This window comes from Dendropsophus ebraccatus, chromosome 1, assembly GCF_027789765.1.
Source record: "Dendropsophus ebraccatus isolate aDenEbr1 chromosome 1, aDenEbr1.pat, whole genome shotgun sequence".
NCBI classification, from domain to species: domain Eukaryota; kingdom Metazoa; phylum Chordata; class Amphibia; order Anura; family Hylidae; genus Dendropsophus; species Dendropsophus ebraccatus.
The window spans coordinates 184995045-185139223 of NC_091454.1; the positions used below are offsets into that span (position 1 = coordinate 184995045).

Sequence of the window (144179 nt, forward strand, 5' to 3'; positions counted from 1 at the left end):
GGGACTCCCACGACATCCTCCTCTCTGCTCCTCTGATTCTCTGTATCTCTCACTACACAACCCAGTCAGCACGACTGTACACCTCACACAGATCTGGATCCTGTATTATCAATTGTGTTCTCAAGTGTATTATCAAGAATACTGTATCCTGTCAATGCACAGCTGTATGTTCTGCTGCACCTAAGTACTTTCGGAGTAAACGAGAGATTATTTATGATAGATTCTTCGCCCCGCACCAACACAGTATATACACACTCCTTTGGACATTTCCCCTTTCTGTAGGTGGCAGTACCGACAGTCCGGGAGGGTCACTACACCACTCCGGCCTACCGTGATAACAACCCAAGGGACCCCGTAGCAACCCGGCAGGTCACTGACCACAGGGGAACAAGGTGTAACCGGCCCTTTAAACTAAAAGCAGGTGTGCCACCATACCTTTGTGCCCAACCAGCACTGATGTGACAACACAAAACCCTGGGGTCCGGCTACATCTTGGCCAACCACCACAGAGCTGGCCTCATATTCTACTATCTAGAAAGTGACCAGCCGTTCCTCCACTATAACACCTCTGGAGGTCACCACACTCACTTATACAGTCTGTTTTTGCAGAACGGGAGCGCCAAAAGAAGTCAATGGGTCAGTTTTATAGTGAAGAATTACCTCACACCCTGTGGCCTTTTATTACCCTCCTCTCTGTTTTGTGCACACCTGAAAAAACTGATACATCACTGATCCTGGAGAAAAAAACTGATGTGTGAATGAGGCCTAATGTTGGTGGGAGAGATGGAAAGAACATTGCTCCTGAATTCTGGAACAGTGGGAAGGTGTTCTCCGAAGTGATCAATCATGATTCTCTATTCGTCTCAAGAGCCAATTTGGGTTGCAGATACCCAGAGATTGCTAGCTATACCCTCTGCAAAATTCAGTAAAGAAGGTAGAATGGTACGGGTGGGACTGGACCTTTTATATCCATCATAGCACAATTTTGATGCCACAGAATTAGAGATGAGCGAAACGGGTTCGAGTCAATCCGAACCCGAACGTTCTGTATTTGATTAGCGGGCGATGCTGACCTTGGATAAAGCTCTAAGGTTGTCTGGAAAACATGGATACAGCTAATGACTATATCCATGGTTTCCACATAGCCTTAGGGCTTTATCCAACTTCAGCAGCCACCTCTAATCAAATGCCAAAAGTTCGGGTTTGGATGGACTCGAGCATGCTCCAGGTTCGCTCATCTCTACACAGAATACAAAGACATTTTAGAAAACTGTGTGCTTCCATCTCTGTGGGAACAGTTTAGGGAAGGTCTTTTCCTATTTCAGTGTGGCTGTGTATAAAGAGAAGTACACTCACCGGCCACTTTATTAGGTACACCTGTCCAACTGCACGTTACCACTTAATTTCTAATCAGCCAATCACATGGCGGCAACTCAGTGCATTTAGGCATGTAGACATGGTCAAGACAATCTCCTGCTGTTCAAACCGAGCATCAGTATGGGGAAGAAAGGTGATTTGAGTGCCTTTGAACGTGGCATGGTTGTTGGTGCCAGAAGGGCTGGTCTGAGTATTTCACAAACTGCTGATCTAACTGGGATTTTCACGCACAACCATCTCTAGGGTTTACAGAGAATGGTCCGAAAAAGAAAAAACATCCAGTGAGCGGCAGTTCTGTGGGCGGAAATGCCTTGTTGATGCCAGAGGTCAGAGGAGAATGGGCAGACTGGTTTGAGCTGATAGAAAGGCAACAGTGACTCAAATAGCCAACCGTTACAACCAAGGTAGGCAGAAGAGCATCTCTGAACGCACAGTACGTCGAACTTTGAGGCAGACGGGCTACAGCAGCAGAAGACCACACCGGGTGTCACTCCTTTCAGCTAAGAACAGGAAACTGAGGCTACAATTTGCACAAGCTCATCGAAATTGGACAGTAGAAGATTGGAAAAACGTTGCCTGGTCTGATGAGTCTCGATTTCTGCTGCGATATTCAGATGGTAGGGTCAGAATTTGGCGTCAACAACATGAAAGCATGGATCTATCCTGCCTTGTATCAACGGTTCAGGCTGGTGGTGGTGGTGTCATGGTGTGGGGAATATTTTCTTGGCACTCTTTGGGCCCCTTGGTACCAATTGAGCATCGTTGCAACGCCACAGCCTACCTGAGTATTGTTGCTGACCATGTCCATCCCTTTATGACCACAATGTACCCAACATCTGATGGCTACTTTCAGCAGGATAATGCGCCATGTCATAAAGCTAGAATCATCTCAGACTGGTTTCTTGAACATGACAATGAGTTCACTGTACTCAAATGGCCTCCACAGTCACCAGATCTCAATCCAATAGAGCATCTTTGGGATGTGGTGGAACGGGAGATTCGCATCATGGATGTGCAGCCGACAAATCTGCAGCCACTGTGTGATGCCATCATGTCAATATGGACCAAAATCTCTGAGGAATGCTTCCAGCACCTTGTTGTATCTATGCCACCAAGAATTGAGGCAGTTCTGAAGGCAAAAGGGGGTCCAACCCGTTACTAGCATGGTGTACCTAATAAAGTGGCCGGTGAGTGTATATAAGACAAGTATGGAGCGGTGGTACTTAAAGGGAATCTTGTCACTAGGTTTATGCTTAAATCAGGTGACAGAAAATGATGAACAGATCTATGTATTACTTACATCAGCCGTTCTCCTAATATGAGGGAGAATATGATTATTGCCACACTACTCCTCTGCCCTCCAGATGCTGATTGACAGTTGACTGCCTATACACAGCATGGATAGATAACTGCCAATCAGTTCCTGGTGGACGGAGTTTTCTGCCTCTCATGAATATCTGGGACTACTGAGCTCATGCCCATAATGGAGAGGACTACTTATTGTCCATGTTAGGGTATGTTGACATCTCGTTTTCAGCCCCACGTCGGGAATCAGTGAAAAAAAGCGTGGAACGCTTTTGAGTCCTGCACAAAAGCAGTATACGTCCGGCAAATGAGCAGAACGCAGTCACAAAAAGACTCGGTCCTGCTCAATCAAATCAACAGGGCCGTCGGCCACACGTCAGCATCCTTTTTTCACCGATTCCCGACGTGTAGCCCGACATGGGGCTGAAAACGAGATGTGAACATACCCTTATTCAGGAGGATATCTCTGAATCAGCTGCATGGAACAAAGTGATACATCATTCTGTTCAGCTTCTCTGTTAATAGATTATACTACCATTAGATAGGACATCATAGACCTGCTGACAGAGTCTCTAAGTGGGATGTAAAGAGCTCTGACCTCAACCCCAACAAACAGCTGTGGAATAAACTGAAACAGATCAAGTCCGTCCCTCTCACCCATCATCAGCGTCTGGCCTCATAAATGCTCCTAAGGCTCCTAACACTACGTTTTGTTTTTTTCTTTGCAAAAAAACTGATGAAAAGAACGGATGCAACTGTGTGCATCAGTTTTGATCCGTTTTTCCATTGACTTCCATTATAAAAAAAAAACAAAAACCTGATCCGTTTTTTTTCTTGATGGACACAAAAATGAGGTCGACCACATTTTTGTGTCCATAAAAAAAAAAATCCGATCCATTTTGATCTGTTTTTTTTTTTTTTTATAATGGAAGTAAATGGAAAAACGGATAAAACAGATGCACACAGTTGCATCCATTTTTTATCAGTTTTTCATGTTTTTTTGCAAAAAACAGATGGAAAAATGGATTGCAAAATTGTAGTGTGAACCCAGCCTAACTCAGAAAGGCATAATTTCTTACCAAGACACCCCAAAATCTCATAGAGAGATATAATACTATATTATATTACTATATTATATAAGATATAATTCCATAAGGGAATGTATAATTGGGCCTTAACTTCATATTTACATGGTTTTGGAATAAGATGTAAAATAGGCTCATGGTCTATATGAATTAAAACGAATAAAAAAACAAACCTTATAGATTATAGAACAGATTTGGGTGGTGAGGAATACATTGCACTCTAAGGCCTTGAGGGATCCATGTTCTGGTGCTGTGCTGATGCAGTCTAATATTTCTTTAGGGTACAAACACACACACCGTATACGCAGCAGATCTGCAGCAGATTTGTTGCTGTGTTCAGTTATTTAGATCTAATCTGCTGCATATTTGTTGCATATTTGCTGCATATCGTAGCAGTAAATACACTGCGTATACAGTGTGTGTGTTTATACCCTTAGCATGTTTCCACAAAGTTTCTAGCCCAGATATTACTTTAGCATTGAGGGAGAAGGGTAAAGGAAAAACTGCAGTAATGTATGCTGCAGCAATTACAGCGCTTTGGTTGGAAAGGAAATACAGAACAGATATCGCACTTAAAAACCCATTTATTAAAGGTGTACTCCCGAGATAAAAAAAATCCATTCTGGCAGACTGGATGAGAACCAAGCAGTTTTTTCCCCATGAGTAGCAATGCAAATGTGTTTAAAGGGAAACTTCGGATAAGAAAAACTTGTTTTCTATTAAAAGTACATTAAAAGTTATATAGATGTGTCTATACAATGTATTACCGTATCTGTACGGTTCTGCCACACTGGTAGCTGATTGAAATCCATGAAGTGAAGAAAAATGGCCCCTGTGCCAATCCACATTGTCTCCTGCTCCCACTGCTCTCCCACCTTAGGAGACAAATCTTCCATGCCTTTGTCTCACATTGTGTGTTTGCTAGGCACAGGCTAATGATGCAGAGAGGGGGCAGGGCGTGATTCACCATCTCTGACCGGCCAGAATTAGGTGTTTCAGCTTCGCTGATTGTGCAAAAGTCTACAGAGAAATTAGGGCTGTGTTCACGCATGTTAGAGTGTCATTGCAGTACTGCAGTATCTGTACAAAAATGATGCAGTAACACAATTAGATAATACTAAACAGCAGAGAGGATCAGAGCCGACACTGCCAATCCCACCTGCACAAAACACAAGGCATAAACAGTATATCCCATGTAAGATAATATCGGATAATTTCTTTATAGTGGGAATCAACTTCAAAGATAAAAGATGCTTGATCATAATTTGTCCGTGGAGATGAAAATAAAAAAAATAAAAATTTAATTAAAAAAGTTCTTTGCTTTATTCCAATATCAGCATTACAGGTAGAGAATACAGTGCGCTGTGTGGTGTTACAGGTAGAGAATACAGCGTGCTGTGTGGTGTTACAGGTAGAGAATACAGCGTGCTGTGTGGTGTTACAGGTAGAGAATACAGCGTGCTGTGTGGTGTTACAGGTAGAGAATACAGCGTGCTGTGTGGTGTTACAGGTAGAGAATACAGTGTGTTGTGTGGTGTTACAGGTAGAGAATACAGTGCGCTGTGTGGGACCACAATGAAATGTTAAAGTACTGCAAATAATTGTATGAATGTATGAACACAGCCTAGATGTTCTGAAACAGCTTTGGGCGGTGAATAGGCAGGGTGGGGGACTGTGGAACAGCTGAGGGAAAGCATTGCATTCTGGAACCTGTAATACTGTGTACAACTGCTCAACCAGGAAGTACAGAAACACAAAACAGAACAAAACCCCCCAAAACAAATGGATTTTTGGTAGTTTCAAAACTGGGATAGATCGGTAAGTATTGTTAGATGCTTCTGCAGAAGTTTCATTTTTTTTTACCTCTACCCAGAGTTCCCCTTTAATTGGTTCCAGCATCCACTAATAACTACTACAAAAGTGTGCTTTATTTTACCTCACAACACACTGACTAGACTTCCTGATTACTGTTAACTCCCACACTGCTGGACAACTAGCAATGTTGTGTGCTGGTACTCCTGGCATTCTCTAACTGCCAGACAGAGGTAATTAATTAACCCTTCACAGTGACAGCTTACCCTGGGCCACATATCCATCTATATAGAGGATTTTTCCATCTCTTTCTAATCTTTTTTTTTTTCTTTTCCCTATATACTGCCTAGGCTGTCACCCCGTTTCCCCACCCCTTGGCCAGGTGCCCATTGATTAGTGGCATGTCAGTGGTGAGCGGGGGTTAGAGAGTAAGTATTACAGCTTGCCTGGCAACAGAAGAGACCGGGTTCATGTGACTTTGGTCTCAGGAAGGAGGTGAGGACAGAGGAGCCAAGACCATGTGGACCAGAAAAGAAAGATTTTCAGCAGCTTCAGGGTGTAAGTCAAGATGTGCTGCAAATGCTCCAATTCGTGTAATAGAAACCCGTTACAAACGAGCTTAGATTATGGGTGGGGATTGAACAGGGTTACATTTTATTTAAGTGACTGTACCACCAGTCCCAGGCTGAAGCACTGGAGGCGGGCCGACCCACCCTTAGTGGGAGGAAACCCTAGCCCCTCTATGATAGGGTTCCAGTGATTCTAATGGAGTCACGTCATGGAGGGTCTGGGGTTTCTTCCCACTGGGGGTGGGTCGGCTTCAGCCTGGGCCTGGTGGTACAGTCACTTTAAGTGAAGTACCCCTGTAACCACTACACTACAGTACTATACATGTAAAATAGCATAGTGTACACAGGGATCCTCATACCTCATTCTTTATAGTGCAGGTGCATGGTGTCAGCAGGAGGAGCCGGCGGCTGGTACAGACCATACAGTAGAGGGGAAGGCAAACAGGGAACACAAAGCTGGATAGCCACAAGGTGACGCCAACACTGCACTGCATTGGTGTCTCTTTGGTGCTTGAGAGGTGTTTGAGAACAGAGCAAGTTATGAAGCAAACTTTCCTTGAAAACTGAATTCAAGTTCAGTGCAGTTTGAGAACAGAGGTACCACTGTATATATGTGGAAATAGGAATTCACAGATTGTAGTGTAACCTAAGGGTATAAGAAAGTATGCTTCCTTCCAGGCCTAGACATGTAATGCTATATATGTTCCGTGCTGTACATATCAATACAAGAAAAAAAAAACAACAAGAATGACCCCACAAACTATGTTTTATTATAATTTATATTAATCCAGTTCAGAACCAGTGAACACATAAGCTTGTAGTATATCTCAAAGGAGTGTACATAGCATAGATCTGGACACCACACAGTCCACAACCTATGTCACCGTATATAACTTTATTCCACTATGGAAAAGACATTGGTATTCGATAAACTAAAAAAAAAAAGCAAAAAATAAAAAAGCACAATACTCTATAGGTCTACACCATAAAGATCTGTCACCTCAAGGACTATATACTACATAGTAAGATCACATGGAACAGAGCTCAGACCAGCTGATCGATTCCACAGAACAGGTAAGTGAATCAATACAAAATATATATAAATATATATCTCTCTATCTCTATATACTGGGAGTGTAAACGTATATTGGAAAGTGTAAACTGGCATAAGAAAATCTAATGTCTCTTAAAAAAATAGCAGATTGTGAACCTGGCCAGCAAGTCCATAGCTTGGGTGACAGAAGGATAACTGAACACACCGCTCTGCTAAGTGACATCCTTACAAGTCTCCTATTTCACATCTTTATAAACCTCAGTTTTTTTTAGATTAATTGGTTCCTTCGCGCAAGTCTCTGGTGACAGGCAGATGGCAAACACGATGGACTGCAGACACTGCAAGCTTAAAGGGCTTTCCAGGTTTAGAAAAACATGGCGCCTTCTTCCACAAACATCACCACTCTTGTCCTCAGTTTGGGTGTGGGGGGGTTTTCAGCTCAGTTGCATTGAAGGGAATGGGGCTAAACTGTAATACCACACACACAACCTGAGGACAGGGGTGGCGTGGTTTTTGCAAGAAAGAAACTTTGCTTTTTCTAATTCTTGATTACCCCTTTAAGAGATTGAATCCACACCTGCCTTTAAGCTATAAATTAAACTATGCTTTCCTGATAATATACAAGGCGCAAAGTATATCACAAGGCAACACCACAAAATCTACAGATCTGGCAACTGGAAATGATCGAGTCAACCATTCTGTACCCTACCAACTTGTGCTGCCTCATAGTGCCAAGCCATGATCACAAATTCTATGAGCGAAGAGTCAATGCAAAAACTAGCAAAGCCACCTGCCTGCTAGGAGACTAGACTGAAGTGTATGTCTACCTTCCAACATCAATTTACATTGAGAAAAATATACTCTACACACAATACCAAACTATGTAAAAGCATTACTCCACTTACAATCTACTAATTCAGATTTACAGCCTGAATTATTGTCCATAGCTGCATTCACAATCTTGTGGGCCTCAGAGCTCAAACTATCATTATAAGAAGCTCATCAAAGCTGATGGAGGTGTCTGTCGACATGCTTGTTAGTAATTTCCAATGCGAAATGGCAGAATTATACTTTCAGCTCTGAACTAGAACACTGGCTGTCATTTAGCATCAGTACAAAGCAATGCAAAGCCTTCACAAAAGGTATCTTGGTTGAATTCACATGCGGCAGATATGATAAAGAAGTCTGCGAGTGAAAATTCAGCTCGTGTTATCTGAGTTATATTGATATGAATGTGAGAAGTATCTGCGACAGATGTGAATTAACCCTTTATGTAGATTATATGTAAAGTACGAGGTGGTGTTCAAAGCTAGACATACCCTTTCAGATACATAACTAGTTATTATAATGCAGGTTTCCAGAATGTCTGAGGCCTTTCTACAGGAACCTCCATTTGTAACTTCACAGGTCCCTGAGACTTGTTTAGTTGCTGCTGTGATATCTATTACTTTCCCCATCGATCTAGTCACATTGCTTTGTATTTTCTACTTCATGTCTGTCCAGCTTAGCACAATGTCCGTGTCCACTTTCATCATCATCATCATCATCATCCAGTTTCTCTTGCTTATTCTTTCACCATAACTTCCATGTATGACACTTGCTTGTCGTCCTCATCTTCTGTCATTCAGTTTTCATCTTCAATCCATTCTGGTTGACCACTTTCCTGTTCCATCAAACCAACATTCCCATTACCCTCTCCAAAGCTAACGTTCACCTCCTGTCCCCTCAGGTTTCCATTTCCAGCTCTTTAATGACATACATTATCCTTCCATTGACTACTTCACGCCTCTGCTAAGCAGAATGTGTGTAGGGTGTGTGAGTTTTCATTTCCACCATGATTCTAATGTATAAAAGCGGGTTCTGCCTCCTGCCACAGCTTTACCGCCCACTAACCCAACAATGTACAGACGGTTCCCTTACAAGATATCAGCAGACAAGTTCCTGTCGCATGTGTATGATCTGTAGCAATGCATCTTGGACGTCAGCATCCATATGACCCTAGAAAGAAACAAACACACAAGGTGGGTAATCCAAACCTGTTGTTGTAGGTGACAATGCATTCAGGACACTAATGTAAGTATATGAAAGACTATCTATATTCTATCCTCACCTGCACAGCGTTCAGTAGATGTGCACGATAGATAGAAACAATCTCCTGGTGTCTCCGATGCGTGTCCTATGACAAAGAATTATGGTGAGAAATGGACTGCAGACTGAATGAGATGCTATAGCAAATCAACATAACATTGACATGGCATCCTGGATTGCCAACTACTTGTACTGCTAACTTAAAGTGTCACGGTCATCATAGAAAACTTTTGACATGTCATTGAGACATGTCAAAATTTTGATTGGTTCGGGTCTCAGTGTTCAGACCTGAATTAATTTATTTTTTTTAAGCCTTTGGCTTCTAGAACTTACATCTAACTGGCACTGTAGAGATTTGATCTGACTCTGCAGGGCCTCCTCAGCCTGCATCTTCTCAGGAATCAGAGACAAGCTCTGCTTCAGCCTGTCCACATCATTAAGAAGAGATCGGATCTGGCAATAGATGAAAGGTAAAATTAAATCCTTGTATTACATAGCATGCATTGCTGGAATATCATGGTAGGAATAATGTATGCATGTCACCTCAGTGCGGTATGCTCCTGGTACAGGATAGTTACTCACCTGCTTATCCTTGCTCTCCAGATCTGCTGCTGATCTCTGGATGCTCTCCTTCAGTCCCTCGATTGTAGACAGTGACTGTTTATGTCTCTCCACCAGCTTGCCGATCTCTTGCTCTTGACCGCTGCTCTTTTGCCTTAGCTTCTCGCTCTGCCGTAGCGCCTCCTGCAGGTCCTGAGCTGCCCGTTTACTGTCCTCTCTGAACCTGTTGCTGCTTTCCTCAAGCTGAGCCACTCTCTGTTCTAGAGCCGTCCTGGCCACACTAAAATCGGATTTCTCCCTGTTGCTGTACCGCTCCAGCTCGCCCAGATTTTGATGAGTCTTCTTTAATTCCTCACGGAGTCTATTCATTTCCTGCTCAGCCATCTGCCATGCCTCCTCCTTCTCCCTTAACTTCTGTTCTGCCACCACAGCACGCTTCTGCCAGGTCTCCATTTCCTTAGCATGTTGGGAGCTGGAAACAGAACCAGCTTTCTGGATCTCCAGTTCTTGTTCCAAATTCTGGACTTTCTCCTGCATCTTCTCACTCAAGTTAGCTTTGGCTTTAAGCTCAGCCTCTAGAGTTGCCTTGGTGTTCTTTAATGTGATTTGCAACTCGTTGTACTTCTCTATAGGAATGTATTGGCTGCTGAGACTTTCCTGCATTTCCTTGAGTTTCTTTGTGGCCTGGAGGTTCTCCTCCTGCAATACATGATGTTTCTCTTTGGATTCTGTCTGTGACTTCTGTAACTCCTTTAAGCAGCATCGTAGTTCCTCTAACTCTGTGATCATTGCATTCTCTTCTTGCTTACGAGACATACGTTCCTCAGCAAGGCTACGTTCTGCATTCTCTAATTCTTTTCTAAGTTTTAAGGTTTCCTTCTGCTGCTTGGCAAGATCATCTTGTGCTGTCTCAGTTATTCGTCGTTGTTTCTGCAACTCAGACTCCATCTCACTTCTTATTGCCAGGAAGTTCTTCTCCTTCTCCTCGATGCTGGTAAGAGGGGCATATTTCTCAGTAATGCAATGATGCAATGTGTCCAGTTCTGCCCTTTGCTCTTCCAGGACAACCTGTAGCCTCCTCACCTCCTCTTTTTCATGCTGGTAGCTAGTACGTGCCTGCAAGTGGTCTCGCTCAAACTGTTCTTTGCCCTTCTGCAGCTCTGACACTTTCTCCTCGTGTGCTTTTCTGGTCACGTAATCCGAACCCAACTGTTTCTTCACATTGTTTAGCTGCGTCTGCAATTCCGCACGTGCAGCAGCCTCTTTGGTTGCCTGATCATGCAGTTCTGCAGTCTTTGCCATCTCACATTTCAGTTTTTCTTGCAGTTCAGCTTGCTTGGCAACCTCATTCTTCAGCTGTTTCTGCAAGTCAGACTTCAGCGTGGACTCGCCATCCACCTGGGCTTGCAGTGCTGTTTGCTTGGCAACAAGTTTCTCTAACTCTGCCCGAACCTTTGACGTTTCTTTTGTCTCAGTTTCCAGCCGTTTCCTCATCGTGGCCACCTCAGCTTTAGATTTCTCTAACTCGGCGGTCAGTGAAGCAGAAGTCTGCAGATGTGTAGTCAGGGGTATGTGGTTTTCGCGCAGATTTGCATTCTCTGACAGAAGAGAGTTTGCTTTCTTTCCCTCTTCCTCACATTTCTTAGACACTTCTGCTAGTTGTTTCTCTAGTTCTCGGATCCTTAGCTGCATATCCTTCATAGTTTTCTCATGCTCTTCACGGGGAGTAGTGGATGACTGGAGGAGCATCATGCCCTCCTTCAATGTTTTCCTCTCCTCCAGCAGCCGCCCTTGTTCTTGTTCTGCCTTCCTATGACTTGCCTCCGACTCCATTAACTTCTGGCTTAGCAGAGCGATTGTTTCCTCACAGGCCCTCTTGGTCTCTGCGTGCAGTTGTGCCGGGACATGCTGACTTCTCATCTCTCCTTTTAACTCTTCAATTTGCCTTTGCAGCAGAATTTTCTCAGACTGCAACTTTTCACTTTCCCGACCAAGAATGCTATTCTTCACCTTCAGCTCATCTGACTCCTTCTTGAGCATGTCCCACTTTGCTTCTAACCTCTTCTTTTCTCGATTTGAACCTTCAAGATCGTCTCTAACCTTTGTCAGTTCCTGCTTTGTCTCATCCAAGCTCCTTGACTTCTCATTTACCTCATTTGTCAGGAGACACCTCATGTTCTCAAACTTTTCTGTGGTGACAGCAAGAGCTAATTGCTCTCCTGCCTCCTGGGACCTTCGCTCTGCACGTTCCTTTTCTTCCTCACAGACGGCCAACTCATCCTGCAGGCGCCTATTCTCCTTACGCAAGCGTGCATCTTCTCTGCGCAGCTCCTGCACCAGAAGCTCATTTTGACGCAGCTGGTTGCGTAGCTTTCCAACTTCAGCAGATGCACCTTCATACTTGTTTTTTATCTCTCTTAGCTGCTCCTGCAATTCCTCGGCACGGGAGCTGCCACTCAGAGCTTCTTGTGTTAGGTGGTCTTTCAGTGCCAGGAAGTGTGTTTGCATCTGCTTCACTTTACTTTCAGAGTCTAACATTCGCTTCTGGACATCGCGCAGTGCTTCTTCTAGCTGACGGATCTGCTTGTCGGACTCCGCTTTACATCTATCCCTCTCAGAGGCCAGAGCTAAACATTCAGAAGATCTCCTTGACAGATCTTGCTGCAGCCTCACTGTCTCCTCTCTGGCCATTTCATAATATCTGCGGATAGTTTCTAGTTCCTGGCGCTGGTCAGCATTTTCCCCGGGAAGTTCCAGAGGTCGCAACTGAGACCTGGCCGGCAGGTGAGCTGCAAGCTATAAAAAAAAAAAAGTATAACAAAAGTTAAAGTATAAATTTAATGTAATGATTTTTTTCTACATGCAAATAAAAGTTGTCACCTAACACCCTTTTATTGTGGTCACTTGTCAATTGTGTACCATATGGTTAGTAAAATCATCCAAGATCCAACACCACCATGACTTTTTGGGTTAAACTAGTGGTAACACATCAGTTATACTATATAATCTAACTATTAAGACTAAGGCTAATATAACTACAAAGGGCCTATTCACATAGTAAGTAGGATTAACTCTGCTCCATTATCTTTAAAGGGTTTTCCCACAAAGACACTCATCACCTATATGTAGGATAGCTGAGACACGTCTCATTGGCTTAGGTCTAACTGCTGGAACCCCTATCCCTCACTATAATGCGGGTCCCCTGTTTGAATGAAGCAGGTCAGAAATGTACACTGCCATCCATGCAACTATGATCAAGACAGCCGAATACAGCACTCAGCTATATTTGTCAGTGCACTGATGACGTATACCCTTACAACATACCTTTTATTATTACTATTAAAAACGGGCCAACTTAGCCCTGAAAAAACAATAAATAAACCCCCTCCAATGAGACATTTATAACTGATCCTGGATCTTTTGTGAGAAAAACCCTTTAACCCCATGGGAAGAACCATTGTTGCGTATTTTGTATCAAACCCAGTTGGACAAACACACCACAAATGACGCGGTCACTATACAGTATTGTCTTCACACTGCTCACCTGCGGATCAGCATTAAGAACAAGATTTTGCTTCATTACTATCTCTTCTTTTCCTATAAATAAAATAAAGAATTAGAGACCTAAGCATACACAAAGACTGCCCCATGTGTTGTGTGCACAAGCTTATACTTACCATTACTGAAAGGGCTGCTGGGTGCAGACTGATTTTTCTGATAAAAACAAAAGAAAAAAAAGTTTATAATTTACAAAAACTTTGGTCACTAACAATTTAATTTTTTCCATGTCTGTCATTTATTATTGCCTTTTCCACAGCAAAATCATACCCATCTGATCTACCTAGTACCGTTTTGAGCTTTTTTCCTCCTCTCCTAAGGTGGTATTCTGCCTTTAAGTCAGGATCAGTTATTACTAGTGATCCTTAAAATCTTAGAATCTCATCAACTTTCGATTTTAAGAACACAAGCACGTTTGCAGCAGGCAGTGGGTTTTCTGAGAAATGACATTTGCAGTATAGTATTACAATATAGTTCACAGACACCTCCATGTCTCACAGATCCTGTAATGTTCTCTGCGGGGCTGAATTAAGAATTTCCACACCTTTCAAGCCGATTCAGCTGCAATATCCTAAAGCAGTGATCTCAGACCTGTGGCTCTTCAACTGTTGCAAAACTACAATTCCCATCATGCAATGACTCTTGTAGCATGATGGAAGTGTTAGTTGTACAACAGCTGGAAAGCCACAGGTTGGAGATCACGGCTCCTGAGAATCCCTTTAACAATAACATTTCCTTCCCCTTCCCCATCAGCTCCAGCTTAACTCTTTACACCCAAAGTTCTTCGCTCATGTTCAAAAGCCGCATATTCTGATCTGTCTCCTTGTCCATCCTCTATATCAGTTCTACACACAATGTTATATAAAAAGCCGCGCTCACCTCATAATATCTTAGTTTCCCTCTCAGGTTCTCCATAGTTCTCAAGCTCTCCTCAAGTTCCTTCTCTTTTGCTTCCAATAGTGATTTCAGCTCCTCTTTCTGTCATTGTAATAAAAGATTTTTTTTTTTTGTAAATTAAGATACAAATAAATAAATCTAATGATTCAGTCTACCCCCAAACATAATATCATCCTACCTCATTCTCCAGGTCATCTGTAATCATCTGCTCCTGCAATATGGAGGCAATGTAAGTTATCCCTGTCTGATACTAAAGACCAGTCCTTCTCTATCACTCCCTGTTCTCGGACATACAGACCCCAACTGGAAACCCCACCTAGTTCCCTGTGAAGAGACGCAGTCCGCCTCCCCCCGCACCCCATGTGGGCCAGCTGCAGCTATTTCCTGTCTCCGGTGCACTTGTTCATAGATGTTTTTTTCCTCTCACTCCTGTTTTTTTATGTTAAAGGACTGTAGCATTCATTCTGTATACTCAGCAGAACCCCCACAGCGATGCATTAATAGCAATGATAACAGTTATGACGGTACTTCCAACTCTGAACATATTTATGGGTTGGCGGTGATGACTCTCATCATAGACATACACACCCATACCGCTGTATAAACAGATGATATAATGAAGCAAGAGCTATAAAATGCCTCACACGCCTCACTATTAACTCTGATGAAATCCTGGAGACCTTACAGAGAGACTATCCTCCCATCTGGGAGACACTGAACCCCACCTGGCTGAGCTGGTGCTTTAAGCCTCCCACTTTATCCAGCAGCGCTCTCTGCTCATGCTGGACTTTTCGCAGTCTGTCCCGTAGATCTTCATTCTCTGTCTCCAATTCCTATGGGAATGATGATAGACATGAATGTTCTGGGTGATGGCACCATAATGCCTTATCAGTATATCCATAAATCATTGATAGCAGTCCATACCTGTGACTGGTCTTTTGACTTTGGCGCCGTCTCTTCTTTGGAGTTATACTTTGCCCATTTCTGCGTAGAAGAAACAAATATGGCATCCATTATAGACTGCTGCTATCAGAGCAAAATACACAATTGTACAACGTTTCTTGTACGATACAAGCTCCCTCCCATAGTGCCTGACAATTATTGGTGTCACATCATTGTTGACAGTCTAACACGGGCTATGGAAGTCGTGGGAGTAAATGAATAGATGACATTAACAAGGGAACAATACTGTAAACTATAAGGAATGGAAACGCCAGGCAAAGTCTAGTGTAGACAGGGTAAAGTCAGACAATCTGTCAGGAAACCGGCAAAAATGCTTCCATTGTGGAATTATATATGTGCTCCCATAAGGTAGACTACTAGAAAAATCAAACTATGTTGAAAACTCTGCCCATGTCACTCGCTCACAGGTATATAAATCTTTCTGGAGATTCTCAGAACTGGAGATGGAAATCAGATTAGTGATCATAGGACAGTAATTTCCTGGACATCCTGTCATTACTTTCACTAAAAAACACTATAGACAGCCTCCCTCTAGCCTAAAATGGTGAACTGTAGCAAACATGGGATTTTATTCAACTACATAACAAAGATAAGAGATTACTGTAAAAAAAAAAAAAAAAAATCTATATGGATATGGATCACTTTATAAGATGGACCAGGGGTGGATTGAAAACACAGAAAGGCTATGTTCACACTGCTGAAATTGAGTGGATGGCCGTCAAAATATTGGCCGTTGTTTTAAAATAACAGCAATTACTTGCCATCCACTCAATTTCAACAGTGTGTGAACATAGTCTTTCCGTGTTGGCTGCAAAATACTGAACAAAAATACTGAGCAAAAATACTGTGTAGGAACATGGCCTTAAATAGGTTATACAGGGAACAGATTTAGTCATCTTGCTTTGCTTCCTGGAACTGTGATGTTGTGGCAACATCGGGCAACTATTGAACATTGTGATGCTAGTAAAGATGCATCCACCCCCCTTTCGTCTCAGAAGTATACAGTTCATGACTGGCAGAGAGGAAGGCAGCATCAGGGAGAACAGATATCACCTATTCTGCTCCTTGGACAGCCCCTTTAAGGAACACTGAGCTTTACAGTAACAGACAGAATAATAGCTATAAAAAGTTAATCTCACTCACAGAGCGTAAAGACACCATGCTTCTTACAGGTTCTGCCCCTGTTGGGAAAATACAGATGACAGGTCAGTATAATACTTCATGTGGATGATCCCTTGTACAATGAGTTACGGTCATCATAGAGATGGTAGATCACCTCGTGGGGAAGTCTCCACTGCTGTCCTGATAAGAGACAGGATCTCAAGGTTATCCCCAATTCTGCTATAATAGGCGCAGTCATGTCCCAAAGAGTCGACGAGTGTAACATCAGCCCCTCCTCTCAGCAAGACTTCCACAGCTTCTCGGCATCCATACTCACAGCCCAGCATGAGCGGAGTCCTGAGAGATAAAGAAAGGAGTGCACATATTCAATAAAAGGTCTAATAAATCTACATACATACACACACAAATAAATCTGAACACCTCGGCTATCACTTACTTATTCTGCTTGTCCCGGGCATTGACTTCTGCTCCTTTCTCTATAAGTAGTTGGCAAATAGCGGGGCGACACATTTGTGTGGCCAATGCAAGCGGGGTCCTCCCATCCTTGAGTTACAGAAAAGTTTGAGGTAAGCTCCTTTTTAACCAATGACTGACAAAACACTTCAAACTATTTTACATCTAGTAAGGAAAGCGCAGCAGTGAAGTAAGAAGAATGTAAAGCTAAATTCTCACCAAATCTTTAGCATTCACCAAAGCTCCATGATCGCACAGAAGCTGCACGCTGGAACAGCAATCCGACATGGCTGCACAAGACAAAGCAGAAGACGGAGATTCAGATGTTGGGGGATGATCCCTCCATAGGATGACAGAGACCGATCAGACATAGTCACATGGTCTCTTACCTGCATCATGCAGTGCCGTCCTGCCCTGCAGATCCACATTCTCGGTCGGACAGTTAAACTGGGGATAAAACACAGAACGGTGACTAACTACAATAACTACACTGCTAACCTAAGTACATACTGGAAGAAATATGAGGGTATTTTCCTTTCATACAATGATGGCAGATCACTATGATCAGTTACCATATAATAATCACTAGTGACATATTGTAATCACTAGCGCCAGGTATTAAAAATAACACAAGGGTTTTGTGATCCAACATTCAACAGTGTGTTTAGGGTACAAACACACACACCGTATATGCAGCAGATACGCAGCAAATACGCAGCAGATTTGATGGTGAAGACTTGCTGTGTTCAGTTATTTAGATCTAATCTGCTGCGTATCGCAGCAGTAAATACGCTGCTTATACGGTGTGTGGGTTTATACCCTTAAAGTATAATATATAGATACAGTCACTTGATAGCATACTTGATCACATGGTACCCATGGGACATCCACACCCTAGGAATACTACGAAGTGCATAATGTGTGCCATTCTGTTAGAGTAATGTAATAGTCACCACTGACGTGCACTCAAATTCCAGTAAAAAAAATAGTAATTTCCTCTAGTAATAATTAGAGGGTTGCCTACTATAATTGTTTCATTACTGTGCTGTTTAGCCAAAGGCACCTTTTAACCTTGGAGTTACTGTGACAAGCTTCTATCAGGAGAAGAATACCAGGTCCTGGTTAAGCTAGATGAACATGTTTTTTTTTTTGTAAAATGGGGTTTTAACAATGTAAGTGTGGTTAATAGGTCAAATATGTATTGGTGAGAAAATCTACTGCTGGCTGAGGTTCAATGCAAACATCAGCAGATCGGCCCTGGTGAGAAGCCACATCCTAATGTATTTTAATTAAAAATCCTCCTTTAAGCAGGAGAGACACACCTACATAATCCATCTTAGTACTGGGCCACCTACCTGCAAAAGCTTCTGGAGACAAAGGGAGTGTCCGTACTTTGCAGACAGATGCAATGCATTTCGTCCTGACACAAAAAAACAAATGTAAATTGTGCAGCCATTTAAAGATAACCCCATAAGAAATAGCACATTATAGAGAAGTACAAATTTTCATGCTCCAGTGAAGGATAGCATTAAGAAGAAGGTAGAATACAAACGTATTTTCAATATTATAATGCGCTCCCTTAAAGAGAATGGGAAACTGCACACACTGTATAGAATATTCTCCGTAATCGATTACAACCATCCATACAATGAACATGTTTATCAGTCACCACCTGCTTTTGCAAAACACTGCCTTTATCTGTTCACACGGTTTTATTTTCATAAAAATTATGTCTATATTTAGTTTTTACTTTACTGTTTGTGAACCTAGCCTTAGGGCCCTATTCCACGGGACGATTATCGTTTGGATAATCGTTAACGATTAACGATCTCAAACGACCGCTATTGCGAAAGACCTGAAAACTTTCACTCATTTCCATGGAACGATAATCGTTACTTATGATCGTAATTGCGATCGTTTCTCTTCGCTATTTATTCGCTATTGCGTTCGTATCTATTGAGAACGACCGAACGATGTCTTATTCAATGCGAACGATTTGCGAACGAGCAACGATAAAAATAGGTCCAGGTCTTATTAAACGATCAACGATTTCTCGTTCGGTCGTTAATCGTTAACTGCATTTCAACCGAACGATTATCGTTCAGATTCGAACGATTTAACGATAATCTGAACGATAATCGTCCCGTGGAATAGGGCCCTTAGAAGTAGTACTAAACCTAACAAGAGTTTATATGGGAATACATATAAGATTGATCAGTCTGCAAATTTGCCAAAGGTAAACTGTCTCTGCGGTTAGTGCGTGGGCTATGTAGTTTGCATAACTCCCCTAAACCTTAATAGTAGTCGCACAAAAACAGCATCGCTTTCTTAACCTCACTTGCATCGGCTGTTTTTGGCTTCCCAACCATCTCCAGAGGCCAAAAACTGGCCGGAAGGGGGATAGGAAAATTAAAATCCGAGATGGAATATTCCTTTAAAGGAAAGATGTCACATTGAGCATGCAGTCTGATCCTCATCCAGTACTGGAGAAAAAAGATCAGATATTTCATCTAGAATAGTATATTGAGAAGTCTCATCACCTACCAGCAGCATCAGGGGCGGTGAGATCGACTCCATGTAAGAGGATGGCATTCAGACACTCCAGGTGACCCTTCGAAGCAACAATGTGGAATCTGAAAGCAAACAAAAAGATAACAGTATAATATACCAGATGATGCAGACACATGATTCACCCATCTCATATAGGAATAGCCATCATGGGGGTTGTATGCTTTATGTAAGCCTTTAAAATAAACAACCACATCACTTTACACATCCGGCCCAGGGTTATTGGCTTGGTCACTGATCGCTTACAAGGTTAATGAATTGGGAGTTTCAAAATCAAATCCTGATGGCAAAAACAACACAACATTAGTCTAATAAAGCTATTAGACTAATTGATTTAGCCAAAAGATCATTCAGCCAACCACCATCTCCCTCAAACCCTCAATAAGCATTTCCATGTAGCTGATCATACATGTTCATTTCACTGGGAAAAGGCACCAAATAGTAGGATAAGACACATTAAATTTAAAAATACCCCATCCATCTCCCCCCCCCTTTAAATCCTCTTTTATAGAAACAACACCTACACCTGACATGATAAAAGTTTTGATTTGTTGGGGTCTTGGTGGTCAGACCTCCACCGATCACTACATAGAGTCAGTAAGGCATGTGGGTAATATAATCACCAGCTCCACATATAATGTGGCCTGGACATGAAGCACATGTCTCTGGAATAATCTTGTTTAGTTTCTGCTCATGGGTTAAATAATTTGATTTACGCCTTTCAGATGCCGCTGCCAGATATTCATCTCTCCATAAATGGCCAAGACATTCATGCTAGCAAACAGCAGGATGATCAGACGATACAAAAGATTCTGTGGGAGAACTCAATACCCTGTTATGAAAGTTAAATGTGAATTACCACGGCATGTAGGCAGCACGTGGGTAGGAGTGGCAATACTTTTCTAATCTCATGCAATACCTTTAAAAAATTTTTTTAGTAAGGAGATATCGACCCCTTTGTTAATGCCCATCTCCACAGTAATAATAACAATAATAATAACAACAACAACAACAACAACAACAACAACAACAAGGGTTTTATGAGGATTTTTTTATGCAGTTTTTAAAACTCCTATTGATTCCATGAAATAATACTCACTTCTTTCAGTGTTTTCTGGTAGAAATCAATAGGACATGGTTTTCATTTTTCCCCCTGACCTATACTGGTTAGAACAAGGCCAATAGGATATGCTTTTAAACTACATTTGCCAGTGAAGGCCTATGAACTTGTAGAGCTTTCTTGGTGAAAAATGTGATGTGAAAATGTGGATTTACTGTGACCTGCCAAGTAAGATTTAAGTGTTTCTGACATTTATAAAACAAACAAACCAACAACTTTTGACACTTCAAAAAATTTATAATGGAAGGTCCAGGTTCTAGGACTGACAACAATTGCTAAAAAGAATGGGGAGAAGCACTCAACTAAGTGTTGTTTCTCTCCACTGGAGGAGATGGATTCTATAGAGAGTTTTTGAGTCCATCTCCTACAGCAAGGAGAGAGAGGGAGAAAACCATACTCACCTGACAGCAGCTCCCTGGTGGGGGTCTCAGCAGCTGGACCCTCACCAAGCAAAACTTGACATGTCTGTCATCTCCTACACCTAAAAATCAGACGTCCCTGTACATTTCCCCCTGGCTTTTTTGCAAGCTGTATAAATTCTAGAGCAGTCCTGTGACTAAATGAGTAACAGGGACCTTAAGGGCCTGTTCACACTGAGCAAAAAAGTGGCAGAATTTCAAGCAGAGCTTGTGCTGCGGACGCCACTTGAAATACTGCCTGTCTCACTGTTTGATTTCTCGTGCCCCTCAACTCTCCGCCCAAAGAATTGACATGTCAAGAAATGCCATTAAATCAAAGGGACAGGTAGAATTTCAAGCGGCGTCCGCAGGGAGGGCTCCGCTTGAAATCTGCCACTTTTGCTTAGTGTGAACAGGCCCTAAGGGTGGAAATTCACACTGCAGAGGATCCAACAGAAAAGTGATTTTCCATGCCATTTGAATCCACTTCTGGTTTTGGCACACAACCCCCCCCCCCCCCCCTCATGTGTGATTCCAGCCTTAGCAAGTCAGTGTGGCATGAAAAGGCAGTCTATTGTATAGCAGACATAAGTGCTTACAAGCTACCCAAGTCACTGTCAACTAGTCAGAAACTCATGCAGAACCAAACAACAATGCCGGAAGTGAGACTTACGCTGAGCGTCCTTCCAAGTCCAACTTGCTGGGGTTGACCCCCTTCTTGGCAAGAGTGGATGAAATTTTCTCTACATCGCCCCTCTCCGCTGATCTCATCAACCGTTCATCATATTTATTCCAGTCAGCAGTTTGCTATAAAAAAAAAAAAATGGATTGATTCATATTAGATTGCATATTATCTGAGAATTATTATGTGCGATGTAATAATAAAAAGCTTAAAGAGTGCACAGGATTTTAGGTTTTTCACAGGAAGTTTTTTGGCCAACTCCTTTCCTCAAGGGTCTACCTAATCACAAAGAACCCCTTTAACATGAAAGCAGAGTATTGGCAGCTTATCCATTGCTTCATCGCTAGATCTAGATGCGCTGCCAAACTACGCAACATCAGCTTTTGGTTAATACACCCAAAATGCTATTGTTGTGGGAATACAAATATGTGGACTTGTGCAATGTATGTCAGAAGCCAACCAGATAGACTTCCATTGTAATGAATCACGTGCAATCATCTCATAATAGCAAAACAACAACGTCATAGTAATACAACACCGTACAGGCTTTATACTGGCTGTGATACGAGCAAATGATAGTTTCTGCACTCCTATGATCATGGATTTTACATTGCGGTATTTATGTTGGAATATTCGTAAAAAGCCCCAAAGCTGTATGAGCTGAATGTGATCATTAAACATCCCGCTGACTTTGATGTGGAAACAGCCATAGAGGAGCATACCCCTAAGGCCTGTAAATACGTAACAATTATACTGCATACATTTCCAGCAACAACCTGGGCAAACAATGAAAAGCTGTTCAGACAAATGATACACATGTATACAGTCAAACAAAACTGCTCTATAGGAAAGCAACATAGTTATAGCTTCTTTATAGGAAAGCAACATAGTTATAGCTTCTCTATAGGAAAGCAACATAGTTATAGCTTCTCTATAGGAAAGCAGCATAGTTATATAGCAGCTCTATAGGAAAGTAACATAGGTATATAGCTGCTCTATAGGAAAGTAACATAGGTATATAGCTGCTCTATAGTTATGTTGCTAGGAACGCCTAAGATCACTGTTGTATTGTGGTGCGGGTTGCATGGGGGTGATACAAGTCTTCACAGGTGTAACTTCCCTTTGATGCCAGAGCGGTAGCACCTGTCCAGTAATCTCCTTGAAGTGCTGCCTAGAACACAATGCAATATAGAAAGGCAGTCATTTACTATATGTGATGGTGTGGGCAATACAGGGACTGTATGTAGCGGTATAATGTATACGGCTGGTGTGGCGGTGGAATATTTACATGATACACATAAGAGTTAAAAAAAAGTTGGACAAAAAAGGCGATGACTAAACTAAACGGTACACAATAACTCATTCACAGAAAAGACAATGCTCCTATAGACTATGTTGCCGCGTGCCCCCAGAAAGGAACCGTTCTTATGAATGCTGACATACAGCTTAGTACATCAATTCTGCACACCAGATCTTACCTTGTGCTTGGAAGAACAGGTAAACCAGGGTGTCATCCTGGTCCTCCCAAGCTTCAAAGCACAGACAGCAGGTTAGACGGCGATCGCTGGTTGCCCACACTAGTGCACCGCACCGTCAGCACATGTTCAGCTCCTGAACACTCTATGCCAACATCCATCAGCCCTAAGGGTAGGTGCCCCCTTCCTGCCCAGAGACAGGGGAGCACAGGCGGTCATATCCCAGGCATGGCTTGGCTCCTTCCTTGTCCCTGGAGGACTTGGAAGTTCTTTGTGATGTGAGGTCCCCCTCCTCCTCGGCAGCACACTGTGCCCCTCAGTCTACTCTCTGCTCCTCACGCCAATAGTGGCTTCTCCTAAATCGCTCCCCTTGTAAACACAGCGTCTCTGGCCTTTATCCCAGGGGGAGGGCTGCTCTATTTTTTGCCTTGGAGGAGGTTAACAGCTGAGATAGTGAGGAGGATCTGTACACACATGCCCTGCATTCCCATGTACTGAGCCATCCGGCCTGCCTCATAACCCAGGGCAGGGAGCATTAGAATAACAATTACAGCCCTGACGCCAGACGCCACTATTCATTGGCTGAATGTCCCCCGTGCACTGACCGAAATAATAACTCTTGTAACTTCCCCCAATATCTGAAGATATGTTTCTAGGAAAGCTGAAAGCAATCCTCCCTGGAAACATGCAAATCTGGGTTATGTAGCGGCACCACGCACCGGGTCATCTGACGGCAATCAAATGATCAGACCAAGGAAATCGAGTTTTCTGTGATAAAAAGCAAAAAGCTCAGGGCTAACAAAGTAAGCGAGACTGAATTACTGCAAGGCAAGCTATCCGAAACCATCAGTCATATGTTAACGGTCTATATAGTGGGTGGGAGATGTTTGCATGATCTGATCGATCCACCGCACTGCTGCTCATCTTTATCTTTACTCCAGCAAAAATCCTTTTTTTTCAAATCAACTGTTTTCATAAAGTTATATAGACATGTAGTTTACTTCCATTTAAAAACCTCAAGTCTTCCAGTACTTATCAGCTGCTGTATGTCCTGCAGGAAGTGGTGTTTTCTTTCCAGTCTGACACAGTGCTCTCTGCTGCCACCTCTGTCCGACACAGGAACTGCTACCAGAGCAGTAGCAGCAGATCTCCATAGAAAATCTCACCTGCTCTGGACAGTTCCTGCCAAGGACAGAGGTGACAGCGGAGAGTACTGGTCAGACTGGAAAGAATACTCCACTTTCTACAGTACATACAGCAGCTGATAAGTATAGGAAGTCTTGAGATTTTTAAATAGAAATAAATAAAAAATCTATATAACTTTCTGAAACCTGTTGATTTTGAAGAAAAAGATTTTTGCCTTTTAAATACCATATTCTCAAATAGATAAAATATAAACATGAGCGGAACTAATGTGATGGCACCTAGGAGCACCTGTTATAGTATCTAAGGGCACTGTAGGCACACATTCTGGACAACATAGCCCATAGATTGAACAAACAACTGGGCCAACAGAATGATCCACTGATCACCAGCTGCACACCAAAAACAGTGTTCCTGCTCTAGATGAAGAACTTTTTGTATTGTAATAGATGCTAAACACTTTGGGGGAGATTTATCAAACACGGTGTAAAGTGAAACTGGCTCAGTCGCCCCTAGCAACCAATCAGATTCCACTTTTCATTCCTCACAGACTTCGGGAAAATGAAAGGTGGGATCTGATTGGTTGCTAGGGGCGACTGAGCCAGTTTCACTTTACACCAGTTTGATAAATCTCCCCCTTTATCTACATATGGCCACTAGACTTTAATCACACCATGTGGAGTTTCTATTCTAGGAACCAGGCGTTATTCACACATCCGTGGGTCTGTCCGTAGTTGCAGACCTGCAATAGATTTCAATGGCCCCATTCACAGGTCTGTAAGTGTGTATAGGGGCAACGATCCGTGCCAGAAAAAGAACAGGTCCTAGAGCAGACCTGACTTTGCAGCATGGATCGCTATTTTAAATGTAGTGTTCTATGAGGCGCATTTGTAGTGCGATCCATGGTTGCAAGCTGCACTACAGATGTGTGAATGAGACCTTAAAAAGGAACATGTCATCAGTTTCAATGCTGCCCGAACCACAAGCTGTATGTAGTATAAATAAATGATAAACCCAACTTCCTTATTACAATGATTCAGCCAGGACCAGGGCATTGAGTCTTAATGGTGTGTTTACACAAAGATTTATCTGACAGATCTTTGAAGCCAAAGCCAGGAATGGATTTAAAAAGAGGAGAAATCTCAGTCTTTCCTTTTTGACCTGTTCCCTGTTTATAGTCTGTTTCTGTCTTTGGTTTCAAAAATCTGTCAGATAAATCTGTCTGTGTAAACGCACCCTTAGGGTAAATTCACACGGGCGAATCCGCAGGACTTTCAAGCTGCGAGTATTCCCACACAAGATTCAGCTGTGATAATGATTCCATTAGGTTTAGTGCGTTTTTAGCAGCATGTTTGGTTAGTGCGAGTTAGCTGCGGATCCGCCCGTGTGAATTTACTCTTAAGAGCGGTCCTGGACAGCTTTTCACTGCCCCACTAGCCTGGATTCATAGATTTCTTCCTACCTTGGTGTAGGTAAGGGTCCCTTTACACAGAAAGATTATCTGACACTTTATCTGCCAAAGATTTAGGGCCAAAGCCAGGAATGGATTTGAAAAGAGGAGAAATCTCAGGCTTTTCTTTATGACCTGTTCTCTGTTTATAGTCTGTTCCTGGCTTTGGCTGCAAATGTTTGACAGATAATCTTTCTGTGTAAATGGATCCTTATGGTGCATTTACACAGACAGATTAATCTGACAGATCTTTGAAGCCAAAGCCAGGAACAGACTATAAATGGGGAACAGGTCATAAAGGAAAGACTGAGATTTCTCCTCTTTTCAAATCCATTCCTGGCTTTGGCTTAAAAAATCTTTATGTGTAAATGCACCATTAGGGACGGTTCACACTGAGCAAACACGGTGCAATTCCATGGCGGAGCTCTCCACCGCGGAATCCCGCCATGCTCAGTGTGCTGCTTTGAGTGAATGGGAGAGCGCGCGCCTGTCCGCTCCCTCTCCTCTCCGCTCAGAGAATGAGCATGTTCATCCTTTGAGCGGAGAGCGGCGGCAGCGGACAGGCGCGCGCTCTCCCATTCACTCAAAGCAGCACACTGAGCACGGCGGGATGGGAGTTGCGCCGTGTTTGCTCAGTGTGAACCGGCCCATAGGCTCTATCAATCAGGGCAGGTGAGGCAAAGAGAAGCTGCTTGGGGCCACAAATGACTCCATGCCCCTCCTCAGCCGGTGTTTGATTTTATTCACCATAGTAGTAAGGCAGACTGCCCACTTTTATGCTGCTTGTGGTTTGGGCAGCATGGAACTGACGACAAGATCCCGTTACTTTCATGACACTCCATTTACAGTTATTAATGATTAAATTATTTTTTTTTTTTTTTAAAGTAATTAAAGGGTAAAATATTGCACTGGGAATCAGTAAGAGCAGCACAGCAAGCGGCACTAGTAATGGACCCCCACTGGACCCATTACATGTCAGTGTGGGACATTGGGCACCATTTAGATTTGTCCGGAACAGCATCATGGCGTCTGTTATAAATAGAAGCCATGAGGTCAGAGTGAACACAGATGTATGCAGTCACCTTGAACCCCAAGAACAAAGCCCCAAGAGCAGATGAGGGATCTGTGGCCGGCGTGTCACATAAGAGGTCACTGGATCAGTACTGTGATAAATGAGAGGAAGTCTGTGTAGGACAATCTCCCTGGACATTAGTATTATCTTAAATCCTGGATATCTCCTAGTACCGGAAGCTCTCACTCCTTATTCCTTCGTTTCCACTACTCCTCACTGAAATATTTCCTCCTCCAGATTTCTTGACTGGGGAGCTTAAGTGTAAATGATAGTGATGTTATGGGAGCCTTTGGCGGCCACAAATCAGGAGGTGGATTACAGCCAAAGCAGACAATGGCTGCACATTATGTCGTCCATACACAGCCCTATGTTAAAGAAGTGCATATTTTTTTGCTGTCATTAAAGGGCAAAAAAAAAAAAATCCTATCAACTGGTGCTAGAAAGTTATACAGACTTGTAAATCACAATATAAAAATCTCAAGCCTTCCAGAACTTATCAGCTACTGTATGGCCTGCAGGAAGAGGTGTTTTCCCTCCAGTCTGACACATTACTCTCTACTGCCACCTCTGTCCGTGACAGGAATTGTCCAGAGATTTCTATGGATCTGCTTCCTCTCATGGACAGAGGTGGCAGCAGAGAGCACGGTTCAGACTAGAAAGAACATAAAGCAGTACTGAATTTTTATATAGAAGTAATTTACAAAAGATACTGGTCTGCCCCTATAGTGGACCACGATTGCGTCATAAATCACCATTCAGCAATTAATAGGTCTGGGCTTTTGGGACAACAGATGCACATCTGTAGTGCTGTCAATAGTTGCTGGTCAGCAATTGCAGACAGTACTATGGACGTGTGGATGAGGCCTTATTATTTAAATTAGTAATAATTAGCGATCAAAGACATAAACAGAACAAATATTTGTGATTTTTAAGCTTTTTTTTAATTTGGTATCCAAGTTACAAGTCTTGACAAACCCAAAGCATTATACTGGTTATGTCTTTTATTGAGCTCATGAAGTAAACATCCACAGTGCAGGGGAAAGAAATGAAGCCTTAAAGTGTAGCTGTCATTATAAAAAAAAAAAAAAAAAACTTTTGAAATGTCAGAGATGGGTCTGAACAATCAGACCCAGACCGATCAAAACTTTTGACATCTCTATGACATGTCAAAAACGACAGGTACACTTTAAATTCACCTTAATTTTTGCACCAATTACTAATAAAATATGGTCTGATTGGTATCTAAGTCATCCATATACACAATCAGACCAAACCATTAATTATTATTTTTCTATATACCTGGTACAAGTACATGCATCCTTTTTGCATTGCATATTTTTACCACTGATACTTTCTAGACCTGAGTTCTAGTGAGAAGCAATAAAACATTTCACGTGCCTGACTTTGGCTCGGAAGCCAAGACGCCGGAGAGTTCCTTTCAAGGAGTAAAAGAAAGAACTGAAAGGACTTAGTGATAGGAATGGGAGATGAGCTATGAATACCAAGTACATAACATACATGAATATTAATGTTTTCCTTCCTAAACTGCACTGTCTGACTATAACTCCACCTTTATAGTCACTAAAATATTATATCTATTCAGCAAGCGTGAGAAAAATAAAAGCTGGGGCCCAACGTGGGCTGGGAGTCCAGGCCGCCACTGGTGAATGGACATTGTGCTGCAGGGGAAGTGGACAAGTGAATAGAGATGAACAGGAGGGCTGGTCTGCCAATCACCAGCCCCCTCCTAAACCCCCGCATTGTGGAACAATAGCTCATTACATCAACTGATAAAAAAATAGATTAAAGAGCCAGGAAACCGCAGCAGCAATTCCCATGGCCCCAGTAGGGACTGCTCTATACATCCACATGACGGAAAAAGACTGCAGAATGGAAAAACACTTATACACTTGGTAGAGGAAAAGATTTGGACAGTTTCAGAACTGGTATCACAGAAGCAAAGTAGGAAACACATCTTTATAAACCCTAATCAATGAGTCCTAAACCTGATCTGTTGGGGGAGGGGTTCCGAAAGGGCACCATATATTAACCACAACTCCGCACATGCTGTATACTTCATTGTTTATAAAGAATGTGAGCTTCAGTATAAAGATTGTACTACTGGAAAACTCAGGATTATGGAACATGAAGCAGGTGTAGCAGACTTTAGTGTGCAACATTCTCCGAACCTTAACACTGGGGCATTTGACTCCTGGCGCTGGAAAAGTTGGATGTAGCCCTAGGGAAAACATGGATAGAGCCACAGACTTTAGGTTGGATCCATGTTTTCCTGGCAGCATCCAATCTCTCCAACCGCCAGGTGTCAATTGCAGAGCATTCGCGTTCTGAGAACGTTGCTTCAGCAAGTCCATTCAATACTATTCACGTTTTTCGGATACAGAGAGCTGGAGATGATTTTTCTGTTTTTTTACATCATCCATTGCTCTATGGCCAACGGCTTGATAGCCATATACTCATTGAAATTTTTGGCAGTAGACAAGTTTGCCCTTCGTAGGGGACTTTGGTAGGTACTTAGTGCTGCATACTGGGAACAGTCCACAAGACTTTTAGAGATGTTTTGACCCAGTCATCTAGCCATTCAATTTGGCCCTGTATATCCTTAGGGTCCTATTACACGGGCCGATGGGGGCCCAATCAATAATGTAAACGAGCGCCGATCTGCTAGATCGGTGCTTGTTTACTGTGCCTATTCCACGGCCCGATAATAGTTACCGATGTCCTTGCAGCCCTTGGTTAAACAGCATACACCACCTAACCATGCTGCAGGTCTTCTGCGCTCCTTCTTCCGGTCCCACGTTCAGCAGCAGCTTCGGAGCGACCTGTCTGAGCCGACAGACCGCTCAGCCAATCACTAGCCGCGGCGGTCCTGGCAAGAGACAGGCCGCTCTGAAGCTGCTGTGCGCGGGACCGGGAGAGAAGGAGCGCAGAAGACCTACAGCCTGGTTAGGTGATGTATGCTGTTTGTGAGATCGTCAGTCGGTGTCCGATGATTTTAGGTTTGCCCTTAAATAAACGATCAGCCGATGACACGATCATTGGCTGATCATTGTCTCTATTCCACAGAGTGATAATATACACCTAATATGACCCACCCTTTGAAAGCAGTTGTTGTCACGTGATAATCATTGTTGCTCACTTTACTTGTCAGTAGTTTCAAAGGAGATGTGTCACCTAGATTATTAGTTTCACCTAGTTTCCTAATCTCAACCAGTCCTTAGGGCTGTATTACACAGCCCGAGCCCACACCGTAAGCGAGCACCGATCTGCTAGATTGGCACTCATTTACACAGCCTATTACATGGTTCGATAATCATGCAGGAGGGCTACACAGACATCATTAGCGATGTCTGTTTAGCCCTTGTTTTTGTTTAAAATTATAAAGAGATGTACTTTCCTGTCCAGGCTCCCCCAGTGTCCTCCAGCCTTGTCCCTGAGTTCCCCACTCAACGCAGATTTTTGATCCAGTATGATCTACACAGATTATCACTCTGTGTAGTAGGGGTCATCAAGACTTGGAAACACATGAATACTTTCTTCCAGAAACAGCACCTCTTTTGTCCTCAGTTTGGGAGAGGTTTTGCGGCTCAGTTGCATTAATGTGAACAGAGCTGAATTGCACACACTACCAGACAAATGGCCAATAGAATTATATAAGCCCAGGCAAATGCATGCAATGTTGAATCCATGAGCATGCCACAATGCAACCGATACAGTACTGTCCACAAATGTGGACAGTATTTTATAGCTATGTGCAAGGAGCCGAAGTTATCCCATTAGAGAGACTGGTTACAACATCCCAGAAAAATAATTTCTGGTAAAAACTATCAAACAAAATAGAGACCAGTGTTAGACCTACAGAGTAATGTGGTGAACAAAGGCGTTACATTCACTACAAACCCTGGATGGCATCCTAACTAGTATCGAACCCTCCAATCATTGCTGATGCCCACCAGGCAGAAGGCATAGAGCCCAGCATGTAATAGACTTCATGGGCAACTCCACCCTGAATGCATAATTCCTCAATTGTTCATCTGCAACATCTATGAAAGACTTCAGTATCTAAATCTGTATAGTCTGAAGGAAAGAAGGAAACCTTTAAAGGGAAACTATCATTGAGTAGGAAGCACTTAACCTGCCGATTTGTCCCTACAGTACATGGGGTACTGAGGGTAAAGGTAAGTTTATTACCTTCATCCTCAGCACCATTGTCATGTACTTTGTACTTTGTACTTTAAAGGGGAACTATCAGCGGGTTAAACAAATCTAACCTGCTGACAGCCCCCTAGTGGGTGCAGGGCGCTGAGGATGAATGTATTTCTCTTACCTTCATCCTTGGCTCCGTTCTCATGCTGTTAGCTGTGAAATCTTCTGCCCGGTAAGTCGTTAGGAGCATTGGGGGCTGGGCTATCGGTCTGCCCCCTTCATTGATAATCATTAGAAGGGGCAGGCCGGCGGGAGCAGATGTGGTTGGTAAATCTACAACAACAGAATGTAAACCTGCCTGGGATAACCATATATCTATTCTAAGATAATAAGAAGGGAAATCATATAAAGGGCAGACTTGATGGTCCAGGAGGTCTTTTTCTGCGACAAACTTCTATGTTTTTGTTAAATAAATCCAGCATAATCCCTTTAAACCAATCCAATTCTTCCATCTCACAAATATTATCAATTTTTTTTATCCATTTTTATTTGTGTACAACAATAAGCCACTTGGGCAAAGCCATATGAGATCCCAAAACTACGCATCATGATTTATTTTAATCAAATTTATATCCAATCTGCCAAATCAAAGTAACGGGTAGAAATTGCCAAGTAGTATTGGAGGCTACAATGCTTGTCTAGGATGACAGCCGTAAATCAGTTAGAACTTTAAAAAGCCTGTATTATAAATAAAATAAGACGGGCGCAGAACATCAACACATCTGACTGACACCATGGCCAGTCCTGGTTTATAACAGACTAAGTGCCCGGGATTCCTGCCTAGCGTCACCAAACGTTCCGTCTGAGCACAGACTGTAAATATATTTTTTTTCGGGACCCTCAAGGCTCCTAATAAACTTCAAGAGGTATAAAAAGACGCACAGTATTTAAAGGTCCCACAAGGTGACACGTTAGAGAGCATTACTGGGGGACACACAGCAAGAATGTGGCAGGAATCTGTCCTCGCTGTAAAGCTTTTTTTGGTCCTCTGACCTCTTCTCTATCCAACCGATACCAGACTATCTAAACCTGTCTATGTTCGAAGCCGGTGGTCTGGGGGACGGCATGCCAAGGTTGTTAAATGTTGTTCAATAAAAAGTCAGGGGCATCAGAGTTTGTTTTTATAAAGAAAACATTTGGTGACTTTATAAAATTATGTGTTTTTATCGAGATGTATTCACACCACTAGTTTTATCAGGACTATAGTATACAACAAAATGAGTGCGAATTCTACTTCCAGATCACATTCCATAATTATCTATGGAAATTCACTCTAAGGGTGCGCTCACACGTAAAGGATCCAAAGCAGATCCGCAGCAGATTTGATTTGCTTTGAATCTGCAACTTCAAATATGCGCCATCAAACCTGCTGCAGATCCTGTAAGTGTGAACGCACCCTAAGGGTGCGTTCACACGTACAGGATCCGCAGCAGATTTGATGCAGTGTTCAGTTATTCAGATTAAATCTGCTGCGGATCTGCAGCAGAAAAAACGCTGCGGATCTGGTACCTGTGAACGTACCCTAAAATCTTATACAACAGTCAGATTAGCAAATCTATGTGCTGAGATGATAGAGTGGTCAGGATGTGGAGTGACCACACTGTTTGTGGCTAACCTGCATCTAAAACATAGCAAAATCCAAGGCAAACACACTAACCATCCATGTCAGAATTCTGAAGGTGCACTGGTAGGTGATAGGAAAATCCATCATTTGCATAAGGCTTAACGGTTCACAGCTTGGTGCGACCTGCAAGTGGCATGGAACCATTTACAGCACAAATACAGCTCCCTACCGTCTTACTAGGGTCTACAGGTCGCTACCATATTACTTGGGTCGCTACCATATTACTTGGGTCTACGAGTACCTACTGTATTACCTGGGAAATTCCTTGGTAACAGATTCCATGATATGCTGTGCTACTATTACTAACAAAAATGACAAAGCCTCATAACTCTGGTCATGTTGGGAGTCAGTGGGGTCCACTGGGTAAAACTTGTACCCATCACATGACATATCTGGGATTTATAGGAGGCATGATTCTCAGAGCACATAGTAGGATTTATATATATGTATGCCATTTTCAACATAGGACGGGCATGAAGACAAGCCGGTATAGTGCAGGAACACGGGACTCCACCATTTCATCCTGTGGACAAAAATCATACAAAGAATGCAGATGTCAACCAGAATGTCATTAGTAACTGATATATGTAACAAATCAATCATACACACACAGGGGCTGCCTTATAAGTACAGACATACTGTACAAGCGGAGCACCATCTCTCAATTATGGTGCGTTTACACAGACAGATTTATCTGACAGATTATTGAAGTCAACGCCAGAAATGGATTTGAAAAGAGGAGCAATCTCAGTCTTTTCTTTATGACCTGTTTCAGGTTTATAGCCTGTTCCTGGCTTTGGCTTCAATAATCTGTCACATAATCTGTCTGTGTAAGCACACCCTTGTACAGGTGTTCTCCTCCCCCCCCCCCCCCAAAATATGATTCACTCTTTCGCCACTGTGAATGCTGAGTACAATAGAACACCTAGCGATGATTTATTCATTACATGTAGTAAAATTCATAAAAAGCAGCAGCAGCAGCTAGCACTTATTCTAGAGGGAACTAAAAAGACGAACAATAACCCTGCATTATACAGCGACTATGTTATAGCTTCCGCCTCAATCATTACTCCACCCTATGGGATACCGTGCTTTAAAAGGGAAAAAAAAAGCCAAAAGAGACCATTCTATAACTCTTTATCTAACTATCCTCCCCTTCCATGTAACAAACTACATGTAATGGTTTAATATAATCACAGCTCATGTCTGCTAATAATAAAAATAGATTTATCATACTAATAGGCATCCTAGCAACAGCAGCTATCCTGTCATACATCGCCATCTAGTGGTCAGCTTGTAAATGACAGTCCACTAATGAGAGAAATATGAGCCTGACCACCATAAAATAAGTATATAATATAGTTATAAGCGGATAATACTTTTAGAACCAGTAATGTTGTTCCACAAAACACTTTCTTACAGTAGTGTTGACAGGAATTTGAACTAAACAACAACTTGACGATTTAATTTATGAGGAGGGGGTACGGCTGCATTCTGTCTAGACCTTTGGATTCTTCTCCTTTCACCAGCTAACTCTTTCCACCATATTTATGTACTAGAAGTCTCAAGACAAGGAATGCTATGCTTCAGCAATCACTTTCTGACTAAAAATTATCTGCTCTCCAGGGTTAGACTCCCAACTGTTTGCTGGAATTTTCCTATGTCTCCCCCCATTACTGCTCTGCACCAGGCCCAACTGGGAAGAGACAGTCGGCATTCCTGCTGGGCAGCCGCACAGCCGTCTCCATAGGAGTCTATGGAGAATGATGGAAAAAACGTTCAGTGAGAGTGTTCAGCTGTCTCTGTACCATACATTACTATGAAAGAGGCTGAAACAGCCAGTCCTCTCACTCAGATGTTTACATCCACCAATATAGCCTGGTATCACCACAGGGAAAGTGAAGGATCAGACATTCATGGCATATTCTATGGAAATTTAACTTTTTTTGGAACTCTCCTTCAAGCTCTAAATCACATTGTATACCAATACAACTAAGATATTGTGGCTAGCCCTCTCTACATAGAGTCACGGCTGTAATGGCCAACAATGATCCTTCTATGAACACTGACGTGGAAGGGGTGAATAGTGCAGAAATTCTATTGAGCCTCATGAGTGAATGTACGTCACTTTACAGAGATGGTCGGTCATGTAGGGTCTCTATTAGGGTAAAAAAAAAAACCTGTTCAAATCTGCTGCAGTTCAAAAAAGACTTTACCTAAAGTAAAGGAAGTAATAGGCACAATAAAAGCTAAATAACACTTCTCCAGAATGGACAACACTGTGTGTAGTGCCACCTATAGACGACTATGCAGTAAGTCAGCTATTTGATTGGTTAACCCCTTTAGCATCAACAGCTGTGGGCTTTTAGGACAAGAGGTTTGTACTGCCACATGCCAAGGGCCATCATGTATGTTTTATGCTATGTAGCAGTACATAACACGTAGTATAGGGTTAGCATTGTACTTATTATACTTTCCTGACTCGGAGGGCATTTAGTTTCTCAAAATAGGAACTTCACACAATAGGCACTTCAGATGATGTGTTCTCCATTTAATGAAATAATTTTAGTACATAAAACTGCCAAGAGGCGACGCTGTAGCAGTAACCGTATTCTACTTGTATAAATTGGGGCTGTTATTTTCCAACATTGTGGCCGCTTTTCTCCCCAGATCTCACCTTGTGGGACTTTTGGTTTCTAAAAGCAGTACCATGACAGACCAGTCTGAAGGACGGCATCCATCTAAGCGTTGCAGCAATTATAGCTGAGGCATTGCCTATCGGTGGAAAACATAGTTTTGCCAATGGTACTGTTGAAAACCAGAAGAGACATATTGAACATTTGTAGCGTTATTTGCATTGCTGCAGCGCCAACTATAGGCCACTTGGTGTACTTTTTATTTATTAAATTGCCAGGATATAATCTGAATTGCCCATTGTTTGTCTCATCTGGAGAGCAGAATATGCCCCACAGCCCTATGAGTTGGAGAGAGCTCAATGGAGACCGCTCAGTTACCATGGCAGTCCATCAGTGACATACAATCACTTTGTGGGAGGCCCTCCTCAGTATAACTACATAGCTACCACTGCTTTTGATGTTGACTGTGGCATCAAAGTGGATAAAAGGCCAGGATCTGAGCTATTTCTGATCTCACAGTAGGAGCCAGTGCCTGCAGTGGTCATGTACAGTCTCTGCAGTGAGGTAATGGTATGTCCGGGCCAGCAAACTTCCTCAACACCAGCAGTTGTTACTCCCAGCAGCATATTATAAGAGGTCCATTTCGGGCGGTAGCCCGGGACAATGAGCTCCTGGAGACCAGTGGCGTATTGTCTCCTGGAGACAGTTCTGCCATGATTTTTTTTAAAAAGCTGCTTTTTTTTTTTTTACAGCAATTTAGCACAAATCAAGGCATCATGACATTATCTATCCTGTACTATGAACACCACACTAGTGCTGCCATAGTTACAGTGTGGGGGCAGCCCGGGGCCTATGGTAAAGTTATTCCGCCCCTGGTTACTCCCACTCGGTACACTGACGCTTTTTGGTAGCACTAGTGATCTGTACCTTAAAGAGGACCTCTCACCCCCGTGCTGGGGTGACAGGCTTCCGACCCCCAGCTAGATCCCCTTATACTGACCTCATCTCACAGAGTCCCGCTCCCGGAGCCGGTCCCGGGACGGAGATATCCTGGTCAGAAGCCGGTGCGCGCGCTGTGGAGATAGGTCCGGCGTCCATAGAGAATGAATGGAGCCGGACTCATCTCTGCAGCGCGCGCACGGCTCCATTCATTCTCTATGGTCGCCGGACTTTTCTCCACAGCGCGCGCCCGCTTTTGGCCAGCATATCTCCGTCCCCGGACCGGCTCCGGGAGTGGGACTCGGCGAGAGGAGGTCAGTATAAGGGGATCTAGGATATTGGAAAATAGTGTATAGTCCTCAAGACCAAGATCAGCCCTGTTTCATACAGTAAATAAATTTAATGTGGTTCAATGATAGACATAATTATGTGATATAAAAAAAGAGTAAAATCAACACATAGAATACATGATCAATATCATAAAAATGGTCAATGTTATATAAGTAAGAGGATGCAAGAAAAAGAAAAAAAGAAGAAAAAAAGAAGGAGATAAAACACAATATAGTCTCTAATATTGCGGTACCGCTAGATGCTGGCCAGGTAATGGGCCCTTCAATTAATCTCTCATAAGCCACTGTGTAATTTATGTTCATTCAGACCAAATAAATAGATAAAAATGGAGGATTGAGTGATAGTCTGGGACTTGTAGTCCTACCACGTTCCAGATATGTAATCCGCTTAGTTAGGCTTATAGTGTTATTGCAACTGATTCTGTGTTGCATATATGTTACAACTCCACATCAGTTCGTTGATAAAGTTCATAAACAGACGATATACATGCTACGATGTAGCGGCGTTTGTAACGCCTCTCACCCGTCCAGGAGCGGCTGGTAGTGGGGCGCTTCCTCTGCAAGTCTCCCTTGTGCAGAAGCCTGTCGGTGATCACGGCTTTAGGTTAGAGCGGTCCTGCAGCGCGTCCTCGTTTCTCTTGCAGTTAGATTCGCGCGCAGTATCACAGCCTCGCTCTCATTTCAAGCCTCTCCGTCCAAGGTGATGGAGATAGGGATGCAGATTGTGTATAGCGGCTAAGAATATAGGAGATATTGGTGGTAGTTTTGCAATGCACTAGGGGGGCCCCCCAAAAAAGGACGATATTGCACAATAGAAAATGAATAATAAAACCAAAAATGAGAAGTGAAAATAAAAAAATGAAAAATGAATAAAAAATAAAAAATAGCAGTCTCAGTCTCAAGTGGCTAATCCTGTATGGTATTAGTCCACAATAGTGTGTGCCAAATGCGTTTCAAGGTTCTTTAAATATTAACCCCTTCATCAGTGGCAATGATGAAGGGGTTAATTTTTAAAGAACCTTGAAACCTCCAGCCGCTCCTGGACGGGTGAGAGGCGTTACAAACGCCGCTACATCGTAGCATGTATATCGTCTGTTTATGAACTTTATCAATGAACTGATGTGGAGTTGTAACATATATGCAACACAGAATCAGTTGCAATAACACTATAAGCCTAACTAAGCGGATTACATATCCGGAACGTGGTAGGACTACAAGTCCCAGACTATCACTCAATCCTCCATTTTTATCTATTTATTTGGTCTGAATGAACATAAATTACACAGTGGCTTATGAGAGATTAATTGAAGGGCCCATTACCTGGCCAGCATCTAGCGGTACCGCAATATTAGAGACTATATTGTGTTTTATCTCCTTTTTTTCTTTTTCTTGCATCCTCTTACTTATATAACATTGACCATTTTTATGATATTGATCATGTATTCTATGTGTTGATTTTACTCTTTTTTATATCACATAATTATGTCTATCATTGAACCACATTAAATTTATTTACTGTATGAAACAGGGCTGATCTTGGTCTTGAGGACTATACACTATTTTCCAATATCCTATTTTCGTACCTGCCCTTTTTCTAGGTTAGGGCATTTATAGTTTAACCTCGGCCAGCACCAGTTCTCCGAGTGTGAGCTGCACCTGTATACTTCTTTTTTATAAGGGGATCTAGCTGGGGGTCGGGAGCCTGTCACCCAGGCATGGGGGGGTGACAGGTCTCCATTAAATGGCTGATTTCTTTTCAAAACAGCTGCTGTCAGGAGGTTATGTAGATTTGTAATTTACTTCTGTTTAAAGTCTGAAATCTTCCAGTACTTATCGGCCGCTGTATGTTTTGCAGGAAGTGGTGTATTATTTCGAGTCTGACAAAGTGCTCTCTGCTGCCACCTCTGTCCGTGACAGGAACTGTCCAGAGCAGGAGAGGTTTTCTATGGGGGCAGTTCCCGAAACAGACAGAGGTGGCAGCAGAGAGCACTCTGTCACACTGGAAATAATACACCCTATTCTGCAGGACTTACTGGAAGTAAATTACAAATCTATATAACTTTTTACACCAGTTGATTTGAAAGAAAAAATGTTTAGCTGGAGTACCCCTTTAAAGCATTATGGTAATTCAACAAAACTTTTGGCAAGTCACGAGTTCTTATTAGTCAGACCCCCATCTATCACTAGAATGAGCCAGGAGAAGTACAATGCTCCCTAGCTTGTTGCAGGAGGCAGATTCTGCAGTGATTCTAGGAAGCCCATCTCCAGCATTGAGGCAGAGAGGGGCGCTTGGTCAGGTGCTTCTTCTGGTTCATTCTAGTGATCAATACGGGTCTGAACACTCTGATCCCAACTAATCAAAACTTTTAATATGTTATTTTGTTAAATAACAGTAACACTTAATGGTTTCTTCAGTTTTAAAGGGGTAGTGCGGCGCTAAGAAATTATTCACAGAATAACACACATTACAAAGTTATATAACTTTGTAATGTATGTTATGTCTGTTAATTGCCCCCTTTCCTGTGTCCCCCCACCCCCGCACGTGTACCCGGAAGTGTGTTTCATTATACATACCTGTCACGTGCCGACCCCCGTCCCCGATCTTCTGTGCCACGACGTCATCTTCGGACGGACGGCCGAAGCTCTCCGATCGTCCTGAGTGACGTCCGCCCCCTGCACGTCATAAGATGCTCAGCCGCGATTGGCTGAGCATAACTGTGCTCAGCCAATCGTGGCTGAGCGGCTGATGACGCGGAGGGCGGCCGGCACCCGGGACGATCGGAGAGCTTCGGCCGTCCGTCCGAAGATGACGTCGTGGCACAGAAGATCGGGGACAGGGGTCGGCACGTGACAGGTAATGTATAATGCACCAACACTCCCAGGTACATGTGCGGGGGTGGGGGGACAAAGGGAAGGGGGCAATTCACAGACATAACATACATTACAAAGTTATATAACTTTGTAATGTGTGTTATTCTGTGAATAATTTCTTAGCGCCGCACTACCCCTTTAAATAAATTCTGTAAAAGATCAAAAGCTTCGATGGTTCCTCAAGACTGAACATTAGAGATAGTTTTCCGACCTTGTCTTGACCTCTACATCTTTGGCATACTTATCTGCTTTACATACCAATCCTTGTACTTTTTTCACTGCATACTGGAATCTAATCTCTTATGTTTCCCATACTGGCCTCTCCCACATGTGTGATCCTGGAATCATTCTGCCTTCTCGCTGCGCTCCTTGAACTTCTTTCCAGAAAATACAAAGTCCATCTTTTACCAGATTTTCCTTTATTAACACTTTAAATATGGGTATACATATGGGTATACTAGCTCGGTATACCCTGTACAGACCCGCTGTGTTACTGGTCACCATAGCTGCAGTTATTGGCCATTCTTCAGGATGATATTGGACGGCACACCTGGAGGTTACATTTATACTGATGGAGAATGACCACATGGGGCTGGCTGTAAAGCTCAGCAGCCGTACAACCATTGAGAAGTGCTGGATATAGAGCTGCTGTGTATCTTTGGTATTATACAAGCAATGCACTTTGTTTTGTCCAGTATAGTGAGACCTAGTGAAGGACTCTCTTTATGTAACATTGTAGATCACTTTCCACTTTCTGAGAGTCTCATGTAGTGTTAGAGAGAGTTAAGTGTAAATTATTGAAGAAAATATTACAGGATATATTAATACTGTTCTTTTGTGCTAAAACTCATGCATAAAACATAAAATTCTAGGGTGGATGCATGAGTCTTTTGCTCATGTCAACACATGTTGGGAGTTGCCATTCCCAAGCAGTTGTTTGTTCATAAGTCGCTACCTGCATTGCTGGCATACGCATCTATGCAACTATCAATCACCCATATCCTTCCATTGCCCAGTTTCCAACAAGAACTGACTGATCCCTTGCTGCTTTACATATGTCATAGTAGTCCTTGTAGTTCATCACCTGCCAGTCGTATATATATATATATACACACACTATGTATCTTGCTGACTCTCTAGTGACCGTATTTGTGGCACATAGCGCCCATGTTTAAGGTTACACAGAATCTAATAATAGGTGTAAAGTAGACAGGATGGTACGTGGTTGCGGGTAGCATTACACATGTATATCACAGGACGAGATGACATTTTGGTATAGGGATTTATGTTCCTTAGCTTAAAGTCTCTGTCTCTAATACTTAAAGGTGGTTGTCCCACTGACAACATTACCTATGCGCAGGACAGGTGGCAGGCATCTGACCACTAGGACCTCTGACCCCCACCAAGAACAGTTCCCCCCAGGCCCCCTTTGTCAATGAAAAGGAAATGTCCATGAGTGATCACTGATCTATTCACTGCTAAGAGCTAAGAGACTGTATAATACTACTATAATAACCAGCACGTGGGTGGTCAAAATAATAAACACCCTATACTCACCTTCCTCACTCCCCCATTGTCGGGAGGTTTGGGGTTAGTGTTGATGGCTCAGCCACTCAGTGCCCCTATCTGTACTCCACTTCATCCACTAAAGACTTTAACATCAAGCCAGAAAAAAAGCCATTACAAATTTATGAAAAGCACCAGCAAACATGGCATTTTTTTTTTTCACATGAACACCTGCATCAGGAAATCCTTCCTGTTTGGCCGGTGGAACTGGAACTTTGTAAGATGTAACACCAAAGAATGACAAAGTGGTAATTTTGTGCACAAACATAAAGGGTGGTTACACGCAGCATTTTGGGGGAAAACATTTTGTAGTGTTTTTCTCTTGCTCATGAAATTTTTTTTAAAAAACATTTGCAAATAAGAAAAAAAAACAGATTTTTTTTTATACTACACAAGTATTTTATGCCTTTTGTAAACCATGTGAACACGGTCTTAATATATTAAAAGAAAAATTAAAAAATTAAAAACAGAACACACAAAAGTGGAGGCGGCCTCACCCATAGATGGCCTGCAGCCTTCCTGCTGTTAGGTCATAGTATTCACTAACTGAACTTGTAACTATAAACCCTTCTTGTCAGGATATGATCGTTTACATGACCTTACAGCTCAGCTATCACCGGGTCAGGTTAAGTTGTCTGAGACCAACATCTTTCTCCAAAATCTGTGACATGAGTGACAAATGAGAACAGATCAACATGTAACAAATACAACCCATGCCACACTTATAGTGGTATTACACGGGCCGAGCAGGGCCCGATAATACCTGTAAACGAGCAGCGATCTGCTAGATCGTTGCTGGTTTACAGGGCCTATTACACGGCCCGATAATCGTTTGACAAGAGCTGCAAGGACATCGTTACCGATGTCCTTGCAGCCCTTGCTAAACTGGCATACATTACCCATCCACGTTCCAGGGCTGCTCCTGCCGTCCGCTTTTCCTGGGGTCCCGTGCACGCTCTAGCTTCCCAGCGGCCTGTCAGCTGGTAGGCCGCTCAGCCAATCACAGGTCGGGACCGCTGCGGCCTGTGATTGGCTAAGCGGCCTATCAGCTGACAGGCCTCTATGAAGCTAGAGCGCGCGCGGGACCCCAGGAGAAGCGGACAGCAGGAGCAGCCCTGGAACGTGGATGGGTAATGTATATCGTTAGTCGCCGGCCACGCACCGCTATTACACGCAGCGGTCGGCGCCCGACGAAAATAGGGTCTAACCTATATCAACGATCAGCCGATGATCGTTGTCATCGGCTGATCGTTGCATTTATTACACGGAGCGATAATCGGCCGAATCAGGCCAATTCGGCCGATTATCGTTCCGTGTAATAGTACCCTTAGGCCCTATTCACAGATCAGTATTCCTGTCCGTAATTGCGGACCCACAAGTACGGACAGGATTTGGGTGTGTATTCATCCCCATTTGAACTGACCCATTGTTTGGAATCTGTGCCATTATTTTTTTGCGGTCCTTTTTACAGGTACGTAGCAACTAGGATCCATTCAAATCAATGGGTACTATACTATCCACACTTATGGGATACAAGCGGTACATTCACTTTAAAGGGGAACTCTGGATAAGAAAAACTTGTTTTCTATGAAAAGTACATTAAAAGTTATTTAGATGTGTCTATACAATGTATTACTTTATCTGTGTGGTTCTGTCACACTGGTAGCTGATAGAAATCCAGGAAGTGAAGAAAAATGGCCTCTGTGCAAATCCACGTTGTCTCCTGCTCCTTCTGCTCTCCCCCCCTTAGGAGACAAATCTTCCATGCCTCTGTCTCACATTGTGTGTGTTTGCTGAGATCAGGCTGATGATGCAGACGGGGCAGGACGTGATGTCACAGGAGGCTTGGCTGGATGCCCCAATCCCCTGAGTGATTCACCATCTCTGACCAGCCAGAAGCAGCTGCTGCACTAATTTTACTGATTGTGATGGGTGGGGGACTGTGATGATCAGCTGAGGGAAAGCATTGCATTCTGGGAACTGCTCAACCAGGAAGGACAGAAACACAATACAGAGCAAACCCCCCCAAACAAATGGATTCTTGGTAGTTTTAAAACTGGGAGAGACAGGCAAGTAATACTTAAGGCTTCTGCAGAAGTTTAATTTTTTTTAACCTCTACCTGGAGTTCAAGGTGAGGTGTCACACGTCAGCCTTATATGATGTGTGGTGGCAGCGACAAGATTTGAGGAGGTTCTGATGGAGGGGGGTCCAGTGTGACCCTGTAGGTTATCATCCACAACCTAAGTCACGGAGATCGTGTTCCCCTTTAAGTTTTCAATATCTATAGAACAGCGCTGGCACAGGGAAGCAAGGGCCGCGGTCCATCTCCCGCGCACGGCGGCGTTCTATTACCAGGCACTGGCCCAGGTTGCAGCACTGGAGGAAGGCTGGCCCTATGGAGCCACATCACAGAGAGGAGGGCAGAACGTTACACTGCATGCCTCATTATATCTCCCCATTGACTTCCAGCTAACATTGCAGTTTTTTACCCCCCCCCCCCCCCCAAAAATGCATTTTTTCTAAATAAACACACCATGTGTAAAACTACCCTAAAAGGTCTGTTCACATAGGCACAAAAGATACAGAAAATGCACGGGTGTCCGTGTCACTACCCCAAACCCTGCTCGCTGCCCATTTATGCACAAGTGCATGGCCCCTAAATTCATGCTGCACAAACAGCCACGATCACACGTATAGAACGGATTTTTAGTTGCAGAAAGTTCCGCAACACATCCTATATGTGTGAACATTCCCTATGGGAAATCCCAAAGCAGCATTATGCAGAACAAGAACAGCAAAGCGACACACAACACACTGTACAAACTAAAACAATGCCAATGATTGAACCTTTCATGTAGTAGTTGAAGAGAAAACCTCTTTACACGCTCATAGTCATACATCAGTGAAATGTACGTACCAGCATTCTATATGAATCCATATGCAGAATCAGTGGCTTCTCCTCTCTCTCTTAGCTGAGACACCTATCAACTGGCCTTCCTATAAGGGATATCTTATCTCCTTCCCTCTAGAGCTGAAGACAGATCCTCTGGCAAGGGATCCTCTTTGCCGGTCATGCTGTAAATTTTCAGGTCCACATCGGCCTCGTCAGATCACAGATTTCTCTGTGGATTTCACTGTTTGCAATGCAAAATCCGCATCTAACATGGCATACATCTAAGAATACGCCCTACCAGATATTACAGTATACATCTGAGCGCTGTGTGCTTTATAGACGCCAATGTCCTGGTCAACTAGTTGCAGAAATGAATGCTTGGTGTGCAATGTATAGTAAACATAAAGCTTTATAAGAAAATAACTGTAAGTTAGTCCTGAATGAATACAGGCTGTAAATATAACATTGGTGGAAACAGATACAACAGGGATTCCTAATCCTGGAGATCATGTTCTGTCTGCTGGACGTGGAATGTCCGGTTCATGATGTAAGCCAGGGGAGGGAATGGCAACCCTCTCAGCAAGTGCATGGATAAAATAGCCATGTGTCACAACTGTAATATTACCTGCAGAAGGGACACACGGCAAGGTCCATGACCGCAAGGGATCATGTACACAGCCATATTTGGGATCGGTAATATGGCTGCCAATAAAAACAAGGGGCCATACTGTACATCTGTACAACTCCAATTTCATATGCAATCATACAGGTGGCTGGAGAGAGGCACGGAGTAAGGATGTGTTCACACTACAGAATACGTTCTGAGATTTCAAACGGATTCTGTCGCATGGCCCCAGCTCCAAGTTCCACCCATCCCATAGACTCAATGATATTCACCGGCGAATTCTGTCGTACGCCCAAAGAATTGACACGTCATTGCTTTGGACGGACGGCATAATCTACCTTTACTCGGGGCCTCCGCACGTATTCCGTAGTGTAAACATACCCTAAGGTTCTAGCAGATTGTACTAAGTATCCCACCTAAGTTCTGGATTCACAGCTTAGACAGTTTCAAGTGATGTTCTCCATACTGCTGCTGCTTGTTTTGTGCTTGTGTATGGGAGACATAGCGGCAACTAGTCTCCACATACTAGAGCTCAGGCACAACTGAAAATTAGGGAAGGAGTCCGTTTATCATGAAGTTTATCATGAACAGTTACCTAAAGGTGAAGGTAAAACAAACATGCTGTGCAAGCACACTTTGTTTTGGAGGTCTTACTGCTCTGGTTGAGCAGTTACTCAGTACTACAGTATCCTGAATGCATCACTTTCCCTCAGCTCTTCATAATCCACCCTACCTACTTACCCTCTGCACTGCAGGGGCATGGGGACGGGTAAATAAGACTTCTTTATTATGTCCCCACCACCTCCTGTCCTACGTGGATTTTTCACTGTTGCTCAGAATATCCCTTTAATTTCTACTTCTCTTTCTTTCTCACACACTCACACACACACACACACACACACACACACACGCACGTAGCTTCAGTAATGTCACATGTAAGACGGGTACACTTATCAAATGCGTCCCGGTATATGCCATAGAAAAGGCACAGATTTTAGTGGTTTGTGGAAAATCATGCATTTTTCTGCCGCATGCGATCTGCTTGCCGGATGGGCAAAATTTGAAGGCAAGGAGGAGGTGGGGCCTTCTCACGCACCTGATTTAGCAGGCAGAAATTGTGGCAGAGATCTACACCTGCTCTGGATCAGGTATAGATTTCTGCACCCACCGTGCGGCATGTGCATGCCAGATTCACTAAAGGCCCTATTCCACGGAACGATTATCGTTCATAAACTCGCTTTAACGAACGCTCGTTAACGGTCACTAAACGATTTTTTTTAGCGAACGATAATACATAACGTGAACGATATATGTAGTGTAACGATTATTTTGCGGTCCTTACATGGTCGTTTAAAACGTTCGCCGGGGTGATCATGACCAGACGACACCTACTTTTTTTAAACCTTTTTACGAACGACTGAAAGATTTCTAATTTTACGAACCGATTAGCAAATTATCTTTCAAAGACCAACGACTTTTTTTCGACATGCTGAAAAACTATTTTGAACGACAGTAAACCAAAAAGCCTTCCACTAAAATCATTATGGAGGTCCCTGTGCTTCTGCTCACCCCCCAGACACCTCTGCTCTCACCACCCATTACATCCGAGGCCCTTATAAAATGCAGCATCAGGTAATCTAACATCTGGATCTGATCCGCTCCTCTTGTGGGATTTATTCTTGCACGAAAAGAAAAAAAGATTTCCCTGAAAGAGATGACCAGAAAAAATAATAGCTCCCACCCTCAGATACACACACCCTGCAGCTGGAATCCAAGGAACGCAAAAGGTCCTTAGATGTATGTGGGAGAAGAAACCAAGAAAGTAAGCTGGGATCCTGGAATAAACAGCAAGTGCTTTAAGACGGATAAAGGAAGAACGTGCACCTCTTCTGGGGAGGAGGGAGAGGAGAAGAAGAAAAAAAAAAAAGACAGAGAAAGAAATACCAATAGGGAAAGACCAAATATATAAGACCACAGATTTCATGGTCTCTTCACTAAAGTACACACAAGATTTTGCTTCTAGGTAAAAGTATATCAAGAAGAGCAACTATACAGAGATTATGGAACTAATAGAAATCTACGGTCACACACTGTACCTATTGTCGGCCTGTCCATTTCCATGCAGAGGTATATAGGGGTAATAGCGGATCCATACGGCACATGCTGCATCCCATGCACTGTCTAGGAGAATACAGTCCCACATGGAACAACCATATAGTGCTACAAAGAATAGGGATGTGTAAGATGGGACTGTAGACATTATGGCACACTTTCACATATATATTTTTTTATATAAATGGCATTTTCCTCAATACACAGCATGTCCCAATCAATCTATATTGTTGCCATTATTAACCCATAGAAGATAATGGGTTGAATTTAAAAATGCATGTTTGATTTCTGTAAGCTCTACTAAGAGGGCTGCCATATATGATGCTTGTACTGAAATCATATATATCATTCATGCACTGAAATCATATAAACCATACAGACTTTAGATGCCAGTAAGACAAGTCCAGTGGCTGATCAGTTTTTTCTTTAAGGGTACATTCAAATATACAGTACTGTGTTTTCCTAGGTTCTCAATCTGTTGCAGGGGGTTCATGCCATCAATGGTGGGGGTAGCCGCACCTCTCATCACATGCTTTTAATAGGCAGCACATTGTTTCTACATAGCCTCAGGGGTACTTTGATGTCAACTGTTTAAGTAAGGGGAACTTGGCTATAGAAATCTTGGCAATTTTGTAACACATGGTTGTAGTATGATTTCATTTTTCTACAGACCATATGGTTGTTATTAGACCTTTTTTCTTGATAAGGTTCTGTAAATTTCTAGTATAAAAGTAAAATTTTTCCTGTATACATTCAGCTCTACATCAACTTATTTAGTGCTAAAATAATACATAGCTGGCGGTGCTGGGCTTATAGTGTCACTGTCATTATACGTTTCAAAATCAGCAGGCAATGTGATATAAAGCAAGTTTGCCATTTACATTCATAATTTTTTTTGTTCATGCTTTAACAAAGCTATACTTACTTGTATCCAGATCCGGTCTCTTGAAGGCAGTTTTTCAGTCTTGTGCTTGTGTCTTTTGACCAAACCTAAGAAGTTCTGGCCAGCTGAGCGCTCACAGAAAAGGCGGTCATGTGACTGACGGACACATGAGCCGGGACTTCATGTGTTTAGTCTCTTTTTTTTCAACCAGCACAAGACTAAAAAGCTGCCTTCAAGAGACTGGACCTGGATACATGTAAGTATAGCTTTGTTATAAAGCATGATAACTAAAAAAAAAATAATGATTATAAATTGCATTATAAACTTGCTTTATATCACATCTACTGTTCATTTAGATTGTGAAAGTTATAACAGGTACACTTTAAAATAATCTTTGATAGACTGGTCACAATGGATACTAGTAGTTCCCAACAGGGCCTGTTGATTTACAATGGGGCCCACTACGTCTCCTGTTACATGCATCACTACTTTTATTATGTTTATTATGTTTAAATCTTTTTATTGGCACCTAGTCTAAAGTGTCTGAAAACTAAAGAAATGTTTAAAATAGAAAGAAAATAATCTCCACCATTCTCCTAAAACTGTGTATAATAAAGTGAAACAATTAATCATTATAGAGGGCAATATTAGGGAACACAAAGAGCCTAGAAGACTCAGGCTGTGATATTCTTGCAGTCAAATATGACAAAATTTGGAATGGAGACTGACGTCACAGCAATTATGCATTTTGAAGCACACCCAGAGGGGCATGATTACAGCCGAGGAACGCCCAGGGGACAGTGACTACCTGTAAATGGCTTAACGCCCACATGACTACCTTGGGCTAATTTGACTAGAGCACGCCAGTTTTAAAAAGTGAGTTTGTGGCTTATACATCTTATGGACGGGGGGTAGAAAAATGTGTGGGAAGAGTTCTGGGTGATACAACAGCACATTTCCATTGGTTAATAGACAATTTTTGGGTTCTCGGTTCCCTTTAAAGCCAGGAGCCCAGCAATGTAAGGTAACCACTGACTTACCACTTTATGTGACTCCTCTTTAAAAGGGAACCTGTCATCACTTTTATGCTGCCCAAACCACAAGTCACTGGGAGGGTCACATCTGTCAGGACTGCCAGCCTCGACTGATGGATCTCCCCTTTACCCAGACAGGGAGAGAGCCATCAATAAGGTCTGGTGGGGTTGAGAGAAGCCACCATGGACCACCATGATGACCGCATGAAAGTTTTGAGAAGTTCCCTTTATGATGTTGAGTTCAGGTTTGCATCTTGCATGTACAAAGATTATAGCCAAGCCTCTTGTGCATGAGTCAACTCTTCTGACGCGTTAGAGAAACTAGGATTTCAGACCTGACCTAAGATTATATCACTAGCAGGTAGATGAGCTCGATATAAAGCCATCTTGGGTTCTCGATCTTATATAACCAATGGCATGTCTTAGGCGTGAATCAGAAACATAAGTGAAGCTAAAGAGATATAGAGAAGAGCACATTATAAACAGACATAAAGGAACTAGAACATTGGAACTCCAATCATACAACTGCAAGATGTCCGTAAGCAATTTGTGTCCTTCACTGCATAGTGTAAAAAAAAATCTTCCCAAGATAGTATAGAAAGCTAACAGGATCATATAGCATTTCTCCCTCCATGCCAAATACCTGTTGGTACTGTGGTATTGGAAAGGGCACCATGTTACATGTACGTTGGGCCGAGACTTGAACACCCCCTTATTTTGCATAAGGTATTTGGGTGGGTTCACACTGAGGAATCATATAGGAAAGTTTTCTGCTTGAAATTCCTCACCTATTCAGCTCTGGCAGAATTTGAGCAGAATGCAAACGGAATTCAAGCGGAATCCAAGCGGAATTTAAGCCCTCATTGACTTCTATAGGATTCCTCTAGCAGAATCTGCTCAAAGAATTGACATGCCAATTGTTTGGGCAGAAAGCTGATCAGCGGCAGAAAATTCTGCTTGGAAATTCTGCAGTGTCAACCACAGAATGGAAATCCCATCGAACACAATTAAAATTGATCTGTTCACATTTTACAGGAAGTTCACATTTTACCTATTCCTCAGTGTGAACCCACCCTTTCATGTCGAAAATACCCTAGGGCTGGCATCCTGGCATGTATTACCCCATTACTGGACCACGAATGGAATGGCAACAGGAACTGTCCCACTATATGATCTGAATGCAGCCAAAATGGAAACAAGTCTCTGTAATGGTTTTCTATAATGTGTCAGTGTAGATAACATGTATCAGCCCAGAGTACAGATTGTTTGGCTCACAGCAGACTGTAGAAAACTGTCTAAAGTTTTGATAGGGGGGGTCTGAGTGATCAAACCACCGATTGTGGAAAGAGGGCCAAAAAGCACATGGCTGTGTACACGACAAGAGATGATCTTATAGACTTTTTATGGGAATTGACCAAGCAAACAGAGCTGGAAGAGAACATGCTTGGCGCACACTTACCCCAGGTATATCTACTGCTCTGTGGGTGTCTTAGCACGGAGACCCTGACTTTGAAGTTTTTGTGTTTTTTTTTTTTAAGTTGCAGTGCCGATTTAATGATCATTCAATCAACACTTTTTCATTGTTATGTCTAAGGCCCCATTCACATTCCGTGCGGAAACCCTGCGCGAGCCCTCCCATTCAAAGAAATTGAAGGCAGGATTGCAGCAGAATGCAGCCAAAACCAGGCTTCTATTTCTTCACCAATAGCCGTGCAGTGTTGCCAGGACTGTGTACAGCAGGCAAATGATAGTAGCTGGCAAATAATGATTTAGTAACAGGCTTTTCTTAAGGGGTACTCTGGCATTAGGAAACGTTAGCTGTAACGCTGCAGCTTTATAGAACATACTAAAAAAAGTTATTCTAAATCTTCCTGCCTGTGACTTCTTTGCCCCCCCCCCCCCCACACTGACCACGGCCACCACCACTTCTGAGATTAAATCAGTGACAGCCTACGTAGCCAATCACTGGCCACGACTCTGTCCCGTCTCAGCCAATGATTGGTTGAGCAAGATGTCACCACTGAGACAAGTCCATCTCAGGAGTGGAGGTAGTATCATTTAGTGGGACTTCAGCGGGACTTCCTTGTAGGACAACACCAGGGAAGCGCAGAGAGGCAAGCAGAGCTTTTATTCTTGCAACAATATATAAAACTTTTCCCTTGCCGGATAATCCCTTTAAGGCTTAAAAGAAAGGTCTGAGTAGAAGGATAGGTTTAATTGTAGAAAACAAGGCTCTAGTACCCTGTTGGGCACCCCTAGCTTGGATACATGATTAGATACAGTTGGGCATGGAGCTATATTGTGGTTTTTGGCCTTCGTTTCCATAACTACTTTTCCCTAGAGCCTGGACAGAACTGTCTAGCTGGCAGCCAATTTGTCAAAATGACCATCCTGTTTCTCACAGTCCAATGGCGTGGTATGTCTCAAAGTCTACCAACTTTAAGGGTCCATTCAGGTCATACAGGAAAGCCTGAAATTTCTCCTCTTTTCAAATCCATTCCTGGCTTTGGCTTCAAATCTTTGACAGATAATCTTTCTGTGTAAATGGACCCTAAGTTCATCATAGAGGTATATCTGGCAGTCAATCTCTCACCAAGAGGAACACTACCCAAAGTAGCTTCTGAGAGCCTTTTTACAGGGCGGGCAGAGGAAGCACTTTTACGCCCTCTTGTGGCTAGACCCAGTGTTTAATCAGACCACACTTGTAACAATTTATATATGTGAGACATAACAAAGATTACTATTTACATGTGTTGTTTTTGTCAATGATTGTATACTTTAGTGTGTATATTTACGAAGCACGCACCTATCACGTTACTATTCAATCACACAGCTATATGAATGGTATCTTGTTCAATGTATTGATATTTATAGGCATTGCTGGGTAGAAAACAATTAGAGCAGGCGTTGTCACCTTGACCTGACGCACCTAAAGCATACAGCTTTACATGAACAATAACCGTACTCCCATATGTCAACAGGACAATGAATGGCAGAGTGATGTGGCCCAGTAAAATCCTGCACCCCATGCAATGTGATGCTCACCCTGTATACCATGTCACACTGCCCAGGCTAGTTAAACAACATTACAAGTAGGATGGTCAAAGCTAAAAGGAAACTGATGCCCCAACTCCACCCACTGCTTTTCAAAAGGAGAATGAGAAGAGGAGGCTGCGGGCGATGTGCTGTGAGTCATGTGCAGCAGGCAGAGCGCTGCTTATTTTATTAGCTTTATAATGAAGACACTTACTAAGACAAATGAGATCAAAATGAGCTTCTTTAACCATTGCATGCCCAAAGCCATCTATTTGGTTACATTACACAGAGGTAAGCCTAGGTGTAACAGCTAGACACCTGAGTGGCAAGAGAAACAACTCTGTTGTTGAGCCATAAAGATAGATTAACTGATAGATTGCAACTCTATAGAACCCTGAGTGGGTAGATCAACTCTGCTGTAGTGAACTACAACTCTCAGCATTCCATAAAGAAATAGTAAATGCTATATTACAACCCCACAGAACCCCGAGCGGGTAGATCAGTTGTAGTGAACTACAGCTCTCAGCGTTCCATAAAGAAATGGTGATATACACACGCTAATATATATATATATATATATATATATATATATATATATATATATATATATATATATTCTGCTGTAGTGAACTACAACTCTTAGCAATTCTTAGATTTAAATAGTTATACATTGTAACTCTATTGGCTAAGGGATTAGATCAGGTATGACTACAACTCTCAGCATGGTAAAGGATATATTGCAACCCCATAGAACCCCAAGCAGTTAGATAATCAGTTGTAAACAATTCTTCTGTAGTGAACTACAACTCTCAGCATTTCATAGATTTAATGGTTATATATTGTAACGCTATAGGCTCCAAGTCAGGGGTAGGAAAGCTTGGCTCTCCAGCTGTTGCAAAACTACAACTCCCATCATGCCTGGACAGCCAAAGCTTTAGCTGTCCAAGTATGATGGGAGTTGTAGTTTTGCAACAGCTGAAGAGCCAAGGCTCCCTTCCCCTGACTTGGAACCTATAGGGTTACAGGTATGATAGGAGTTGTAGTTTTGCAGAGAGAGCCAAGGTTCTCTATCCCTGCTCTAAGTGATCAGATATGACTGCAACTCTCAACATTGCACAGATTTAAAGAGCAAATGGTAAATGATACACAGCAACTCTATGAGAACCTAAGCGGTGGGATCAGCTGCAACTCCCACTCCCAGCATCTCACATCTGATACACTGTACCTCTCTGGGAGCCTAAGCGGTGGGATCAGCTGCAACTCCCAGCATCTCACATCTGATACACTGTACCTCTATGGGAGCCTAAGCGGTGGGATCAGCTGCAACTCCCACTCCCAGCATCTCACATCTGATACACTGTACCTCTATGGGAACCTAAGCGGTGGGATCAGCTGCAACTCCCAGCATCTCACATCTGATACACTGTACCTCTATGGGAACCTAAGCGGTGGGATCAGCTGCAACTCCCACTCCCAGCATCTCACATCTGATACACTGTACCTCTCTGGAGCCCTGAGTGTCCAGATTAGTGGCACCTACAGTCCAGCTGGGAGTTGTAGTCCCAGTGTATAGACCAGCCCCCTCCTCCAGCATGTGTCCCACCCAGCCTGCACTCACTGTGATGGTGACTTCGTGCTTCTTCAGTCTGGATTTTAGACTCTTCATTGTGAATGGCGGCTCGTCCTGTCACTCAGGTGTCGGTGGGTGCTATCGGTAACACACGCCGCAGCCCCGGCCCTCAGTTCATTGTAAGCCGTCTCGGCTCTTCCCTCTCCCGGACCCACTCTGCTATAACTTTCCCTATATTTTCCCCTTGGCTCTGCACCGCTCCTCTACCCGCGGACCAATCAGATTTCAGTCCTGGCGGAGACTGATTTGCCGGCGACCAATCAGCATCTTTGGAAAAGTTTGCGGGCGGGACTTCCTCTGAGAACTTTTTCCTAGATTTTGGACACACCTTTCGGCGGGAGAGTGACGTCACGCAGGTGGAGTATACAGCTAGAGAGTATATAGGACGGGATACAGGAAGGCTCATGTGTGAGGAATGTGTTTATTGTTACAGGAGCCATGACTAGACCTATTAAGATCTAATTATTGCCTGTATCTCCTGTAATTATCAATAAGTGTATTTATACACCAACAAACAGCTCGCCTGTGTCCTAGAATATGGTGCAGGCTATGAAGGAAAGCTTTTCCACAGTGGAAAGAAGTAGAAAAGTCGTATTGTTCTAGTTCCTGAGCTCTCAGGCTGTGTTCACACAGGTTGCAGCACTGTTTCGGTTCCTCTAGCGTTTTCTTTGAGTACTGCAATGTGTGAACACAGCCCTAGTAACCAATCCAGCTGCAGAATACTCTCTCCTGTTGTTAGGATTTGCTACAATGTATCAGCACAGAGCATTTCCTCAAGGAATATTCCATTTTTTTTCTGTGTAGAGGAAAAAAAAGTGATATTATTTTCCCCAATATCATCTATATCAGTGCTTCTCAAACAGTGAGGCGCCCCCTAGTTGTTGCACAAAAGTTACTATGATCTGCACAGTCCTTTAGCTGTTTGCAACGATCTCCATTTTAGCAACATTATTACTTGCTTTATTAGAATCTAGAGCTTGGGAGACAGGTGAAAGGTAACCCTAGCATTATTTTCAGCTTTTAAATGGACTTTCACCACAGATGGTGAGGCCCAGGCGCCCTCTTGGTCAGTCTGGTGAGGCCCAGGCATTGCCTTGGTCGTTTGGGTAAGGCTCCAGTAGTAAAAGTTTGAGAAGCACTTATCTATATCAATGTATCTCTATCTCTGCTTGCTGTCATCTGATTGCAACCTTCATCATTTACTTGCAGTTAATAAAATGAGCCCCGAATGTATGAAAAACCAGCATTCCCCAACCTGTGGCTGTTGCAAAACTACAACTCCCAGCATAGCCGAATAGCGTCATCTGATCAGCCACAGCGAGGGGAACCCCCTGAGATCAGAGTCCTCTAACCTCTCTACCTGTGGGGGAGTCACATGACCAGGACAGATTGTTATTCACATTGGGTAATAAGTGACAGCAAGCAGAGACCTTGAAGACTGTGAGGACTGGATACAGAAAGTATATAACTTTACATCATTTGATCTGCACTAAATATCTGCAACCTTATCCTGTACACTGCAATCCTAAACCCCATTCACCCCATTGTATTTTGATTCATAGAATCTGTTGAAAAATCCTTGAAAACTGTGGCCTAAGGGTGTGTTCACACAGGGCGGGTACGCTGCAGCAGAAAATCCACAATGGCCCAGATTTACTGCAATGGTTGAATTCTTACACAGTCTATTTTCTATTGATGACAGTGATTATACCCCAACCTGTGGCATGGGCTGTTGAGCCTGGTTGATGCTTAGGACCTATGCACACGTCCATAGTTCTGTACACAATTGTGGACAGAACGTAGGACCAATACATTTCCATGTCCCCGGTGACTCATCCGTACGCGTGTATCTGGATCACTACCTTGTACGCAGTGTTCTGTGAATTGCGGAGCACTAGGGACGTGTGAATGAGGCCTTAGATTAGCAAATATTAATATAGCTACAATATTAAACAGTATCAAATCTGCTGCAGATCCTGTGTGAATGTAAACTTAAAAGGGTTGTTCACCAATTTATTTATTTTTCTTAAAATCAACTGGTGTGAGAAAGTGCCAGAGATTTGTAATTTACGGCTGTTAAAAAAAAAAAAATCTCAAGTCTTCCAGTACTTATCAGCTGCTGTATGTCCTGCAGGAAGTGGTGGAATCTTTCCAGTCTGACACAGTGCTCGCTGCTGTCACCTCTGTCTATATCAGGAACTGTCCAGAATCCAGAGCAGTAGCATATCCCCACAGAAAACCACCCCTGCTCTCCACACAGGAAAGAATACATCACTTCCTGCAGCACATACAGCAGCTGATAAGGACTGGAGGCTTTGTGACACTAGTTTATTTAAAAGAAAAAAAAATTGGTGAACAAGCCCTTTAAAGGAAAACTAATCAGGAGGTTTGTACATACAAACTTGCTAATAGGTACCTGTAGCTTAATAGTTGGCGATTCCAGCGATTCCTTTTTGTCCACTGGGCAGTTTTCCAATACTTTACTAAAACAAATATGCAAATTAACCCCTTTGATGCCTTGGGGGCGTTCCTCAGCATACTGCCCTGCCCACCAACTCATATGTCCGTCATATATGAATAAATAGTTGCATCTATATGTAACTAGTCAAATCGCTCGGCCTTGGCTGAAGACAGGCCTAGGGATTCTGAGAAAACACTGATCTGTTCTCCAGGATTTCCTAGGGCTGCATCTAACTTCAGCCACCGGTACACAAATGCCCTTACAATCGGACTTCTACACTCGAGAACAATACAACGTGGACGTAAAAACAGCTGTGTTGTAGATTAAAGGCAGACATACATATTTGCCAGCTGTTGGCTGAATGCTTACTCCAGAGATTCTCTTTATTGGTGACGCAGAAGAGACAGTATAAGATGTGGTAAGTTCTAGGTGACACAGATCTAATGGTTAGTAGACATGATAGAGGCCCTGCTGGGATCACAGAATACATTCCCAATGGGAGGCCAAGCAGAATACTCATACACTCTGCAGAGCAAACAAAGCTTTAACTTGGGGTTTTGGTTTCTGGGACGGCAATAAAAGAAAAACTGAACATAATTGCTGGTAGAAGAGGAAACAGTGCGGTTGAATAACAGCAGGTGAAAGAACAAAAGAACAGAGCCCACAGAAGCCACAGAAACGGCACTGCGGCATGAGCGGAATGCCAGCCATTGTTATGGTAATGAGGAGCGAGACTGTTTGTTCTAGACATGGAGACTGAGGTCACAGGTAAGTAAAGAGCACACAGGTTTCGCTCATATATACTGTGAAGATTATAGAACCTGCTTGGATTAGAGGGGCATTCCTATCTGAGACATTCATGTAATGTACACTGGATATGCCAGAATGGGTTGGATCCACCCCTAGGACACGCAACTGTAAGGCTGTCTCCGATGCAGAGAGCAGGGAGAGATTTGCTCAGCTTTTCTCAGTTTGTTCCAGCAATCAGTTTGATTCTGAACGCTCGGACTCAGTCTCCTAAAGAGGGGGAGGAGGCATGTCATACACCATGTCATAGCTTATAGGGTAAGATAAGGGCTGTCTACAGAGGCCGTGGGGTACACCACATAAATGCACTGCTTTTACCTGGAATTTAAAGATATAGTGGAAATAGCCTCTGCTTTGCAACATCTTCCTGCTCTGGTAATATTTGTACCACAGTTTCAACCATCCACCACACTAGGTTAATGTACAAGTATGTCTGTAAATGTACAGGAGGGCAAGACTGCTGGTTACCTTCTCTGATCTACAGCTAAATGTAATATGTTATACAGCTGGGGGTACAGATAACATTTCATACAATGAATTCAGCCAGATAGATTTCATACTATTTATATGGTGTCCATTTTTGATTGATTTCACCAAGAGATCTCACTTTTGCACGTCCATTCATGTGCACAGTGCCACCAATGGTGTGCTATATGGCTAGATGACACATCTATGGCACTGTTCACATGAGAAGGCACGCCTCAGGTCTTATTCACATCAAGTTTGAATAATACGTTTTTTTACATCATACATCGGAGACCCAATGTGATCAGTAGCTTTTGATGTATCAGACATGTCAGAAGTTACTGCAAATGACTATCTGGGAGTGCCTTGTCATGTGCACAGTGCCACAGTGTGCTGCACAGAAACCACATATTGACATAGCTATGCAATGTGGTTTGTACAAGCAAAACGTTTTATCTAACAGTTTCATCGCCAAACCACAGTAATTTGTGGTAAACCTGGGTACGTTTTCCCTTGTTTCCAAACCTACCTTCCAAAAACTGCTCATTCAGGTGACAGCGGACCCTTGGCAGTTATGCAAGGTCATCCACAATATAGCATGTGATGACTGAACCTAAATGGACAATCATGTGACTAACAAACCACTAGAGGCCATATTACACAGCCCGACCCTCGATTACTGTGCCTATTACATGGCTGCATAATCATGCAAACAAGCCTGCATGAACATCGCTGCCTTTAGTCAGCTGTCTGCCATGCATCTATTACAAGGAGCTTGAAAATGGACGGGAGAGGCGGATGAAACGTTGCCACTGTTTGGAATGAGGGAGAAAAAGAAAGAGGGGGAAAAAAAAAAAGAAAAAAAAAAAAAAAAAAAAAAAAACACCTAAAAACACCCAGGTTGCTGGTTCATCTTACATTATCTAAATGGATCTACGGTCTTACCTGCTGTCTACAGCTTTACTTTCAAGTAGTGCTGCTCTCTTTCAAAACTAGCAATGTATTACAAGGAGGGATATGTGGCCGCCTCAGATTATCTCTCGACATGTTGACAGTAAGCAGCTGATGAGCAAACGTTTGCTGATCGCGGTCTCTGTTACATGCAGAGATATCTGCCACATAACGTCTCCTTGTAATAGGACCTTAAGAGCCCCACGTCACATCGGCTCAGTCTGGAGCTAAATATTAAGTGGTTAGACAACCTTACAATGGTAATGTATAGTTTAATGAGCCCTTCCATCACTTCTTTACAGGTCACAATCAGAACCTTTTTCTCATATGACTTAGAATTGCTTTGCATCTATAACCACAATTATAGCAGCTTCTTTTCCATGATGAATAGGTTATATCTTAACTTTTGCACGCAGGCCAATAAGATTAATCCAGATACAAACATAATAGGCTAAAAGATGAAATTTAATTTTTACCCAGAACCACTGGATAAAGATCAAGATCGATCTGTGGCTGTACATATTTTGTTGCATACTTAGAATAAGGCTAGAACACAGATTATTATAACAGCACCTTTATTTTATAGAACCTCTTTTGTACACATTTTGAAGCAATACATAAAACAACCATGCATAAAAAAAATGTGATCATTACCACTGAACACATCACGCTCAGCAAATAAAAATAAAAAATAAAAATCTCTTGCTGGCATTTGTGTTGATGGTCAGAATGAATCACACCCCATGGAATGATGAGAACACGTGAAAGAATAAAATCTTGGCTGACTGCTCCATTGTTGTCAGGCAGTGGTCGTACCAAGACTGGTATTCTTTGGGGTGACAATTTCCCTCCCCCACATCATTCATTTTTAATAATGAACATTTAAGCCACTAAAATAGTTAGCACAAACACATAGACCTTCAGGTCAGTTATACTGATCCGTATCATTACCAACAATAGGGTGATGTCTGCAGAAACAGAACACTGGTTTGTTTCCTGCCATTCTTAAAGGTGAGAAGGCAGCATGCAACCACACGTAGCCAATCCAACTTCGATGTCAGCTGCAAAAAGCTATAGAAACAACAAATATTACAAAGTTCTAACAGCCGATAAAAGGACAAAGAATTGCACTGTTCTTCCATGAAGATAGACGACGATGTATTGACTCCGGTAATGCACTTCTGGGAGGAGGCTGGCATGAGCCAACAAGTCTGCTTGTAAAATCACTCATAGCTCTTTTAGCAGACAATGCCAGCCCTTCGGGGATAATGTATTTCTTATCTAAAGATTTGGTAAAATGTTGCCAAGAACCAATGTATCCAGGAGATTCTTTGATCATATTGACTGCAGTTATATAAAAAGGATATTAACTGAAGTGCTAAAAAAAAAAAAAAAAAAAAAAAAAAAATTATATAGTACACCTTGGTGACTTTACTCTTCATAGCTGACAAGCAATAAAGACACTAGAACGGTAAAGGATGTGAAATGTCATCAGTCATGGAACACTTATTATGAGAAAAAAAAAGACAAGAACTGGGACAGAAGACTTCTTTTCCCGTCAAGACATTTGCTGCACAGCTGGGAAGCCTTGCCAGGTACGGGTGGGAGCGGTCGAGCAGGAGAGTGCATAAAGACAAGACCAACAAGTCAACATTTGTAGAACTGCACGCAGCATTAGGAGACTGGGCCTTTTTCTGTATTTCGCTACACATTCCCAGAGAGTCAAGAACACAACATACCACTGGTTGACACTAAGAAGTCTTCAACAGTCATTGCCATACAATTACCCCAAGTCTAAAGGCTAAGGGGGTAAGAGATTGGTATTTAGTCTCCCCTGAAAATCCGTAAGATCACCCACAAGGTTTAGGTGTGCATTCTTCTCATTCATCAGTCACTTGCACAATGTAACACAAGAATGATCTGACCAGGAAGCCTTGAACACTCCGAGCAATAGGTCATTGTTTAAACTATACAGCCTTTCTGTGGTATTCAGGTGGTGCAACCTCATAGTCGCTGGCACTGAACAGTGTGGAGGAGTTTTTAGCCAAATATCTAGAAAAGATAAAAACAAGCACAAGTTAAGCACTGAATTCTATGCAAAGTTATATATACAACAAGCATAACTAAATAGCCACATACAACTCATCCACTTTGCAGCTACTGTAAATGCTGCAGCAAGTCATGTTCAGAGTTGGCTACGTCATAACGGTGGCTGACAGTTTGATAAATTAAAAACAAAAAAAAAAACAACACATCTCAAAACATGGCTTTTCCCCTATGAGAACATGCCCTAAGGAATATTGAACCAGACAACAAAAGTCACTCTAGAATTTTGTCAGCAAAGCTGTACTGCTGCTATCAAAATGTTAAGGACTGAGGGGTGCCAATAGTAAGAACCCTCATTTAGCATTATGGATTAAATTATATAAGAGGTTGTAGGGTCCCATGACAAACTCAATTACAAAAAAGCTTGCATGGAATAGGGTTTATATGATTACAATAAATACAGTCACAAATCAAAAAGGTTACTTACTTTAGAAAGTCATGTAAATAGTTCAGAAGCAAAGCCAGGCTTTTCTCATCCAGGGGAGTGTAGGATAACATGGCTCCAATGCGGACTGAAAGGTATGAATGATCTATTAATGGCAAAGTGCGTTTATACTGCCCTCTATAATGCATTATCTATAATTTTATATATGCAAAAGACTTTCCACCTACATTCACAATTTCAGGACACTGTCTAAAGAGGTTTTTCTTTTATTCCTTTTATCAGAAAGCGGCAATAGTGTAGGTAGCGTAGATTCCCCTTTAATCAACCTGCTGACAGGTTCTTTTTTTATTTCTGTAAACTATAAGCAGGTTAGATGCATCTAACCTGCTGATGTGTACCTATAGAGCATCAGATATTAGTAATTTAATATGCCAATGTGGTGGTTCGGTGTACTGGGGCGGGGATACCACCCTCATTGCAGCAATCAACCCGGCAGGCTCGCCTCATCCTAACTAATACTGGCAGCAGAGAGCGCTTCCCCTATAGCCCCAACCCAGTACATTGAACCACCTCATTAGCATATTAAACTGCTACTATTCTGAAAAGGGCGCCGAGGATGAAGGTAAGAGACTTGCCCTAAGCCTCAGCACCCCATGCCCTATAGAGACATATCAGCCGTATAGATGCTTCTAACCTGCTGACAGACCAACTTCTTTTAAAGGGAAATTATCTTACATAAGCTGATGTTAAAAGCATTTAGATACACACTGTATACAGCAAGCCCCATAGCATATGCACTTAGGAAGGAAACTTGGGTAAGATATTTAAGTCCCCTATCACTGTAATCCTGCCTGTGGTTATAGACTGACAAGGGGCTGAAATTTTCTTTTTGTAGCAATCCCTTCACAGCAGACTCCCCAGCGGCAGTATTTTTCGTTTTTATTTGCAGAGCTATATATATATATTTTATTTATAGAGCTGTATTACAGCTTGTTTTATGCTGGATTGGCATAATTTTGGGGTATTTGTAATTATAAAAACAAAAAAGTTGTTACGTGTACACACTTACCGAACAAACGCAACAAATGAGGTGCACCGTACACTTGGGACATGGGGGCATCAGGGTGGTCCGCTAAGATGTCTGCATACTGAGGACGTTCAAACTTGTATAGAAGCTGTGTGCCCAGCATGACATTAAAGTATTCCTTAATGCCAGCTACCACTTCATTCACCGCATATTCCCTGAAAAATATGCTCCAGTCACACAAATGTAAATGAAAAATAAAACAGCTCAAAAAACTCATTATCCCTCTGATAAAAACTTACTTATTGTCTGTGTTCCCCCGGGATTTTTTGTACGTTGCATATTCTTCCAGGATGGTCTCCACATGCTTTTTGGCGGGAAGGTTAAAAAGCTACAAAAGAGTAAAATGATTGCCATGTAAGCAAAAACTTGGCAATAAACTAGAAGTTAAATTAGCCTGCCCCCTAACAAAGGAGACACAGAAGACATTTCCTATTTCACAGGATCAAGTGTTGCAATACATGTTTAATGAGGACCTGTAACCAACCTGGGTTTATAGTTTGCTTGACAATTCATTTAAAAGTCAGAGGGGTGTAAACCTAATTTTCATAATGGTAATAGATGGGTATTAGGATGGGCATGCATATACAGTACAGTTAGAGGGTGTGTATTAGGCATACATGTGCCTTAAAGTCAGTCATTCACTCCCCCTGACAGTATAATCTCATCACCTGATATCCACTTCCATTATTACTATTAAGTTCACGGCCTTCTGACTACTAACAGCGTACCAAGAAACTCAGATACCTGCTAAGCGATTTCTACAGAACAGGAAGCGTCAGCTTATTAGAAGGGCCCTATACAAGGGACGACTGACTTGAAAATTATTGTTAAAGCATTCAAATTTAAACAATCTTTTGTGTAAATACAGGCAGCGATCAGACAACCAAAAGAGAAAACGAGAAATCGTTCATTTAGTGCAGACACCAAAATCATTGATAATCGAAAGCAAAAACTTGAGGATTCAAAAAAAAGGAAATCTGTCAGCTGCAATTCATGTTCCAAACTGCTGACACTGTTAGATAGCTGTTGGACAGATCTACGAAAGTAACAACGTGTCTCCCTGATCCAATTCCAGAATGTAGAAAATGGCTTTCCAAAGCTCCTGAATGCAGCTAGCTGTAACACCTCATTACTCCCCCTCCCATACCTGACCCGGCTAGGGACTCCAGGTGTCAATAAAAGCAGGTTACAGCTTTCAGCTATAGAGGAGCTTTGAAAAGCCTCTGACTCCTTGCACCAGAGAACAGAAGAATTTCCCTACATCCTGCAAGCAGAGCTGGAAATAAAGGAAACACGCATCTGCTTGACCTAACAGGCAATGGAGAAAGTTGAAAGTTGGTGGTTCACTGGTGCAATCACTTTTGCAAAAATCTGGTGCCTGAACCACAGGATACCAGACAGTCAGTGATTTAAGGACTTTATTAGCAACGCGTATTAAAGGAGAAGTCCGGCCAAAATTATTTTTTTATATGTTATTACTTATGGAAAGTTATACAATTTTCTAATGTACATTAATTATGGGAAATGCTCATATACTGCTATTTCCCTTAATTTAGTGTATCAGGAAGTGTTAGAATTATCTCTGAAGCAGTGACGTCACGACGAAAGGTGTAATTCCCATGGAGTGTCCAGCAGGGGGCGCTCTATATATAGAAGTCAATGAGTACCATTGACTTCTATATATAGTGCGCCCCTGCTGGACACTCCATAGGAATTACAGTGTATAATGTTACGCACTGTACTTTTGTGACTTCATGAATACATTTATGGAATACTTTGGGGAGCAAGTATCCTTGCTCCCCAAAGTATCCCATAAATGTATTCAATGAATACATTTGCTGGGCACCGAGCAGGGAGGGAGAGAGGTGCCATCTACCTCCCCCCTCCCTGCTCGGTGCTGGGAACATATACAAAGTACTACTCCCCCATTATCTGCAGATAATGGGGGAGTAGTACCTTTTGCTATCCCTATCACCGCCCGCTCCGCCGCCGCTCACACAGGGGCTGCTTTTCATGCCCCCCGCCGCTCCCCCTCCTCCTCCCGGCTTCAAACTTACTATCGCGCCGCTGATTCCCCGCCGCCCGCGCCGCTCCTCACTATCCGGCCGGCCGCTGACTCCCGCACGCCCGCCGACTCCCGCCTGCTCCTCACACTATCTGGCCACCGCTCTCTGCTCTTGCATGCCGGCCGCGTCAGCCCGCCCCCACCCCGGCCGGGGACACCAGGAAGCGCCGTGTTCCCGGCCGGGGTGGGGGCGGGCTGACGCGGCCAGCATGCAAGAGTAGAGAGCGGCGGCCAGATAGTGTGAGGAACGGGGTGGGCGAACGAGCGGGCGGGGTGGGCGAACGAGCGGGCAGGAGTCATCGGCCGGCCGAATAGTGAGGAGCGGCGCGGGATCAGCGGCGCGATAGTAAGTTTGAAGTCGGGAGGAGGAGGGGGAGCGGCGGGGGGCATGAAAAGCAGCCCCTGTGTGAGCACTGTAATTCCTATGGAGTGTCCAGCAGGGGCGCACTGTATATAGAAGTCAATGGTACTCATTGACTTCTATATAGAGAGCGCCCCCTGCTGGACACTCCAAAGGAATTACACCTTTCGTCGTGATGTCACTGCTTCAGAGATAATTCTAACACTTCCTGATACACTAAATTAAGGGAAATAGCAGTATATGAGCATTTCCCATAATTAATGTACATTAGAAAATTGTATAACTTTCCATAAGTAAGAACATATAAAAAAAATAATTTTGGCCGGACTTCTCCTTTAAGGAGGCAATCCTCAACTTCACACATCGTAGAATTCCCCTCTCTCAGAGAAGCTTTAGTCAGAAAAATGAAATTGAATGTGCCTACCTGTTTCTGTCTTGTTATAAGATCCCAGTCATCAACAAGCCAAGGTTTTAATTCCTCAGGAATCTTTACTTTAACTTCAACTCTGTTCATAAAAGTTTCTTCCTGTGGGTAGGCACAAACATCTTAAAGTAGTTGTCAAGCACAGGTCAGAGTAGAAGAAAATTTAGGTTCTAGTGACCACCAGTGTTAATGGATTGACATACTAACTGACTGCGTGCAATCTCATACTACAACCAGTGTGTTGGAATTTAGGAAGACAGATTTTAAGAAAATGGGGGAGTTTTCAGATAATGAATTAAAGGGATAAAACATCGGGAGCGAGCACTCAGTGGGCAGTATTACAAAATACCATATTAAAAGTCAAATAGACTACATGTATGAGAAATTAGCAAAAGGAAGAAGAAAAGACTAAAGGAAAAAAAAGCCGCCTATAGGAGCTGACACATGTAAAAAATATACAGGAGGCAAAGCAGATTATAAATGCTGCTAAAGCCTCAAAAGAAGGGCAAAATCTGTTGAGGGGAATAAAACCTTCTTAGGGTACGTTCACACTTACCGACTCGCAGCGGAAATCTTGCTGCAAGTTTTGCAGTGAGATCCGCTACGAGTCAAGGTCCTGGCAGGTGTCTGTCAATACATACTCGCAGCGTCCTGCTCTCCCGCCACAGCCAATCAGTGGCTGCGGCTGGGCAACACACAGATTGGCTGGGCGGGAGAGCAGAAGAAAGAAGAACTGCAGCATTACTAAAATAAGAAATGGGGAGAATATGTTTATTGACTGGGATAAGAAGGTTGCTGACTATTTGAATAGCTACTTCTGCTCAGTGTTTTCAGAAGGAGGCCTTCACAATCACAGGCTGGTTGGACACAGCATTGGCTCATTATATGGGTTCTGATTAGATATGAGCGAACCTTGAGCATGCTCGAGTCCATCCGAACCCGATCATTCGGCATTTGATTAGCGGTGGCTGCTGAAGTTGAGTAAAGCCCTAAGGCTATGTAGAAAACATGTTTTCCATACAACCTTAGAGCTTTATCCAACTTCAGCAGCCCCAGCTAATCAAATGCCGAACGATCAGGTTCGGATGGACTCGAGCATGCTCCAGGTTCGCTCATCTCTAGTTCTGATCCAGTATTTTCAGAGGCTGAAGTTGCAGAGGAACTTGCCCATTTAAAGTTAAATAAGGCGATGGGTCCAGATGGTGTCCATCCCAGGGTTCTTAAAGAACTTGGATCTGTCTTTTCTGCCCCCCTGACAAATCTGTATAACCAATCCCTACTAACAGGAGATGTTCCTGATGATTGGGGAAAGGCCAATGTTATATCCATCCACAAGAAGGGGAGTAGAGAAGAGCCCAGTAAATACAGGCCAGTTTGCTTAATATCTGTAGTAGTAAAAATGATGGAAACTTCTAAAATAAAAAAGTGATCACCTAAGAATCAACATTTGATGGATCCAAACCAGCAAGGCTTTACTGAGGGCTGATCATGTCAGACTAATCTCATTGATTATGTCACAAAAGTATTGGATGAATGTGGTGCTGTGGATATCACCTATCTGGACTTCAGCAAAGCCTTTGATAAAGTTCCCCATAAAGAGCAGATAGAGAAGTTAGATAAAATAGGACTTAATCCCTGGATAGTTCAGTGGATTTGTGGTTGGCTGAAGGACAGATATAAGAGGGTTGTTGTTAATGATTTATGTTCAGAGCAGAGACTGGTTACACCTGGTGTGCCACAAGGGTCTGTTCTGGATCCTATTCTTTTAATATGTTAGTGACATAGGAGAAGGTTCAGTAGGTAAGGGTTGTCTGTGTGCAATAAGGTGGATATTCCTGGAGGTTTCAGTAATATGTAAAATGACTATTAGATAAGTGGTCCAAATAATGGGAACTGCAGTTCAATGTTTCCAAATTTAAAATAATGCACTTAGGGAGGAGGAATCCTCTATCACAGTATCGAAAATTAGAATCTAAACGAACTTATAGCCTGTTGGGGGCTATAATGAATAGACGGTATCCCCTTCCAGTCTATTCTATTATAGCAGGAAATACATTAACTTATTAAATTATTTAATAACAAAGCAAAAAGTTTGTTCTAATTTTGTTATTGTAAACAAAAATATATCAAATTAGAACAAAAATTTGCTATTTTAAATTAAAAATAAACTGTTACAGGGAGCTGTATTTAGCGGTATTAGTGGTATCCCAGCAGTAATACCGCTCCCTGTAATCTTATATATTAAATTAAAACAGCAAGTTTTCGTTCTAATATTGATATTTTCCACTTAAAATTACAAAAACAAAAAAAATGCTGTTTCAATTATATATACTGTAAATATATAATCTATGTTCAGTATTTTTAATTGAACCAGCATTTTTTCGTTTTAGTTTTGCTATTGTAAATAAAAAATAGCGAATTAAAAACGAAAGTTTGCTGAATTAAATATTAAAGTGTACCTGTCGTTTAATTTTTGTAAAACTTTGTAATTGGTTTTTTTTTTTTTTTTATCATGAGAAAGCAGTTTGAAGCTATCCTCCCTGTTTTCATTGTTCTCTATGGAGAGGGGAGGGGTGGAGGGAGATGAGGCACCAAAACAGGACAACAAAGTTAACTTACATCACTGGGATCTCTCCTTTTAAGGGTGGGTTCACACTACAAAATTCTTGCGGATAAACTCAGCGGATTTCCGCAGCATGTCCGCGCTCCTTTCCGCAGGCTCCATAGACACCATTCTATGGGCCGGCGTATTCTGCTATCCGCCGAAAGTAGTGACATGTCACTTCTTTCAGCGGATAGCGGAATACGCCGGCCCATAGAAGTCTATGGAGCTGGCGGAAAGGAGCGCGCCCGTGCGCGCGGACATACTGCGGAATTCCGTGGAGTTTATCCGCGAGAATTCCATATTGTGAACCCACCCTAAGGCAGCACTGACCTCCCTAACCTCTGAATACCAGCTTTCACACAGCTCCCACTGTGTAATCCTTTGTTCTCTGCTGCCGAATAGTCTCTCTCCTTCCTCCTCCCCTCTCCATAGAACACACAGGGCACGTCTGATGCAAGGGCACGTCTGATGCAACAAGATGTGATTTCTTGATAATGAACAGTGGATGAGAGCGGAGGGGGGACCTGGGAAACGTCTTTTTGAATGCAGATAATGGCATATTTCCCTAATAAACCTGATTACAAAGTTCCTTAAAAAAAAAATCACCTGTACTATTGATTCCTGCAAAATAAAAAATACAACAGTGACACTAACTATTACATGAAGTGGTATTACTGCCAGGGACAGCTAATACCGCTACCTGTGATAGTGGTTTAATACTGCTTCCCTGCATTCCCAGTTGCCATTATGGACTTTGTGACCTCCAAGGGGTCGAATTTAGGTTTCCAAGATGCAAGCATCTTTTCCCTATTGACTTTAATGGGGTTCGATATTCAATTGAATAGTCAAGCATCACGTCTATTCGAATAGTTTACTACTCGCTCATCTCTACTGTGGGTGGTGGTGGGGATACACAACAGGGGATCATTACTACATAGGGGGAGGGGTCATAGAAGGGATTACTACTACTATTATTCCTACATACAGGGGCAACCCACATACCTACTTCACTGCGCATGACACCAAACAGCAGAATAACTACAGTTATGGGACCCAATAGGTAGAAAAAAGGAAAGGAAGGTGAAGGAAAGGTGCAGAACCTTAGAGGTTTTTCTGGCAGGTTCTGAAGAGATGAATGGAGGCTTGACCCCCCCCCCACAACCTCAGTAAAAGACTACCCTTTTCTTACACTTTCTACCGTTGGATCCACTCGGGCCCGCTTCTTTCGTGGCGGTTGAGGAGCATCGCTGGTGCTACTACCCTCGCCACTCCCGGGGGCTGTAAATACATAAGAAATCACAGTAAGTAAAAAGGCCAAACAGAAAGTGGCACATCAACATAAGTTAGAGCAAAATAAAAGTTACCTTTTTGCTTGTTCTTTTTTGTTTTCCTGTAGAGGTTAAAAAAAAAACCAAACACATTAGACCATCTTGTTAAGCATGTTCACAAACCACCAGAGGAGAATTCCAGGCTGCGGTGTTTTTTTGGCAGAGTGGCTGGGAGGATGAAAGTACTGTAGTAACATGCTCTAACCTCTCCCGCTCCAGCCCTGATGCTGGGATCCCGCCTTGGCTGCTCACTGGCTGAGTGGGCCTAACAAGTCATAGCCCAGGTCCCCTCTCTTACCAGGAAGCGGCCAGGGACTGGAGCTGCAGGATCAGTGCTAGAGCGGGGGAGGTGAGAACATGTTACTTCTCTCATCCCCTCCGGCACACCCAAGTTATCCAGGATTAGAAAATCGTAGCACCTTTCTTTCAAACCCAGCGTGATTCTTGTCTTAAGGTGTGGTAATGCGAATAGACTATTCTCTTAAATGGACCTGCAATATCACATGCAAACTAACAAAGTGCCATTGTTTTTGTAAGTTCTTCCAGTGCTCATCAGCTGCTGCACGCCCCGGAGAAAGGCTTGTTGTAGGTCTTTCCTCTAACAGTTCTCCCTACAGATCCCAGGCCAGGAGAGGTTTGCTCTTGCTCTGGACAGTTCCAGACACAGGTAGCAGAGCACAGTCAGTGATAACTACACCACTTCCTCTAGATCATACAGCAGCTGATAAGTAACTATGTAAAAAAGGTCAGGTCTTCCAGTAAAGTGCAAATCTGTATATTTTTCTGGCAACAGAGGATCTAAAAAAAAAAAAAAAAAAACTTAAAATTTCCCGTAAAAATAATGGAAAAATCTGAAAATTTGATTTATAGAAGGCACAAACCCTAAACAATGCAAGAGTGTGTGTGTCAGTGTGTCATCAGTAAAAAAGTCAGAACTCCCAAACAGTATGTCACTTCTGTGGACAAAACTAAACACGATCCGTAGTGTCAAACACTTCAGGAATCAGTTCAAAAACTTATGAATGGATAAAGTAGCGACTTACACTTCTACATTCTTCTGTTGAAGTGCAGCAGTCTTCTTTCCTGGAGCGGCTGCTCTCATCTTCCCCTCTGCATACTGATCCCTGCAGGCAGAGAGACGTGTTTGCAACATTTAATTTCTGATGTGTTTGAAAGTCTGCAAATGCTGGTCCACAATGGGGGGGGGGGGGGGAGATTATAAGACCCTGCTCTGTACATCACTGAGCGGCCTTGATCAGGGTCTGGGAAATGCAGGGATTAGACAACCCTGCATTTTCCTACCGGTGGCTGAAGTTGGGTCCAGCCCTAAGGCTGCCTGGAAAGCATGGATACAGGCAGAGACTGTATCCATGTTTCCAATACTCCCTACAGCTGCATCCAACTTCTTCAGCCACCGGTAATCAAATGCAGAGACTTGTGGGTCTGGACAGACTCCAGCATGCTCAAGTTGCACTAATCTCTAATCATAACACAAGAAACAATGATACAGTAGACAGTATACAGACTCCACTTACTGATTGGCCTTCTGAAGTTCTTTTTGTTTTTGCAGATTAGTGTCCACGTATTTGAGTACTCTGCTCTCTGGCACCCACTCATCCCAGCTGCAAGGGAAAAAAAAAAAAAAAAAAAAAAAAAGAAAAAGAAAGGACCATCATCATTGTGTATTTGCTTCTCTATCAAATTTTTTTTATAGAAACTGCTTGCATATGATTGATGTGTATTAATTTGTGTATCTTAGCATCATTCTGTGTTGCCACAGTCAAAGGCACCTGTACACATTAGATTTAAAGGGGTTATCCAGCGCAACAAAAACATGGCCACTTTTTCCCCTCTCTTGTCTCCCGATTGGGTGGGGTTTCAAACCCAGTTCCATTGGGTGTAAATGGAGCTTAATTGCAAACCACACCTGAACTGGAGACGAGAGGGGGGAAAGTGGCCATGTTTTTGAAGCGCTGGATAACCCCTTTAAGGTGTTCGGTAGCGCTACAACAGAGAGTGAAATTAGAGCCTTGCAGTTTTTTTGGAGCAGCATGTCTTAGAGCACTGTAGTTCCTGACACAGGCATTGGTGGCAGCAGAGGGGCCGTGTCACCCCTTACTGCTGCCACTAAACAGACGTGTATACGTACATAAAGAAGAGTACCCCCTTTAATGTTATGTGTACAGGAACCTTTGACTGAATCAGGGCTCCAGATGGCGACCAAAATGGTCGCCAATGCGACTGATATTTTGCAAATGGCGCCCAGATTTATTAATCTGGGCGCCATTTGCGACTGGCCCCGGCGGCGGCGCGCTGTCTCTTTAAGATGCGCGGCTGATGCGCGGCTGCCGGGGGTGTCCCGTCCTATCCCCGGCAGCGCGGCGCATCAGTGAGCTGCCTGGGGCCCTGACTTCCGGCACAGGAAGCGCACGTCAGAGACGCTTCCTGTGTCAGAAGTCACAGCCCCGGCGTACAGGGAGCTCACTGACGCGCTGCCGGGGATAGAACGGGACACCCCCCGGCAGCCGCGCATCAGCCGGGGACAGAGCCTGAAGAAGAAGAGGATCGCCGGGGAAGCGGGTTGTCAGGTGAGTTTGTGTGTTTATTTTTTTTAAATACTGCTTAGCATAGAGGAAAGGGGGGGGGGGCTTTATAATGGGGGGAAGAGAAGGGGGGGGCATCTATAATGGGGGGAGAGGGGGCCATCTATAAGGGGAGGAGAGGGGGCCATCTATAAGGGGAGGGGGCAACATAGGGGGAGAGGGAGCCATCTATAAGGGGAGGAGAGGGGGCCATCTATAAGGGGAGGGGGTATCTATAAGGGGGGGAGAAGAGGGGGCATCTATAATGGGGGGGAGAGGGGGCATCTATAATGGGGGGGAGGAGGGGGCATCTATAATGGGGGGGGAGGAGGGGGCATCCATAAGGGGAGAGGGTATCTATAAGGGGGGAGAAGAGGGGGCATCTATAATGGGGGGGGAGAGGGGGCATCTATAATGGGGGGGAGGAGGGGGTATCTATAATGGTGGTAGAGGGGGTCATCTATAAGGGGAGGGGGCCATCTATAAGTGTAGGGCAAACTGGCTGCAGACACTGGGAGATAGATATATGCACAATTATTATTATTATCAGGGCCCCTCAGGTGTCTGTATTGTAGGGGGTCACTTGCATTAGTCACTAGGTGAGAGATATATCTATCTATATACACATCTTGTGGGGGGGTCACTATGGCTGCAGTCATAAGTCTAGCTCAGTATGTATAGACTGTTGCAAGCTTTTAAAGGGAACCTGTCAACCCCGGTGACGGGGTGACAGGCTCCCAACCCCCCGTTAGAACCCCCTATACTCACCTCATCGCGCCGGGTCCCGCTTCTGAAGATGGTCGGGTCACGGAGATCTCAGCCGCTGCAGCCCAGCGCGCACACTGAGAGATGAGTCCAACGCTCATAGAGAATGACGGAGCGCTGGACTCTCCCGTCATTCTCTATGAGCGTTGGACTCATCTCTCAGCGCACGCCGGGCTGCAGCGGCTGAGATCTCCGTGACCCCGACCATCTTCAGAAGCGGGGTGAAGATGAGGTGAGTATAGGGGGTTCTAACGGGGGGTTGGGAGCCTGTCACCCCGGTACGGGGGTCGACAGGTTCCCTTTAAGTTCAAGTTCAGAAGAGTAAGCCTCATTAAAAGGCTAGCCAAGTGAGGCTGAAGTACTGAGTCAGACTGGATATGGTTGTCAGACTGGATATGGTTGTCAAGTTGCAAGTTTCCATGTTGAACGTTTTCAAACTAAGAAAAGAAAGGATCTAAAGGAGGAGGAGGAGGAGGCTGCCGCGGCCTCTGCACACAGTAAGTCCCATTTAACATAACATTAATTTTACATGGTTTAAAATGTTGGCGACCAAATATTCTATTTGGTGCCTAAATTTTTCAGGTTAGGAGCCAATGGCTCCCAGGTAAATTTTTTAGTCTGGAGCCCTGTGAATGATGCCAAGATACACAAATTAACACACACAAATTAACACACACAAATTAACACACACAGGTAGGGCATTTCTTTTGTACATCTGTTTTTGGAATAACTAAAAATCAAGACTTTTTGCACACAGCTCTTTTACGTGAAAGTTTGTGGCTTGCACATGGATAAAAGATTTTAGTTCTCAGAATGTTCCCAGATTGTTTATACTTCACCCAGTGTCATTCACCATCTATGGGCAGCAACTCTTAACAGCCAGTACAGATTAAAAATAAATAAATAAAAAAGGTCCATGACGACCCAGGTACGGCCACTCTGTTTAAATAGAGGACCAAGTTGTTGTGATCGGTAGGAGTACCAGTGGTCAGACCCAAAATAATAGTGTTTTCCAAAGAATTATTCCATGCCAGAGTTATAGCCTGATATAACAGGCAGGTAGACGAGGATAGCAGATCTTAGGGCCTTGTTTGTCTCCAAATGCCAGACAGCAGGAGACCCTGTCAGACACTTTCGTTAAGATTTTATATTACAAGCCAGTACAAACAAAGGAAAAAAGTATTTGCAAAAACAAATGAAGGTGTACGGTCAGACACTTCAGATGCTGCAGTCAGTAACAACTGCTTCATCTGAAGGGTTCAACTGCGGACAATGACATCAGATCCCATCACACTCCAGTCAGCTCCTATAAATCAGACACCTACAAATCAGAATCCTGACAGAAACCTATTACAAGTAAAAGGGACAGTTCAAGATGAGTTAGAGAACAAAAATCCTGGCTCCTGTACTAAACACCAAAACCGTGACTGAGAAAGTCTGTATTTTATATCAGCATCAAACATTCAACTTACTTCTTATTCCACCCACTGTAGTGAATGAAGTACTTCACTTGCTTGTCCTTAATGGCTACTTTCACACACTACAGAAAGAAACCAATGATTACAAGATTTCATTAATGCAATTCATTATAATCTGTCATTAATGTGGTCATTTTATACAGATCATCAGACTCAAAGCTACAAAAAAGCTGTAAAATTCATCAAACATGTAAATGTAAACTTATGGGGGTATTCAGAAAAACATTTGGGGCACATCCATAGGATACACCATAAATGTCTCAGTGGGGGTCCCACCGCCGGGCACAACACTGATCATAAGACGGGGGTGTTGCTGCTCTGCATCATACAAGCAACAGTGGATAGAAGCCCCTTACTCGCATAATCTGTGGGGATCCCAGTAGTCATAACCTATAGCTCTATGATTAATGTAGGAATACCCATCATAGTAAACTGCAACCCACTTTAAAAGCAGGCTGAGTAAAGTCATGGTGTCTTGGTAGCGGACCTTTCAGAGCATATGAATTCCTACATTTTTCCACCAACCCTGCGAAAACGGGAACTGAAAACAGAAATTACTTAATCATGTAAGAGACAACTATTCATACCTGTGAAAGATAAATGACTGGTAAATACTGACTTAAATCAGTTCTGCTATCTCAACTTTTGCTGACTGGGGCCTTCTATGATTATCTCTGAAAGGAGCCAGTACCGAGCTGTATATACCAAGAGCAAAGAAAAAAATACTATGAAGACAAGACATCACTCACATTATCCAGTTTACAATGTTTGAGAAAACAAAGAAAGCAGGAACTTATGTACATGATCTCACTGGGGCAGTGTCCCACTGGGCTGCAAGTCTATTGGCCCCAATTCAAGAAAACGCAAAAGTTGCAGCTCTTTACTTGACCCACTAAATATATAGTCACTATTATGAAATCTAATGAAAGCTTTCCTGTCAGCTGATAACCCTTTTAGAATAAGCAGTAATACTAGAGAAAAGATGGAAGTGACAGGGGTCCTGTGTCAAAGAGACCTGTACCAGCTGTGGTTAATGAATTTTATGACACCAGTTTGGCCTCCTGCAAACTCAGTTTTCGATCCTCCAGCTTTACAATGCAATTTTAGGTACAATTTAAAGTGTCACTGTTTAATTTTTTTTTTGAAGAAATCAATAGTACAGGTGATTTTAAGAAACTTTGTAATTGGGTTTATTAGCTGAAAAATGCATTTTTATCACGAAAAAAAGTTTGAAGCTCTCCCCCCTCCCCCTGGGAGGGGTGGAGGGAGATGAGGAACCAAAACAGGACAACAAAGTTAATTTACAGCCACATCACCGGCTATCTCCTCTGGCAGTCAGCACTGACCACTCTGACCTCTGAATACAGCTTTCATGGAGCTCCCAGCTGTATAATCCTTTGTTCTCTGCTGCCAACTCATCTCCCCTCTACTCTCTAAAGAACAGACAGGGTTGTGTCTGATGCAACAAGTCACAATTTCCTGATATTTTGCAGTGAATGGAAAAGAGGAGGGGGGACTTGGGAAAAGGCTTTTTGAATGCAGTTAATGGCATATTTGCCTAATAAACCCAATTACAAAGTTTCTTAAAATCCCCTGGACTATTGATTTCTGCAAAAATACGACTGACTCTTCAAAGTAAGAAACTGGGAATCTTTTTACAGTTATTTAAAGGGAAACTAAATAGCAGGTTAGAAGGTTCTAAGGGTAATTGACGTGTCAATTCTTTGGGCGGATGGCTGATTGAGCTTGAGAAAATCATTGGGACAGTCAGAACTTCAAGTCCGCTGTGCGGCCTCCACTTAAAATTTATGTGCGTGTTCCATAGTGGGAACATACCCTAACGCAGTGCTTCAGTTCCAGTACTCCATCAACAGGTCATGTTTTATGAATTTTAGGTGATATAATTATACTCAGTGCATCAGGTATTACCACAGGTGTTTGTATGGAATATCCTAAAAACATCACCTGTTGGTGGGTCCTGAGGACTGGAATTGAGACGCACTCCTCTAACCTGCTATGTTCCCACTGAGCAGGGGACACTGAGAACGAAGCTAATTTTCTTACCTTCATCCTCAGTGCTGCGTTTTCTAACTTCAGTTTTATTAATATGCAAATTAAATGCATTGGTACACTGGGGAGGAAGCGACTCAAATATCCATCCAGTGCTCTGCAATGATGAGTGGCGGAGTAACATCACTGCAGAATGCAGCCTCAATAATCATAAGGCAGCAGGCGGACTGGTGGACTATAGGCTGTAGTCCTGCTCTCAGTGCAACAAACCACATAATTTACAAACTAAACTGAATATTTAACCAAAACAGCACACAGGATAAGAGAAAAACCATGAAAGGACAATGCCAGGAGTGAGCCTCCCAACCTGCTCTTAGTTCCCCCTTAAATGCATGCAAGTCACTTTATGAGAGCATACTATCAATTTGTCTCATTACAGACAACTGCTGTAAAATGGTGCAATGATCAGGCTACATAGGTGTCCAAATAGAGGAAGAAGAGAAAAAAATAAATAATGGAATCTCCAGGTACATGCATTGGGGGTGCAACACTATATGGATTGTCCTGCAGAAAATCAACTGCAAAATCATGTCTTACATGGATTTGGAATCCACCATATGCATTCCAAATGGCAAAATTGCATGCAACACTATCGGGTAACTAAGAACTCAAAAACTCAATTATACTTCCACTACATAATAATTTTGGCAAAATTGTAATTATAAAAGCACCGAAAGGGGAAAACCACAAGAAAGGCTCTTATCAGAGGTACATGTGTTATACATAGTCTATTCAGCCAGAAGCCTTGATTTTCACATGACTCCAAGTAGTGTACTTGTGTCCCTTCCCAACTCTTTGATGCTTTGGCAGGTCCAGCTCTTCATCGTTCCACTACAGAGTAGGAATTCAGTCTCTGTATTACACTTTGTATTGATGAGGAAGATTAGTGAGGGAAACATGGCCAAGATATAAACCAAAATTTCTAAAATGAGAGCTAATCTGTGATTAATGTCTAAGGGCAAAACCAGACAGTTTTGGTTTCAGGTGGATTGATAAATCTGGGACTTTCATGTTTAAAATTGAGAAAGAATAATACACAGAAAATTCAAGGTACACATTCTAGAACCAGGAGGGAAGACTGCAGTACTTAAGAATTCCTATATATAACAAAGACTTGTAAGAAAATAGGCAGCACACGTGACCTACCTTAGCTTCATATAGAAGAGGCCCATGAAAGCACAAGACACGCTCACCTGTAACATGAACATGAGTATAGTCAGGAATATAAGAAACCTCACATTAAACACAAGGCAGCAAGAGAATGAAAACTTAGAGAAAATCTGGCAAAATATTTTATTAAGCATTGTATTGCCCCTTAAAAGTTATACAAATCACCACTATACACGTATAGGCCTTTAAAATGCTTTTTCCCTGCACTTACTACTGCATCAAGGCTTCACTTCCTGGATAACGTGGTGATGTCCCTTCCTGGATAACATGGTGATGTCCCTTCCTGGATAACATGGTGATGTCCCTTCCTGGATAACATGGTGATGTCCCTTCCTGGATAACATGGTGATGTCCCTTCCTGGATAACATGGTGATGTCCCTTCCTGGATAACATGGTGATGTCCCTTCCTGGATAACATGGTGATGTCACGACCTGACCCCCAGAGCTGTGCGGGCTGTGGCTGCTGGAGAGGATGATGGCTGAGGGACACAGGGCACTGGAGGGACACCGAGTATCCCCCTGCCATCATCCTCTCCAGCAGCCACATCCTGCACAGCTCTGGTCGTGACATCACCATGTTATCCAGGAAGTGAAGCCTTGATGCAGTAGTAAATGCAGGGGAAAAAAAGCACTTTATAAGCATTTCCCATAATAAGTGTATGTTGATTTGTATAACTATTGTGGGGCAATGCAATACTTTAATAAAAATTTTCGCCAGACTTATCCTTTAAGACGACGTACTAGGAGTTACAACTAAACAATTTATTTCCACTCAATATTATTCACATTTATAATTGCATGTATATATTTCCACCTGTCTTGTAAGGGAAATGAGAAATATAAAAGTAAATTATCTAAATGTAAGGGTCCATTTACACAGAAAGATTATCTGACAGATTATCTGCCAAAGATTTGAAGCCAAAGCCAGGAATGGATTTAAAAAGAGGAGAAATCTCAGTCTTTCCTTTTTGACCTGATCTCTGTTTATAGTCTGTTCCTGGTTTTGGCTTCAAATCTTTGGCAGATAATCTGTCAGATAATCTCTCTGTGTAAATGGACCCTAAGAGGACTGGGAGGGGCAACAACAACCCAAGTCAGTGGAGGCCAAATAGCAGATCATGAGCTACCAGTAGGTTTGTAATTTAGTTTGCATATCCACAACTAGTAAAATACTAAACAGCATCACATATGACAAATCAGCATGTGTAACATGTCAGGGAGCATTAAAGTGTCACTGTCGTGAATTTTTTTTTTGCAGAAATCAATAGTCCAGGCGATTTTAAGAAACTTTGTAATTGGGTTTATTATCCGAAAAATGCATTTTTATCATGAAAAAGCAGTTTGAAGCTCTCCCCCCTGTCTTCATTGTTCTCCTATGGAGAGAGCTAAAGAAAAGACCAAAACAGGACAACAAAGAGTTAATCTACAAATCCCTCACCCGTTATCTGTTCTGACCATCACCAGTGACCTGTCTGAGCTCAGATTACAGCTGTCACCCAGCTCCGTGCCTGTAATCCTCTGTTATCTGCTTTCTGCTGCCGGCTAACTCCCTCCTTCCTCCTCCCCCCTCCCCTCTCCCTAGAGCAGACAGGGGACGTCTGATGCAACAAGTCACAATTTTCAGATTTTTCAGAGTGGATGAAAAAGAGGAAGGAGGGGGGGACCTGGGAAAAGGCTTTTTACATGCAGATAATGGCAGATTTGGCTAATAAACCCAATTACAAAGTTTCTTAAAATCGCCTGGACTATTGATTTCTGCAAAAAAAAAAAAATACGACAGTGACTCTTTAAAAAACACTCTGTGCACCGTCCAAAAATTCAGACCATGCGCTATGGAACGGAGTACGGAACTCTTAGCATAATCATTCACTATGTTGGGAGCTCCAAAACGGTTTAAATCTTCTCGCTACTGTACTGACACGCTGAGAAGATTCAAACACTTTTGGAGCTCCCAACAATGATTATGCTGGGAGCTCTGAATTCTGTTATGTAGCACATGGGCCGAATTTATGGGCCGTGCACATGTGAATGGTAAAGTATGGTTCCTTTGTCTTCAATGTAAGGACCCTATTACATGGAGCAATAATAAACCCAAATCAGGCCTATTTGGCCAATTATTGTTGTATTTCATGCTGCGTTTACACACAGATTTATCTGACAGATTTTGGAAGCCAAAGCCAGAAATGGATTTGAAAAGATAGATCCCAGTCTTTCCTTTATGACCTGATCCCTGTTTATAGTCTGTTCCTGGTTTGGGCTTCAAAGATCTGTCAGATAAATCTGTCTGTGTAAACGCACCATCATAGAGTACAATCAGCCAATGAAAACATTGGCTGAGTTTCTTTAGGTCCACCCCTAAAATCAATGGGCGCGCTTCGCTATCTGTAATAGTGATGCGCAGCAGACGGCTGATGACTGTAACATACCATGTTCCCTGGTGCCTGCAGCTCTGCCTTCTGTTCCGGTCTCTGCTCTAACAGGCCACGACCAGTCAGGGGCTGAGCGGCCAGCGGCTTGTCAATGCAGAGATGGGAAAAGGCAGAGCTGCAGACACCAGGAAAGGCCTCTGAAAACACCAGGTAACGTGATAAGGTGAGTTAATACTTTATTTTACACTAAATGCAAGGGCTGCACAGACATCACTAACAATGTGCGTGCAGCCCTTGCTGTCTGACAGTCGGCCAGTGTAGTTGCTCAGTAAACAAGTGCCAATCTAGCAGATCGGTGCTCATTTACACTTTATGATTAGGCCATTAATAGGACCCCAAGTAACATGCGGAAATAAATAGAACACTATAGCCTTCAAGCACACTACTATGGGAAAAGCATGACTTAGACACATTGTCAATAAAGTAATGTCATAAGCAGCATATTTACCATATTTGTCACTTACTTTTATACCAATAGCCATTTAGCATAATATATCACAAACAAATTCCACAGCACTTTATAATTCCCGAACTACATAAAAAGAAATACATTACAGAATTATACTGAAACAGGAGGAATGAGGACCCTGCTAGCAAAAGCTTACAGTCTATAAGGAGTGGGGTTGAGACAGAAGGCAGAAAGTGCTTTGTATCATGGTGCAGCCATTGCATATAAGTAGGGTAATGCACATAAAGGTGGATGAGCAGGCAGCCAGTCACTCTGTGTGTGCAGGTTCAAAGTTCACCAAACAATACGGCTGACAAATTAGGGGGGGGGAGCCACTTAGGGAATGTTATAAGCCTGCCTGCAGAGAGGAGTCTTCAGGGCATGCCTAAATCTGCAGGTGCTGGGAATTAACCAAAAAGTCGCCATACACCTTCAATAAAGGCCGAACAATCGTTCAGCAGTCAGTTCTCTCTCCCAGCCTCCCCATACACAGGAATGTTCAGCACAGCCAAGTGCTCCCATGTTCTCTATGGGGAGGCGTCGGATGGCGATTTTCCATCACACCCACCTCAATTCCCCACCAACATCATATTTTATGGTAGCTCGGGAGAGCCCCACAAACCTTATACTGGCAACAGGTACAGCGGACAAAGTATAAGGTGTATGAGAACCTTAGGTGTTTTGGGTATCACACTCCATAGAACTGCTGGAGCTCAAGCTAAGTCTTGGGAGACTAGAATGAGAAGTTTGGATCACAGAGGGGTGTGTATACATTACCAAATAATTTTACTATGTACAAAAATACTAAATGTGTATTCCTTAGCCCCGCCTCTACACCTGAGAAGACTAGTAAAAAGGTAAGGCCTCAAAGTGTCAAACAAGGCCCTCCAGCTGTTGCAAGACTACATTTCCCAGCATGCCTGGACAGCCAGAGCTATGGTTTTGCCTGATATGATGGGAGTTTTGCAACAGCTGGAAGCTGCAGTTTTGACACCACATTGTAAATATTTCATCATATTTGTGAAATATTCCATCAACATATGGCGATTCCACTTCTCGTCTTATTATACGCATCCAAGTTAGAATACTTTTACATGGGGGCTTTATTAATTCGGTTTTTGTGCTGGCTCTAAGATCACTTAGCAGTAGTCTACACATACAGAGGACAGCTGTAAGGACACAGGTCACATCTTCCCAGCACGCTCGTCTCCTATGCATTACGGGTGGAGGCTTCTGACATTAATGCAATTTCACGTGTTTCCATGACAAAGGCCCAAACACCACAACAATTTTCTACCTTTCAAGTCCTACTGCTGTATTGTGAACTTGTAACAGTAGCTGATGGCATCAGGTGCCCATTTTCTGCAGATGATCATGCAAAAGCATAAGCTCCATTCTTTTAGAGACGAGAGGGAGAATCGTGTTTTTCCACAGCCATAAATCCAGGCTGACATGTGGATTGTGTTGTTGACTTCACATGCACAGATATGTATAAGCTATTTTTTTACACCAAAGGCAAGGGCGGCACAGACATAAGCTTATCTGGAACAACGGCCGTGTAATAGGGGCATTACCCCCTCACATTCCTGATCTTACTGGAAGGGGAGTCTCCAGCAGGGTCAGGCATGGGTGGGGGAGTGAGAAGGCGCTGCAGCATTTAGCAATATGGGAGCTTGGGAAAGCCTCAGAAAATGCTTTCATCCTGTGGTGGAAAGTGTCTGAGTTCTGGAAGCACAGATAACAAAGGCACCATGTGTCTCCTTGTCCTAACAGCTATCATGCATTTTAAGCAATAGAACATAAATCTCAGGCGACAGATTCACAGGACAGAGTTTCAATTGATCAGTAGGGTGATGGCACTCCACTGATCGACTCTCAGTGCCCACACTTCTCTGAAAAGAAAGGGGCCATATTAGACAGCCCAATATTTTAGAGCAAGTGAGTGCCAACCTGTCAGGTCAGCGCTCGCTTTCTCCTCTTCCCTGCTCGCTGTTGGTGCTATTACATGCACCGACAGCAAGCGGGGGGGGGGGGGGGGGGGGGGGTATCACGGGAGGGGCGGTCCACATCTTTAGATTGTTCAGGTGGCCCATAAGAGAATGGCCATCTGCTGCCACCACCTATATTACACAGAGCGATGGCCAGCAGTCACCATCGTTATCAGGATTTTAGGTCATGCTTTAAATCAACAATCAGCCGACATTGTGCATGTCGGATGATCGTTGATATAAAACATGGCCTATTACACAAAACTATTATCAGCCAAGTATGGCCGATCGTGACTTGGTGTAACAGTACCCCAAGTGGGAAGCAGTTGGGTCTGTATTGACGTGAATAGTAGCTGAGGCTGCAGTATCCTCACACTGCCGCTACACCATGTATGGAGCCAACTGCTTCCAGTTTCTTTTATTGTAGCACAGGCACTGTACAGCTGAATGTCCTGGGGGGGGGGGGGGGGGGGGGGGGGCACATAAATTTTTGGTCTAATTTTACTCTGACGGTTTTAATACACCAGGCCAAGCGACTGCAATCCCCGAGATCAGAGCTCAGCTACTCATCTGCAGTATGGTACAACTAGCACATCTATCTTTTTCATGGGTTAGTTTTTGCGCACACGTTTTTGCAAAAGAAACATGTGCAATAAACGCTAATTGTTTTGCAGTTGTATTGCAGTTCACGCAACCGTAATGAATATCTTGCATGTGCGTTTTAAATACACCAGAATAGGAGCATGACGCTTTTTCTGGGCCTATTTTTCAGGAATGTGTTAGAGACGCAGGAGGAGGATTAGCTTCTCCTTGCTCCTACACCCCCCCCCCCCCTTCCATATCCAAATTGGTGTTTTGGGTTCAGCCTCCAAATCCAATCCAGATAGAGAGTAAGGTGGGGAAGCAAAAAGGCATGTGAGCTGCCACACTTGAAAGCTCCATTTCACATCCTAAGCCCTTAGTATGAATGAATTTTCAATAATAATGAAGTGAAGGACTAACCGCTGGCTGCCTTATAACTCTGTGCCTCCTGGGAAAAGCTGGATCCAGTCCTGAGAAACTTCTCCCAGTTTCCCAGGTATGCAACCAGCTTTTCCAGGAACCCAGGGAGGAGCACCAATGAGTTAAATGGCAGCCAGCTGATGAGCGGATTGCAGAGATAAAGAAGTGCTTTGTTAATACTAGTCTCTAATTTCTTCCTAAGGGTACAAACCCACTTGACGTATTTGCTGCGTGAATCAGTGTTAAAAATAAGCAGGCAAAACGCAGGTTGGCTTTATACGATTGTTCTGCGTTAAAATACGCAATTGCGTATTTTTGAAGCGTGAAGCTTGTTGTAAGCAAAGCATCAGTGAAAACGCATGTAGCTTCATGCTTCAAAAATACGCAATTGCGTATTTTAACACAGAACAATTGTATAAAGCCAACCTGCGTTTTGCCTGCTTATTTTTAACACTGATTCACGCAGCAAATACGTCAAGTGGGTTTGTACCCTAACTGTGATTGTTATTTTACATTTCCTAATATCAGACACTGTCTGTAGCTCATCATGAAACTTTAAAAAGGGGCATGCAGACTTGGCCCTCAGCATTATTTTAGGCTACGGTTTGCAGCTATGTTTTATTTACCTGAAAGGGAGAAATCTGCATTACTTGGGTTAAACATTAAAGGGATGCCAATGCCAATCACACAAGCATCGCATACATACGTTAACCTGAGGTGGGTCTGACTCTCGGCTCCGGTCCGGCTCTCTGGCCACTGCTGTATCTTCAGGCCGCTGCCAGCCTTCTCCAGAGTGATTGACAGCATAGCTGGAGATGTGCTGGTTGTCAATCATTCTGGAGCAGGCAGGGAAACGGCCTGAAAATACAGAGCAACTGGATAGCAGGGTGGGTGCAGATAGTGTCACAGACCTGCCTCTGTGACACTGTCTGCCCGAAATAAAGAACTTTTTTCAGAAGATGCCAGATCACAGCATCAGTAAAGGTAACTGTGATTCTTGTGTAATTGGCATCTGAAGACTGGCAGCACAGTTATATGAATATCCATGCTGTCAGTTCCCTTTATTGGCAGAAGTCTGTTTTGACTTTTTAACATTCTCCCAACTAAAAACGCTAAAGAAAAATTGCAGCAAAAACATGCCTTGTTACTACAGCCTTAGGCGTCACTCGCCTAATGCTCCAATGTAAATGGCACTGTAATAGTGCTGCTATAGAGGTGCCCAAGCCCTTTACTGTATATGGGACTTAATTTCTGCCACTGAAGCATTGCTTCTAGGGGAGAGAACCTGACAGATCTAGTACAGTAGTACATAGAGTTGTACATGCAAGATTTTCAGCGCCTGCATGACACCCCTTCCACAAAACCCCAATATTGAAATGTTAAGCAGTCGACCTGCTGTAAATACCTTAAAGGTGATTCTGTTTCCATCATACCTATTCTCCCTTCTCTTCCAAGAGGCACATAAAAGAATCCACAAGTTGCTCCAGGCGCTTTTATGCTGTAGATGTGGCTGTCCAACAGTCCTCGTAGTTACTGACATGCCAGGTTTTCAGGCCAACACATACCTAAACATATTACTAAATTATACACACGGCATTATTCATTGGTAAACACATTAATGGCATACAACTTTAAAAGCTGGCAAGTCATTTGCCCTGGGGGACTGAGGTGGACAGCCCATGCACATGGATCATTGTTATGTACATCAATGACACAAAACCAGCGCCTAAAGTCAAGGAGCAGATACACTTCCTACCTGGTCACAAACGGACATGTCTGATACGTGTCACAATTCACCTTGTCTATATTATACATCAGATACTACTTATTTTCAAGGACATATTTTTACAAACAATCCATTTGATATATATGGATCTGTCAGCACCAGTGTGATGGTTTTCGTTTTTCCAGATACCACAACATGGCAGAGAACACAAAACATACTTACATTGCCTGGCTTTATATTGCAGGACTGGGAGATAGCTGTTGGCTGAACAAACTGGCATTGATGCTCTTAGTGATAAATTATAGAACAGCTTGTGGGACGCTGCATTGTGATTGATTTCTATGGATCAGACAAGGCTGTAGGTTTTGCACACAAGATATTAGACAGATCTCTATCATCTGCTTATATCCTGGGACAACAATAGGATCATAAGAGAAACGGATCACTGATCTCAGGGAGACCAGCCAAACGACAACACTGCCGGCTGCTAGTGAGAGTGCTCAATGCAGTGAAACATGAATATGCAAAAGAGCCCGTGGAGCTTCATCAAAGAGTCTCGAGACTATGGCAATGCACCTAGGACTTCACTGCATTGAGCGCTTTCACTAGCCGGCAGTGTTATCGTTTGGCTGGTCTCCCTGAGTTCAGCAATCTGTTTCTCTTATGGCTTTACTAGGCATTGCTCTCACCTAGCCAGAATCCTGCTCCACACTGATGATGGGCAACACCCCGAAACAGCTGTATGTGAATGGATACCTGGCCTTGGTTTTTCCCTTGTCATTACATTGACTTATAGGGCCACTTAATATGGTGGTTTTCGTGGTTTCCTTACAGGGGCCAGCCCTTGGCTGGGTCCTTCCCGGAGGAATATCTGGCTAGTCCTATGTTTCGAGACTCTTTGATGAGGTTCCACAGGCTCTTCTTTAACAATAGGATCAGACCTGTTTAAATACATCATGGGTGACCCTAAATAGCCCCAAATCTGCCCCCACAGCAAAATGATGCTATTATACATTGACAAAAAGCCATTTTACCTATACACTGCACCATATGCATGCCACTGGCAACCACTGTTCATAAATTGGTACCTCAAAGGCTGTGTTCACACCATGTTTGAGATTTTGCAGCTATTCACATCTGAAAAAAAAAATCTGAAGATAGGCTGCAAACATGTATGGCCTTACAGGCGTCATTCATATCAATGACCCGAACATTGTCAGCTAGTGACTATGGGGGAGACTCACCAAACTTTCTTGCTGTACGAATCTCTTTGTTGCCCTCTGCAACCAATCACAGCTCAGCTTTCATTTTTCATATGGCTCAGCTAAAATGAAAGCTGGGCTGTGATTGGTTGCAGAAAGAATCCTGATAAATCTTCCCTCATGATAAGCCTGAGACACTGAATTGATGAGGCCCAAGGCACAAATCGTGATAGGAACAAGGCCCAGGCCTCATTTATCAGAGATGTACAAGTCTTTGTTGCCTACAACCAATCAGATCACAGCTCTCATTCTCCTTGGTAGTTTAAGAAAATGAAAGCTGAGCTCTGATTGGTTGCTATGGGCAAAATGGCAGCCACAATGAAGCCCTCTCATTCCTGGAGCCGGGCAGCAGGGACAATAAGCATACTGGCCATGCAGACCCATAGACTACATGTACACAATGGCCCGCTATAGAGCCGGCCTGGCATCCTTGTATAGAGAATACCTCCCCCAGGTGTAGCCGCCATACAGCACGTAGTAACAATAGACACAGTCGCCCTCCTCAGCAGCACCGTACGCCACTCACCGGGCGGCCCCTCACACGTCGCTCGCGTCCTCAGCTGCTGCCCCCTCGGTCACCAGTGAGCTGTGGCGCCCCCACTCCTAGTTAGTGAAGGTGACATTTTTTTTTTTTTTTTTTTTCGCACCTTCGTCACTACCAGACGCTTACCCTCTTGAAATTTAGGCCTTGGGTCCTGCTTCGGCGCCATTTATAACGTCCGCGGCTCCCGGGAACGGATCCGCCGCATCTACACACCGCGCGGGCCCGCACGTCACGGCACCCGACGCGCATGCGCAGAGCGCACTCGTCCGACACCGCCGCCTTTCTGCGCCTGCTCAGTTCCTCGTAGGGCACGCTAGGGTTAATGGGAGTTGTAGTTCTGTAGTATTCCCGCCATCTCAGTCTCCACCCAGCTTTACTGTATTTCACTACAAAACCCTCAACAAATGTTTTTTTCTAGGGGTTATTTTGAGAAAAAGCAGTGCGTTTTCTTTCTCACTGAATCCAATTCATATTGCGGTGATTCTAAAGGTTGGTTTAGGACTCTGGTCAGGCTCATGCTGTATTTGCATGCAGTAAATACATGAGGTAAAACAGGAAGAGGGTCAGATAAGAAAACACGTAAAAAAAATCATATACTGTGGTAAAATTATTATAGATAGGTTGAACAGAAAGGTATTGATCAGAAATCAACATAGGGGGGAAAAAGAAAAACATGTCGCCCAACGTGGGGCTCGAACCCACGACCCTGAGATTAAGAGTCTCATGCTCTACCGACTGAGCTAGCCGGGCGCTGGTGATAGGCTCAGGCATGTAGTATTCAGAAGCAGAAGCGTCCAGCAGTAGTGTTACCTCACAGAGAGGAGGAGCTGTGCAGTGATTGCAGCATAGTCACAGAGAACAGGATAATAAGGATATAATAGTCTTCTTCATAAAGTGAATAGCAAAGCATCTATGACTCAGTCCTCATGGATTGTGAAAACTGATCTACATCACTACTAAGGCTGGGTTCACACTGCGTTTTTAGAATACGTTTAACGGATCCGTTTTTTTTAACGGACAAAAAAAATAGTGTCAGCAACGCTTTTTCAAAAAAAATAGGATCCGTTTTGATTGTTTTTTTTTTTATAATGGAAGTCAATAAAAAAATTGATCAAAACGGATGCACACAAATGCATCCGTTTTTGCAATCCGTTTTTCATCCGTTTTTTTTTCAAAAAACGGATTGCAAAAACACAGTGTGAACATTCACACATGGTTTTTTTTGTGCCAAAGCCAGAAGTGGATAAAAAAAGGATGGGAAATACAAAGGGAGGGCTTGTATTTCTCTTTCCTGTTGGATCCACTTCTGTCTTTGGCACAAGAACTGCAATGGCAATTTTCCCAAAAACTGCAGGGTGTGATTCCAGCCTAATGGTCCTTTTACACGGAGCGATAATTCGTCCAATCGATCGTTTAACGATTTTGAAGTAATGATGTGTTTTTTTTATAACGATCAGCGTTTAGACAGAACGATAGATCGTTTGAAAAAAATCGTTATTGCGATCGTTTTAAGATTGCTTAAGCCCATCTCACACATAGGGTAAATTGTTTACACGAAGCGATCTGCAAATTTTTTGCCAATGACCAACGACGATTTAAGAACTAACGATAAACGATCGCAAATTAGATTGTTTATCGTTAACCTGAAATCGTTAACCATAAAACACAGAACGATGATCGTTAGTTACGATGGTTACTACGATCGTTATTGCGATCGTTACTATGATCGTTTACTCCTTCTAATCCCAGCAAAACAATGAACAAAGCGAACGAATGTGAAATTACAGCGAATGATTAACGATAATTTTAGGTTCAGATCTAAACCAACCATCAACGACATACGAACCATTTTCCGATCGTTCCCTGCAATTACACAGAACGGTTATCATTTAAATTCGAAAGATATAACGATTTTTTGCATGATAATCGTCCCGTAGAATAGGACCCTAAGTCTATGTTCCTACACAGTATTTTTGCTCAGTATTTTGCAGGAGTGGACGGAAAACACAGAAGGGCTCTGTTCACACACTGTTGCAATTGAGTGGCTGGCCATCAATTAATGGCAAATAATCGATGTTATTTTAAAACAATGGTCGTTGTTTTAAAATAACGGCCGTTATTTGTCCTTAAATTTTAACAGTGTGTGAACGTAGCCTTTTTTTGCTTTTTCAATCCACTCCTGGTTTTGGTTGCAAAATACTGAGCAAAAATACTGTGTGTGATTATAGCCTTGGGCTCCTGTCAGGTCAGCGCTCACTTGCTCCTCTTTTCCCCGCCCACTGCCGGCGCTATTACATTCGCTGACAGTGAGTGAGAAGGAGCGGGAGGAGAGGAGAAGCGGCTGCCCAGGTGATCGTCAGATCGTCCAGGCAGCCCACATGAGAAAGCATGTATAATAAAAAAAAGAATATAATAAAAAAAGCATACTTACCCTCGCTTGTACCACGCAGCGCTAACATCAATTCCTGCCAGCCGCAAGTGTCCTAAAGCTCCTTTAAAGGGAACCAATCACGCCGAAATTGCCCCCATTGATAAGGAAACGTGCTGGTACGTCCCCCAGCACGCTTCCCAAACATCACCCTGTACCCTCCGTCCCCTCCTTTATCACCCCGCAATCTTACATTTGTGAAGTCCCGCGCCGTATGCTAATCAGCCCCAAGTAGTCATGGTGGGCTGAACTAGTCATGGTCCCGGGCGTAGTTATCTGGGTCCTCGGCGGCTTCCAGCGCCATGATTCAAAGACCTGCGCTCCGCTGACGTCATCTCTGGCTTGCGTTCTATGTCGGCGGCGCGTCACGTCTTTTGCACGTTGCGCATGCGCAGTACGGCGGGAGAAGGCGCTGACGTACTGCGCGTGTGAACGCAAGCGCCGTGGCCATGGAACGCAAGCCAGAGATGACGTCGGCAGAGCGCAGGTCTTTGAATCATGGCGCTGGAAACCGCCCAGGACCCAGATAACTACGCCCAGGACCATGACTAGTTCAGCCCACCATGACTACTTGGGGCTGATTAGCATACGGCGCGGGACTTCACAAATGTAAGATTGCGGGGTGATAAAGGAGGGGACGGAGGGTACAGGGGGATGTTTGGGAAGAGTGCTGGGTGATGTACCAGCACGTTTCCTTATCAATGGGGGCAATTTCGTTGTGATTGGTTCCCTTTAACTGCAATGTTGCATACCCTGCAGTCACTGACTACCTCAGCGGGCAATCCCTCAGCCAGGCCGTGATGTTGCAGCTTAAGGAGCTGGGTACTAGCTGGCCGAGAATGACATACGGGGGCACAGGGACAGGTAAGTATACTTTCTTTTTTATGTTCCCACACACCTCTGCCTGCCTGAGATTTTTAACTTTGGTGACACCGCTGGTCCTACAGGGGTAATCCAGGATTAGAAAACAGACACTTTTCTCCAAATACATTGCCACCCCTGTCCTCAGGTGTTGTGTTGCATTACAAGTTGGCACCATTCACTTCAATGGAACTGAGCTGCAACACCACACAACCTGAGGAAGTTTTAGTATACTCTGCAGTTAGGGGGAAAAGTTGACATGGTCAAGAAGAAAAGTGAAGAAAACACTTTAAACATAATACATTTTCTTCTATTGAAGATATATATTTAGAATTCTTTCTTTACCATTCCTGACCACTGTGATGTGTTGCCCAATCAGATGCCAAGATATCATGTCTTCCAGTCCTTATCAGCTGCTGTATGTCCTGCAGGAAGTGTTGTAGTCTTTCCAGTCTGACACAGTGCTCTCTGCTGCCACCTCTGTCCATGTCAGGAACTGTCCAGAGCAGTAACAAATCCTCATAGAAAACCTCTCCTGTTCTACAGACTGCAAACCACTTACCACTTCCAGTAGGACATATAGGGTGACATTTATGAAAAATACAGACGAGGTGCACGCCAGGGAGAAGGGGGCGGGCAGTGCTCCTAATGGGTGCCCCAGTGCTCTTAGCGGTCTCACCAGACTGTGGAGCACACAACTAACTGCAGCAGAATGGTGTAGAGGATGAAGGCTAGAGACATACCTTCCTCCTCAGTGTTTCCGGCGCAATAGGCACATATCAGCAGGTTAGATTCGTCTGACCGACTGATATTTCCACTAATGAAAAGGTCCATTGCTTTGAATACAACGGATGTTAACGGAAAATAATGCATTAATTTGATGGCGCCTGCCGACAGTGGCAATAATTTCATACATCGTGTGAACCAACGGACGTTGTTTTCATAGACTTCAACTGAAATCATTAAAGAATAAAAACAACGGCTGTTATTTTAAACTAAAATGGCAGCCATTATTTTACAGTGTGTGAGCACGGACTAAGAGTTTGTTCACACAGTCAGGTTTTTAACTGCAATTATTAAAGTCAAAACCAGGAACAGATTATAAATGGAGAACAGGTCATAAAGCAAGAACTGAGATTATAAATGGAGAACAGGTCGTATAGGGAGAACTGAGACATCATATTTTTCATATCCATTCCTGGCTTTGTTTAACCTGAATGCATGAACAAAGCTTACATCTGGCCACCGCATCTTTGCTAAGGTAAATGCCATGGCATTTTTTTTTCAGTGTTTATGCAAAGATTTAAGGTGGTTTTAAACCAGCGTATAATTGGTAATGCACTTACCGCCACTTCATACCTTACCTGCATCTCATACATCTCGTACATACGTGTGTGACTACAGATGGGCACTGCTGCCAGGGGGATAGCACATTCACCATCTACAGAAATCCAAAGAGCACTTTGGCCTGGAGCTATATGACTTATTGTGTGTATACACAGCGAATATCTCCTCTCTCAGTGTAATATCACTCTGTGTTCCAATTGTTTCTGTGACATCATCACTAGAACAACTGTGACCTAAGCCAGCTTCCCGGGCAGTGATATTATAACAGCTAGGTGCAATGTGTCAAAGTGAAACTGGCTCAGTTGCCCCTAGCAACCAATCAGATTCCACCTTTCATTCCTCACAGACTCTTTGGAAAATGAAAGGTGGAATCTGATTGGTTGCTAGGGGCAACTGAGCCAGTTTTACTTTAATGTGACTGTACCAACAGGCCCAGGCTGAAGCACTGGAGGTGGGCCGACCCACCCTAAGTGGGAAGAAACTCCAGCCCCTCCATGACGTGACTCCATAAAGAATCAATGGAACCCTATCATAGAGGGGCAGGGGTTTCCTCCCACTAAGGGTGGGTCGGCCCGCCTCCAGTGCTTCAGCCTGGGCCTGGTGGTACAGTCACTTTAAACCATGTTTGATAAATCTCCCCCTCTGTATTTGATTACCGGTGGCTGAAGAAGTTGGATGCAGTCCCAGGGAGTCCTGGAAAACATGGATACAGCCTTTGGCCTATGGCTGTATCCAAGTTTTCCAGGCAGCCTTAGGCCTGCATCTAACTTCTTCAGCCACCGGTAGTCAAATGCCAAGCATTGCGTGCTCGAGGTTCATTCATCTCTAGTAGGGTTTATACTCTTCCACCCAGTCTCTGCTTTAATGTTTGCAGAGATATATTATTTGCGGTCCTGATCAACAGAATATTTTAGGATCAGATATATTTGTTCACCTATAATTTTTTTGTTTTGCCTGTTTTCCTATTCGTGACATTACTTTTCCTTGTTTTTATACTATTTTCTTTGATGCCAACTTTCCTACAAATGAATCACTCTTATTACTGTCTTTAGGTTGCCACAACACCATGTCTACACCACTTGAGTGTCTCTGCAGTATTCTTTTATGTGTTAGGGTTATTTATATATATGTATGTAGAGCTTCGGGACACCCAGAAAGCAGGCAGCAACCAGAAGTCCTGAGGTCACAGAGGAGCAGTCAGTGACTAGTCAGCACAGATGTCATCTCATAGAGGTCAGGCTGAGGGGTAGTGACCTGTGAGCAACCACATGTCACATCCTCCTGTTTGTTTTTTTTTAAACATAGGACATTCTGATTGACACTGTATATAGGGGGGCCTGTTTATACACTCTTTATAGAGAACCTTTGCCTGATTAAGACTATAGGGGAATCACTTTGCATGAATATATCTATTTTTTTATGAGCCTCCTTGACTCTTTGCACCAGGGCCGTTTTAATACACTGGTGGGCCCAGTGCACAGACCTCAAGAGTGGGCCCCCTTTCCTTATAAAGGTTAACTGAATTATATTTATCAGGTATTATCACCAGTGATATACTCAGTGCATTATACTCAGTGCATCAGGTTTTATCACAAGTTATAAAAAGGGAGTATGATCAGGGGGCATTCCTATGTCAGGTACAATACCCCTAAATCCTTCTTCTTTTTTTTAACTCATTTTATTGAGAATGTGTTTTATATCTTTCAAATAGACATGTACAAAATAAAACATTACACAGAATCATATACTTCAAGACGCAAGTTATAAGCATAACAGAAACAACAACAAGTCATCAAGATAGGGAAGAAAGTCGGTATGAGAACGTCAGGGCATGTAGGACATTCCAAGCTAGGCACATTTTAATGATGAAGGCACATCCATGCACAGAGTCTTAGGCATTACAGCATAACCCCTAAATCTTTATGAATAATGGAGAGAAAACCTAGTAGGGGCACGTACAGACCTAATATCACCACTGGAACAGTTTCTAACTATGACAGGTTCCCACTGTAGGGATTGGTGAACTAATAGGGAACCCCCCGGGAGTATGGGTGTGTAAGCTCTTGTGTCCCCCCAGTCCTCCTCCTATTCTGTAGGAGGAGGAGGACTGGGGGGACACAAGAGCTTACAGACTAGCAGGAGGACTGACAGTGACATCATCCGGCACCTGTTCATTGGATGCGTGCGCCGCGGTGGTACCTGGGGGCAGGATGTACATGCGAGCAGGCGCTGCGCATCCAATCAGGTGCCGGGTGCCGTCACACGCAGTCACGCGTCCCAGGGCCTCCGGTGGGTAGGTGGTAAAGTTCAGAGAGATCACTAGAGGCCGCGGGCAGCTAATTAGGTGGTTGGTGGGTAAAAATTTGTGGCGACTAAGTCGGGGGGCCCCTGTCACGTGATCTGAACCAGGGGGCCCGGTGCACGTGCACCATATGCACCCAGGTTAAAGCGGCCCTGCTTTGCACCTGAGAATAAAAGAGTTTTCATCATCCTGGAGGTACAGCTGCATATAGGAAAGGTACCATGTGTCTCCTTGTCCTATCAGATATCTAACAGTGTCAGCAGTGTGAAATTACAGCTGACAGATTCCCTTAAAGGGAAACTATAGGCAGGTTAGATGAATCTATGTCTCTTACCTTCCTCCTCTGCGCTGTTCCCGTGCAGTTAGTAGTTGAATCCACTGCCCTGAGCACCGTTAGGAGCATTGCCCGGGCCCCATCGCGCCGATCCAGCCCGCCTGCTCCATTAATTATCATTAGGAGCGGGATGACTCGCCGTCATGGGGCAGTGCTCCTAACGGTGCTCCGGGCCGTGGATTTAACTACTAACTGCACAGGAACGGTGCTGAGGAGGAAGGTAAGAGACATACCTTTCTCCTTGGCGCCCTGTGCACATTAGGGGGCTATAAGCAGGTTAGATTTGCCTAACCTAGCATTAACCCTGGTTTTTAGTGTAGTTTGGTGTGGTCTTTTACAGCATTATCCTAAACATGAAGGGGATCCGAAAGGTGAGAATCAAAAATCTTCTCCTTGTCGGATTCAGACATTTCAGTAGGGCCCAGCCACCAGCTGAAAACCAAGAACATATAATTATGTCTGTTCCATGTAGCAACCACATAGCAACATACTTATCCGGGTATTGCTGCCGGCTTGGTGAGCGTACATGCCAGGCTCCTATCTTTAATTTCACAAAAGGCAAAATGTTTGTGGTGCTGCTGGCTTTACATACCACAGTCTCCAAGGAAAACTATGTCCGCTCAGAAATCTCAGTGATCCTACCCAACCATGCAGAAACCCTGGTAACCGTGCATGTACCACTTGACTCCCCAGAGAGATAGTAATCCTAAATAGACAAAGAGTAAGCGCTCTAAGGAAGAAGGAATGTACAAATCACCACTGTGACCCGTACCTCTGCTCCGCCACTTCTTATTTTCCAACTACAATATGTTGGACTCTGGTTAACAATTGGTGTTACAATGCAGTTTTAGACTGGTGTTCTGTGTGTGTTCTATATTCTCTGTGTGTTCTATATTCTGTGTGTGTTTTGTGTGTGTGTGTTATGTGCCCTGTAGAGGTGTGTTCTGTGAATATGTGTGTGTTCTATATTCTGTGTGTGTTCTGTATTCTGTGTGTGTTGTGTGTGTGTGTGTGTGTGTTATGTGCCCTGTAGAGGTGTGTTCTGTGAATATGTGTGTGTTCTATATTCTGTGTGTGTTCTGTATTCTGTGTGTGTTGTGTGTGTGTGTGTTATGTGCCCTGTATAGGTGTGTTCTGTGAATATGTGTGTGTTCTATATTCTGTGTGTGTTCTGTATTCTTTGTGTGTTGTGTGTGTGTTTTATGTGCCCTGTATAGGTGTGTTCTGTGGATATGTGTGTGTTCTATATTCTGTGTGTGTTCTGTATTCTGTGTGTGTTGTGTGTGTGTGTGTGTGTTTTATGTGCCCTGTATAGGCGTGTTCTGTGAATATGTGTGTGTTCTATATTCTGTGTGTGTTCTGTATTCTGTGTGTGTTGTGTGTGTGTGTGTTTTATGTGCCCTGTATAGGTGTGTTCTGTGGATATGTGTGTGTTCTATGTTCTGTATGTGTTTTATATGTTCTGTGAATATGTTTTTTGTGTTTGTATGTTGTGTGTGTTCTGTATACATATGTGTTTTTTGTGTGTGTGTTGTGTGTGCTCTGTACGTGTGTGTCTTCTATATTCTGTGTGAGTTGTTTGTGTTCCGCGTGTCCTGTATGCATGTGTGTTCTGTGTGTATGTGTTCTATGTTGTGTTGTAAATGTTCTGTATGAATGTGTGTTCTGTGTGGGTTCTGTATGTGTGTGTTCAGTGTGTGTGTGTTCTGTATGTGTCTGTGTTCTGTATGCATGTTTGTTCTGTGTGTCCTGTATGCGTGTATGTGTTCTATATTCAGTGTGTTGTGTCCTGTATGCATGTGTGTTCTATATTCTGTGTGCATATGTGTGTTCTATGTTGTGTGTATGTGTTGTATATGTTCTGTATGAATGTGTGTTCTGTATGTTCTGTATGTGAGTGTTCTGTGTGTGTGTTCTGTATGTGTGTGTTCTGTATGCAAGTGTGTTTGGTGGGTGTGTTCTATGTTGTGTGTGTTCTGTGTATGTGTGAGTGTATGTGTGTGTGTGTGTGTGTGTGTGTGTGTGAACCCCACCTTAAATGAACTTTGATTATTGAATTGGTAAATTAATGGGATTTACTACTTCCATATGATGAGATCATCATAGTTTTGCTACTGCAAATATATACAGTGATTCCTCATGTTACAATATGGATTGATTCCAGGACCATTGTAAGTTGAAAATATCATATCTTGAGAACAAAACTCAATGGAAAAACTATTAGTTGGTTCTAAAGCTCCCAAAACAATAAAAAATGCAGATTAAGAAAAAACAGAAACGAACACAGGTAAAACAATTCCTTACATATAAAAGTGAGAAATAGAAGCTACAAATTATTATGTATGGTGAGGACAGGAATTTCTTCAGGGTCCTATGCAGTACACACTGTACCAGAAATAAAAAAGTGGAGCCGCCCTCACCAGCTGGTCCTGGCATAGGTAAAGAGCAAGACAGGACATGTAGTACTGTGCAGTGCCATACAGAGGCGCTACTAGATAGCCAGTCAGGGCATGCAGTAATGCAGGGGTTTCACCAATAAAATGTCCATTGTTATTGGTCAGATCTTCGGCCATTCACACCAGCCGTGATACGGACTGTCTGTAGCATTGTATACGGAGTCTGCTTTCAAGTTACAATAGGAAAGACCACTGTATGTTCAAAATATTGTAACCTGAGGCTATTGTAATGTGAGGGTCACTGTACACTAGAGAAAAGAATAGACAAATAGAAATCAGATGCATGAGATGGATTTATATATGTTTATGAAGCTTGTCTCCTGCAACTGAGAAGTGCACAGTGCTGTGCTTCTCCCAACTGCTCACATGATTTTTAGGACTATCCGTTTATAAGGAAAAGAAAGCTGTGGACCCACTGAGCCACCAGGGCTTAGCATGTTTACAGCCTCTATACATCATATGGCCAATCTGTTACACCAACAGATCTGACGACAGATTATCTGCCAAAGATTTGAAGCCAAACCCAGGAATGGATTTGAAAAGAGGAGAAATCCAGTCTTTCCTTTATGACCTGTTCTCTGATTATAGTCTGTTCCTGGGTTTGGCTTCAAATCTTTGGCAGATAATCTGTCGTCAGATCTGTTGGTGTAATAGGGCCCTAGTCTTTAAGAGCTACAGATAAAATGTTATTACTGTAAATGAACTGCTTAAAAAAATGGGGTCAATTTTGTGCAGCGCTATAGCATTTTGTAATCATCATGTAAAAATCGGTTTAAATTATGGATTGATTTTATGATGATAAAAATGGAATAAAAGATCTTTGAATGGTGTAATGTGATCCTCAAGATACTTTTTTAAAGGAGTAGAGTTTTTCAGAAGTGGCCACCAGATGGCAGCAGAGCACAGGACTGAAGCATCTGTCAGATTCCCTGGCAGGACTGCTCTTCCCAAAAAGCAAGAGAACAGTAATATCAGCTACTAACTTGATATCCATATCAATGCACTGGGGAATTTACAGTTAGCATAAGAGATATAGAAAATGAGTGAATGCATGGTATAAAAAAGTGCTAATATTCACATAAGAACTTTATGATGAAAAAGGGGGCAGCAGAGAGTGACATAGGAAAGACAAGGAAAGCAAGGGGTGTGGGAAGGACAAGGGATAAGAGGCAGTGCAAGAGGAGGGGAGATTGGGGTGCAGGAGGAGGGTCTGTGAACTTGAGCCTTAGACAAGAAACAGATGACAAGAGACAAAAGAGTAGGAGAATCTCCTGGATGCTGGATACATTGTGTCACCAGGGGACAGAGGAGATACCCACATGTACTGCTGCAAAAGACAGGGACATAGCAAGAAATGATCCCTCCCATTGTCCAGTGCAAATATCACCCTGCACATCACACTAACAAAGAGCACATGTATAAATAGAAGATCACAAAGAGCAGCAAACATTCCAGCACAGACACATAAGTACACATTCATCTTATCATACATTGTATCCACACCATAGATTGGATCTCTGCCCTGCCTTCTGGACACTACAGTAGCATGCTGTCCCAAAGCCTCCAATGACCAAGCCACCAACCTGCACCCTGAAGATGCTGCTGCTGCTGCTCCTACTCTGCTCAGCTGTGCAGGAGGTCACCCCACTGACTGCAGGTTAGTAGCTTCTCACTTTGGTTGATTTCTCCTGCAGAATATTATTCAAGGCATGAAGTGTCAGCTCTTCTGACAAGAATGGGAAAATATTTGGTATCAATATGAACAGAGGATAGAATCTTGGAATGATGATGATGAGTCCTAGTAATTGTAAATGTCCATTGAAGGGTTAAGCTTGAGCAGGGTCTCCTTGTACATCATGGCTCTGCCCACACAATGCTAGGGATTGTATTAACCCTATCAGTTATCACTGCCTGCAGGAAATCAGGTCTTGTATGACAGTCTGACTCACTTGTCATTTATAGGTCAAAACTTTATATAAAAACGAATTCTCTTCGCTTTAGACTTTGCTAATAACTTATGTTCATGTTATCCAATAAGTTATATAAACAGCTGAACAAGAAGATTCCATTCTGAACAGTAAGTTTTCCTTACTTTTTTGTGCATTTTTTTTTTTCTCCAAGCATGGATCTGTCTGTGTATATACCCAGTCCAGAAAGCCATCTGTAGACAGTATGGCACTTAGACAGTGATCCAAGCAGTGATCCTCCTAAGAACAAGGAAACCCCACTGAGTCATTGCATGGGTCTGCTTTCTGCTCCTGTAAGCAAATGGTATGACATGGTGGGAGTTATACTTCCACAATAGTATAAACTGTATAAGCCTAATTTCATTGGTGAATGGTAAATGTCGTATTATGTAAATAGTATATATTGTTCTGCAGTGAGTCCATAACATTGGCCTGTGTAAGGTTAGATTGTTTATACAGAACACCTGTAAATGTTATTACAAATGCCTGAAAATAACATATAAGAGGACTCCAGTAACTTGGACCTCCCAGCTGGCGGGGTATCACTGCAGGTTGTGTATGCTCATGCAATGATATGTAGTGTTGTATAGTAGCTAATACAGTCATACTTGTACGACTCATCAAGTCTTCCCAGTGTTAAATAAATTATGTCATTTTTTTTCCTTTCAAATCAACTGGTGCCAGAAAGTGCCAGAGATTTGTAATTTACTTCTATTAAAAAAATCTTGAATCTTCCAGTACTTATCAGCTGCTGTATGTCCTGAAGAAAGTGGTGTATTCTTTCCAGTCTGTACAGCAGGAGAGGTTTTCTATGGTGATTTGCTACTGCTCTGGACAGTTCATGACATGGACAGAGGTGGCAGCAGAGAGCACTGTGTCATACTGGAAAGAACACACCACTTCCTGCAGGACATACAGCAATTTGTAATTTAAAAGTAAATTACAAATCTCTTGCACTTTCTGGCACCAGTTGAGCTGAAAGAATTTTTTATTTTTTTTTGTAAACAACCCCTGTAATAGTTCATTGTCTAGGTTACTGACAACCACTCTGCTCTAAAAGCAGTCGACTGGCTGGTGTGTATATATAGCTATAGTATACATATTTGTATATTTTGTACAATATATATACACAGGGGCTGGCTGGCAGATTTTAGCCTGGGGGGCAAGCACACGGCACTGGCCCTTGACTGGCAGGCTAGCGGCCCATCCACCACCCTGGCCCTTACCTGGTATTACCCTCCCCAAATAAGTGCGGGAAAGGAAGATTACACATGCGCCACAGAATTATAGTATTGTGGCCAGTGTTCCCAGCCACGAAAAGCCCTTGTGATATACATCTATTGGATTAAAGGGAACCTAGCTCCAGGTGCACAGCATAGTACCTTAGGATGCCTTTAAACAGAGAGATTTATCTGACCGATGTTTGAAGCCAAAGCCAGGAACAGACTATAAGCAGAGAACAGGTAATAAAGGAAAAACTGAGATTTCTCCTCTTTTCAACTCCATTCCTGGCTTTGGCTTAAAAAATCTGTCAGCTAAATCTGTCTGTGTGAATGCACCCTTAAGGTACCATGCTGTGTACCCGGTGACCCTGTTATCAGTGCTGTAATGCCCTTTTGGTTCTCTTATCATGTTAAAACCATCAGCCCTGAATCTCTGCAGCACCAGCTGTTATCAGAGGATGTACTACAACTCCCAGCATATCCTGAGGGCTGCAGACTGTAAGTAAATGCTGGGAGTTGTAGTGTTTGCAGCTGTTGTACTTGGAGGATTCCTGGTGTATTGTATACTGGAGGCTTTGTGAGAGATCAGTATACAGAGTTCTGTGGGGGATCAGTGTGTGGATGTGACCCCAGAACAGAACTAATAGGGGATAGAAGAAATATACCGTTACTGACCAAATCCAATACACCAGTATATAAGAAACATATATTGTCACTGTGACCACAACCATTACCACCCCATACTAACTAATACCACCACACCATAACTGAGATCCAGTATAACAAGACCAATAATACCAGTATAAAAGAAACAAATATCACAACCCCTTCACCACCACCGCCATTACTAACTAACATCCACTGTACAAATACCAGGATCATCCCCATAGAAGGTTCTCATTATTATAATGTGTCTGCTGGTTGTGATCTCATGTGTAATCAAAGATACATAATGAACTGCTAGATAGCTATTTCCTACTGGGTATCTATCTATCTATCTATCTATCTATCTATCTATCTATCTATCTATCTATCTCCTATCTATCTATCTATCTATCTATCTATCTATCTATCTATCTCCTATCTATCTCCTATCTATCTATCTATCTATCTATCTATCTATCTATCTATCTATCTCCTATCTATCTCCTATCTATCTATCTCCTATCTATCTATCTATCTATCTATCTATCTATCTATCTATCTATCTATCTCCTATCTATCTATCTATCTATCTATCTATCTATCTATCTATCTCCTATCTATCTATCTATCTCCTATCTATCTATCTATCTATCTATCTATCTATCTATTATCTATCTATTATCTATCTATCTATCTATCTATCTATCTCCTATCTATCTATCTATCTATCCATCTCCTATCTATCTATCTATCTATCTATCTATCTCCTATCTATCTATCTCCTATCTATCTATCTATCTATCTATCTATCTATCTATCTATCTATCTCCTATCTATCTATCTATCTATCTCCTATCTATCTATCTATCTATCTATCTATCTATCTATCTATCTATCTATCTATCTCCTATCTATCTATCTATCTATCTATCTATCTATCTATCTCCTATCTATCTCCTATCTATCTATCTATCTATCTATCTATCTATCTCCTATCTATCTATCTCCTATCTATCTATCTCCTATCTATCTATCTCCTATCTATCTATCTTCTATCTATCTTCTATCTATCTATCTCCTATCTATCTATCTATCTCCTATCTATCTCCTATCTATCTCCTATCTATCTCCTATCTATCTCCTATCTATCTATCTATCTATCTATCTATCTATCTATCTATCTATCTATCTATCTCCTATCTATCTATCTATCTATCTATCTATCTCCTATCTATCTATCTCCTATCTATCTATCTCCTATCTATCTATCTCCTATCTATCTATCTTCTATCTATCTTCTATCTATCTATCTCCTATCTATCTATCTCCTATCTATCTCCTATCTATCTCCTATCTATCTCCTATCTATCTCCTATCTATCTCCTATCTATCTATCTATCTATCTATCTATCTATCTATCTATCTATCTCCTATCTATCTATCTATCTCCTATCTATCTCCTATCTATCTCCTATCTATCTCCTATCTATCTCCTATCTATCTCCTATCTATCTCCTATCTATCTCCTATCTATCTCCGGTATAAGAACACTGACAATAGAACACAGTTGTCAAACTCCGTCCCTCCAGTTGTTACAACACTACAAATCCCATCATGACTGGACAGATAAACCATGACGGGAATTGTAGTTTTGCAACATCTGGAGGGACATAGTTTGACACCCCTGATAAGTTATAAGACCTTATAAGTTATTATAGTGCAGTTACATTCAGTGACTCACAGTAAGCGTCTTCTCTGCATGAAGAGACGTCCACTTTTCCTTTTCTTCTCCATCCGGCTCCGGCCATCATGAAGGCTTCTCTGGCCATGACTCCTCTCCACGGGATCTGTCAGACAGACATTTTAGGCTTCTTGCTCCAGCAACATCCTCATCAATACATCCCTCCATATAGAATAGCCCCCCGCTGCACATCTCTCCATATAGAATAGCCCCCCCCCCCCCCGCTGCACATCTCTCCATAAAGAAAAGCCCACCTGTGCATCCCCCATATAGGATAGCCCCCCCCTGTGCATCCCCCCATTTAGAATAGCCCCCCCCTGTGCATCTCCCCATATAGAATAGCCCCCCCTGTGCATACCCCCATATAGAATAGCCCCCTGTGCATCCCCCCTCATAGAATAGCCCCCTGTGCATCCCCCTTCATAGAATAGCCCCCCTGTGCGTTCTCCTTTATAGAATAGCTCCCCCTGTGCATCCCCCTCATAGAATAGCTCCCCCTGTGCATCCCCCCCCTCATAGAATAGCTCCCCCTGTGCATCCCCCCCTCATAGAATAGCCCCCCTGTGCATCCCCCCATATAGAATAGCCCCCCTGTGCATTCTCCCTTATAGAATAGCCCCCCTGTGCATCCCCCCTTATAGAATAGCCCCCCCCCGTGCATCCCCCCAATATAGAATAGCTCCCCCTGTGCATCCCCCCATATAGAATAGCCCCCTGTGCATTCCCCCAATATAGAATAACCCCCCCCTGTGCATCCTCCCATATAGAATAGCCCCCATGCACCCCCCCATATAGAATAGCCCCCTGTGCATCCCCCTTCATAGAATAGCCCCCCTGTGCATTCTCCTTTATAGAATAGCCCCCCCTGTGCATCCCCCCTTATAGAATAGCTCCCCCTGTGCATCCCCCCTCATAGAATAGCTCCCCCTGTGCATCCCCCCTCATAGAATAGCCCCCTGTGCATCCCCCCCTCATAGAATAGCCCCCTGTGCATCCCCCTTCATAGAATAGCCCCCCTGTGCATCCCCCCCTCATAGAATAGCCCCCCTGTGCACCCCCCCTTATAGAATAGCTCCCCCTGTGCATCCCCCCCTCATAGAATAGCCCCCTGTGCATCCCCCCCTAATAGAATACCCCCCCTGTGCATTCTCCTTTATAGAATAGCCCCCCTGTGCATCCCCCTAATAGAATATCCCCCTGTGCATCCCCCCTCATAGAATAGCCCCCCATGCACCCCCCCATATAGAATAGCCTCCTTGTCCATCCCCCCTCATAGAATAGCCCCCTGTGCATCCCCCTTCATAGAATAGCCCCCCTGTGCATCCCCCTTCATAGAATAGCCCCCCTGTGCATCCCCCCAATATAGAATAGCCCCCCTGTGCATCCCCCTTCATAGAATAGCCCCCCTGTGCATCCCCCCAATATAGAATAGCTCCCCCTGTGCATCCCCCCATATAGAATAGCCCCCCTGTGCATTCTCCCTTATAGAATAGCCCCCCTGTGCATCCCCCCTTATAGAATAGCCCCCCTGTGCATCCCCCCTTATAGAATAGCCCCCCTGTGCATCCCCCCTCATAGAATAGCCCCCTGTGCATTCCCCCAATATAGAATAACCTCCCTGTGCATCCTCCCATATAGAATAGCCCCCATGCACCCCCCCATATAGAATAGCCCCCATGCACCCCCCCATATAGAATAGCCCCCTGTGCATCCCCCTTCATAGAATAGCCCCCCTGTGCATTCTCCTTTATAGAATAGCTCCCCCTGTGCATCCCCCCAATATAGAATAGCCCCCCTGTGCATCCCCCCTCATAGAATAGCCCCCCTGCGCATCCCCCTTCATAGAATAGCCCCCCTGCGCATCCCCCTTCATAGAATAGCCCCCCTGTGCATCCCCCCAATATAGAATAGCCCCCTGTGCATCCCCCTTCATAGAATAGCCCCCCTGTGCATCCCCCTTCATAGAATAGCCCCCCTGTGCATCCCCCCAATATAGAATAGCCCCCCTGTGCATCCCCCTTCATAGAATAGCCCCCCTGTGCATCCCCCCAATATAGAATAGCTCCCCCTGTGCATCCCCCCATATAGAATAGCCCCCCTGTGCATTCTCCCTTATAGAATAGCCCCCCTGTGCATCCCCCCTTATAGAATAGCTCCCCTGTGCATCCCCCCTTATAGAATAGCTCCACTGTGCATCCCCCCCTCATAGAATAGCCCCCTGTGCATTCCCCCAATATAGAATAACCTCCCTGTGCATCCTCCCATATAGAATAGCCCCCATGCACCCCCCCATATAGAATAGCCCCCATGCACCCCCCCATATAGAATAGCCCCCTGTGCATCCCCCTTCATAGAATAGCCCCCCTGTGCATTCTCCTTTATAGAATAGCTCCCCCTGTGCATCCCCCCAATATAGAATAGCCCCCCTGTGCATCCCCCCTCATAGAATAGCCCCCCTGCGCATCCCCCTTCATAGTATAGCCCCCCTGCGCATCCCCCTTCATAGAATAGCCCCCCTGTGCATCCCCCCAATATAGAATAGCCCCCCTGTGCATCCCCCCTCATAGAATAGCCCCCCTGCGCATCCCCCTTCATAGAATAGCCCCCCTGCGCATCCCCCTTCATAGAATAGCCCCCCTGTGCATCCCCCCAATATAGAATAGCCCCCCTGTGCATCCCCCCTCATAGAATAGCCCCCCTGCGCATCCCCCTTCATAGAATAGCCCCCCTGCGCATCCCCCTTCATAGAATAGCCCCCCTGTGCATCCCCCCAATATAGAATAGCCCCCCTGCGCATCCTCCCATATAGAATAGCCCCCCTGTGCATCCCCCCTCATAGAATAGCCCCCCTGCGCATCCCCCTTCATAGAATAGCCCCCCTGTGCATCCCCCCCTCATAGAATAGCCCCCCTGTGCACCCCCCCCTTATAGAATAGCTCCCCCTGTGCATCCCCCCTCATAGAATAGCCCCCTGTGCATCCCCCCCTAATAGAATACCCCCCCTGTGCATCCCCCCTCATAGAATAGCCCCCTGTGCATCCCCCTTCATAGAATAGCCCCCTGTGCATCCCCCCAATATAGAATAGCCCCCCTGTGCATCCCCCTTCATAGAATAGCCCCCCTGTGCATCCCCCCCTCATAGAATAGCCCCCCTGTGCACCCCCCCCTTATAGAATAGCTCCCCCTGTGCATCCCCCCTCATAGAATAGCCCCCTGTGCATCCCCCCCTAATAGAATACCCCCCCTGTGCATCCCCCCTCATAGAATAGCCCCCTGTGCATCCCCCTTCATAGAATAGCCCCCTGTGCATCCCCCCAATATAGAATAGCCCCCCTGTGCATCCCCCTTCATAGAATAGCCCCCCTGTGCATCCCCCCAATATAGAATAGCCCCCCTGTGCATCCCCCCTCATAGAATAGCCCCCCTGTGCATCCCCCCAGTATAGAATAGCCCCCCTGTGCATCCCCCCTCATAGAATAGCCCCCCTGCGCATCCCCCTTCATAGAATAGCCCCCCTGTGCATCCCCCCAATATAGAATAGCCCCCCTGCGCATCCTCCCATATAGTATAGCCCCCCTGTGCATCCCCCCAATATAGAATAGCCCCCCTGTGCATCCCCCCTCATAGAATAGCCCCCCTGCGCATCCCCCTTCATAGAATAGCCCCCCTGTGCATCCCCCCTCATAGAATAGCCCCCCTGTGCATCCCCCCAATATAGAATAGCCCCCCTGTGCATCCCCCCTCATAGAATAGCCCCCCTGCGCATCCCCCTTCATAGAATAGCCCCCCTGCGCATCCTGCCATATAGAATAGCCCCCCTGCGCATCCCCCTTCATAGAATAGCCCCCCTGCGCATCCTCCCATATAGAATAGCCCCCCTGTGCATCCCCCCAATATAGAATAGCCCCCCTGTGCATCCGCCCCTCATAGAATAGCCCCCCTGCGCATCCCCCTTCATAGACTAGCCCCCCTGTGCATCCCCCCAATATAGAATAGCCCCCCTGCGCATCCCCCCAATATAAAATAGCCCCCCTGCGCATCCCCCCAATATAGAATAGCCCCCACCCCCCCGGTGTGGCCACATGTTAATGGATTTAAAAAAAAAGAAAAACAACTCACCTTTCCTCGGGCCGGATCTTCAGTGTGCAGCAGCTTCTCCCTGCTGCTGCAGCGCGGCGGCTCCTCTCCTCTCCCTTTCCTATCAGGTCCTCAGCGGCGCGTCAGGGAAGTGACGTCACCGCTGGGGACCTGATGTAGGTGCCTGCAGACGTGCCTGCGTACAGCACGTCTGCGGCTCCTGGGGGGAGCAGGCGGCCCGGAAGAGACTGAGGGAATAGCGCGGCGGCCGGCCGCGCTATTCTTTCAGTCTCAACTACTGCAGAGAGTCGGCCGCGGGTCGCGGCCCACTCATTGGTGGGGAAGACCGGCCCGGGGGGCACATGCCCTCCTGCCCCCCGGCCCAGCCCGCCCCTGTATATACACTATATCACTATATGTCTATGTTATGTTCTATATAGACATATCATACTGATGCCTGCTTTTAGAGCAGAATGGTGGTCAATAATCTAGACAACAAGCTGTTAAAGTGTCAGTTACAAAAACTTTTGACATGTCATACAGACAGGGAGAAGACCGCGCTGCTGAGTTAGAAAAAAAGAGTCGGCCTCCATATTGCTTCCAGCTCTTTTTCCAAACTCCCAATCGGTATGGGTCTGATTACTCAGACCCGGGACGATCAAAACTTTTGGCATGTCTCTATGACATATCAAAAGTTTTTTGTAACGACAGGTATACTTTAACAAAGAGAGGTAAAGAGCAGACAGATCAGGAGCAGAACGCAAGTTTGCTAAATGAATGAATTTGCAAAAATGTTTAACTTGAGGAGCCCTAGAAGTATAACTGATAGCTGAGAGTTGAGTACCCCTTTAAACTTCTCAAAACATTTTTTTTATAGGCAGTACCCTGTTGTTGGATAAAACCAAAATCTGCATCGTCTGCTAGGGATTAACTTTGTCCAAAGTGCCTCTCAGTATATTTGCTTTCACCATTCCTTGCTGTCACTGCTTGGGTCCCCCACCTCCCCTCTGTTTACGTATGTGCGATGACATGTTGACCATACGAACAACCAACTTAATTACATCACTGCCAGACTGAATAAGTGATCCTCTAGCCACTGTGTATATAGGGAAGAATAACTGCATATGTGTGATAATGCAGCTGTCAGTGACAGGTTCTGCCAGGGGTCATGTTCTCACATTGCCTCATGGATGGTGCATCCCTTCAAGGAAAGCTATTTTAAATGCTAATGTTGCAAAATTGTAAAGTATGGGGGAGATTTATCAAACATGGTGTAAAGTGAAACTGGCTCTGTTGCCCCTAGCAACCAATCAGATTCCACCTTTCATTTCTCACAGACTCTTTGGAAAATGAAAGGCGGAATCTGATTCGTTGCTAGGGGCTAAAGTGACTGTACCACCAGGCCCAGGCTGAAGCACTGGAGGCAGGCCGACCCACCCTAAGTGGAAAGAAACTCCAGCCCCTCCATGACGTGACTCCAGCCCCTCCATGACGTGACGTTTGATAAATCTCCCCCTAAGTGTTTACTAAGCATTTCATGAGGTAGCTAAAAGCACCCCATGCACAAAAAAAAAAAAAAGTATACTCACCTGCCCCGATCCTCTGCATCCGTGTTTCCAATGGCTCCGGGACCCTAGTGCTAACTGCAATGACATGCCGACCCTCAGGAACTAGAGGCAAGCCGTGGTGGCTTGCCTCTAGTAACTGGCTGAGCATGAATTTCCCGCAAGAAACTGTGCATTGGGGCAGGAGAGTATACTTTATTTATTTTTATTTTTGCAACACTTAGTTATTTAGTTTTGTGAATTTAAACGGGTTATCCAGCTCTACAAAAACATTTCAGGTGGGGTTTGTAATGGTGCGTTTACACGCGCTACGATTATAACGTATTGTAACGATTATCGTGCGAATTTGCGCGATAGCGATTGAATTCGAACGATAATCGTACGTGTAAACGCAGCGAACGATCAAACGACGAATGAGAAATCGTTTATTTTGATCTTACAACATGTTCTTAAATCGTCGTTTGCAAAAAATTCGCAGATCGTTCCGTGTAAACAGTCGTCGCGCGAAAGTCTGGCCGTTCGCCGATTTAACTAATGTGTAAGATAGGCTTAAGCGATCGCAAAACGATTTTCCGTACGATATAATGTACCGTCTAAACGCTGATCGTTATGAAAAATAAAATCGTTACTCCAACATCGTTAATCGTACGATCGGGCCAATTATCGTTTCGTGTAAATGCAGCATAACTCAAGGTCCTATTCAACCAACAGATCTGACGACAGATTATCTGCCAAAGATTTGAAGCCAAACCCAGGAACAGACTATAAGCAGCGATCAGATCATAAATGAAAGACTGGATTTCTCCTCTTTTCAAATCCACTCCTGGGTTTGGCTTCAAATCTTTGGCAGATAATCTGTCGTCAGATCTGTTGGTGGAATAGGGCCTTTAGTTCAATTGAAGTGAATGGAGCTTAATTACAAACTGCACGTTACCTGGAGACAAGAGTAATGCTGTCTCTGGAAGAAAGCGGCCATGATTTTCTAGAGCTGGATAACCCCTTTAATATTACTCATGATACCAAGATAAAAGATAATTGATACTTAAATGATAAAATATATTTGATACTTATGTTGCAGTTGCAGTGGTCACACATATTAAAAAACTCAATGATTCCTATGGCTACAATGTAACTTAGACTTAAAAAAAAAAAAAAAGACCTTGGCACTTTTTACCTTGCTATGTGGGTAGCAAAGCGTGGAGACATTGGGGGAGATTTATCAAACATGGTGTAAAGTAAAACTGTCTCAGTTGCCCCTAGCAACCAATCAGATTACAACTTTCATTTTCCAAAGAGTCTGTGAGGAATGTAAGGTGGAATCTGATTGGTTGCTAGGGGCAACTGAGCCAGTTTCACTTTACTCCATGTTTGATAAATCTCCCCCTATGTGATTAGTTTCACCTGAACTCCCTTAGGTAGCGGTGCTCTGTGCTCAGCAATAAGACGTAGAGACTCACAACCGTAGAAAGATGATCATAGCTGTCACTTTACATTCCAGATCCTTTATTCCACAGACATGGTACAAAGATGCAAACGGTAGATACGATGATAATTTCGCGCTACAAGCGATTTATCATAGCATGTGTGTCATTTCCTCTCAAACTATTCTTATACAAAACTTTCTTAAAGGTATATGCACCCTACTAATAATTCTCTGTCCGTCTCCTCCCCCCAACGGGGTTTCGGTATGTGAAAGTCCCATGAACTTAAGGCCGGACACTACTCCATTATGTACTTGTCGCATGTGGTTAGGTAATTGGGGACATGTATTAAAGCGAATGTACCAGCAGTATATCGCTTTTCCGTTTTTACCATGAATACATTGGTGCCGGCGCTGGAATGCCAGAGCCAGGGTCCTTTTTATGAACCGCGGCCCGGTTCCCACGCACGGCGCCAGTCTATTACCTGACCTTGCTGTTTGCTAGTAGTATATACAGGCACTTCCTTTCCCTAAGTTGTCTGGCCAATCACAGCACAACCCATCATCTAATCCTTATTGCTATGCCATGACATGGAGAAAGTGCATTGGACTAACCAGGCTGGCACAGTGCTGGGGGATTATTTACAGTATACTACTATAGGCATGTTGAGGGAGAAGGGGTTACCAATGGCTTTGCAAGTTAATATGTGAGTAGAAATGAAAGAAACATCAGTAAGTGGTCACACTAAGTACTTTACTGCTGCCTCTGTTGCTGCTACTTATCATGATAATGATGTAAAGCTGAAGGAATGAAGGAAATGATTACATAAAGGAGGTAGTAGTGTTTATGTACAGTTGTAGGGACACAAGGGGAAGCTGCACAGAACTTTATAGGTGGTCAGAGATGAGATGCAATCCTTGATTTTCCTTTCAGGGACAAAGAGGACCCCAGGCTTTCCTGCAACTCAAGCTAAACCCTGCTTTCAATTCCTATATTCTAAAAAATAGTTAACACTATAGCACTCCTGTGTATTGACCATCTGGTCATAAATGTTAATTAACTTGTGTGTAAATACACTTAGATGCAATAGTTACAAGCCCCAGTGTCCATAGGGCAAACTTCCATAGTCGTCCCCCCCCCCCCCCCCCCCGCTGCTGCTCCGATCGACCCCGCCGCCCCAGCCGCGAGCATACGTTACCTGCTCCGCGTAGCAGGTCTTCGAAATCCCTGGCTCCCCTCTTCAGTGCATTGATTGGCTGAAGAGGGGAGCCGGGAATTTCAAACGGCTCCTCTTCAGCCAATCAGTGCTGAAGAGGAGCACTGATTGGCTGAAGAGGAGCCATTTGAAATTCCCGGCTCCCTTCTTCAGCCAATCAATGCACTGAAGAGGGGAGTCGGGGATTTCGAAGACTGCTACGCGGAGCAAGTAACGTATGCTCGCGGCCGTGTCGGCGGGGGCGATCGGAGTGGCGGCGGCGGGGGGGTGGCGATCAGAGCGGCGGCGGGGGTGGCGATCGGAGCGGCGGGGGTGGCGATCAGAGTGGCCGCGGCGGGGGTGGCGATCAGAGCGGCGGCAGCGGGGGTGGCGATCAGAGCGGCAGCGGGGGTGGCGATCGGGGCGGCGGGGGTGGCGATCAGAGCGGCAGCGGGGGTGGCGATCGGGGCGACGCAGGGAGCTGCAGTTGACCGTGGGGCCGGGCTGCGGATGAGCGGGGGGTCAGGCTGCGAGCGGGGGGCCGGGCTGCGGGCGGGCCGGGCTGCGGACACGCGATCGCACAACGATCCCAAAACTATTTTTCTGTACGATATATCGTACCGTCTAAACGCTGATCGTTATGAAAAAAAAAAACGTTACTCCGACATCGTTAATCGTACGATCGTTTCGTGTAAACGCACCCTTAGTCTCCCTGTTACTAGAGATGGAATTCTCCTAACAACAGGCAATTGAGACACCTAGTGGTCAAGAATGTATGGCTTTTTTTTTACGGGTAAGGAGTGATTTTAGATAAAATATGTGACTTACAATTATGTTAGTGATCACATAGGCTATGATATAATGGGAAGTTGTTCGAAACACCAGTGACCATTTAATGATAGCGAATGAAAGCAAATATTGGTCTTCTCAAACTGCAGTACTATGTTTTTACTTCACATTTTAATTGCTGCCCTTCAAAGCTAGAGCTACAACCATGTAAAAGACAAAACAAAGCTTAAAGGGACCTACTCCTGTGAATATTGTTATTTTTAGATCTTTAGGAATATCTGTTCTGGGAGAGGAAGTAATGTAAAATAAAGAATCCTAGTGGGAAAAAGTAGCTGTCTAAAGAAATCTGGCGTGTCCATTTTATGCAGGAGAAATACTAATGGTAGTAAAAAAAGGAAAAAAAAAAGGCCATAACTACTACTAAAATGGTTTCATCATAAAATAAAAGGAAAAACATCAACTGCAAAATATGAGAACCTTATTACTCAGATTGGTAAAATGTCCAACTGAGTGGGGGTGTAACTTGAAGCTTTTGGGCCCCAATGCAAAACCCATAGCGGTTTCCCACCTACCATGAGCCATTAACAATACTGGCGTCTTTTTATGTGAAGGAGAGGCTTTTGGGTCCCTTGCTATTAGTTTTTATGGCCATTTCTATTATAGCTGTAAAATTAACCTACATGTGAGCTGACAGACATTTTTCCATTGAATTTTTGGACCTTTTTTGAGACCTCAGGCTGCGAAACTTAGACCTAGGGTCTAATCTCTAGTGTGAGTTTTTGTCAAGGCTTAAAAAAACATTGCTGCTTTCTTCCAGAAACAGCGCCTCTCCTGGTCCTTAGTTTGGGTGTGGGTTGTGCAGCTCAGTTCCATTTAAGTCAGGGATGGGGAACCTTCGGCCCTCCAGCTGTTGCAAAACTACAATTCCCATTATAATACACCTACAAGTCCCAGAAAGTGACTAAATATGTAGAATCATCCTTGGGGGTGAAACCCAAAAACTTAACTAAACAACACCTATAAAGTTCACCACCCACAATAAATGCGAGCAAATCAAATATGGTTAAATATGATACTTTATTGACACTGCATCCAATATTAAAAACACCCATTAAAAACAAAAAAAACAAAAAAGAAGGGAACTCTGTACCAGCTGAGTGTGGATAGTTGATATATAACTATACAGTACTAGTTTTTTTTTGTGTTTTTGTTTTTAATGGGTGTTTTTAATATTGGATGCAGTGTCAATAAAGTATAATATTTAACCATATTTGATTTTTTTGCATTTATTGTGGGTGGTGAACTTTATAGGTGTTGTACAATTCCCATTATGCCTGGACAGCCAAAGCTAAAGCTTTTTCTGTCCAGGCATGATGGGAATTGTATTTTTACAACACCTCGAGGGCCGAAGGTTTCCCATCCCTGATTAGAGATGAGCGAATTTGCTGAAGTTCGGGTTCGTTTGAACCTGAACTCTCGGCTTCTGATTCCCGCTGTCTGCCCACTCCGTGAACAGGGTGGATACAGCCTAAGGACCGTCTGGAAAACTGGGATACAGCCAGGGGCGGATTAACTTTACCATAGGCTGTTCACCAAGCCTGGGCCCCCCCACTCCACTGTAACTATGGCGGCGCTAGCCTGGCGTTCATAGTACAGTATAGATAATGTCATGATGTCCTGATTTGTGCAAAATTGCCATAAAAAAAACAGTGATTTTTTGCAAATCATGGCGGAAGTGTAGCCAGGAGACAGTACACCACTGAAAGTATAAGTCTTTTTGGGTGGTCATGGGCCCCCCAGGAGCTCAGGGCCCTGGGCTGCCGCCCGGAACGCCCCTATTATAATCCACTACTGGATACAGCCAATGTCTGTATCCCAGTTTTCCAGGCGGTCCGTAAGGCTGTATCCACCCTGGTCACGGAGGCTGCAGACACGGCAATCAGAAGCTGCTAGTTCAGATTCAGACGAACCAGAACTTCGGCAAATTCGCTCATCTCTATCCCTCATTTAAGTGAATGAAGCTGAATTGCAATACCACATACAACCTGAGGACAGAGGTGGCACTGTTTTTGCAAGAAAGTAGCTGCTTTTGGTGCACTGCATAATGTATAATAACTGAGTTATCTCAAAGCTGTTCTTTACTACTTTTACTCATTTAAAATATAAACTCTGACAGAGCAGCTATAAAACTTGTGCCAGTGCTAAAGCCTATCGTTCAGTAATTAAAATCCGTGCATGGATTTTATGCTCCGGACCGGAATTCATGTTACTGTACTGATATGCTGATTTAAATATTTTTGGAGCTCTCAGTATCGTAATGAATGATTATACCGGGAACCCCTAACATCATCCGTATTTACAGACCATGCACAGAACGTGTGAACGCCTCCTTTTGCCATTGCAGAATCTTTGCAGTTACTGATGTGTGAGTGAGGATTCCAGCATGGCTGGATGTGTACAAAAGCTGGTTGTTCGTGTGAGAGGCGATGGGAAAAACAAAATGAAAAGGTCAGCTGCAACAGTAATACAAGGAAAGACTATATAAATTTTGCAGGAGAATTTACTGGCTCATGTAAAAAAAATCTTAAGCACATTAGCAAGTATGGGCAGAAACTAACCTCACATGGCAACAATCGTACAGTGACGATAAGGGATGAGCTTTGGCTGGGTGGGCTCTCTGGCGTTTATGTGTTTAGCTATTTCTTAAAGGGGTCAGAGGTTGGGTTAGAAAAAAACGAATGTACTCACTTGCCTGATCCACTGCTGCTGCTCCAACACTCCCTGGATCCTGCTGATTTCCTATTCCTGGTTTCATCTCTATACACAGGATTGTTAACCTGTCAAGTCATTGAATGGCTGACCAGGCATTCCCTTCAGTAACAACATGACAGACGTGGGGAGTAGTGAGGACAGTCAGAAAGGCAGCTGTGGGGGATGGGGGTAGATGAGTATGCTGATTTGTATTTTCAGAGAATCCTCACATCATTTTAATAAATTTTGCCCCACCGGATTGACACTTTATATTCAAGATAGTTGGTGACTTTTCATCATTCCTACTTGCCATGATACATTGCCATTGTCATCCTCATCCTCACCAGTTATGTATATATCTACCACTGCTGTTCACACTTTTTTCCCCCCGTTTTAGAGCGTCCACCTTGTGTTCAGTAATACACTGTCACTGGGAGTGTCTCCCAGGAACGTCTCTGTTATGAAACAGTTTCCATGGTTGTAGTGTAAGCATGTGTGGAACGAAACACTAAAAGGAAGAAACTGGAAGACTTTTATATCATTTGTTACATACTTTATTTGCCAATATGGTCCCAGGCCAAGATCTCTGGGTCTACTTTTATGTGGACAGCACTTGTTTATTGACACATTGGCTTCTATACAGCTAACTCTAGGAACAAACTTCAAAGGGGATCTGTCAGCTCTATATCATACTCAGAGCTGCAGACATGGGAAGCTGGCTGATAGGGGGATCAAGAAAAAGACACCTGTATTTAAGCTGATAGCTGGTTGCAAATTTATAAAATGATGTCTTTTTTATAAGCTCAAGAGTTGTAGAGGGCAAGTGAGGAGGAGGTATGCATGCTGCATCTCAGCATGGCCTCTGTGACACTAGGGCTTAATAAAAACATCATTTTATAACTTAAAGAGACTCTGTTTGTAGTTTTATAGTATCCTGTCTCAGGATAGAATCAACTAGTGACAGAGAAGCTGAACTGAAAGATGTATCACTTACATTGTTCCGTGCAGCTGATCCAGAGCTATCATCCTGAATAACATAGACAATAAGTAGTTCTGTCCATTATGTGCATAATCCCAGTAGTCCCGGATATTCATGAGAAGCAGAAAACTCCACCCACCAGCTGCTGATTGGCAGTTATCTATCCATGTTGTGTGTCAGTCTGTATCGCACCTTACTGAATAGGGAAGGTGAGGGCTGACTGCATGCGGCACTTCCCCCCCCCCCCCCTCTCTGAGAAGTATGGGGCCGCCTGTGAGGGGTTAAAATGTTAGCGTAACTGGCTCTCCCTCTCCTCCCTCTGTACCACAGCAGCCCTATAGGAGGAATTCCTGGGCTTTACAGCCTATGATATAGCACTAGGGGCGGAGTTTAGCTTTACCTTACTGAGCGGGCTTCCTGGTTCCCGGTCAGTCCACAAGAGCCCTTGGTGCCGTTTTCCCTCCCTCCCCTTGTTTTAAATTAAAAAAAAAAGAAAAAAAGAGAATAGATGTATACATACCGGCATATTATATGCAGATACAGACAGATTTGGAATGGTTTATACATGGAGATATGGGGTTAAGAACAACTTGGTCATACATATATGTTGGTTCAAACTGTTTGGGAAAAGAAACTGAAGAGTTGTGTATTTCAGATATGGTTTTGATAGCGAAGTCACAGCAGCGGAAATTTACCCGGTGGTGATAGCTGAACGGACGCGCACGGTTATGGTTCGGCACGTAGTGCCCATTGGTTTGAAAAGTTGTGAAGAATGTTATTTAAGAAATAAATGCTGTGGCCGATCTCCACCCAGCAAAAAGTTGGAAATACAGTATCCCGTGTTTTATTCCAGGCGGCGGGTTAGTTATGTGTGCAGTGTGTGTGTCTGTATGCAGTCAACTGTCAATCAGCAGCTGGAGGGTGTGGAAATGGATGTGTTAAGAATCATACTCTCCTGCATGTTAGGAGAACGGCTGAAAAAAAATGATATAAGTAACATCGATTTATTCAGCATTTCTGTCACTAGTTTATGCTGCCCTCATTTAGGGCGGCATAAATCTAGTGACAGTTCCCCTTTAACTTAAAACAGTCATCAGCTAAGAGATAGATGTCAGATTCCATACACTTTTGACTTTTATCACCGCAACCCACTGGTTCGTGGCAGTTTTGGTCGCCAATATAAGGTGCATGTGGCCGTCTAGAACCACCACCAAAAGAAGAATCATGGGGAAATCATGGCCGACCCCTTTTTTCAGTCAGAGGAAAGAAGGCTAACCCTTCTACAGTCAGGTGTCATAACTGACAGCTGGATGATCGTTCGGCTGTTAGTTATTAAAGGTGTATGGGGGCCTTTAGTGCAGTGCTAGCAAAGAAGCAAATAGAAAAGTTTACATATGTGTGTACAGATGGAATAAAATGACCCCAAATTCCATTGCACCATATGAGAAACTGGTACACCAGCGTCGTGGGTGTCCTTGAAAATTTGATAGGATTTAGGAGATCTGGAACCAATCCCTCTGACTGCCATAGGATTCTCTACCTCACCCTATAAATCACCTCACTGTTCCCTAATCACCACTGTTCCCCAGCTGTGAGATGCACCGCAGTCAGCAGATACCTGTGATAACCTACCAGGACCTTACTGAGTCACTCCCAGCCCGACTAGCTGCTGACGGTGCTGCACAAGTAGATTACTCTGGATATTAGCTGGTGGTCAGAATAGTGTGACTTCACTCTGTATAAAGAACAGATGCTGCATCTACTCCTGGTGTGAAATTGATTAAAAAGAAAGAAAATTCAAGTAGAATCTATTCTTGCTATTATCTAATACAGCTTCAAAGCTGCAGTGTCAGAGCGGCCTACGACCAGGCAAAGGCTGCACAGTGTCAGAGCGGCCTACGACCAAGCAAAGGCTGCACAGTGCCAGAGCAACCTACGACCAAGCAAAGGCTGCACAGTGTTGGAGCAACCTACGACCAGGCAAAGGCTGCACAGTGTCAGAGCGGCCTACGACCAGGCAAAGGCTGCACAGTGTCAGAGTGGCCTACGACCAGGCAAAGGCTGCACAGTGTCAGAGCAACCAACGACCAGGCAAAGGCTGCACAGTGTCAGAGCAGCCTACGACCAAGCAAAGGCTGCACAGTGCCAGAGCAACCTACGACCAAGCAAAGGCTGCACAGTGTTGGAGCAACCTACGACCAGGCAAAGGCTGCACAGTGTCAGAGTGGCCTATGACCAGGCAAAGGCTGCACAGTGTCAGAGTGGCCTACGACCAGGCAAAGGCTGCACAGTGTTGGAGCAACCTACGACCAGGCAAAGGCTGCACAGTGTCAGAGTGGCCTACGACCAGGCAAAGGCTGCACAGTGTTGGAGTAACCTACGACCAGGCAAAGGCTGCACAGTGTCAGAGTGGCCTACGACCAGGCAAAGACTGCACAGTGTCAGAGTGGCCTACGACCAGGCAAAGGCTGCACAGTGTCAGAGTGGCCTACGACCAGGCAAAGGCTGCACAGTGTCAGAGCAACCAACGACCAGGCAAAGGCTGCACAGTGTCAGAGCAACCAACAACCAGGCAAAGGCTGCACAGTGTCAGAGTGGCCTACGACCAGGCAAAGGCTGCACAGTGTCAGAGCAACCAATGACCAGGCAAAGGCTGCACAGTGACAGAGCAACCTACAACCAGGCAAAGGCTGCACAGTGTCAGAGCAACCAATGACCAGGCAAAGGCTGCACAGTGACAGAGCAACCTACGACCAGGCAAAGGCTGCACAGTGACAGAGCAACCTACAACCAGGCAAAGGCTGCACAGTGTCAGAGCAACCTATGACCAGGCAAAGGCTGCACAGTGTCAGAGCAACCTACAACCAGGCAAAGGCTGCACAGTGGTTCTATATGAAGCATCTTGTTTGTTATTGCTTATTCTTAATAGACCACATTTGGGTCATAGATGGAGATGGTCAGCTGGCTCCTCTCCTCAGTCCAGCTGTGAGGCAGCTGTACATGGGGCTTGGATTGTTGTGGACACTGATTAGTGCTAGAGGGGGAAGGGATGGCTGAGTATAGCAGTCCCGCAGGATCCCAGAGATGGGAAGACACAGACTACAAAAGACTGATGGCTGCTTTTTTTTAGGCACCTCTTGGGAAAAAAATGGGAAGAAAGATTATGGGATTTATTTGGGAAAAATGATATGGCTCATAATGTGCAAATAACAGTGGCTGCAAATCCCGGCCCGAATCACCAAAGCCTCAGGACGGACGTTACATAAAGTGAGGAAGCCCCAGTAATCTCACTTGTCATGAGTCATAGAAAATAGTTTTCGGCAATCCCAGTGAGAACAGAAACAGCTTCTTATTGCCAAGATGAAGAATTATTGTACTAGTGCCTTCTGCAATTATTACATTTACTCTGCAGAGACCAGACATAGATTCGGACTAAAAGGGCACTCACATGTCTGCAAAATAACTGCACGTGGCTGTGTCAGTACAGTAGCACAGTACCGGAGCTCCCCGCATTAAAATGAATCATGATGCAGGGAGTCCAGTCCGCAGAATACTGTCCATGCATAGAAAGTCTTTTATGAATGTGTGAATGCCCCCTTAGAGTTTTAGGTAGCATTGAAGCAATTGATCTTTGAGGTCTTCTTATTTTGCAGCCAGTGGCATTATCACCATTACGTTATGGGCTACATTCTGTGCTATAAACGAGTGTGAGGCTAGGTTCACACAACCTAGTCTTTTCTTGGCCGTTCAACGACCGTCTTTGTTGACGCCTGTCATTTAAAGGTCTAATAACCGTTATTTTGAAATTACGAAAGATAGCCGTCAAACTGCCAAAAAAAGACATCGTGTAAACCTAGCCTGAGTATGGATTCCATCCTGTCCTTATTTTTAGCATTCTAGCATTTAGAGATGTTTTTTTTACAGTGGTTATAAAGAAATAGGAAACAATAGACTAGAGGAGAACCTATTGAATACGTTGAAGAGAGAAGGGGCAGGGTGAACGGTGTCCATCTAAAATATCTTATTAAAAAATTTGTGTACTATAAAAACTTATTTTAAAAAATAGGCCATTGTATGATGACACATTGCCTTAAGAGGAGAATAAAAAAAATCTTGTGCAGACAGGGGGAACATAATAAACAATGTATACTTACCTGTTCCCGTGCCTCCGCAGCACTGCACCACTAGCTGTCTTACTGCTGATGGAAATCATTTTCTCCTGGATTCCTGCTTTATCACGTCTTGGGGGAAAGTGTCTGACCTGGCTGATGGATTGCCTGCTTAGCCGGTCAGTGACTGCATCGTTGTCAGTCAGGTTGTGACGTTACAGGAGGTAGAGCAGGAGGAAGGCGGCGGCGGCAGGGGTCCAGACGTGGTAATGTGATGCTGCAGGGACACAGGGATGGGTAAGTATACATTGTTCCTGCACCTACCTGCCTCCACTGTAGTTTTTGATTTTGCCGGACTTCTCTTCTAAGTCAGCTTGTCCCTTTATCCATATGTTCTCAGAGACATTAGATTCTTAGATATTTTCACCTTTTTTGCTGAGCCAACAATGTAATGGGTCTGCCAAATCTACATAGGTCTAATGTCTGGTGGGAAAATGAATCACATTGGATTTTGTCAGATTTGTCTGATTTTCCTCACTTATCACCACAAGAGCGTATCTGTTTACACCTCATTAGAGCTTCATATTTCCGGTAAGCCTTTAACACTTAGGGGGACATTTATTAAGTCCGGCGTTTTCTGCGCTGGACTTAAAAATGCCCCTGCAGCTCCGGAGATTTATGTAGAGGCGGGCTGCCTCTACATAAATCCCGTGCGCGCCGGTGCGCACAGCCGAAAACCTACGCCAGCTGAGGACTGGAGTAGGTTTTCGGCGTAACTTTAACAGAAAAAGATAATGAATTGCGTGGACTATGAGTCCACGCCCCCGTTCCGCCCCCTCCACACCCCCTCCTTGCCCCCCCCCCCCCCCGGCGTATCCGGCGAAAAAGTGCCGTTTTGCAAATATTTTATTCGCAAAATGGCCGTTTTGCGAATAAAATATTTGCAAAACTCCACTTTCCGCCGAAAATCAAAGATACGTGTAACCCCTGGAGAGGATTTAGGGAGAACAGCAGGTGCAGCTTATGAGAGAGGCACACATCTCTCTGGGACAGTGAGCTGAGGGGAGCAGGAAGTGATGCTGCGCTGGGAGGAAGAGGAAGAAAGCCAGAGAGGGACAGTGCATGGTCTGGGGAGAGGAGACCACCTCCTGTGCTGGCTGTGTCAGAGGTAACAGAGAGAGACCTGACAGCTGAGAGAGAAAGGACTGAGCCCAGACAGGACCCCCCAGCTCCTGTGTGTCCAGTAAGGAGGATCCTGCCACCCACTCCCTCTGTGAGATCCTTCCTAAATGCTGCTGCTCCATGTTGGAAACCTGGACTGAGCCTGATGTGTAGATCAGCAGCAAAAGAGTGAGTAACCCTTTGTATCCTGGCTGGTAAAGCTGTGGCTGGACAGTGACAATTAAAGAACCACAGCTTAGACCTTCTTGGATCTGTTCTGTTCACAAGAGCTGTGACCTGGTGGATTGTTCAAGTTTCAACTCCTTTGTTATTAAGTGCACCAACAACTTCTAAAGCGTGCCAACGTCCGCGGCAACTGGGCCCCAGCGTATAGACATTTATCTTACTATATGGCTGCAGCCTCACTTATTACATATAGTCAGTGTGGATGTATGTGTTGGCAGGCCTGGTGTGCAGTGACTGTGTGTGATGAGAGTCACCTCCTAGAGTCTAAATTGTTAGAGTGCTCACACTAGTCACCCTTTTAACCAAACAACCCCCCCTTCCTGCAGCTGAAGTGTTCCACTTTCAGGGGGAGAGTTCTGTGTTGCCACATTTATTTTTATGTCATATCCATTCCCTGTTTATTCATACCCCATTGTCAAGCCCAGTATTGATTTTACCAAGCATTAAATTGGTTCCTGTTTCCATCTTACTTCTCTCTGTGAGTATATCACTTATAGTGTATTGAGTGTGTACCGAGCTAGGTGGGGGTTTCCTGAGTCAGCCCCTGGCAGAAGAGTGACAACCTCCTGCATACCAAGCAAGCTCTTGTCAAGACTCAGGTGGAGGCGAAGGTGAAACAAACCAAAACCCCCCTCCTTACACTGGAAGCTCCATTAGGGGGTGTTACATACGCCAAATAATATATGTTCCCCATAGTGATCAGATGGAAGTTCACGATTAACATAATCGACTTGACTTTTGTCTTCTCAGATATTCCTCTCAGCTTTTCCCTGGACGCAGACATTGTCCATCCTGTCCGAGTAGATGAACATGGTCGTTTCCTAACCTATGACCTAACTCCTCGCAATCTACAGAAAAGGGGACTTTCATCAAGCACTGGTTCCTCTAACTACTATGAGATCAAGTACAAAGGAGTTGAGTTAACCTTTAACCTTAGCCAGAACCACCAGCTGCTGGCCCCGGGCTTTGTGAGTGAGTGGCGCAATGGAGGCATCCGGGAGTCAAAAATTGTCAGTCGTCCTTCCAGCTTATGCCATATGCAGGGTGAGGTGCAGACCCACCACCATCATGTTGGAAATGCTGCTATAAGTATCTGCAGCGGTCTGGTAAGTGGAGAACAATTGTAGTCATTCCTGTGTGTGGTCACTTGAAGATTTTTTTTTTTGACAAATGTTTGGAATATAGCAGCAGAACGTGAAGTTCTGGTAACTGTGTGTTGCACAATGTCTCATTGTTACTTCTATTGCCGAGTGAATGGGATTTGGTGTGTCTGATGGGGGTTTCCCAGGTGTGCAGAGACTGACATATTTGAGGGATGTCTAATCCCAGGTGTGCAAGGTCAGACAAAGTGTTTGAGGGCTGACTAAGATGCCAGGTGTTCTGGGTCTGACACACTAGAACATCTGTTTATGTTGTTGTGTCATTGATCACACCTAGAGATCCATCATTGCCCCTTAGGTTATCCATATATACTTATATTACCCTTTGATTACTACAATGACCATAAAAACCCTTAATCTTCTACTTAATGTTTTCTTTTTTTATTATACTATATTCCACTAGAGAGGTGTCTTCCAGTTGGAACATGAAGATTTCCTGATAGAACCAGTGACGCAGGAGGTGCCCTCTTTGGAAAACGGAATGCCACATCGGATCTACCGGCGCCATTTGGCTGATGGGCAGGAGTCAGGGTACAACAGCTGTGGTGTTAGGGGTAAGACTTCACAGTTCATTACCTCTAATAATGTAGTTCTTCACACTTGGCTTTTTATTATTCTCATTATACTCTTCATTATACTCTCTATCGGTCAATGCTAGACTTGATGTTTGCAGGATAATAGTGGGCACAGACCAACGGTCTACATTACAATAGATCATCCAGGCTTTATAGAAAATTACTGAACACAGATCTATAATCTTTATTGTGATAGAGAATCCAGACAGTCACGGTAAGTGGGAGAGAAGAAGGGAGCACTGAGAGCAGTCAAAAACTCAAGGAAATAGTAACCCTTTACATCCTTCAGCTGTGCAGCTTCCACATCAATACAGTGACATCTAGTGGCGAAACTTTGGTACTACTTACATCACCACAATAGTACAATAAGTACAGACTTTTGCGTGGAGTGTATATAACTGTAACACCTGTGATAGGACACCACAAATGCTAGACTTGATGTTTGCAGGATAATAGTGGGCACAGACCTACGGTCTACATTACAATAGATCATCCAGGCTCCTATGCGTTTATAGAAAATTACTGAACGCAGATCTATAATCTTTATTGTGATAGAGAATCCAGACAGTCACGATAAGTGGGAGAGAAGAAGAGAGCGCTGGGAGCAGTCAAAGAAACAAGAGAGAAGACAGCGACCTATATCTCGACGATCCATTAGCAAGGAGAAGTGGGTGGAAACCCTGGTTGTGGCTGACCCCAAGATGGTGGAATATCATGGGAAAAACAATGTGGAGAACTATGTACTGACTATTATGAATATGGTGAGGATAACTGGATATATATTATCTGTAAAATATAGCTCAGCCTCAGCATTGGCTCAGTCCATACTTCTCACTTTTTCTATATCTTATATGTATATCCCTTGACTGATTTCTTTTTAATAGGTAGCTGGGCTTTTCCATGATGCTAGTATTGGGAACAGGATAAACATCGTTGTTGTGCGTCTGATCCTACTGGAGAGCGATGAGGTAACAAGGAGAGGCAGCCTATTGACATGCAACCACCATTGTGGAACAAGAGAATAAAGGGAGGTAAACATCAGAGAGATCAGAGTAGTCAAGTAGCTGCAAGAATGTGTAGGATGCAAGGCTGAAAAAAGCGATATGACTGAAGAAGTGCGGTGAAGGCCGAGTGTACTGCATCTAATGAAAGTACATAGAGAAGCCTGTAGAATGGGAAACGAGAGGTGGGAAGGCGAGGTTGGCCGGTATTCTTGCTGTTAATGTGACATGGTCTTCTCATCCCTAAGGAGGAACTGAAGGTTTCACATCATGCCGACAACTCTCTGCGTAGCTTTTGCAAATGGCAAAAGGCCATGAACATGAAAAGTGAAGAGCATCCATTACATCACGATGTTGCTGTTCTTCTTACCAGGTCACTGCACCAGGACATTACATCACTCTGACACAGTACAATGTACATAAGTATTATGCCATACAGTACATCACAACCAGTAGATTATCATCTAAGGGCCCCTTCAACCTGCGGAAAACAGGCGGAAATTCTGAGCGGAATACCTACCAGTGGTCTCAATGTTAAGAATAGGGCGCCTCCACTTTCCGCTGAAGAATAGCACCAGCAAATAGTCCCCATAGACCCATGTATTGCATACACATATACACACACATATGACACGTATGTATCCGTAAATACTTACTTGGTACCATATTTATTATTTTATTCTATTGTATTGCAGAAGAGACATCTGTGCTTCCATGAATCGTCCTTGCGAAACTTTAGGTCTTTCTCATGTGTCTGGAATGTGCCAACCACATCGCAGCTGTAACATAAATGAAGACACGGGTCTGCCAGCCGCCTTCACTGTCACTCATGAATTAGGGCACAGGTAACAATTGATTTACATTCTTGAGAGCAAAGACTTATGTCCTGTGTCTGACTTCATCTTAATCTTATGGACATCACTTTTTAAAGGGGTGCGCTGGTCAAATCAGCTGGTTATAGAAACATATATAGATTTGTAATAATAACAATAATAATTTAATTATATTTGAAAATCTCCAGTCTTACAGTACTTATAAGCTGCTGTATGTCCTGCAGGAAGTGTTGTATTTTTTTCAGCTTCACACAGTGCTCTCTGCTGCCACCTCTGTCCGTGTCAGGGACTGTCCAGAGCAGGAGAGGTTTTCTATGGGGATTTACTCCTGCTTTGGAAAGTTCCTGACATGGACAGAGGTGGCAGCAGAGAGCACTGTGTCAAGCTGGAAAAAATACACCACTTCCTACAAATCTTTATAACTTTCTAACATCAGTTGATTTGAAAGTTGTTTTTTTGCCGGAGTACCCCTTTAACTGATGTTAAATTTGTTAAATATTAGTTCTTTAGAAGAATCTTGCAGTAGCTGGAAGGCTGCAATTTCACACCCCTGGTGTACAGCTTATTTGAAATCTACAAACTACACCTTTTGCTGCGTTCATACTACGTATATTTCAGTCAGTATATGTATATTTCAGTCAGTATATTTCAGTCAGTATTGCAACCAAAACCAGAAGTGGATTAAAAACACAGAAAGGATCTGTTCACACAATGTTAAAAATTGAGTGGATGCCAAGACACAAAAGCAGGGGTAATGCACAGCCAAATCAGGGGTGCTCATTGTGTAGCATACAAAACAACCACGCTATCTCATCCGAGAAGAAACAGATGTATGCTATAACACACTAAAGGCACACCACTATTCAGTCAAGTACAATAATATAGTCTTTATTTAACAATATAATATACAAAACAAAACAACCCTATACAAGCCCTACATTAAAACCATTTAAAAACCACACACAATTCATTGGGAATCCACTCAAAATACATGGGATCCCTAAGACACCACTCAGCAGGGTATAATAGGAGCCACACTCTACCCGAAAATAATTGCTATAACAAACTCAGCCAAATGAAGTATAAATATCAATATGCTAAGTCTGACAGTGCAAGGAAATGTCAGATGTGATACAGGTATATAAATACAACTAAAGTGCAACAAGGAAACAAGTCACCAGGTAGAGCGTGGTCTGCTGAGTGGGTCCAAAGAGAGTGGGTGCTCTTTGGACCCACTCAGCAGACCACGCTCTACCTGGTGACTTGTTTCCTTGTTGCACTTTAGTTGTATTTATATACCTGTATCACATCTGACATTTCCTTGCACTGTCAGACTTAGCATATTGATATTTATACTTCATTTGGCTGAGTTTGTTATAGCAATTATTTTCGGGTAGAGTGTGGCTCCTATTATACCCTGCTGAGTGGTGTCTTAGGGATCCCATGTATTTTGAGTGGATTCCCAATGAATTGTGTGTGGTTTTTAAATGGTTTTAATGTAGGGCTTGTATAGGGTTGTTTTGTTTTGTATATTATATTGTTAAATAAAGACTATATTATTGTACTTGACTGAATAGTGGTGTGCCTTTAGTGTGTTATAGCATACATCTGTTTCTTCTCGGATGTGATAGCGAAATTGAGTGGATGGCCGCCATTTAATGGCAAATATTTGCTGTTATTTTAGAACAACGGCTGTTGTATTGAAATAATGGCCGTTATTTACTGTTATATGGCGGCCATCCACTCAATTTCAACATTGTGTGAACAGATCATTTCTGTGTTTTTAATCCACTCCTGGTTTTGGTTGCAATACTGACTGAAATATACTGACTGAAATATACGTAGTGTTAATGCAGCCAAATTTCTCTGTTAGTTCAACCACTTTAAGTAACGTTTATCCCTTTGTGACCTAGTTTTGGGGTACAACATGACGGCATTGGGAATGACTGCGAACCCAAAGGAAAGAGACCTCATATCATGTCCCCCCAGTTATTGTATGACACATCTCCGCTTACCTGGTCCCGCTGCAGCAGAGACTACATCACCCGCTTCTTGGAGTAAGTTTTAGAAACCTTGCCCATACTTGATATTCATATTGTGTAATAATGTTTTATTTTCCTTTCCTTAGCGATTTGTTGTCATTCTAGTCTGCTTAGTCATTTCACTATCCCACACTTTGATGTAAGTTTTGTTTGTTTTTTTCAACTTGAAAGCATATTATCTATTCAGCAATGTGTTCGTGCAGCTGAGTAGACGTAGAGTAGACCTGGCTTTGTTAATGTTATTAATGAGTTTGTAACCTCAATCACTTCATTATTAATGACAAGATGTATTACCAGTGGTTTCCTGGTGGACGGCTGGTGACACCATTGTCTTCACTCTGTAAGTAATCTTGTTGCCTAAAATTAATCAGTAATTGCAAAATTTTCTTTTGTTATATTGATGGTTTTTTTTCTATGAATGATTTATTATGTTATATACTAATTTCTTGCCTCCCAGTCTTCCCCAATATGTGTAGGGAAACACTAAAATAGTCAATAGTCAGAATGATAAGTGGCCTCGAAAACCATCTCTCTCTGATGGACTTAAAGGAGAGGTCCAGCCACAGGAACATTTTTTCAAACAGCAGGGGCCGGGGGAAATAACAAACTATAATAACTCACCTCTCCCCATGCCTCTCCAGTGCTGGATCACCGCTCCGGGATATCCTGCAGAGGAGACGTTACAACCCGGTTGATGGACTGCGCACTCAGCCAGTCAGTGACTGGGGCGTGATGCCACTGCAGTCACTGATTGGCTGAGCATGCAATATATCAGCTGTGATTGGCATTTTCCTTGTTATCACAATTCAGTGGAAAATGCCGTTGGGCAGGGGTCCCGAAGGTGGTTACGCAGTGCAAAACGGGCACGGCAAAAGTTAATCAATAAATAATAGTTATTTTCTTCCCTGACAGCTGTTAGATTTTTGCTATGGCCAGACTTCTCCTTTAACACATATATGCTTTCCATGGGCCCCCTATTGATTACAGCCAATTGTTGGGGGCCAATACCGAGACAACCTCAACTTGCCTTTTTTTAAAAGAATTTTGGAGGACGCTTCTATTAAGATGGAAGTGATGTGAGATCCACATAAATTCCAGGAACCAACATTCCTTAGATCGTTGCCCACCAACGCAGATTTGCATTCTTCCCATTAGTACCTTCTCTTCTTCCTTCAATTGGCACACATGGTTCTTCCATTGCTTCATTTTCAGTGAGTGTTTCCTTCATATTTTAACAAAAGCCAGGAGCTCTGCTCAGCCAGGACGCACACCACTGAGGATCGGGGCAGGTAAGTATAACTGTTTACGGAAGACTAAGCCAATATTTTTGAAAAAAAGTTCTCCTAGGCTGGACAAGCCCTTTAATGATTTACAAGAGTCACTGGTTTTACCTATACAAGTTTAAACATAATTTTGCAGCCTGTAGTTAAGGTCTGTAGGATGAAGGTTAATTATTTCTCCTATTACTTGTATGCTTTCACACACCAGCGCATAGTATTCTTACTGTTATGGAGGTCATGTGGTTCATTAGTTACAGGACGGTGGTCTTCTATAAATGTAATCTTTAACCAACAAGGTTGCTGACACCTTCTATGTAATAGAGCTAAACAGAGGAAGTGAAGGTATTTTTTTTATTTTACTCCTTTTTATGTTGTGTATATAGAAATAAAAGGTCAACATTAACATTTGCAATGTCCACATAACAAGAGCAAGGTACATCCAGGTTATCATGGACACGTTATCCATTTACTCCACTGTTTATTAAATTTCCTTTACGCTCTCCTTTAAAAATACACTTGTCTCTTTATTAATATTGTGACATTTGATGTGTTAAAGCGACTCTGTACCCACAATCTGTCCCCCCCAAACCTCTTGTACCTTCGGATAGCTGCTTTTAATCCAAGATCTGTCCTGGGGTCCGTTCGGCAGGTGATGCAGTTATTGTCATAAAAACAATTTTTAATCCGGCAGCGCTGTGTCTAACGGCCGGGGCTTACATTTGTATATGCATTAGGCTGGCACCACCTCTCCGTCCTTCCTCCCCACCCTCCTCATCATTAGGAATACTCCAGGAACATTTACTGCTGTTTGATCTTTGCACAGGCGTATTAACGATCCAGCCCATGTTCATTATACACACAGGTGGGGAATAGGAAGCAATCTGCCTGGAGCATTCCTAATGATGAGGAGGGTGGGGAGGAAGGACAGAGAGGTTGTGCAAGCCTAATGCATATACAAATGTAAGGTACAAGTGGTTTGGGGGGTCAGATTGTGGGTATGGAGTCGCTTTAAGTATTTCCAGCAAGATTGGTGGCCTTTGCTGTATCCAGTATTTATGAACATAGATTAGAATTATAGCATTGCCAATTTTTTAATTTCCCTCCCCTCCAGAGCTCAAACTACTCCTAAAACCCCCACTCTGCCGTATCTGTATAGACTAGATCACATACATCCCTTCAAAGCCTGTCACACTCTCCACATTTCCTGAATATATAAAACAGGTCAGCATCTGAAAAGGAGAAGTGTGGACACTGGGCATCTTCCCTGTATTTTCCACAACACCCTGGGTGTATGGTATACCCAATGTACAAGAAATAAATGTGTAAAATGAATAGCTAAGACATGTACTAACTCTGTGACTTCCTCCCAGTCCTCTTAAGACAACTTGCCTACATGCCAATAAGCTTTGACTTATTGCATGTGGTTACCTTATAAAGCCCCTTATTGAGACTGGCGTCCTCCCACCCCCAGAGGTGCCAATTTGTAAATTCACCTGTCCCTCCTGTGTAAGTGTAAACATACATACAAAACATTGAATTGGATTGGTCAGATTTAGGGATGGTCCGAACCCTCCGAGGTTCGGGTTCGTATGAACCTGAACGCTCAGCATCAGATTCCCGCTGTCTGCCCGCTCCGTGGAGCGGGCGGATACAGCGGGAGGACCGCCTGGAAAACTGGGATACAGCCTATGGCTATGGCTGAATCCCAGTTTTCCAGGCGGTCCTCCCGCTGGATCCGCCCGCTGCACGGAGTGGCCAGACAGCGGGAATCATTACCGAGAGTTCGGGTTCGTACAAACCCGAACCGAGCTCGGTTCGGACCATCCCTAGTCAGATTATCTTTCTAATTGCTGGATAGAGATGAGCGAGTGGTGAAATATTCTAATTTTTTTAATTGCGTCAAGTAGACCCCAGTACTCGACTATTCAATCAAATATCCAATCCCATTAAAGTCTATAGGAGAAAAATGCTTGGCAAATGCTTGGAGCTTGCCTAAGCACTCACCCTTCATAAAGCTGGTATGCATACACCAAACCTTTTGTGCTCCATTCATGAAACCCTTCCAAGAGATATATCTCCCACAGCAAAGGATTCTTCCATAAAGATACATACACTGTTCAAGCCTTAATAATGAACAGCTGCTTACCTGTCCACCAAATCCTATAAGAGCAGCAAAGTGGGTTTACCAGATGGCTCTTGCCTTAATTTGTGTGACTACAGATCCACCAAAGGAGAAAGCTGTAATAAACTTGTTCACAAGTTCCACTTAAACATAACTTTTGATATGTTGCTGCCCATGGTGAGACTAACAATTCATTCCATACTTGTTATTATCTATTCAGTCTCCTTACCCCAGTTCGCAGCTGCTTCTTTCTACTGAAGACACAAAAATATGTGTGTGAGCCTTTTTGTCTGTCTCCCCCTCCTCCCCCTCCCTTCTGAGACGGCTGATGTAAACAAGACCCTGGCAGGCTGTATCTGCAACTTTGTAGCTTCTTTGTAATGCTGGGAGGGTTTTTCTAAGGTCAAGGTGCTGATGAACTCACTGTGATTAATCTTTACAGCAGTACAAAGAAGCTACAATGTTGCAGATAAAGCCAGTCAGGGACTTGTTTACATCAGCCGTCTCAGAAGGAAGGAGGAGGAGGTGAAGACAGAAGGGCTCACACACAGATTTTTGTGTTTTTATCAGAAAGCAGCAGCTCATAACTGGGGGAAAGAGACTAAATAGATAATAAGTATGAAACGAATTGTTGGTCTCACCATAGGCAGCAACATATCATAAGTTATGTTTAAGTGGAATACCCCTTTAAGAAGCCCTTACTACTACATACCGTATGTAAGCATATCTAAATGTTTCTGCTCAGCAGTCATAACCCTGTGTGATGCTCACGCTTATTGGGATAGTCACAGCTGTACAGCTATATTCCTGTTTTATAGGACATGTCACATTCTGAGCAAAGTTCAAAATGGTTCCAGGATGTGAGCTGAGCAGCCTTTAGCTTGTTTTCTGATGATTTCCAGCCATATGCTTTTTAATTTGATCAGACTTTATTTGCTTGGATATAAATATTTTGTGAGCAGCCTACGCACCCCTGAAAACCGTCCGGACAATAGCTGCCCCTGCTTCTCTCCCCTCTGCCTCCCCCCTACTTGCTTCCTCTAAAGTTTCCAAACACAAACAAGTAGATCAGCCACTTCCTGCCACATCACAATCAGAGATAACTGTGAAATATAGCCTGGAAAAAGAAAGATCCCCATGATAGAACAGGCCCTCTGTGTTATGGAATTGAGGGGTTAATCCTCTGCCTCGTGCACTGGTTCATCAGTCTTTTCTTGCTTACTTGTAGATCTCTATTTGCTCCAACAGATTTTAACCCTGACCATTTTGTTCTACCCCTGTTGTGTATGTATTAGAAGAGTTATTGAATATTTTCCATTAACCATCATCCCCCCCCTACATATACATGTATTTGGGGGAAAAAAGATAAGCCACTGCTAGACTCCTCTGGTGGCTGCTTATGTCCCTGAGAACAAAAGGATCAGTCACTTGTTGATTCTCGATTATCCTCTCTCCCAACATCCAGCATCAAGAGTCAGGAGGGTGAGTACACATAGGATGGTTTGTTAGTCCTGCCAAATTGCAGGTTTGGCAGACCCATTTGTAATGTGTATACTCAGATAAAGAGTGGATGCCTGTGGTTATGGTCCCATACGCAGATGAAACCACTAAGCACATGTGGTATACCACAGTTCTACTGACGAGATCATGCAGCAACTCTCCACTGTAAGGGGGCTATGGTGTCGTCCACGTGCAGTAGCTCCGACATGGCACTGTACCCTTAGGTACTGATAATATGTAATCTTGTCTAATAGTAAGAAAATCCTGAATATAGAACCTGTTCAGGACATAGGAATACTGGAATTGGGAATTCTGGGCCAGATGACCATTGTGGAAATTGAGTTTTGGAGTCATCTTAAGAAATTAGAGTGTGAGACTCCATCTAGTATCCATGCAGATCTGATATGTAATGTATTCATAACCATAGACCAAGACTTATTACTAAGCATTCTTTATAGCATTATTCCTCCCGTCCTCAAGTACCCCAGCAGGTCATTTATTAAGGATTAGTTAAGAATTGCTCAGATATATAATTACCATCAGAACTTCAGTCATCACCACAGCTGTCCTCTCTACAAAACCCTTTAAGAGCTGCAGGTATGGCCGCTGCCCTCTATAGTCACTAATGTCGATATTTACATCTAATATTCTTTGTGTCTCTAAATTTATTTCAATAGTCGTGGATGGGGACTTTGCTTGGACGATCCACCCAGTAAAGAGTTGCCAGATTTTCCCTCTGTGCCCCCGGGAGTCCTGTACGATGTTGGACATCAGTGTCGATTACAATATGGATCTGCTTCCACCTTCTGCCAAGACATTGATGTAAGAGAGATATTGATAGCTTGACATTTTTTATATGGGTATATACCATTCAATTTATGAATTATCAGACATCATATGAGACTGCAATTGCATCTCAACACATACAGAAATTATTATTACCTGTTAAAGGGGTTATCCAGTGCTACAAAAACATGGCTACTTTCTTCCAGGGACAGCACCACTCCTGGTCCCAGTTTGGGTGCAGGTTTTGCAATTTAGTTCTATTTAAGTGAATGGAGCTTAATTGCAAAACCACACCTGAACTGGAGAAAAGAGCGGTGCTGTCTCTGGAAGAAAGTGGCCATGTTTTTGTAGCGCTGGATAATTCCTTTAATGCTCTTTCTTTTCTTTGATTAAAAGCCATTTTCTGCATATTGACTGTTCTCTACAGAATGTGTGTAACTCACTCTGGTGCTCTGTGGGAACAACATGTCACTCTAAATTGGACGCTGCCGTTGATGGAACCACCTGTGGGCATAATAAGGTATGAAGTGGACACATATATACAATAAGACACTGGGTTTGTGGTGTCCCATCACGGGTGTTACTTGTTTTTACACCCCTTGCAAAAGCCTGTACAAAGTAGTATTGGTGATGACGTAGTACCTAAGTTTTACCTCTAGATGTCGCTATTATGTATATTGTATGCTTAAGTATTGCACAGCTGTAGGTAACTAAAGGGTTATTGTTTCTGTGATTTGTGCACCAATGAGAGCTCTTTCTTTTCTCTACCTATCTCCTTTCTCCTATTGCACTCTCTTCTAACCCACTCACAGAACTTACATATGCTGTAGGAAGTTGTCACATGGGGAAAGGAAGTGTAGCCACACTCTGGCTCTGACTCTGACTCTGGCTCCTGTAGTGAGAGGACGAAAGCCAGAACAGTCCCTACAGCAGTCAAGTTGGGCCCTGGCTTATGCCAGGTCCCCTGTTAAAGGACAAGTCAAGTCTTAGTCTAGACGTTGAGCAAAGCAGACGTATATGGGAACGGACACTCTTTTATTGAAAGCAGCACTTCCACGCACTATGCAGTGCTAAGTACTGTCAAAGAGGACAAATCAGGGACCATCCCAGCCCACGCTGTGAACAAGTCTAATGGTGCAGGACAGTATCCTGAAGTAAGAGGAATTGGTCTGGATAGAGCAAAGTTGCTAGAAGCCTACTCTATCTCACAGTGCGGTTGTAACCAGAAAATTCTGACCACTCTGCTCAACCCAGGTAACAAGGTCTGGGGCTTGTGTCACCCTCTAGGATGGGTCTCCCAACACTGGGGGGCAATAGGTGGTGCAAAGACCAGGGAGTCAAAACACGGGCACAAATATTCTATTTACTCTCTAGTATTTTACTTATTCTACTTCTAAAGTTCCAGCAGAGCACAGTACTACATTGGATTGGGACTCTCTTGACATCCTCCTCTCTACTTCTCTGAACCTCTTCTACCTCTCAGAATGCAACCCAGCCAGCATGGCTGCACTACTTTATAAGCTCTCATTACAGATCCTGTCACTAAAGTCTAAAATGTATTGTCAAGACAGAAGTCCTCCGTATATCACTGTATCAAGTATTTCTAAAAGTAAAGAAGAAGTTATTTATTTAACTGGACTCAGTGCTTATTCTCTAAGCACCTACACAGCCATTGCATCTTCCTTGGGTCATCTCCCCTTTCTGTGTACTGATCAGTAGTGGATTATAATAGGGGCGTTTCGGGGGGCAGCCCGGGGCCCTGAGCTCCTGGGGGGCCCATGACCACCCAAAAAGACTTATACTTTCAGTGGTGTACTGTCTCCTGGCTGCACTTCCGCCATGATTTGCAAAAAAAATCACTTTTTTATGGCAATTTTGCACAAATTAGGACATCATGACATTATCTGTCGTGTACTATGAACGCCAGGCTAGTGCTTCCATAGTTACAGTGGGATGGGGGGGCCCAGGCTTGGTGAACAGCTCGGGGCCTATGGTAAAGTTAATCCGCCCCTGGTACTGATAGTCCGGGAGGGTCACAACTCCACTCCGGACCACCATGATGAGTGCCCAAGGGACCCTCAAACAGCCCAGCAGGTTATTGACCACAGGGGAAAGGGTATAGCCAGACTCATTAAAATAAAAGCAGGTGTGCCCTCATACCTGTGTGCCCAACCGGCACTTGCGTCATGACAACATAACACCTGAGTTATTTCCCGACCAGCCACTCCTGTAGTGGAGTCACACTTCACCATCTGGCACATGACTGGTCGTCCACCACACCGATGGTGCACCACAGGTTCACAGCATTTTTTCATCTCGCGGGGAAGAAGGCAACAATGGTGAGACTATACTCTGTATCTGCATTCTTACAAGCAGAGTTTAGTGGAACACTATTTTTAGTTAGAAGTTCCTCAGAAGCAGAGTTGTCACTTTAAACCCCTGGATCCCAATGAAAAATATGTGACAGGCTCCCAACTATACATATCTTTTATAGTATACACTTGCTCATATATAGTATACTAGGTCTCCTCTTGTAGGTCTCCTTTATTTGGGAACATGAAAAGAGATCTCGCTCCTGCTCTTTCATTGTGTATATGTTGTAGCAATGTGCTTGTAGATGGTCTGATGGTGGTCTCTGATACATGCCTATCTGTCTGGTTTGCAGTGGTGCTTTGGGGGAGAGTGCATCCCAGTTGGCCAGCGTCCAGCTGCTGTGGATGGAGCCTGGGGATCCTGGAGCTCCTGGTCATCCTGTACAAGAAGCTGTGGAGCCGGTGTGCAGAGTGCAGAGCGCCATTGCAGTAATCCATCGTATGTAATTCCTATGTCATCTTTGTTATTGTTATTATTGGTAATGCCAAAAATACAGAACTACGTCAGCAGGATCACGTGAGCTATAAAACACCATTGAAACACAGTTTGTATGAACGCAAAACAACACTGACAAAATTATATTATTCCAAGTTTAACTTTACAACCATTTTATGTTATGACAAAGGACTATTTAAATTGTATTGTATTTATATTACATTATATGTAGGAGTCCTTATCAATATGTAAATGAGGCTCAAGTGCCCAGGGGGATGATCCACAGCATGGCAAGAGTCCAGGTAGGCCCAGCCTATGTCCACTTTATCACAGCCCCTGGTCCCTTTGCCACTAAATAAAGAGCATATAGGCTGGCCTTGTCTGGGAATTTTTTTTCTTGCTGGGATACTCCTACCGGGCACTTGGGTCTCATTTGCATATTAACAAAAGGCTTATATCTTGGCAATGAAAAGGACTGTGAAGTTAAAGTTGTCCGGGCTTAGAAAACATGGCTGCAACTGCATCAATCTTGTACTCTGTTTGCATGTTTTTTTTTAAGTCCAGTTATATTAGAGTGAATGAAGCTGAATAGTAATACATCACACAACCTGAGGGCAGGGGAGATCAGTGGGGTAGCTACCATGTAACTGCTACGGGGCCAGTGCAGCAGGGGGGCCTACCCTGGTAATGCGTGGTCTGCTTCCATGGTACTAACTACTGCACTACTAGCTATGGGATGCAAACCAACCAGCCTCAACTGTGAGAAGTAATAAATAGCTGTGAGGAACTCTGTTAGAGAGCCTTCATATATTAGGTTACAGAAGAAAAAAAAAAGGAAATTAAAAAGATTGTCTGCATCAGTAGTGCTGTGATTTAGTCGATGGCAGGTCCAGTGCACCCTACCGTGTCCAACATTCTGCGTTTGGTGGATGAGTATGGGAGATGGACAGTCAGCCAATGATCATTGCTCTGGTTTGTGTTGCTGGTGGGTGGATTTGTCAGCAGATAAAACAGCACTTTCTCTTCTGTGCTCAACATTTGGGCCTAAGTGGAGTTTCACCAGATGGTTTATTCATACAAGAAATGAATTCTTTTTGCATCTTGACACAATGTCCTCTGACTTTTTCTTGTAATACGAAAGAGTTAGTGAAGGAGCTGACAATGCCAGCCAGTGGTTAGATCAGATGGGAAGGAGGAACATGTGTTTCTTCAATAAAGGATCACAGTATCAGTCGGTGCATTCATCTAGAATCAATGGGGTTTTGACAAAGAAAAATATGGTTAAAAAAACAAAATGGAAAGTTTCTGGAATTCCCATTTTTAGAAAACAGTAGCAGTTATTAAATCGCAGAAAATGTAAAGGAAGTTCAGTATATTATAGTTTTATGAAGACAAAGACGTATTATTTCTATACAAACAGATCTACAAATGATAGTAAAGTAGAGGAAGCTCTGCCTGCACAGACCTACTATTAAGAGACTAGTGGTTTGCACAACTCCCCAATCTGGATCCCACTTCGGTATTTTCATAAAGTGCACAGTCTATTCAGAGACCTCATATGGGGTCCCCAGCGCCCTCGTATAAAGCTAGAGTCCCTACAAAGAGCTAAAAAATCAGGAGGGTTAGCAGTGCCCAATGCCATGATCTATTTTTTAGCCGCCCAGCTGCAGCATTTTAGAGGGTGGGAGACCGACGGGCTAATAGACCCTACTCGAATGTTGCAGGCTCACTTTGGTACGGAGAGGCTGTTTGAGGTCTTGGAGGCTAAACGTTTCTCCACGGCCGCAACAGGTATGCCTACAATTCAGCTTTACCATAGGATCTGGTGGAAGGTTAGAGACATGTATGGGTTACCTGGGTGCTCTGCATACACCTCTATATGGGATACCCCTTGGTTAAGCAAGCTCTTTTTCTTGGAAGGGTTCACACCATGGCGGACACTCGGTCTTAGACGAATAGAGCAGTTGTACACTAATGGCCAGCTAAAAAGCTTCCAACAGCTGTGTGAAGAATTCCCCATCCCTAGGACACACTTTTATAAATATCTTCAGTTGCGCCACGCGTGCGACGGTGAGGGGGACATTCTATCCCGGGAGCGAGTTGTTATCCCGCCTATTCATATAGTGGGTGAGTCCACATCCACGTCTGGTCTAATTTCCATATTATATATACATTTACATGACAAATTTTTAGAGAAACACCCGCTGACCATCAAGGAGAAGTGGGAGGCTGACTTGGGCCCCCTGGAGGATGGGTTGTGGAGGGAAATTCTGGAGATGACACCCCAGCTGTCTGTGGGGGAGCAGCACCGACTGTCCCAACTGTACCTTCTACACCGTGTTTACAGGACCCCCGAGTTTTTATTTAGAGTGGGGCTTCGCCCCGATGCCTTGTGTCCTCGGTGCCGGAGAGATGAGGGAGGGATCCTGCACATGTTCTGGCGATGCCCAAAATTGACCAGGTACTGGGAGGATGTTGCCTCCACCATTTACAAAGTCTACTCTATTCGCATTGAACAGTCTCCCTTAGTCTGTGTTTTGGGTTACGTGGAGGACTTAGTTTTGCCTAGCCCTGAAAAACTGGCTGTTGCTAGGATTTTATATATGGCCAGAAAGTTGATAGCCCAGTCCTGGCTTGATCAGGTTCCCCCGTCATGTGCGGCCTTTATAGCTAAAGTTAACAGGCTCATTGCCACGGATAAATATGCTTATGAAAAGCGGGAGGCGATGAAAAAATTTGAAAAAATCTGGGCTCACTGGTTGGATACCCCTGGTATGGCACCGTCGTCGCTTACTAGAGGCAGGCTCTCTCCCTCAACGACCACCTAAGCATTTCTCTGTGGATGGTCCCGTGGGGATGTCCCCACACCATTTTCCTCATCATTTACCATCCCGGTTTCTCTAGTCATGAGAATAGACACGGTGTATGTCTATATGTTTACATTCTTTATCACAGTGTACTCCCTCTCCAGGAGGGGCTTTTTCCGTGACTTGTGGGATGTTGCCAAAGTGATGTTTGTATTGTTCGTTATGTTTGGTTTTGTGCAGGGACTGGACGGCTGTAATCGCCATCCCTGTGATTGTGTGTCTATAAAATGCAAAACTTAAACACTATTTGATTGAAAAAAAGAGACTAGTGGTTTGGGTTCCACAAGCTTAGCATTGCTGTGTGTATCCACATTTCAGGAGAGAGGAGGTCATAATAAAATATCACTTCATGTCAAAAAAGTTTTTTGCTGTAGACGGAACTATCGGCCCTCTACATGTTGCAAAACTTCATTTTGCAGTATAGCTGGCTCATGCCATGTCCAGGCATGATAGGAAAGGTAGATTTGGTAATTTTGCAACAGCTGTAGGGCCTAAGAATCCCCATCCCTGCCATAGGGGATGGAGGGCATGGTGCCTTTGTTGGATCATATAAGATGACATAAGTATTATGATGGAAAGATGATGGGGGGGGCTTGTTATGGATTTTTCATTGGGACCCAGGAGCTTCTTGATACACCCCTGGATCCACAAGCCATAGAATATTATAGGAACTAGTGTCCCGTACTTAGAATGAAGTCTGTTGGTTGCCTGCGCAGCCTTTAAGTTCTTTGAATGAAGTGTCACGAGAAAGATGACAGACGTAGAATTATTTATAGATAAACAGAATCTTGACAGCACCACACGAGGAACATTGTAAGGAAACACCTCATCAGAGAAGCATTGTACAGCATGATCATCTGAAGAAAATCTGGGAACGTGTGGGCTTAATTCTTGTTAATACATGCAGAGGACTGGAAGAGAATAGACTCAGCCAGGATTCCTGAGGGTCACGTGGACTTAGTGACCCCCTCAGAAGCAGTACTACTGAAGCTCACTTAAGAAATGAGCCTTTGCAGATGTTCAGATGGCAGAAAGTATAAAAGTTACTGGAGAGGATGCAGTCTTAACATTGAGCCCTCAAGCTGTCTTTGATAACAGGGAAAACCAGATGTTGGCAATAGACCATCCATCAATTGGACTGTCTAATTTTCACAACAGATGCTGTGGAACTTTACACGTTTCTTCATTTAACAGAAAGCAAAGGTAGATGTAAGCCCTTCACTGACGGCAAGGTCCAAGACATCAAAATACGTGATGTATGCGAAGACCCCCGGCCTGGCTATACACTCAGTGGTGGCCCCTCACATTTCCATAACAAAGGCAATTACACATGCACATAAATGTTATATCACAGCTATATGACAGTGTCAGAGCTCCTAAATAAGAAAGGGTCCTTAGGGTCTATTACACCAACAGATTATCTGACAGATTTTTTATTCCAAAGCCAAAAATGGATGTGAGAAGAGGAGAAATCTCAGTCTTTCCTTTATTACCTGTTCTCTGTTTATAGTCCATTCCTGGCTTTGACTCCAAAAAATCTGTCAGATAATCTCTTGGTGTAATAGGGCCCTAGACGAAGTGATTTTTTTTTTTTTTTTTTTTTTGGGGGGGGAGAAAAAATAAGGACACGTAAGACAAAGCAGGGAGAAGAAACAATAAAATAAGCAGTTGTAGAGCAACTGCTGCAGTAACTAAGGAAGGTTACAGAAACATGGAGCGTCTAGGGTCAGAAGGAGCCCAGACTAGCTCCTACCTATGTGGTAGAGGGGAAGTAGTTGGACCAATAGACGCTCGGAATCTGCTCCCTGAGGACCAAATAAAACAAGGCGCTTAGCGGACAGGTATAAAAAACAAGGCCTTCCCAAGGGGCCACGTTCCTAAATGGTTGGGGAAATCCGACTATGGGGGACAGTAACAATAACCCAATCTACTCAAACTAAGTGGGTTTGTTGGGCCAGGACCACAGGTCAGTTCTCAGATTGTGAAGAGCCTCGCCCCGGTCGGTGTGCGCGTTGGGAGGACTCTGGAGGCTGTACGGTCCTCCTGCGTGATGGTCTAGGTGAGAGACTGGGACCGTGATGACCTCTGTGGTTGGCGAGGGCGTTTCGCTGAGGGGAAGTTGAGAGTGGGCCATTCTGGCAGAGTCATCTGGGGGAGATCCAAGTCTTGGAGAAATTCTGGTAGGTCATCTGGGGTTTGCAGGGTAAAGATCTGGCCATTTCTCCTCACTGTTAAGGCAAAAGGAAATCCCCAGACAAAGTGATTTTTAATGATTAATGACTAGCAATAAACAATGTCACTTCTTTCGGCGGATAGCGGAATACGCCGTCCCATAGAATGGTGTCTATGGAGCCGGCGGAAAGGTGCACACCCGTGCGCGTGGACAGACAGCGGAATTCCGCGGACATTATCCGCGAGAATTCCTCAGTATGAACCCACCCTTAGACTGGAAAGAATACATCACTACCTGCAGGACATACAGCAGCTGATAAGTACTGGATGATTTAAGATTTTTAAATAGAAGTAATATACAAATTGGAATAACTTTCTGAAACCAGTTGATTTGAAAACAGATTTTTCTTTTACCCAAGTACCCATTTATAGTAGGGTCCTATTGTGCAGAAACTGGCAGCCAACATGCATTTTCAAATGCAGTTGAAAACCATGCAGTCACAATGTTCCACAATATGTTCTATTGAGTGTTAATAGCCGTGTGGTTTTAAAAGCTATTTAATGCAAAATCCAACTGGTATTCATGAATAGACCATATGGCCATATGTTTTTGCAGGTAAACAGCATGCAAAACCACATGGACATTAACAATCAGTAGAAAACATGCTGCTTCTCCACTTTAAGACCCTACCCTTTAGACTTTTACTCTATTATCCAGATAGTATAAAGAATCAACCTGGTATCGTTTTTGAAAAACTAACAAAAAAATACCCAGACCTAAAAATACGTACAGAAAAAAATTAGATTCAGGAATATATATATATATATATATATATATATATATATATATATATATATATATATATATATTTATTTTTATTTTTTTAAGATAATTTTTTTTTCCTGTGACATTAGGATATAATCTCATTATGTCGTTGTTATTTCTCAGGATAGGGCCACAGTTCATTGGTCGGAAATGTAATCTGAAGTAATTGAAAATCTGATCCCACATCCAGATACTATTGCTGAACATCTGCTGACAATTAAGAAGAATTACATCTGTGATATAGGGTTTATGCTGGCTCTCATTCCCAGGATATGAAAGCCATGATGTGAGTCACTGATAGACCATCACTTACAAGGTCTCTGCCTGGTAGGGAACCTTAATATGTACATATTTTATTATCACTTATATTTGGTCAGGTGTGACCAGGGTTAGCGTACCCTATTATGTTTCTTCCTCTTTTCCATCCATGACATAGTTTTCGGTTTGTCGTCGAGATTACAACTTGTTACGAGTAATCATGAGGCCACACGCACATGGCAGCAAGTGTTCTATATCCCTATAGAGGAAATGAAGCATTAGATGACGGTTAGTAAAATTACCGGGCTGTCTGTGTGTACTACATGGATATGTGGGATCTTTGGCTACCCACTAGGATTATTGACCATTAAAACGGTCCCAAAAACTACTGTATTTTTCCCATTGAACACATCTGTTTGTGCAGATAGTTTTAAGGGGTTGTCCAGCAAAAATCTTTTCCCTTCAAATCAACTGGTTTCAGAAAGTTATATAGATTTGTAAATTGTATGTAGTGGTGTTTTCTTTTCAGTCTGACAGTGCTCTCTGCTGCCACCTCTGTCCATGTCAGGAACTGTCCAAAGGTGTAGCATATCCTCATAGAAAACCTCCCCAGCTATGGACATTTTCTGTCTCGGACAGAGGCGGCAGCAGAGAGCACTGTGTCAGACTGAAAAGAAAACATTTCCTGCACGACATACAACAGCTGATAAGTATGAGAAGACTTGAGGAGCACCCCTTTAATTGTAGAGACACAATTGTTATTGCTTCAGAAATCTTAAGGGCCATTTCCTTGCCAAAGTATGTCCTTTCTTCAGATAAATAATGTCTCCCTTGAAAACATACAATTTTTGGTGATAGCTTTTGCTGTGGCCTTAATGACACAGATGCAAAAAGAAGGCTTTAAAAAAAATATTTTTTAGCTTGAAAATCATGTTTTAAGGCTCAACATGAGAAATGGTGACATAGCCTCGGAGGGACAGAGGTGATCTATTGTAGCCGCGCTCTGCCTCATCCTAATGTCCTGAATAAGGAACTACTCTTTAATAAATTAGAAGACCCCTTATGGGGTATTTGAAAACCTCTGACCGCTGACTATGACAACATCTGCATGGATTGTGTTGTCTTCATGAATGGTTTCTTACCACAAGAAATAAGGGCTGTGTATGGCCATTTGTATACTGTAGTACCGCCAAATTGAACTCTGCAAATACAACAATTCTTCGATGTAACTAGCCACCTTTAATAATAACAACATATCAGTCTGATACAATACCAAGGTCTGTCTGTGTGAACCCTCAGAGGTGATGTAAGGTGCAGGGACGTATTTACCACTAGGCACCCGTGGTCCGGTGCCTAGGGCAGCACCTTGCAGGGGGGCAGCACCAGGGAGCAGGGGGGCAGAAAAAATTAATTTTTTTGTTTTTATTTTTTTAGTTTCCCTCCTCCCGTTCAGACTTGCCAGTAAATCTGGTGCCTTTTCCAGTGGGGTGGGGGGTATGGTGGTATTGGTCAGGTCTAGTATCGCCAATAGGTATGTGAAGATGGGGCGTCTTCAGGTTTAGTGCCTAGGGCAGCAGCAGCTGTTAATACAGCCCTGGTAAGGTGGTGTGCTCTGGTTTGTGATGATGATCTGCCATTATCATTAATGGTGCCAAGCTCAGGTAGTGAGCAAAGAAATATACTGCTAACTATTCCATACAAACTGTTTGCTGGGTGTAGCTCTCCTTTAGGATTATGAAAAATGCCTCCATGACTCATTTTTGGCTTCTTAGTATGATTTTTTTTTATTTAGACCAAGGACAGGAAAACATGAAGAAGATTATTAATCACATTAGAATTATCTATTTAATAAAATTCTCTTTCACCTAATTCCTCTAAGTACAGTCAGAATTCTAAAAACAGCGCCACTCCTGTCCAGGTAACTGTCCAGATGAACTGCATTATTTATAGAGGATATGGCGGCATTATTCATATACTGTATATAGAGGTTATCTGCTTATACACTATGTGGTGGCATTATTCATTTACTGTATATAAAGGTTTTCTGTTCATACAGTATATGGCGGCATCATTCATACACTGTATATAAAGGTTATCTGCTTATACAGTATGTGGCGGCATCATTCATATACTGTATATAAAGGTTATCTGCTTATACAGTATGTGGCGGCATCATTCATATACTGTATATAAAGGTTATCTGCTTATACAGTATGTGGCGGCATCATTCATATACTGTATATAAAGGTTATCTGCTTATACAGTATGTGGCGGCATTATTTATGAGTATAGGATATGGTGGCGTTATCTGTGCACACAGTGTGCGGTGCCATTACTCATTGTGTATAAATTATTCAGGACTTAATCCAGGACCATTGTGCTGTAATTTAGCAATAGAAAACACTAGGCAAGTATGCAATGCATGGTGTTAACAATTTAACCCCTCTTGCATCCAGAACTATTGGATTAAAGAGGATTGGCTATGGAGGAACGCATCACTGGATAGCAAAGTATTCTTTGTCACCAAGACTAATCTTGTAGATGGCGTTTGCAAAAAAGAAAAAAAAAATTCTGTGTTTCTTGGGCCTTTACATACTTGTAGCCCGATTATCTAAGATTGTAAAATTCTTAGGAAATCAGGAAGTGAGAAAACATATTCCCTCTTATCTAATACAAACTAGATGGCGTGTTTATTTGTGAACATGGTAATGTGCATGTGGTTGACATGTTATGATATATGTCATTGCGTTTTATGTCACCCAACAATGGAAATAACATATATAAGCTTTATTTGGTATCATGTGTTATAATTGCGCCCCGTCTGCTGTCTGTCAAAACGACACTGTGCTCTATTATTCAATTACACCATCTTTCATGAATGTGCCAATCTGCGCCTTGAAAGCTGCCATTGTTTTGGTGAATGTGGGCTCTATCTGAGGGCTATCATTAGAGTAATTAGTGTGGAGGAATGAGAGCGAGTCTGTCTTGTGCTGAAGATACAAGTAAAAAGCGAGAACTGATTGAGTGACTGGAGAATGATCAAAGGCCTGGTATCTGGGTATCTATGTAATGGACACACTGGGGACGTAATGGACACGGGGCGTACGTCTGCCTCTCACACCAAGAACTGCGCACAGCAGATAGTCACATACTAAGAGGCCTACATGAGAGTAAGTGATAGCTCTGTCTTCTGGTGAACATTTCACGCACTCTGGTTTATATATTTTTGTATCTATAGAAAGAACTGTGTTTATCTATATCATAGACAGAACAGGATTAACATGATGTCTAATATAAACAGATCCATGAGTTGTGTTTACTTCCAGCATTAGCATAAGAGTATCACATGTTGTATATTGGTGTCCAGGGTGTAAAAGCTGTTCTTCACTGTTAGCATGCATGTTATTGCATATAGTACTGGACACCCCTAGTACCGCTAGAGGATTAGACAAAGAAAATCCAGCATGGGTGGCTATATATTTTGGACAGTATGGCTGGTAGGGTCAACTGGAGCCAATGCACAATAGTTTATCTACAGTTCCCTTGAGGGTGTAAGCAAAGTAGCCTAAATAGCATGCACCGATAGGCATGTCGCTTTGTGTTTTTTACATGAACAGACCGTTGCCAGTGTAGGGATGCTGATGCCGCGGTCCTTTTTTTTGAACCACGGCATGGTTTCCACGCCAGTCTCTTACCGAGCACTAGCCGGGCATGAAGCACTGGTGGCAGGCCTCCGGCCCCCAGTGTGATGATCTTCCCTCTGTGACGTTACTCCATTGATTCTAATGGAGACGGGTCACAGAGGGTAGGGGGTTTCACCACACTGAGGGCTGACAGACAGCCCCCAGTGCTGCATGCCCAGCTAGTGCTTGGCAAGAGACTGGCGCTGTGCGCGAGAACGGGGAGGTGGTTCAAAAAAGGGACCGGGCCACCAGCATCCTGCGTCGGCGCCAGTCTAATCATGTAAAGAAGTGATGTGCCTAGTGGTACATTGGCTTAAAGGAGAAGTCCGGCGAAAATTTTTGTTAAAGTATTGTATTTCCCCCCCAAAAGTTATACAAATCACCAATAGGCTATGTTCACACTACGTAAAAGTACGGCCTTTGTTGCCATCGGCAACAACGGCCGTACTTTATGCAGTGTGGAACATTGCCTACATTTCTATGAGATCCCGGCCGGAGAGTATACACATTGTATACGCTCCGGCCGGGAACCCGTGCGGCGCTGCAAATAACTGACATGTCATGAGGATGATGGCAGGGGGACACTGAGGGACACAGGGCACTTGAGGGACACTGAGCATCTCTCTGCCATCATCCTCTCCAGCAGCCACAGCCCGCACAGCTCTGGGAGTCGGGTTGTGACATCACCATGTTATCCAGGAAGTGACATCACCATTTTATCCAGGAAGTGAAGCCTTGATGCAGTAGTAAATGCAGGGAAAAAAGATCTCCTAAAGTCAGGTCAGAAGTCTTGACTGATCAGGATCTGGGTGTCCAGATACCCAATGATCATTGTGTATTAGGTTGGTACCATTTCTGCAGCCACTAGATTACTGGAGATGTTAAGTGGATCATGAATATTTTAGAGTGGTGGTGTCATTAAGAAATGTCTATGTAAACTGCTACATTATGTTAAATGAAACATATTTCAAATGTACAAGCTA

The 144179-nt window shown here is 43.5% G+C and overlaps 3 protein-coding genes and 1 long non-coding RNA gene across 13 annotated transcripts in view; 1 reads left to right on the plus strand and 3 right to left on the minus strand.

Annotated features, from left to right (window-relative positions):
- Nucleotides 1–6896: 6896 nt before the first annotated feature.
- On the minus strand, nucleotides 6897–53350 carry UACA (uveal autoantigen with coiled-coil domains and ankyrin repeats). 2 transcript variants are annotated; one of them, XM_069986397.1, is made up of 19 exons: nucleotides 53165–53350; nucleotides 21604–21737; nucleotides 19389–19477; nucleotides 18200–18264; nucleotides 17234–17291; nucleotides 17064–17134; nucleotides 16828–16934; nucleotides 16546–16727; nucleotides 16413–16450; nucleotides 15231–15290; nucleotides 15032–15139; nucleotides 14485–14517; nucleotides 14289–14387; nucleotides 13529–13565; nucleotides 13396–13448; nucleotides 9873–12647; nucleotides 9624–9743; nucleotides 9313–9378; nucleotides 6897–9200 (listed from the first exon to the last, which is right to left on the minus strand). In XM_069986397.1, exons 1-19 carry the CDS (start codon nucleotides 53210–53212, stop codon nucleotides 9129–9131), a joined length of 4215 nt encoding a protein of 1404 aa, XP_069842498.1. In that variant the 5' UTR covers nucleotides 53213–53350; the 3' UTR covers nucleotides 6897–9128. The 2 variants fall into 2 exon arrangements, with proteins under 2 accessions (XP_069842498.1, XP_069842506.1); XM_069986405.1 differs by lacking the exon at nucleotides 53165–53350 and adding an exon at nucleotides 23091–23563.
- Nucleotides 53351–58418: 5068 nt separating this feature from the next.
- MORF4L1 (mortality factor 4 like 1) lies at nucleotides 58419–90578 on the minus strand. Of its 7 annotated transcripts, none has more exons than XM_069986426.1 (12): nucleotides 90340–90578; nucleotides 83560–83719; nucleotides 76263–76309; nucleotides 69757–69843; nucleotides 69265–69345; nucleotides 68258–68283; nucleotides 68083–68171; nucleotides 64289–64390; nucleotides 61678–61766; nucleotides 61421–61593; nucleotides 60394–60478; nucleotides 58419–59912 (listed from the first exon to the last, which is right to left on the minus strand). In XM_069986426.1, the coding sequence occupies exons 2-12, from the start codon at nucleotides 83692–83694 to the stop codon at nucleotides 59828–59830; spliced, it is 999 nt and encodes a 332-aa protein (XP_069842527.1). In that variant the 5' UTR covers nucleotides 83695–83719; nucleotides 90340–90578; the 3' UTR covers nucleotides 58419–59827. The 7 variants fall into 7 exon arrangements, with proteins under 7 accessions (XP_069842527.1, XP_069842549.1, XP_069842557.1 ...); XM_069986448.1 differs by lacking the exons at nucleotides 83560–83719; nucleotides 90340–90578 and adding exons at nucleotides 73041–73108; nucleotides 85813–85947; XM_069986456.1 differs by lacking the exons at nucleotides 83560–83719; nucleotides 90340–90578 and adding exons at nucleotides 73040–73108; nucleotides 85813–85947 and having other exon boundaries at nucleotides 69757–69839.
- Nucleotides 90579–96664: 6086 nt separating this feature from the next.
- The window catches only part of ADAMTS7 (ADAM metallopeptidase with thrombospondin type 1 motif 7), a 70804-nt gene continuing 23289 nt past the window's right edge, over nucleotides 96665–144179 (plus strand). Inside the window, exons 1-11 of one of the 2 annotated variants that reach the window (XM_069986484.1) lie at nucleotides 96665–97071; nucleotides 120034–120389; nucleotides 120847–120997; nucleotides 121574–121779; nucleotides 121903–121986; nucleotides 122268–122392; nucleotides 122715–122864; nucleotides 124766–124909; nucleotides 130474–130618; nucleotides 131010–131102; nucleotides 133248–133393. In XM_069986484.1, the coding sequence (XP_069842585.1) occupies nucleotides 96981–97071; nucleotides 120034–120389; nucleotides 120847–120997; nucleotides 121574–121779; nucleotides 121903–121986; nucleotides 122268–122392; nucleotides 122715–122864; nucleotides 124766–124909; nucleotides 130474–130618; nucleotides 131010–131102; nucleotides 133248–133393 (1691 nt within the window). In that variant the 5' untranslated portion in view covers nucleotides 96665–96980. Of the gene's footprint in view, nucleotides 97072–120033; nucleotides 120390–120846; nucleotides 120998–121573; nucleotides 121780–121902; nucleotides 122050–122267; nucleotides 122393–122714; nucleotides 122865–124765; nucleotides 124910–130473; nucleotides 130619–131009; nucleotides 131103–133247; nucleotides 133394–144179 lie in introns of those variants that run through there. The other variant, XM_069986493.1, reaches the window with a different exon arrangement.
- Nucleotides 133529–144179, minus strand: part of LOC138802818 (uncharacterized) — a 27938-nt gene continuing 17287 nt past the window's right edge. Inside the window, exons 2-3 of one of the 2 annotated variants that reach the window (XR_011364812.1) lie at nucleotides 139654–139772; nucleotides 133529–134635 (exon numbers count right to left, since the gene is read on the minus strand). This is a non-coding gene — a long non-coding RNA (uncharacterized lncRNA). Of the gene's footprint in view, nucleotides 134636–137987; nucleotides 138486–139653; nucleotides 139773–144179 lie in introns of those variants that run through there. The other variant, XR_011364814.1, reaches the window with a different exon arrangement.

Excerpts from the sequence above, each read along its gene's own strand:
- UACA (XM_069986397.1), bottom strand. The coding sequence starts at position 53,212 with ATGAAGAGTCTAAAATCCAGACTGAAGAAGCACGAAGTCACCATCACA. Across the intron at positions 16,935-17,063 it reads TGGTGAATGCTAAAGATTTG|GATGGGAGGACCCCGCTTGC; the intron begins GTGAGAATTTAG and ends CTGTAACTCAAG. Across the intron at positions 9,201-9,312 it reads ATCTACTGAACGCTGTGCAG|GGTCATATGGATGCTGACGT; the intron begins GTGAGGATAGAA and ends GTTTCTTTCTAG.
- MORF4L1 (XM_069986426.1), bottom strand. The coding sequence starts at position 83,694 with ATGTCAGTAACTACGAGGACTGTTGGACAGCCACATCTACAGCATAAA. Across the intron at positions 69,844-76,262 it reads CTCTTCTATATGAAGCTAAG|CTGGGATGAGTGGGTGCCAG; the intron begins GTAGGTCACGTG and ends TTTCCCTTGCAG. Across the intron at positions 68,172-68,257 it reads AAAAAAGAACAAGCAAAAAG|CCCCCGGGAGTGGCGAGGGT; the intron begins GTAACTTTTATT and ends ATGTATTTACAG.